The 139,917-nt window shown below is 39.8% G+C and overlaps 1 protein-coding gene across 2 annotated transcripts; it reads right to left on the bottom strand.

Moving 5' to 3' along the window:
* Positions 1 to 67,545: 67,545 nt before the first annotated feature.
* LOC137941489 (uncharacterized methyltransferase At2g41040, chloroplastic) lies at positions 67,546 to 135,460 on the bottom strand. 2 transcript variants are annotated; one of them, XM_068786929.1, is made up of 8 exons: positions 135,207 to 135,460; positions 106,291 to 106,391; positions 106,072 to 106,212; positions 82,173 to 82,254; positions 69,078 to 69,271; positions 68,672 to 68,783; positions 67,993 to 68,127; positions 67,546 to 67,878 (listed from the first exon to the last, which is right to left on the bottom strand). In XM_068786929.1, exons 1-8 carry the CDS (start codon positions 135,369 to 135,371, stop codon positions 67,753 to 67,755), a joined length of 1,056 nt encoding a protein of 351 aa, XP_068643030.1. In that variant the 5' UTR covers positions 135,372 to 135,460; the 3' UTR covers positions 67,546 to 67,752. The 2 variants fall into 2 exon arrangements, with proteins under 2 accessions (XP_068643030.1, XP_068643029.1); XM_068786928.1 differs by having other exon boundaries at positions 67,546 to 67,890; positions 135,207 to 135,459.
* Between the last annotated feature and the right edge of the window lie 4,457 nt (positions 135,461 to 139,917).

Genomic DNA, 139,917 nt, shown 5'->3' with positions numbered 1-139,917 from the left:
ACCATATCACAGAAGAGGGGAGCAGTGGCCTGGGCGCATTGCTGTCCAAGGACCCCAGCATGGAGGCACAATTCCAAGGTACACCAAGTTAGAGTTCCCCTCTTTCAATGGTTCAGTTGATCCCTTAATTTGGTTGCATAGATGTGAATTTTTTTTTTTAACCAAGGGACTACTGAATGGGATAAGGTGCAACTAACCTCTTTCCATATGACAGATGAAGCCATGTTATGGGTTACTCAAGTAGAGAAAGAGAGACCAGGGATGACTGGGGGAGAATTTAAAAATCTATGCACAGTTAGATTTGGCCCTCTCGCCATTAGCAACCCCCTGAGGGAGTTAGTCCTATTGCGACAAACTGGTTCGGTGGAACAATATCAAAAACTGTTCCAGGAAAAGTTGGCTCGTGTTGGTGAGAGGGTATTAGTTGACCAATAGGTCTCCCTATTCACAGCAGGTCTCCTTATGCCTATGGATTTAGCTCATGCAATGAATATGGCCCGAGCAATGGAACAATGACAATAGTTGCAGCAACGTAAGCCGGGTTGGTCGGGTGAGAGGAACACTTCCTCCACGTGGCAAGGGCGCCGTTATACTTCATCTCAGGGAGCATCTCCAGCAGCCCCATCCTCCAAACACACTCCGACTACGACTCGGGTAGCTGATCCCACCCTAGTAATGAGTGCAGTTCCCCTACGGAACTTTATCAAAATATTAACGAGTGCGGAGATGGCAGAAAGGTGGTCCAAAAATTTATGTTATAACTACGATGAGTAGTATCGGGTAGGGCACCAATGTAAACAATTTTTTTGGCTCGAGGTGGAGGATTCAGAGGATCCAGAGGAGCCAGAGGATATTCTTGAGTAACCACCGGAGATATCCTTGCATGCTATTATTGGGCAGAAATCGCCTAATACAATGCAAGTCCGACCTCATGTCATCGACCGAGAATTGGTGGGACTAGTCGACTCGGGGAGTACACACAATTTTTTGAGTTTGACAGCCGCACAACATCTCCAGCTCCAGATACACACTCATCCGATAACCACCGTCTCAGTGGCCAATGGCGAGAAGGTCCCTAGCTATGGGATTAGTAAGGCGGTAACTTTTTCCATTTGCTCTACTTCATTTAATGCTGAATTTTTTGTTATTCCCTTGGCGGGATTTGATATGGTATTAGGCAATAAATGGTTACAAATGTTAGGGCCCATTCTGTGGGACTTTTCGGCTTTAACCATGAGCATTGATTTGGCCGGGAGTCGGGTGCTCTTATAGGGCTGTCAGGTGGACAGGGCCCACCGCATACACAATTTGCAGACACAGGAATAGCCTGATAGTACTAGTGATGGTCTGGTTGAGGAGTTCTCTTACCTCTTCCAGGAGCCTTTGGGTTTGCCTCCCCTGAGGCACTGTGACCACATGATCTGTCTAAAACCAGGATCTGAGGTAGTGGTCGTGCGATCGTATCGTTACCCACACCTTCAGAAAGACGAGATAGAGTGTCAATGCTAGGAGATGTTGAAACATGGTCTTATTCGTCCCAGTTGCTCCCCATTCTCTTCACCCGTCTTACTTGTGAAGAAATATGATGGGACATGGAGGTTCTGCGTGGATTATCGAGAGTTGAATGTGCAGACAGTGAAAGACAAGTTTCTGATTCCGGTAGTGGATGAGCTCCTGGATGAGTTACATGGGTCGTGGTTATTCACTAAATTCGACCTCCGTTCGGGATTCCATCAGGTCCGGATGCACCCCTCTAATATCGAGAAGACGGCGTTCCGCACGCACCATGGCTACTTTGAGTTTGTCATCATGTTGTTCGGGTTATCCAGTGCACCCTCCACTTTTCAAGCTTTGATGAATGAGGTATTTATCCCCTATCTTCAAAATTTTGTTCTTGTGTTTTTCGATGATATTCTTATATATAGCAAGTTGGTTGAGGAGCACTTGGCACACTTGAGGACTTTTTTCGACTTGTTACGAGCACATCAGCTCTATATGAAACATTCCAAGTGTTCTATTGCGGCTTCACGTGTGGGGTATCTGGGACACATTATCTCACATGAGGGGGTTACGGTGGATCCTGAGAAGATCCGAGTTATTCACGAGTGGCCGAAGCCACAATCTTGTTCTGCATTATGGGGTTTTTTGGGTCTTGCGGGCTACCACCGCAAATTTATTCAGAACTATGGACCGGTGGTAGCACCATTGACTAGTCTGCTCAAGAAAAATTTCTTTATTTCGAATGAGGAGGCGACCAAGTTGTTTGCGGCACTCAAAGCTGCCCTCGCATCCGCGCCAGTATTACAACTTCCCAACTTTGACGAATTGTTCGTGGTAGAGTGTGAAGGTTTGGGCGTGGGCATTGGGGCCGTTTTACAGCACCTGGGCCATCCTATTGCGTATTTTAGCAGACAGTTGGCAGTTCGCCATCACAAGCTAGCAGTCTATGAATGCGAATTGATGGGGTTGGCCAAGGCGGTCCAACATTGGAGGCCTTATCTCTAGGGTCGGGCTTTTCTCATACGCACAGATCACTACAGCCTTAAATTCCTACTAGAATAGCGTTTGACGACGTCACCACAGCAACACTGGATCAGTAAGTTGTTGGGGTTTGACTTCTTGGTGGAATATTGTGCGGGGAGATTAAATAAGGTGGCAGATGCCTTGTCACGATGTTTTGAGGATCAACAGTCGGTCTATTCAATCAGCCAGCTGAGTTTTCTCATCCTGGACTTGGTGAGAGATGCACATGCCACTGACCCTACACTGCAAGAACTGCATCAGAAGATTTCGGAAGGGACAATGAATTCGAAGTGGTCCATCCAGGATTCACTTATTTATTACAAGCAGCGGCTTTTTCTTCCACCCGAGTTCGAGTTGATTCTAGCTATTCTCTCGGCCTACCATGACAGTACACACAAAGGGATACAGAAGACCTTGCACAGAATTCGAGCTGATTTTTATTGGCAAGCCATGAAACCCTCTATTGCGACTTATGTGGGCAACTGTCAGGTCTGCCAGTGCAACAAAGCCGAGCAATTGAGTCCATTCGGTCTTTTCCAGCCTCTGGCCCTTCCTACGTAGGTTTGGGCTGACATTTCGATGGATTTTGTGGAAGGTCTACCCCTATCCTCTAGCAAATCCATACTTTTCGTGGTGGTTGATAGATTCTCCATGTACGGATATTTTATACCGCTGGCTCATCCTTATATGGCAACACGGGTTGCTCAAACTTTCCTTGAGTAGATAGTCCGCTTACATGGCATTCTAGAATCCATTGTCAGTGACAGAGATGCAGTTTTTGTGAGCACCTTTTGGCGGGAACTTTTGCGCTTGAGCGGGACTAAATTGAAGTTCTCCTCCACCTATCATCACAGACAGACGGGTAGACAGAGGTGATGAACCGCACCATCGAGATGTATCTACGGTGCTTGGTGGGTGATCATCCGCGGCAATGGGTTCAATGGCTTCCATGGGCCGAATAGTGTTACAACACTTTGTTCCACTCTGCCTTGCAATCCACTCCTTTTCGGGTTATATATGGCCGGGATCCACCTCACCTTCTCTCGTACAACCTCGGGTCCACCCGCATGGACGCGATTGATCAAGCACTCATGGACCGGGATCTGCTGCTACAGAGTATCACAGAACGGCTACAACGCACCCAAGCTCAGATGAAGGATGTCTACGAAAAAGGCCATCATGAGGTCTCTTTTGAGGTTGGGGAGTATGTGTGGCTATGGCTCCAGCCCTACCATTAGCAGACTCTTGTGGGATCTCCATGACATTAGCTCTCCCACAGATTTTTCTGACCGTTTCCCATTCTTCGCCGCATGGGACCAGTCACCTATCAGCTCAAATTATCAGACACGTCTAAAATTCATGATGTGTTTCATGTCTCTCTTGTGAAGCCACATTCCGGAGCGCAGCCTATATCCAGTCCATTCTTGCCACCAGTTGATAATGGCGAGGTTATTCTTAACCCAACTACGGTGTTACGCACTCGGCTGACCAATGACCATTGGGAGATTCTCGTTCAGTGGACAGACACTGACCCCAGCTGCAACATGGGAACGTGTGGACATCTTCAAAAAATTCTACCCAGCTTTTGAGCTTGAGGACAAGCTCTTTCTCCATGGGGAGGCAGATGTTGTGGACTCAATAGCACACCAAGTCACACAACGAAGGAGACAACAACAACTCACTCAATAGGATTTATTTCTTATATTATTTTGAGTAGGATTTATTTCTTATATTGTTTTAAGTAGGAGTTATTTCTAATTAATTTTATATGTAGGGGCATTATGGGAAATTATTGTAACCCTAACCCTAAAACTCCATGACGTGATCTATTTAAAGGAAAGAATGAATGAAATAGGTAAGCTTTGAGATTTTAGAATAACCTAGTGTAAACAGGTTGAGATCACCTCTTGATCTCGAGTTTAGGGTTTACTCCAAAAATCCAACCTTTCCTTCACTCTCCATTGCCATCCATCTTCATCCACCTTCATCCATCATCATCCATTGTTGGAAGAGGAGCTTCCTGCCCCTTTTTCGAGGCCAAGGAGAGGGTCTTCCCTCCTCCTCAGCATCAACAACAAGCAAGGGTTCTAACCCTCTTGACAAGTAGAAAAATGAAGAGTTTCTGGTTCTTCCACGTGAAGGACTAGTGCAACTCCTCTAGTTTGGGAGTCATCACGGAAACAGAGCAGAAACAACCATCAACGTGAGCCAAGGCTACCCCCTAAGCTAGGACTTCAATCCTAGCACGAGCAGCAACCAAATCAGGGTTGAAACCCTAATTTATGTGAGCAAGAAAAAGTACCTCTTTCAATCCTCACTCCACGAGATAATATTTCAATTCTAGCTATAATTCTAGCACTAGAGGGGTTCATCAAAAGGGAGACTGATCACGTGTGGAAGACCATTCAAAGAACGGATCTCCAACCCTCCTTATCGAGTCCAGCAACTCAAGACTAGTGCTGGATTCACAAATCCCACGCCGTGTTACTCGATGCATGACCCGGGACCATAACATGCATCTAGTAGTTTGGTTTAAATAGACTTATCTTAGAGAGTCAGAGTTGGAATGTAATTAGGATTGAAAGGATAATTATATAAGGACTATACCTCCTCTTCTACTATAAATAGAGGTGTTATAATTCAGAATTAATCATGTTACAGATCTCATTCTCGAGTTACTTTCTTTCTCTCTCCCTTTGCTGGGTGCAACCTCTCTTTGCTCTTTTATTTTTTCTTCTCTCTACCCAAGAGCTCTTCTTCCCTTTTCTCTTTTTTCTTTCTTCTTTCTCTTGCTCAGAATTATGGAAAAGGGATCATAAATCCAACATAGTATCAGAGCATTATATTTAGGGTCCCTCGTCAAATTAATGCTCTAGAGAAGGGATGATCAACACCACTCAAAGAAGGCTCTTTTATGCAGGAAGAACACAAGTCGAGAGATAAGTGTTCAAAATTTTTTTTTTATGCTACTGGTTTTCAAATTTAGAAGATGATTCAAGGATGAATATGTGAATGCTTTCATCTTTTTATGTTATGGATATGCATGCCTCTCTATCTAGAAGGAGCTATCAAAACAGTTTTATCGCTTTGGAAATTCTATTTACCAAGACCAGTCCATACTCAGATTATTGGATTTTTTTCGTGGGATAAGAGTTCCTTGATATAGAAGAATGTTATTGAGTATCTTATGAGTGGTTTTTGAAGAAGAAAAATAAGAATAATAATTTAGCTTTGATGCTAAACTTTTCCCATACATTGAGTTGATTGAAGAAGTGTTACTTGGTGTTATTATTAGAATTTTTTTTTGAAGAAAGGCCTATCATGGTTGACGAAAATATGAATATCAAAGGTGATATACTGAGAATCATCACCATACCCTTATGTGGGGTATCAAATTTTATGAGTTGGTCCACATCGGTTCGGAGGTTTCTTATAAAAAAAGACCTACTTGGTCACCTCACTACCCGAGGACCACCTGTTGATGAAGATGATATTTTTTATATGAAATGGCTGAAGAATGATACTTTGGTAATTGGTTGGCTAATAAATAGCATGGAAGAACATGTCTCTAGTAATGTTATTCATCTTGATACGGCTAAACAAATTTGGGAGACACGTGCTCCAAAGAATGTTGAATACTAAACAAGGAGAAAATATTCATGAGTACTTGGCCCGCTTTAGAGGCTTTCTTCAAGAGTGGAAGTTAGCTCAGCCCTCAACCACTGATATTTCTATCCAAGACAAACAAAAGGAAGCCTTAATTACTGCTATTTTTCTTGTAAATGTTAAACCTCATCTTGAGATTGCTAAGAGTCAACTTTTGAGTGCTTCTACTGTCCCAAAGTTTGATGATGTGTGTGTAACACTGCTTCGTATTCCAGACACTTCTTCCTCTAATGTATCATCCGCTATGTATTTTGATCATAGAGGATCATTATCTGACCGCGGCCGAGGCCGAGGTAGAGGTTATAAAGGGGGCAGAGGAAGAGGTGGAAGGATTGGTGCTAGCAGAAAAGATGATACCAAATGTACTCATTGTAAATATTTTGGCCACACTATAGATCAGTGCCGTTACAGGGCATGCACTTATTGTGGAAAATATGGCCATTATAAAGAAATATGCTATAAAGCAAATGAAAAGTCAGAATTGACAAGGGCTAATCAAGCCTTTATGAGTGATACAAAGAAAAACATCCCACAACAACAGTTACACAAATAAATATTACTGACGAAGAGTATGAGCTATTTCAGAAAATGAAGAATGCTTGGTTCTTCTCCTAGTTCCTCCGCAACTACTGCTGCCACTACCGCTTCAAGTATGCTATCTGCCTCATCTTCATCTTGGATAATTGATTCAGGAGCCTTCGAGCATCTTACAGGCAATAAAAATTTATTACATTATCTATCTCCGAGTCTTTCACACAAGTTTGTTACCATAGCTGACGGTTCCCAAACCAAAGTCCAAGGAAAAGGTTCCACTTCTGTCACCCCATCACTTCCGCTCACTGATATTCTTTTTGTTCCTACTTTTCCTTTGAACCTATTATCTATTAGTCAGCTTACACACTATTTTTATTGCTTGGTTACCTTCTCACCCACTTCATGTGTCTTTCAGGATCTTGTAATGAAGCAGGTGATTGGTGGAGGCCATGAACAAGGGGGGCTTTACTACTTGTACGTGCCAAAAATCAATATGGTTTCTACTACTGAAAATGAGACAATTTTATGGCACAATTAGTTGGGACATCCTTCTGCAAACTCTCTTCATTAAATGTTTACATATCTTAAAGTCAGGACAGAATTTCATTGTGAGGTCTGTCAATTGAGTAAACATCAAAGGAGTACATACTCTCCTCGTCCATAAGTCAAAAGTGACACTCCATTTTCGTTAATTCATACTGATGTTTGGGGGGACCTTGAGTGTCTCTAATATTTTTCAAGAAAAATATTTTACTAATTTTATTGATGATTTCACTTGCACAACTTGGTTGTTTGTCTTTAAGGAGCGTTCTAAGATATCATACATTTTTAAGTCATTTCATGTTATGGTACTCACACAATTTGGTCAGAAAATAAAAATTCTCCGGTTTGATAATGCTAAAGAATACATTCCCAAAGACCTTGATCTTTTTGTCAAGAAAATGGCATTATCCATCAAACATCACGTGCCTACACTCCTCAACAAAATGATGTAGCTTAATGGAAAAACTTGTCATATTCTTGAGGTAGCTCGAGGTTTGTTATATGCCATGAAAGTTCCATACTTTTATTGGCCTCATGTTGCCCTTATGGCTTGCTTTCTTATTAATCGTCTACCATCTACTGGTCTTGGTGATAAATCTCCCTACTCTAGATTATTACCGAATGATGATCCGTTTTCATTACCTTTGAAAGTCTTTGGATTTCAATGCTTTGTTCATAACTCATTACCTAGATATAGCAAACTTGATCCTAAATCTTTCAAGTGTATTTTTTTGGGATTCTCTCACACACAAAAGAGTTATGTTTGTTATAGTCCTACTCTTCAATGTTCATTTGTGTCCAGGGATGTAACATTTTTTGAAGACTCATATTATTCTGATAGTGCTCCTCTTGAACTATCTTCAGTACCAAGTTCCCCTAGACCAGTTGTGCCTCGTGATACAAAGATCATTCAACCCCCAGAGCAAGTGGTCGACACCACACCTGCCGAGTGAACAAATCCACCAGAGGTAAGTCCTTCATCACTAGTTATTTTTGGTCCTCAATATGATACTCGCCCTATTGTTATACAGAAAGAACCTCGATCATGAACTCAACCTTCTACTTTTCCTCCTATTTCCAATTTTGTGTCTCATCATCACCTCTCACCTTTATGTTGTCTGTTTCTTTCTTCTTTTTCCTCCATATCTGTTCCACAGTCATAACAAGAGGCTATACAACATCCAGGGTGAAAGGCAACATGTTGGGATCTTCCTGGGCCATGGATCTCGTCACCCTTCTTCCCTCTCTTCCCTCCAGATTGGCTGTTGACGCTGGAAGAGAACTCCTGTTCTTGGAATGTGTAATGGTGGAAATGGATTGAGCCTTGAGAAGGCTCGAACTGGACCTCTGAGGGAGAATCCAACCTAGGACCTCAGAAGGGAAAATCTGACCTTACTTTTCTAATTGATTCAAAGCTTAGTTTCTTTCATTCATCTCACGTCGCTATATAGGGAATTAGGGAAAACATGCCAAAGGCCATAAGTTCAAAAAATTACAAACAAACCCCTAATGAATTGAAATTACAAATAAACCCCAATTTATCCTCTTCTCCAACTATCTACTCTAGATGCTATGGAGTCCATAACATTACTCCTCTCCTGGAAAACGAGCTTGCCCTCAAGCTCAAAGGTAGGTGTGCTTGTCCGTGGTCGTGATCAAATAAGGTACGCGTCTGACATACCCCTTTGCCAATTTGCCAACCGCCAAGTCCTTCCATCTGAATATGAAGGTGGAATGAGGCTCTTTATAAGCGCGCATGTATGAGACAAATGCCTTGATTCCTTTCTCCATAAACCCAGTAAAGTAACATATGTATCGAAATATGGCCCACGACCATTCTCTAACAACCTATCTAAGAGACCAGCAACAGTGGTAGAACCTCTCGCCTTTCCTGTGGAAAGATAGCCATCAATGTGGTCTTCTTCAAGAAAGTCTTGATCCTTCTGCAAGCCTTTAAGCAAAACACCATAGGGTCCGTCTATTACTGAAGTATAAGTCACTAGATCTGGAATCAACCCTTTCCTTTGCATTTCTTTAAATAGAAGCTTGGCCTCCATGGTGTTGACTTCTTGACATAATCCATAGATGAGTGTGAAAGTTTGGTAGGCAATCGTGCTTCATCATCTCATCAACCACTTAAAATGCAAGACTGGTGGCCCCACTCTTACACAACCCATCAATCAAAGTTGTATAGGTTACAACATCGGGGAACAACCCCTGTTCTGCAATTTCTCTACAGAGCGTTTCTGCTTCTGGTAACCTATTTTGTGTGCAAAATCCATTAATTATCACATTATATGTACGCAAATTAGGTCTACAACAAATCTCCTTGATCTTGTCCAACAACGATAGTGCCAGGCCCATCGCCTCCCTCTTGCAACATCCATCTATTAATGCAGTATAACTTACCTTATTTGGATTTAATCCACATTCTACCATTTTATTGAACATATCTAAAGCCAAATCCAACGTACCCATTTTGCAGAATCCACAAATCAGTTCTGTAAATGTCCACTCATCCGGTTCACATCCATTCTCTTGCATGAAATTCAACAATCTCATTGCATTGTTCCGATTTCCCAATTTGCAATATCCATTTATCAAAGTAACCACTCTATCTTGCAACATCTTGTGAAACAAGCCAATAGCAATTTCAAAGTAATCCACTCTAAACAAACCAGGGATCAAACCAGTGTAAGTTTAAACGTTAGGACAAACACCTCTTTTTCTCATGTCAATGAGCAGATCACATGCTTCCTTGAGACGACTAGCCTCACAGAGAGATGTGATAGGAAGTGTACAGGTAGAAGCCATTGGACCAATGCCTTTCTCCACCATTTCCTTGATGAGATCCAGTGCTTCATCAATTGTCCCAGCATTGCAAAGACCATTAATCAAACACGAATAAGTAACAGAGTTTGTCTGAGAACCTTCCTTGACCATTCTATCAAAAACCTTAAATGCTGAATCTAAGCTGTCATTTCAACAATACCCTACCAAAAAATTAAACCCAAGGTGTCCAGATTGAAAAAAACACACGCACTGGTGCAGTGCCCATCAACAATAAGAAAATTTGTTACCCAGCTATTTCCAGGATCCTTTCTTACTCCAATCTTTGCCATTTTCTTCCTGAGTACCCAAGATTCTTTCAATAACCCAGCTTCGGAGTAGAGATTTGACAGAAGAATGTAAGAAGCATGATCATCGGGCTCTAACTGCATCACTCTTTTTGCTGATTTCGCGCCTATACTTACAACTTGAAACGTCCAAAAAGCACGTAGTAAGATGTGAACCTCTTGTGATTGTCGTCGCAGAGTAGTAGAGAACTTTCTATGGAGTGGGTCGGGCGATGCAAGGTAGCCACATGGAGTAGGTTTTAGGATTGAGGAAGGCATTGAAGAAGCCCATCATAGAGTGGGATAGGTTCATTCTTGTACCTCTTTTCTTTTTGTCCTTAATTTTGTTTTTGAAGAAAAGATTTATCCTATCCTTCAACCTTGGTTATCATGAATTTGTGCAAGAAGTCTTGGATTTGGCTCGATGATAACGAGTTCCTCGATATGGAGCCAAAAATCATGGAAGATTTGCATAACTAGCATCCACCAGATAATATTTACCTACAATAAAAAATATATTCCATATAAAATAATTAAAGATAATACAAAATATTTTGTCACCCGCTTGCCTATAGCTATCATCCATCTCGATTCGCCCTCTCCTTTCCCTCACCAGATTGAAAAAATTGATGACTATTTCTATCTCCTTCTTCGATCCTGTGACTGATTGAACCTCCCACCCTAAACGGTATTATTCCTCATTGTTCCTCATTTTTCGCATCTTTTCTCCCTTGGGTTTTTTTGATCTTCGGGCTGTTGTCTTTCTTCTCCCTCACGACTGCCCAAATATCTTCCTCATCAAAATCATTATCTCTAATCAAAGAAAAGAAAAACAAGTTCCAAATGGTCCATGAGCCCCAAACCTCCAGATTACTCGTATCTGAATCAATTCTTGACGGGTTCTCAAACATCACATGAAATGAAGGAAGGAACCAAAGAAGTCCAAAAATCAGTTACTCATTTTTCTATTCACACTATGTACTGGTCAATTACCACCCTCACAATAGTTGGATATGGTGATCTACATCCTACTAACACGAGGGAGATGATCTTTGATATCTTCTACATGATATTCAACCTTGGTTTGACTGCGTATCTGATAGGTATAGAATTGGATAAAAGAATAATTTCCTGATCCATTACTTTCATTGATACAGTTATTTATAGTTACAAAATGATAAGATGATAAGGATTATCTCTAAGAGAGATTACATGATTATAGCGTTACAAGTGTACATGACTATAGAGTTATAAGTTGAGACAATCTCAACTTCTCTCATCCTTATCTTCTTTATCTCTATCATGCCCCCGCAAGATGAAGCTCCGAGAGGAGATTCCAATATTGGTCTTCAAGAGGACAAAGTGTGTTTAGGGAAGTGGTTTAGTAAGAGCATCTACTAATTGATTAGTAAATGATACATGAGTCACCTGAAGAGCATCACTCTGAACGTGTTCTTGAATGAAGTGATAATCCAAAGCTACATGTTTCATGCACGAGTGAAAAAAAGGATTAGAGCATAAATTTATAGCACCTATATTGTCTCAATAAAGGACTAGTTGTTGTGGAAGAAAAACACCAAGGTCAGTGAGAAGAGAGAAAATCCAACAGATCTCAGCTGTAGTGATTGCAACAGATCGATATTCTGCCTCGGTAGAGGATCGAGCCACAGTCCGTTGCTTCTTAGAACTCCAAGAGATAGGATTGCGACCGAGGTAAACAATATTGGCACCGGTTGAAGTGAAATCGCCCTTGTTACCTGCCCAATCAGCATTAGAGAATGCATGAAGGGACAAAGAAGATTGTCGATATAAGATGGTACCATGATCCAGAGTCCCACAGAGATATCATAACAAACACTTGACAACATCCCAATGATAAGTAGTTGGGAAATGCTTAAACTAAGATAACTTATTTACCACATAAGCAATGTTAGGGTGAGTGAGAGACAAATATTGCAGACTTCCAACAACAGTTCGATATTCAGATGCATTGGAGAGTGTCGTGTCAAACTGAAGTGTGAGTGTAGATGATGTGGCAAGTGGTGTAGCAACAGACTTTGCATTGGTCATGCGTGTGCGACCAAGGAGATCAAATATATACCGACATTGAGACAGAAGTAGGCCTTGAGAATGATGAACAACTTCAATACCAAAAAAATAAGCCAAGGGGCCAAGATCCTCGAGTGAAAATCTATGAGCATGGATGAATGTCGCCATAGCTTGATCATTGTTTCCTGTAATAATACTGTCATCAACATAGTCCAAAATATACAATACAGCTGAACCTATGTGGGAGATAAATAGAGATGAGTTTGCATGAGAGTTGGTGAAGCCCAAGATAATGAGAAACTGGTGCAACTTGTGATAGCAAGCATGAGGTGCTTGCTTAAGACCATAGAGAGCCTTGCGAAGTTTGCAGACATGATTTGGATTATCATGATCAATGAAACCCGGTGGTTGTGTCATAAATACGTCCTCAAATAGAGTGTCTTGGAGAAACACATTATTGACATCAAGTTGGCGAAGCGACTAGCCACGACTTACTGCAAGGCTAATAACAATGCGAATAGTGGTACGCTTGACCACATGACTAAATGTGTCATGATAATGAACTCCAGAGCCTTGGTGAAACCCTACAACAACTAAATGAGCCTTGTACCAGTCAATGAAGCCATCAAAAAGATATTTAGTACAAAAAATCCATTTGCAACCAACCAGATTTTGCGAGGGATCCAAGGGAACATGTTCCCATGTACCATTCTGAACAAGAGCATCATACTCATCACACATAGCCTGATGCCATTTGGAATTGGTGAGAGTTTGAGTTACAGTTGTGGGTTCACAGTTGGCAGATGCAAGAACTTGGGCTGTGAGGTTTAGTTTTTGGATGGGTTTGTAAATATTGTTCTTGGATCTAGTGACAGTAACACGGGGAAGTGAGGAAGTAGGTAGGGATGATGGGTGTGGGTCAGCTGAAGTGAGAATGTGGTTTGGATTGGGGAGTGGTGATGGAGAGGGGTGAGGAGAGGGATCATGAATGGGGCTGGCAGAGGGCGTAGGGATTGAAGCTGCAGATGATGTGCCAATAGCTGGGAGGAAGGACACAGAGGAACACCAGTGGGAGAGTGTGTCAGATGAGGGGCAATCAAGATGAGACTGAAATGAAGTGAAGGGAAAGACAAACTCAATGAATTTAACATGATGCGACACATAAAGACGCGATGTAGTGGGATCAAGACATAGATAAACACTTTGAGTAGTAGAATACCCTATAAAAACATACAGGAATGATGAGTGAGTTTGGGAGAGGAGTATGGCCGGAGCCACGGATAACATAGGCAACCAAAATTGCATAGTTTAGAATAGTTAGGAGGATTACCAAAAAGTTTGGCACAGGGTGAAAGAAGACTTCGCACAGGTGTTAGAAGCCGGTTGACGAGATAGACAACAGTGGAGAAGGCATATGACTAGTAAGAGAGAGGTATAGAGTCATACGAAAGAAGAGACAAACCTGTTTCTACAATGTGACGATGTCATTGTTCAGAATACCCATTGTGTTCCGGTGTATGAGGAGGAGACGTAAGATGAGAGATACCATTGGTCGCCAAAAAATAAGACATTGCTTTGTATTCCCCCCCCGCCCCCCCCCCCCCCCCCCCCCCCCCCCCCCCCCCCGTTATTAGAATAGAGTGTCTTAATTTGTTTACCAAAGAAATTTTCAACTATAGATTTAAATCGGATAAAGGTATCGAGTACGTGTGATATGAGAGATACCATTGGTCGCCAAAAAAGAAGACATTGCTTTGTATTCCCCCCCATTATTAGAATAGAGTGTCTTAATTTGTTTAACAAAGAAATTTTCAACTATAGATTTAAATCGGATAAAGGTATCAAGTACGTGTGATTTTTGTTTGAGAGGGTAAAACCATATATACTTTGTAAAATAATAAAAAAATGATATAATACTTGAAATTATCGATTGAATAAATTGGAGAGGTCCAGACATCCGAGAATATAATATCAAGAGGGGAAGAAGAGACAAGTGTGGTGTGGGAAAATGGTAATTTGTGACTCTTATTGCATTGACAAGAAGTGCAAGTAAAATTAAAATTTAGAGGGTGTGATAAGTCTAACTGAAAATTGGACACGATATGCCATAGAATCGGAGACGATGGATGACCTAGATGATGATGGCATGCACACGAAGTGGTCTTGACACTAGAGAAAGCAATTATTGGTGGAGATTGGACTTGGGACGATGGCCATTCATGCACACCATCCTTAGTTCAACCCTGCAAAAGTGTTACCCTCGTACGAAGATCCTTCATACGGAAAGAAGTGGATAAGAATTCAATGGAAGTATGATTAGTTCAACAAAATTTAGAAATAGAAATAAGATTATTTTGCATGGTGGGAACACAAAGAACATTATTTAATAAAAATGTACAAGAGGGTCTAGAGAGAGATTTGTACCCAGTGTGAGTAATAGGAAGACCCGTCCCATCACCAATCATAATGTCATCAGTACCGTCATAAGGAGTATGAAGAGAGAGATTACTCAAGTCATTGGTGACATGGTGTGATGCTCCACTATCCAGAAGCCAATGAGAACATGTAGCAGTGGTGGTGGTTGTAAGATGAGCTCATGGTTACCATGATGTCGTAGGACGAGGTTGCCAATGAGAGGTGTTGTGAGGTGCCTGAGGAGGAGGCAAAGATGGCTGCATCTGGTGAAAGACAAGACATTGTGGAACGTTGTGTCCTTTTTTCTTGGCACAACTGGTAACGATTGAGATAAGGTCGAGGTTGAGATCGACCATCCGGAGTGACAATGTTGTGGAGACCGGAGATAGTACCTGGTTGTGGGCGTGATGAGGATGCCCCTTGTTGTCGGTGATTACGATTATCGGACTTGCCAGAATTGGAAAGAGCACTGACAGGATTTGCAGAGGCTGGAAATGGAGAGGAGTGAGCTTGTTGAACACGTAGCGAGACTTCTTTGTTGATGAGTTTTTTATGCATCTCATTAAAAGAGATTGGCGTGTCACGACCATTGAAAGTATCAATAAGTGGTTTTTACTCATCATCGAGCCCATCCAGAATTGTCTGAATGAAATCCTCTTGATCCATGGGTTTTCCTAGGGCCACACGTTCATTAGCCCGTGTTGTAATATACCACATATACTCAAAAATTGATTGAGACCGCTTAGTGGTATGTTTGAGTTGCTCCTTGATCTGTTTAATGTGACCACTCGAGGGGCCAGCATATGTACTGGCCAAAATAGTCCGGGCTTCATGAGAGGTGTGTTAAGGTCCTGGGGTAGTATTGGCTAGGTACTTAACATTTGGTATCAGAGCGGGCTACCACGTAGCAAGTTCGAGTCCCGGGGAGTGCAAAGGCTGGATTAAAATTACTGGTAGGTCGCAGAGTCTGGATTAAAATTACTGGTAGGCCGCGTTTAGGTATTATCGTGGTTGGGCTAGTGTCGTTGTGGGTGTGATGTTATAGTCCTGGGTTAAGTACCTATGCCTTCCGCTCCTGACAGGCCGGTCTTTTGGGTAGTATTGGCTAGGTGCTTAACAAGGTGCTTGAGTGAGTTATAAGTGGAATAATAGATGGCATGAGAGTATCGATAAGAGCCCCAAAAATTAGCTTATCCCGATGAAGTCACGTAGTGTGCTCTGGATTTGGAACATCATGAATATTGATCATCTTTGTGGCAGAAGGCAGAGAATAAGAACCATCAATGAACTTGAGGAGATCATAACCAAAAAGAATAGCCTCCATCTGAGTTTTCCAGGTAAAATAATTTTTGGAGGTGAGTTTGACCGAGTTGTGGATGTGGAGTCAGTGGTGTGGTTGGGTCATGAGCATTGGGAATAGTAACTCGAGAATCCTCAAAAGCCATGAGTAGAAACTAGTTTTTTTTTCACACGTGTGGAAATCACACATGCAAGAGTCACACGTGTGAAAGTCACACGTGTGCGCTCTTCTTCTTCCTAGATTTAAATCGGACCTCTAATTAAACTGAAGGTAGAGGGAGAAAAAAAACTGGAAGAAGAAGAGGGAGGAGAAATACCAGTGGTGGCGGTGGCTTGTGGTGGCGTGGAGCTTTCGGTTCTTGCCATTGTAGAACGTCCTGCGGTGGTAGCTGAGTGACGGCGATAGAAGCCGCCGTCGATGGATTGCAGAGGCTCAGTAGGCAACAAAAACCACTGTCAACGGGTTACAGAGGTTCGGCGGGTTACGGTTCTCGACAGCGATGAAGGTAATAGAAGGGAGAAAGTCCATTGACGGTTGCAGAGGCTCGATGTCGCAGGATCATCAACGGGTGGGCTCTACAGAAACGTTAGAATGAGCAAAGTTCTAGGACTCTATTGTGGTGGCAATGACAAAATCATCAGCTATAGTGTGAAGGCGCATGGTGGCATAGTACTGGCTATGGCAGCGGCGGTGGGCACACGGTGGTGCAGGACTTCAAACGAATGGGCTCTGCAGCAACCTTCGAACAAATTGAGTTACGGGGTTCTGTAAAGACAGACCAGAGGCTGAGATCGGTGTCGGGAGGCCGAGGCTCAGGTGCCAATCGTCAGTGTTGGTGGTGGCGGCGGAGGTGGCTGAGAGAAGAAATCAGATCTAAAGCTCTAATACCATATAGAATTGGATAAAAGAATAATTTCCCGATCCGTTAATTTCTTTGATACAGTTATTTATAGTTACCGCATGATAAGATGATAAGGATTATCTCTAAGAGAATTTACATGATTGTAGAGTTACAAGTGTACATGACTATAGGGTTACAAGTTGAGATAATCTCAACTTCTCTTATCATTATCTTCTTTATCTCTATCAATAGGAACATGAACAATCTGGTTGTCCATGGAACTACCCGAACAAGAAAGTTGGTGAGTTTCTTTTTCTTGAACTTACTTCTAAGATTCTGAAAGAAGTATTTTATCAGTTTTGTGTAAGGCAACACTGTTGCTACATGTTGTACTCTGTAAACATATTTTTTAAAATTTTTTATTGCAATGCAACAAAGTTGTTCATATCACAGTGTTGGATTTAGGATCCCTTTTCCATAATTTCGAGCAAGAGAAAGAAGAAAAACAAAAGAGAAAAGGGAAGAAGAGCTCTCAGGTAGAGAGAAGAAAAAATAAAAGAGCAAAGAGAGGATGCGCCAAGCAAAGGGAGAGAGAGAGAGTAACTTGAGAATGAGATGTGTAACTTGATTAATTCTGAATTACAACACATCTATTTATAATAGAGGACGAGGTAGAGTCCTTATACAATTAGCCTCTCAACCCTAATTACATTCCAACTCTAACTCTCTAACATAAGTCTATTTAAACCAAACTACTAGAAGCATAATATGAGTTGAACAAGAACTCTTGCTTTCTTCACGTGACTATAGAGGAGAAGGCCAGCTTGTAGCCTTATCCTTGTGGGTCCCTCATGATCCTCCAGCTCATCTTGATAAGGTTGACAACTCATGAGATATTTGTGGGTCCCACTTGATCTTCAAGTCTTCTAACTCAATTCTGCTTGTGCTTCTTGATTCCTTAACTCATGCTTGCTTGGGTGAGGACTCTTCTTGGTGTCCCACATCTTCTAGGATTCTTCTTGGTGTCCCACGTCCTCATGGTGGGTCCCACCAGCACGAGCATCATGGTGGGTCCCACATTGTAACACTCCCCCTTAAGCTGGAGGTGAGAAGACATCATAAATGCCCAACTTGCTGCTTATGGTAGACATAATCTTCAGAGTGACTGGCTTGGAGAGAATGTGTGCAACTTGATTTTGTGATGATATATGCATCAAAGATAAGAAACCAGCTTAGAACTTTTCTCATATAAAATGGCAATCCACTTCAATATGCTTTATCCTTTCATGGAAGACATACTAAGACAATGTATTTACATCTTCATGCCATCCTTATGGAACACACCATAAATAACCACTTTGCCACTTCTTTGACGTGTGGGCTTCTAGTCTTGAGATTGTGGGCTTGAACCCATTTTCCAATAGGCTGCAACTCAAGATCTTTCTTGATTGTGAATGATTCTTACAATGGCGCCCCCAAATATAAAGAGAAAATTAGGCCAACTGGATTATAAGTGTGAAATCCCCAAACTACCCTTAATGACATAGGGCATTGATTAGGTTCCACAACTTAAAAATCTCCCACTTGGAGACTAATCCATCATCAATATCTTCTCTATAATGGCAACAACTTTTGAATCCTCAAAGAGAAGTCCAACTGAAGTTGCACACAACTTCGGTTTCTTAATTGTAATAGTCTTTGTCAACATATCCGCCGGATTCTGACTCCGTTAAATCTTCTCAAGTGCTAATACTCCATCCTCAAGAGTCGATCTAATGAAGTCATGATGCACATGTATGTGCTTCGTTATGGCATGATAAATAAGGTTCTTTGCTAAATGAATAACACGTTGGTTGTCCCAATACAACACATTCTTTTCATGCTTGAGACCTAATTCTTCCCAGAAAGATTTTAGCCATACCATCACTTTGTTGGCTTTGGTCACGATGACATATTCTACCTCATTAGTGGAAAAAACAACTATCTTCTGCAATTTAGAGACCTAACTAATTGTTGTACCACCCAATGCGTATACATATTCAGTGGTATTCTTCCTGCCATCAATGTCTCCAGTCAAGTCATCATCTTCATAACCCTGTAATCCCAAGTCTGACTTTCTGAAACATAAGGCTGAGTCTGTGATGCCTCTCAAATACATGAGAATCTACTTCACTTCTTTCCCAAAAATATTTACCCAGATTACTCATATATCTACTCACAACTCCCACTGCATGAACTATGTCTGGTCTAGTGTGCACCATGGCATACATGAGACTGTCAATAGCATAAGCATAAGGAACATTGGCCATCTAGGCTCGCTCTTGCTCTGTAGAAGGTAACTACTCCTTAGATAGCCTAAAGTGACTAGACAAATTAGTACTCACTGGTTTTACATCATTCATGTTGAATCTGCTCAGCACCTTCTTCACATATTCTTCTTGTAATAGTTTCAAGACATCAATGTTCCTAGTAATCCTCATCCCAAGGATTTGTTTTGCAGCACCCAAATCCTTCATTGAAAACTTCTTGGACAACTCCCTTTTCAACTTACCAATTTCCTGTTTGAAGCACCAACTAACAACATGTCATATATAGCAGTAGAATGATGTAGGAGTCATCAAGTTTCTTCACATGACAACAATGATCTGCCTAGTACCTCAAGAAACTTATACTACTAATGAGTATGTCAAACTTCTTATACCACTGTCTTGAAGCTTGTTTAAGACCACACAAGCTCTTTTGAAGTTTGCTCATCATTTTCTCCTTTCTTTGTCCTTTGAAACCCTATGGTTGCATCATAAAAATTTCTTCCTCCAAATCATCATGAAGAAAAATTGTCTTTACATCCAATTTCTCTAAGTGCAAGTCTTTATTTGCCACTGGTCCAAGCGTTGTTCAAATAGTAGTCAATTTCACTAGTGGAGAGAAAATCTGAGTGTTGTCAATGCCTTCTTTTTGTTGAAAGCCCTTTACCTCCAGTCTTACCTTGTACCACTTGTTGCCATCATGTTCGTCTTTTATTCGGTACACCCATTTATTCTACAAGGCATTTTTCTGTTTTGGTAGCTTGGTCAACTACCATGTCTGATTGGATAACGGTGAATCCATCTCATCTTTCATGGCCAACTCCCACTTGGTTGATTCAACAACTTTCATTGCTTCCTCATAACTCTCTGGTTCACCTTTATCAGTAAACATAATATAATTCAGTGCAAGGGAATACCTCTGTGGTGGTCTGCTAGTTCTAGCATATCTCATGAGTTCAGTCACAAGAATGTTATGATTTATTCCTGCGGGTATGTTTTCCTGGTCTTCCTGACAAATATTTTGTATCTCAATAATTGGAAGATCTCTCAACTGAATCACTTCAGACTTCTTGACTTCATCACTTGTTCTCTCAGACTCTATTCTCAACTTGTCTTTATACCGGGCACCTTCATTGAAGATCACATCCATGCTCCTGATAACCTTATGACTTTGGTAATCCCAAAAGCGATAACCAAACTTGGTACTACCATAGACAATAAAGAAACATATGTTAGATTTAACATCAAGTTTACTTTTAACAGCAAAATGAATGTGAATATAAGAAACACAACCAAACACTTTCAAGAAAGAAAGGTTTACCCCTTTTCCGTGTGAAGTTGGGTCCAAGGCCTATCCAAAAATGATTAGCCATCTTAGGAAACCTTTTTCCAAACTAATACAATCAACAAATTTGTTCTCACTAATCCATGTGGGACTATTCTTTAACACTCCCCCTCACGTGTAGGCCCTCTGGGCTCTTACATGTGGATAATTTGGGTGGAAAACCAATGATGAGAATTCAAAATGTCATATTTTTATTCCTTAATGCTTAGGTTTTTATAATTATTTGGTGCCTAAATATACTAATTATTCTTATAGTTTGATTTAGGATGAAATGGAAGTGTTAAGTGCAAAACGAAGTTAATTGGGCAATTCTAGACAGTTTCGACATTGCCTTGTCATCTGGGCATAACTGTCTCATCCATGCTCTTATGGAGATGATTCAAGAAGCTATGTAATTCCAAGAAACTTTCTACAACTTTAATGTTTTGAATTTTGAGCGATACTGGTTGCATCTAGGTCGAAACCGGGCTTGGAGTCACGGCACGTGCACTGTGACCCAGACCGGATGCACGAAAAGAAAAACGCTAAACCGGGAGAAAAAAGGGGAATAAAAAGGAGAAAAGGAGTTCAGCACCCCTGACCTCATTTTCTCTTCTCCAGCTTTTCCTCTCTCTTTTTTTAGTTTTTTCCTTCAAATTTCTTCATGGCCTTGTGTGGCTAAACTTTCAGACTTGGTTAAAGGAAACTGAAGCCTCGGTATCAATACACTGAGAGATCTGATTTGTTTTCATCGTTCAATTTGTTTTGAGTATCTGATGTTCTTTTACTAATTTTCTTTCATGATTTTCTCGTTTAATCACTAGGAGGCCTACTAGTTTATTACTCATTGCAATCTACTGCTAGGTTAGATGTCAAATCCGTAATTGTTTGATCTCTCTAACCTATGAAACAATCGAGATTTGATGATTTGTTACATTAGAAATTATTAGATCTTGAGAAGAACATTGGACTAAATTAAATGCAGCCGCTTGTGCTTGTGTTGTTTAGCTTCATTGATCTCTCTAATTCTTAAGGTTGCTGCTTGATTAAACCTTTAGCGCTTGTCTTGGGTTGTTTAGTAGTTAGGGTTAATTGCATCGCTTGTTTTCTAATTAACTACGAAAGGAGATATATGAAGATAGTTCCAACGGTGAATATTCAAGTGTGAATTGATATATGCTTGCATCGATGATCAGTTGTGAAATTTCGATGGTGAATTTTGACATAGACCAAGGTTTTTTCTTTTGATTGATTTCGATTCTTTTAATTTGAATTGTTTCTAAGTTGTTTTTCTTAAAAGTGATTTCGTTATACTCAACCCTCCCCCCCCCCCCCCCCCCCCCCCCCCCCCATCCTTGTTCATGGAGCATAAAAGTAGACTAATCACTCTTTGTGGGATCGATCCTTAATTGCACTACTACATATATTTTTAGGAGTATAGGTTTTATTTTTGGTTGCCTGCGATAGCACACCAAATTTTGGTGTCATTGCTGGGGAGTGATTCTAGTTGATTTTTGGGCGTCTTGTGATCAATATTTCATTCTTGAATTTTTTGAAAAAAAAATCGTTAGTTTTTCCTTGATACGGTTTTGGCAAAATTCTGACTCCAAAGCCAATTTCCACTGTTTTCTAGGGTTTTTAGAATTTTTATTTGTTTTTGTTATTCTAGATTTTTCTTGATTTGTTTTTCATGTGTTATTAGACTTCCCTTGATTGCTTATGATTGTATCTCGATCTTCTAATCAAGGTGATTTGTAGTGCGATCCAGAAATAGAGAGAACTTTGTGCATGTTAAGGAGAAGCTCAGAGGAATTCTGAAGAGAATGATCTAGCTCTTGATTCCCCATTCGATAGCAAATCTGATTTAGAGGAGGAAGTCATGGCTGGAAGTCAAATTTTGAAAGAGCTTGCAGCCCCTGATTTGAATAAACAATCCTTATGCATAACGTTCCCCACTTTAGATGCTACTACTACATTTTTTTTGGAGAAATATTTCCTAGCTTCAAGGGTGGCCAACATTCGAAAAGAAATTTGTGGTGTAAGTAGCATAACGGAGAGTCCCTACACGAATACTGGGAACATTTCAAGAAATTATGTGAAAGTTGTCCCCATCATCAGATTAGTGAGCAACTTATTATCCAGTATTTCTATGAGGGCCTTCTACCCACTAATAGGAGCATGATTGATGTTGTTAGTGGAGGAGCTTTGGTGGATAAAACTCCCGAGGCCATGACAAACTTGACTGCAAATATGGCGGCCAATTCTCAACAATTTGGCACTAGGTTTGACCTTCCATCTAAGAATGTTAATGAGGTAAATATTTCCTCCCTTTAACAAAAAATTGTGAATCTAACTTCTCTTGTTCGTCAAATGGCTATAGGTAATTTGCAAACAGCGAAGGCTTGTGAGATTTGTTCAATAGTAGGCCATCCAACCGATATGTGCCCAACTCTTCAAGAGGAGCCCACTGAGCAAGTGAATGTGGCGGGTGGTTTTCCTGGACAACCGCAAAGGAAGTATGATCCCTATTTGAACACGTATAACATGGGATGGAGGGATCATCCCAAACTCAGCTATGGGAATCCACAAGTTAATCAGCCTGTGACTCAAAATCACTCAAAATATAGGCAGCCATACCCCCCTAGAAAACAACCGGGCCAAACTTCAAATTCTGGTATGTCTTTAGAAGATATTGTTAAATATCTTGCCACTAATAATTTGAAATTTCAACAGGAGACAAGGGCCAGTATTCAAAGTTTGGACAATCAGATGGGTCAGATGGCAACTGCAATTAGTCAGCTATAGGCACAAAGTTCGGGGAAATTACCCTATCAAATGGTACTAAATCCAAGAGAAAAAGCAAGTGCAATCTTTTTGAGAAGTGGTAAAGAGGTTGAAATTCCGGTAAAGGCAACACCAGCATCGTAGCAAGAAAAGGAGAAAAACATCATTGCAGAAAGGAACGTTCCCAATGATGATGACATACCTAAGTGTAAGTTTCCACCTCTCTTTGATTATACACCAGTTCCTCCTTTTCCTCAGGATTTGGTAGATTCTAAAAAATATAAGTAAAATAAAGATTTAGATGAGACTTTCCATAGATGTGAGGTAAATATTCCATTTTTAGATGCTATTAAATAAGTGCCTCGTTATGCTAAATTCCTGAAAGAACTATGCACAATTAAGAGAAAACAGAAACTTAAAGGATGTGAGAAGGTGAGAATAGGGGAGCGTGTTTCTGCAATTATTCAAAGAAAATTCCCTACGAAGTACAAAGATCCAGGTATGTTTACTCTCTTGTACATTAGGTAACACCAGATTTTAGAAGGCCATGATAGATTTAGGAGCTTCGATTAATGTCATGCCATATTCTATATATGCTTCTTTGAAACTTGGACTTTTGAATAAAACTAGTGTTGTGATTCAATTGGCTGATAGATCTAATGCTTATCCCAAGGGTGTAGTTGAGGATGTTCTTGTGCAAGTTAATGATTTGATTTTTTCCCTACTGATTTCTATGTGTTTGATATGGAAAATGGTCACCAAACTGCTCCTATTTTGTTAGGAAGACCATTCTTAAAGTCATCCAAGAGTAAGATAGATGTTCATAGTGGCACACTTACCATGGAATTTGATGGTGAAATTGTTAAGTTTAACATTTATGATGCCATGAAATATCCTGGTGAGGATAATCCTGTTTATTCTATTGATATGATTTGCATAGGAAGTTTTTGAACTTGATGGAAAAGATGAATTGGAAGTTGCCATTAGTAAGCATCTTGAGAAAGAGAATGAGGAGTTAGCCTTCAGTTTTGATTTGCAGGAAACTGTTCCAGCGTTGAATGATATTCCATAGTTACAACAGTCAGGTAATGTTCTTTATATTGCGTTACCAGTTTCTAATGAGAGGCCTTTACCCTCTGTTTTGTAGGCTCCCGCTCCAGATTTGAAGCCTCTCCAAAGTCACCTCAAGTACGAGTTCCTTGGAGTTGGAGGAGCATTACCAGTGATCTTCTTCAATAAACTTAGTGCACCACAAGAAGAAAAGCATGTGCAGGATGAACTTCATTTGCAAGAAATGTTCCCTGATGAGAAATTGCTCGCCGCGAGTGTGACATTACCTTGGTATGTGAATATTGTAAATTAATTGGTTATTAATATGTTACCTCCTGGTTTGTCTAGGGTTCAAAGAGATAATGTCAAGAGTGATGCCAAATACTTGGTGTGGGATGACCCATAATCATGGAACCATTGAGTCAAGCCAATGACAATAAACAAAGGTGCTACTTGGGAGGCAACCCAAGGGGAGTTCGTTCGTTTTTCTCTTTATTTTTGCATTTATATTTTGGTTATTTGTACCTTATCGTTACTTTTTACCTTACATTGGGGACAATGTAAGTTCTAAGTGTGGGGAAGGGGATTTAGGTTGTGTTTCAATTCTTTTTTTTAAAAAAAATTCTTTGTTTTTTTGGTTTTTAATGATTTTTGGTTGTGTATGTCATGAGCAAGATTAAATTAGGCTCTTTAAAGATTCATAACATGATTGAATAATTAATCTTCCAACTGAGAATGAATTAGTCTAGTTATTTTCTTTGAGGATGGTAGTGACTAAATTTGGTAGACAAAAGTCGGTGAAATTTTGAGCCTTCAGACTGACACATCCATATCAGTCTCACTATTTTTTTTCATGAGAGATAGTCTTCCATGGATTTGTTTCTCTAGAATTTCCTTAATTCTCTTTGAGGTCACATTGACACATGCATGCATGTACATGATTAAGGCCCTCTTTGTTATTAGCTACTTAAGCCAAATATCCTACCTTGTAATAATTTCTTTTCCTTTTGTCGAACCCCTCTGAGCTTTATTGTTTTTTTTTTGTGAACCCATGTTACAAGCTTTAAACCTGAAAAAAACAACCTTTACCCAAGTCGTAGAGCTAGTGGAGCATTGTTCATCATTATGGTTGATGTGGGTGTGGAAGAAATATGTGTGGGGGTGTTTGGATTTGTGGAATGGCAATGACTGGTGAAATGGAACATGTTTTTATCCTCAATTCATGAGTTCCATTGTTAGTGTAAAAAAAAAGGTGAAGAGAAAAATAAAAGAAGAAAAGAAGTGATGGAGGGAATGGCTTTTAAAGTTACAAACAGTTTGTGTTCATAATTCCTCCTAAAATTCCAAGAAAGGGGTCTATTTATACGAGATAGTTGCTGAGTGGAGTGATTGGTTTTACATATCTTATATATTCGAGCTTTAGTTGATTCATTTTTGCTCCACTAGATTTTATGGCTTTGGAGCTACATTCCCAAATATTTACCACCTTGATCCTAAACCCCGTTATAACCCTTGAAAAGTCCTTATGATTTGTGTTATGCATGTGATCTGAGTGGTGGAGAATAAGAAGATATGCAAGCCTATGGTAAATCATTTTCATTGGAATGAATTTGAGAGTAACACATACCCTTCAAACACATCAGAGTCGAGTGTTTCTTTCTGTGAGGGTCTACTTATTTAGTTTACTCCATCTGTAAATGAAAATGGTTACTAAGTAATTGTAAGTTGTTTAAGAATGTTTGTTCATGATATGTTATGATTTTTGAAGAGCTTGGTTGTTTTTTTGTTGATGGTGTTACAACCTTGGTGTTTTTGGGGAATTTGAGTTTTGCCTGGGGACGAGCAAAAGCTAAGTGTGGGGGAATTTGATGAGAATGAAAAATGTCATATTTTTAATTCTTAGGCTTGTATAATAATTTGGTGCCTAAATATACTCATTATTCTTATATTTTGATTTATGATGCAAATGGAAGCGTTAAGTGCAAAACAAAGTTAATTGGGCGATTATGGACAATTTCGACATTGCTTTGTAATCTTGTCATAACTATCTCATATGAGCTCTGATGGAGATTATTCAATATGCTATGGAATTCCAATAAAACTTTCTACAACTTTTATGTTTAGAATTTTGAGCGATACTTGCTGCACCCAGGTCAAAACCTGGCTTGAAGTCGCTGCATATGCATTGTGACCCCGACCAGATGCACAAAAAAAAACCCTAAACCGGGAGAAAGAAGGGGAATAAAAAGGAGAAGAGGAGTTCAGCACCCCTTACCTCATTTTATCTTCTCCAGCTTTTCCTCTCTCTTTTCTCTAGTATTTTCCTTCAGATTTCTTCATGGCCCTGCGTGGCTAAACTTTCAGACTTGGTCAAAGGTAACTGAAGCCTTGGTATCAATACAACTATGAGATCTGATTTGTTTTCATCATTCAATTTATGTTTTGAGTATCCGATGTTCTTCTGTAATTTTCTTTCATGATTGTCTCATTTAATCACTAGGAAGCCTACTAGTTTATTACTCATTGCAATCTATTGCTAGGTTATATGTCAAATCCGTAATTGTTTGATCTCTCTAACCTATGAAGAAATCGATATTTGATGATTTATTGTGTCAGGAATTATTAGATCTTGAGAAGAACGGTGGACTAAATTAAATGCAGCCGCTTGTGCTTGTGTTGTTTAGCTTCATTGATCTCTCTAATTCTTAATGTTGCTGCTAGATTAAACCTTTAGCGCTTGTCTTTGGTAGTTTAGTAGTTAGGGTTAATTGGACCGCTTGTTTTCTAATTAACTACGAAAGGAGAGATAGGAAGATAGTTCTAGAGGTGAATATTCAAGTGTAAATTGATATATGCTTGCATCGATGATCAATTGTGAAATTCCGATGGTTGATTTTGATTTCGACCAAGGTTTATTCTTTTGATTGATTTTGATTCTTTTAATTTGAATTGTTTCTAAGTTGTTTTCTCTTATAAGTGTTTTCCTTACACTCAAACCCCCCTATCCTTGTTCACGGAGCATAAAAGAAGAATAATCACTCTTCGTGGGATCGATCCTTACCAACACTACTACATATATTTTTAAGAGTATAGGTTTTATTTTTTGTTGCTTGCGATAGCACTTCAACCACATGTAAGAACCTAGCTCTGATACCATGTGAAGTTGGGTCCAAGGTCTATCCCAAAATGACTAGCCATCTTAGGAAACCTCTTTCCCAACTAATAAACTCAACATATTTATTCCTTAACATGCTACTCCTAGACCTCTTCTTGTATTTTGCAATCCAATGGTGTTGAGGGACCTCTGTTGATCAAATGGGCAACAGTGCTAATAGCCTCAGACAAGAACATCTTTGGCAATCCCGCATGTAATCTCATGCTCTTAGCATGCTTGTTCAAAGTTTTGCTCAACCTCTCAACCACACCATTCTGTTGAGGTTTTCTAGGAATGGTATTCTTCATCTTGATTCCATTACCAACACAGTATCGCTTGAAATCATCATCTATGTATTCTCCCCCATTATCTTAGCGAACACTTCACCTTCAAATCTGTCTCATTCTCAACCATTGCCCTCCATCTCTTGAAGGTATCAAAAACATCATATTTTTTTCAGGAAATTAACCCAGACCTTTCTGCTTGTATCATCAATAAATGTCATATAGTAGTTAGGACCACCAAGGGAGATAAAAATTGAAGCCCCCCACACATCTGTGTGAACCAACTCCAACTTTGTTGTCTTTTGCTCCTTTCCATCCTTAGAAAATTTAACCCTTTTCTGCTTGCCAAAAATACAGCCTTCACACAAATTGTTGTTTACAGTTTTCAACCCTGCTATCTTCCCTTTGGACTGAAGCACTTTCATTCCCTTCTCACTGAACCTATAATGCCCCAAATCAGAATCAATAACAGCATCAACAACTACAACCGTGTCTCTACAACTAGAAGTGATGTAAAGAGTTCCAGTTTTAACTCCTTGTGCAACAACCATGGCTCCCTTATTGACTTTTCAGGTAGCACTATTAAAAGTCACATTATGACCTTCATCATCAAGCTGCCCTACTGAGATCAGATTACACATCAATTTTGGTACATCTCTCACCTTGTGAATTTTCCACACTGACCCATTTGACATCCTCAAATTGACATTACCAATACCAAAAATATCCAAAGGTTCTTCATCAGCAAAATACACCTTCCCATGATCTCCAACAACATAATTCTCCATGATCTCATGGTCCGCAATGGTGTGAAATTGAATCTAACACCCAAGAGTCAATAGGGTTATCAATTGACAAGAGTAAAACATCTTGTACTTCTTCAGTCACCGCATTTGTAGCATCATTTTTCTTTTCATCCTTCTTCAGTGTTATGCAGCTCTTCTTTATGTTACTAGACTTGCCACAATTCCAGCACTCCACATTCCTTTCGAATTTGAACTTGCTTCTTTCATTCCTTGACTTCCCTCTGTTAAATTTATGGAGAAGAGAAATACTTCATTGACTTATTGTAATCAGAGTACATGAACCTCTACTTATAATAGAGGAAGGTAGTAGAGTACAATTACAATTAAACTATTTTTTCCCAATTACACCCAAACTCTAACACTTAAAGATAAATCCTAGCATAACTAAATAACCCAATATAAATAGAAGACTAACATAACTAAAACACCTTTAAACTGAAACTCTTCTGTGAGACCTCCTTCCATAATAATTGTGGCTCTATAAGACTTCTTCTTATGTAAGACTCATAATACCACCTCACGTGATCATGGTGGGTCCATATCTTATGGGTTTAGGCCCATCTTCCAACACACTTGGATATGTTGGTCTTCCTTGGTCGTATGGGCTTGGACCCATCTTTCAACACTCCCCGTCAAGCTGGGGGTGAGAGAACATCATGAACTTCCAGCTTGCTGTAAATGATGAATAGGATCTTCTCGTATAAAATAGAAATCCTCCATATAAACACTCCCCCTCACGCTGGTGGTCTCTTCCATGAGGCCTAGTTGGAATAAGATAAGTGAGAGTAAAATCACTTCAAGCCGTATGACATCGCTTCATAGTCCAGTCATAACCCATGCTGGATGCAGGGCACACTCCTATCATTCTCAAGAAGTGGCACTCCTATCTATCGTAGGTAGTAGATCTGTATGTAGTGCTCAGAAGTGTAGTAGAACTCCTCCACCTCCGTGTCCCTCCACAAGACAATGACTCTCAAGTGGTAGGAGTAATAAATACCAATTAAGGGGGGGTAACATATATGTAGTAATAAGCTCCTCCATCACTGTCCCAACCCGAGCACTGACTCTCACAAGTAGAAATGGGTGGTAAATGCCTGTCATTCACAAGACGGTGATAAAAGACGTAATAAGTGGGTAATGCCTGTCATTCTCAAGATGGTGATAAAAGACCCACGGGTATATTTATATCTATATATATATAAGTCTCAATGGACTTAAAACACCCATATACATGGTGGATTTAAACTCCCAACCAAAGCAACACACAAAAGGTTGGACCAAAGATGTATTTGAGAGTCAAATAAAGGATGGTAGGAAAGAAGCTGCCAAATAACTAATGGGTAATCTGTAAAGATAAAGATAGGATGATGAGGCCACCACTTCTTCAATAATAATGTTTCATCCAAAGAGACACAAATGCAGCTGAAATGGCCCTGGGCCCATATAACACGAATCAAAATAATTAAAATCCTTGTACAAAGATCCATGAAATAATCCAATGCGAGTATCTGCACCAAATAACATGTTGGCCAAGGAATATGTTGTGAATACCTCAAAATAATAATCCAGCCTAAGAAATAGAATCGAGTCAAGCCGACTCAGGTATCATCAATAATTACCACAATTATTATTTCAATTTAGGATTCCTGGTCTTCAATTTTCTTTGCTGCAAAAATTTCTTCTTAGATGAAAAAGCTTCATCTTTGTGCTCCCCCTTTTCTTGAATATTTTGTCACATTAAAATTACCACAACTTATAAAATACCTCTTTCTTGTACTTCTTCTTCTACTTCTCTCCCTCAAGCTGGGAGGTAAGGGTATTGATCCTAGCTTGAACCAAATAACATAGATGTAGTAATAACAATAATAATAACATGATAATGGGAATCAAAGGAAGATAAGATTATGGGGAAACAATGTTTTTTAGTCAAATCTTCATCAGGATAACCAATGTTGACAATAGATAGCAATCGAGAAGTCCTTCTTTCATAATAATATCTCAGTCAAAGAGACACAATAGCAGCAGCGTAAATGGGCCAATGCGCAAATAACATGTACCAAATTTACAGTAGTATAGCAGTAGATAATTGGTAAATAATGAAAGTCTTTAAAAGTAATAAGGACACATAAAATAATTTAGCTTATATTCGAATTTTCCAATGCAACAGGATACCAACATGACCTTTGATTCTTCCAATGCGAATATATCCTTAAATATAGATTAGATTGATAATAAACAGGATTTTTCAATGCAACAGGATACCAACATGGTATCAAATCAGGTTCTATGAATTGACTCAGTCAACCCATAGAGGTAATGTGATTTTTTCTGATTTATTATCTCTACTAGTTTAGGTCCGTATTTATCTTTTTTTGGTCCCTATACCTGTTATTTGCTTTATGTTTTCACCTTTATACTAAACTTTTCATATTGCAAATTATATATTGACAAAAAGATATTCGCCTTATGACCAAGGAAGGCCTACATATCCAAGTGTGTTGGAAGATGGGCCCAAGCCCACACAACCAAGGAAGACCCATATATCCAAGTGAGTTGGTATATAGGCCCAAGCCTATAAGATATGAACCCACCATGATCACACAAGTTGGTGGGATCCACCATGATCACTGAGGTGGCATTATGAGTCTTACACAATAAGAAGTCTTACATAAGAAAAAGTCTTATAGAGCCACAATTATTATTGAAAGGAGGTCTCACAGAAGAGTTTCATTTTAAAGGTGTATTAGTCATGTTAGTCTTCTATTTATATTGGGTTATTTAATTATGTTAGGACTTATCTTTAAGTGTTAGAGTTTGGGTGTAATTGGGACTAAGGTAGTTAATTGTAATTGGACTCTACTACCTTCCTCTATTATAAATAGAGGTTCATGTACTCTGATTACAATAAGTCAATGAAGTATTTCTCTTTTCCATAAATTCAACATAGTATCAGAGCAGAGGTAATGTGATCTTTTCTGATTTATTATCTCTAGTAGTTTAGTTTGGTATTTATCTTTTTCTTTAGTCCGTATACCCATTATTTTCTTTATATTTTCACCACTATACTGAGTTTTTGATATTGTAAATTATATATTGACAGAAATATATTCGAGTATAATTTCCAAGGAAAAAGAATTTTTTTCCAATCGGAGTTATCTACAAAGAGAAATCAATATTTGAAGTAGGAAAGGTCAGATTGCAAAAGAGGTTTGTGCAGCAATAGAAAGCTTCAACTTCTTAGGTATTTTATGCTATAAAAACAAGACTTTATATAGAGAGTTATATATCAAAAGAAATATTTGTAAGTCTATTTTCTTACCTATTCAACCAATTCTTGATCTGAGTTTTTTATATGAAGATATTGATCTTGGAGGAGTCAATGATCATGATAGAAAAAAAGGAAAGAGTACTTAGTTCGGCAGAGACCGAAATCTATCAAATTATATATCTCAATAGAAGTATATTTTATGAAGAGAATTTATACTTAGATGAAATTTATTTAAGTCTATTTTCATAAGGAGAAACTCAATTACACCCAAACACTAACACTTAAAGATAATTCCTAGCATAATTAAATAACCCAATATAAATAAAAGACTAACATGACTAAAACACCTTTAAATTGAAACTTTACTATGAGACCTCCTTCCATAATAATTGAGGCTCTGTAAGACTTATTCTTTTAAGACTTCTTATTGTGTAAGAATCATAATGTCACCTCACATGATCATGGTGGGTCCCACCAGCTCGTATGATCTTGGTGGGTCCATATCTTATGGGCTTGGGCTCATCTTCCAACACACTTGGATATGTGGGTCTTCCTTGGTCGTGTGGGTTTGGGCCCATCTTCTAACACCCTCTACCATTGTCCTTGTTGGAATTCCTCTCGAAGTTCCTACCCCTTGTATCAACATTTAGGGAAAAATTAGATGTTGACAATTCTCTAGAGTCCTTTCTACAAACTTCCTCTACGAGAATGGTGTCCCGAACATCATTAAAGATCAACTTCCCATTTCCTATTGAGTTGCTAACCGCAACCCTCATAGGTTCCCAATAATTTGTCAAAGACGCCAAAAGAATTAAAGCATGAACCAAATCATCAAATTAAATCTGAAACGATGTCAATTGATTGGCATTTGTGCTAAATTCATTCAAATGCGTTGCCACCAATGTATTTTTTGTCATCTTTAAATTGAAGAGTTTTTTCATGAGATGTACCTTATTATTTATGGAAGGCTTCTCATACATATCTGATAGAATTTTCATCATCCCCATTGTGGTTTTCTCTGACGCCACGTTATGAGTGACATTCTTCAACAATGTTAGCCGAACTACTCCTGACACCTGTCTACCAAGGAGATTCCACTCACCATCTTTCATACCTCTGGTTATCTAGAAGTGGTGAGTGCAGTTTTTTACTGTATAGAGAGTCTTCGATCTGAATCCTCTAGAATGCAAAATCGATACCATCAAACTTGTTGATTCCAAGTGTCGATCCTTCTCTACCAGCCATTGTTCTTAATCACGAACTAAAGCTTTGATCCCACTTGTTAGGAATTTGACACCCTCTCCAAACTAATGAGAGATAATAATAAATGCAAAAGAAAGAAAAAAGAAAGCACGGAAATAAAATAAGATTTATACAGGTTCGCCTCAAGGTGAGACTACGTTCTGCCTTCCACTATTTTAGTAATCCACTATGAAGATGAAATAGTTTACAAGAGAAATTATACATACTTACAGGTGTATTTCTCTAACCTCTCTTGGGCTGCAACTCAAGATCTTTCTCGATTGTGAATGATCCTAACAGCGGCACCCCCAAATAGATTAGGGCAACCAGATTACAAGTGTGAAATAGGGCATCAATTAGGGCATTGATTAGGCTCCACAACTTAACACTACCCTTAAGGAGATAGGGCAATGATTAGGCTCCACAACTTAACACTACAAGGAAACCAATTGTAGTTTTTGAAAATGTCTTCAAGTGAAATTTACTTCCTATTGTCGATGCTAGAGAGACAAAAGGCTGAAAAAGATAGCCATTTAAAAGAGTGGTTATGGTATAATTAACAAGATCTTTTTACAACTTAAGAAATTGTGCATAGTTGCCACTTATCCTAAATCAACAAATGCCAAAGAAAATAAAGTAAAGAAGCATTTAAGCAATAACTATGAAACATAGAAGATAACAAGATAGAAGAGAAAAACTAAGAGAGTGATACTCAACGAAACACATCAGGAGATTGGTTCTTAGTCCCCACCATAGCCCTAGGTTCTTCTTAGGATGTTGTATGATAGCAACATATATAAGATCTTGATCTCTATTAAAACGAACATTAATCTTGGAGTCAAATCCAAGACTTTTTGCACAAATTCATGACAACCAAGTTCGAGGGAATGGATAATCTTTCTTTGAAAAAAAAATTAAGGACAAAATAAAAAGTAGGAAGTGCGAGATTCAACCTATCCCACTCTATGACGGGTTTCTTCAATGACTTTCTCAATCATGAAACTATTCCATGTGGCAACCTTGCATCGCCCAACCTACTCCATAGAAAGTTCTTTACTATCCATTTATGACAATCACAACAAGTTCACATCTTGTAGATAAGACAAACAGTTATCTTTCACAATATTCAATGAGTGAGAGCCTAAGAATATTTGTGCCTTAACTTTTTTTCTCGCCATTCCTCATAACAAGATGGTAAAATGTCTTCAGGTGAAATTGACTTCCTATTGCCAATGCCGAAGAGAGAAAAGGGGGAAAATGATAGCCATAATAAAGAGTGGTTATAGTACAATTAACAAAATCATTTTATAACGTAGGAAACTGAGGTTAATTGCCACTTATCTCAAATCAATATAAAAATTCAAAATACTATAACTTACAAACTATGAGATTTTATGTAGTTTTTTAATGGACAAATTTTATCAACCAACACCAAATAATATAGAGTTAAACAAACATTTAAGCAAAAGCTATGGAACATTGAAGATAACAGGATAGAAGAGAAACACTAAGAGAGTGCAACTCAAGGAAACACATCAAAAGAGTGTGTTCTTAGTCCCCTCCACAGCCCAAGGTTGTTCTTAGGAAGTTGTATGAAGGAAACATATACAAGATCTTGATCATTATTTAAACCAACCTTAATCATCAATCCAAATTCAAGAATTTTACACAAATTCATGATAACCTTCAAAGGACTGGACAATCTTTCTTTGAAGAACAAATTAAGAATACAAAAATTTAAAGAAGTGCGAGAATGAACCTGACCCACTCTGTGACGAGCTTCTTCAATGCCTATCTTAATCTTGAAACTACTCCACATCGTCTAATCCACTCTATAGAAAGTTCTTAACTACCCATCGATGACAATCACAACAGGTTAATGTCTTTTAGATAAGACAGATAGTTATCTTTCACAACATTGAATGAGTGACAACCTATGAATAATCACACTTACTCATAGAAAGATGGTAGAAAAGTGTCTGGCGTATCTACAAGACATGAAACAATTGGATTTTATGAAATTATCTTTAGGTGAAATTGACTTCCTATTGCAGATGCTAGATAGACAAAAGGCTGACAATGATTGCCATAATAAAGAGTGTTATAGTATAATTGACAAGATATTTTTATAACTTAGGAAACTGAGCTTAATTTCCACTTATCCCAAATAAACATAAAAATTCAGAATATTATAACTTTCCAACCAAGAGATTTTAATATTTTTTGAATGGTAGAATTTTATCAACCAATGCCAAAGAAAACAGAGTAAACAAGCCTTAAGCAAAAACCCATGGAACAAAAAAGATAACAAGATAGAAGAGAAAAACTAAGTGAGTGATACTCAAAGAAACACATTAGGAGGTTGGTTCTTAGTCCCTAGGTTGTTCTTAGGATGTTTAATGAAAGCAACATATATAAGATCTTGATTTCTATTAAAATGAACCTTAATCATGGAGTCAAATCCAAGACTTCTTGCACAAATTCATAACAACCAAGTTTGAGGGATTGGACAATCTTTCTCTGAAAAATAAATTAAGAACAAAATGAAAAGTAGGAAGTGCGAGAATCAACCTACCCCACTCTGTGACGGGTTTCCTCAATGCCTTCCTCAATCCTGAAACTATTCCACATTGCAACTTTGCATCGCCCGATTCACTCCATAGAAATTTCTTTACTACTCATCGACGATAATCACAACATGATCACATCTTGTAGATAAGACAAATTTTTATCTTTCACAACATTGAATGAGTAAGAGCATAAGAATATTTTTGCCTTAACCATTCCTCGTAACTAGATGGTAGAAAACTGTCTAGCGTATCTCCAAGACCTGAACCAATCGTCTTTAGGTGAAATTGACTTCCTATTGCCGATGCCGAAGAGACAAAAGGCCGAAAACGATAGCCAAAATAAAGATTGGTTATAATATAATTAACAAAAAAAATTTATAACTTAGGAAACTGAGCTTATTAGCTACTTATTGCAAATCATTATAAAAATTAAAAATACTATAACTTACAGACTAAGAGATTTTATTTATTTTTCGAATAGAGAAATTTTATCATCCAATTGCAAAGAAAATAGAGTAAACAAGTTTTTTAAGCAAAAACTAAGGAACATAGAAGATAACAGGATAGAAGAGAAACACTAAGAGAGTGAAACTCAAGGAAACACATCAAAATGGTGTGTTCTTAGTCCCCTCCACAGCCCAAGATTGTTCTTAGGAAGTTGTATGAAGGTAACATATACAAGATCTTGATCGTTATTTAATTCAACCTTAATCATCAATCCAAATTCAAGAATTTAACACAAATTCATGATAACCAAATTCGAAGGACTGGATAATCTTTCTTTGAAAAAAAAATTAAGAACAAAAAGAAAACAAAGAAGTGCGAGAAAGAACCTGCCCCACTCTGTGACAGGCTTCTTCAATGGCTTCCTTAATCCTGAAACTACTCCACGTGGCTACCTTGCATCGCCCAACCTACTCCATAGAAAGTTCTTTACTACCCATCGACGAATATCACAACAGGTTCACGTCTTGAAGATAAGACATATCTTTCACAACATTGAATGAGTGAGAGCTTAAGAATATTTGTGCCTTAACTTTTTTTCTCCCTATTTCTCATAGCAAGATGGTAGAAAATTGTCTAGCGAATCTACGAGACCTGAACCAATCAGATTTTTTGAAAATATCTTCAAGTGAAATTGACTTCCTATTGCTCATGCAAGAGAGACAAAAGATTTTATTTATTTATTTGAATGGTAGAATTTTATCAACTAATGCAAAAGAAAATAAATTAAACAAGCCAGTAAGCAAAAACTATGAAACAAAGATGATAACAAGATAGAAGAGAAAAAGTAAGAGACTGATGATCAAGAAAACAAATCAGGATGTTGGTTCTTAGTCCCCACCATAGCCCTAGGTTGTTTTTAGGATGTTGCATGAATGCATCATATATAAGATCTTGATCTCTATCAAAACGAACCTTAATCTTGGGCCAAATCTAAAACCTCTTAAAAATTCATGACAACCAAGTTCGAGGGTCTAGATAATCTTACTTTGAAAAAAAAATTAAGGACAAAAAGAAAAAAAGGAAGTGCTAGAATGAACCTACCTCACACTGTGACGGGTTTCTACAATGGCTTCCTCAATGTTAAAACTATTCCATGTGGCTACCTTGCATCGCTTGACCCACTCCATAGAAATTTCTTTACTACCCATCGACGACAATCACAACGGTTCACGTTTCATAAATAAGACAGACAATCATCTTTCACAACAGTGAATGAGTAAGAGCTTAAGAATATTTGTATCTTCACTTTTTTCTCCTTGTTCCTCATAGCAAGATGGTTGAAAACTATCAGTCGTATCTAAGGGACCTGAACCAATTGGATTTTTGAAAATGTCTGCAGGTGATATTGACTTTCTATTGCCTAAGCTAGAGAGACAAAAGGATCAAAATGATTTCAAAAAAAAGTATTGGTTATAGTATAATTAACAAGATTTTTTATAACTTAGGAAACTAAGCTTAATTACCACTTATCCCAAATAAACATAAAAATTTAAAATACTATGACTTACCAAACAAGAGATTTTATTTATTTTTTGAATGGTAGAATTTTATCAACCAATGCCAAAGAAAACAGAGTGAAGAAGTATGTAAGCAAAAACTATGAAACAGAGAAGATAACAAGATAGAAGAGAAAAACTATGAGAGTGATACTCCAAGGAAACAAATCAAGAGGTTGGTTCTTAGTACCCACCATAGGCCTATGTGATTTTTAGGATGTTTTATGAATGCATGATATATAATATGATCTCTATTAAAATGAACCTTAATCTTGGAGCCAAATCCAAGAGTTCTTACACAAATTCATGACAACCAAGTTCAAGGGACTGGATAAATTTTTTTTTTTGAAAAATGAATTAAGAACAAAAAAGAAGAAGAAAGAAGTGTGAGAATGAACCTGCCCCACACTGTGACTGGCTTCTTCAAAGCCTTCCTAAATCTTGAAACTACTCCACGTGGCTACCTGACACGCCAAACCCACTACATAGAAAGTTCTTTACTACCCATTGACGACCATCACAACATGTTCACATCTCATAGATAAGATAGACGGTAATCTTTCAAAACAGTGAATGAGTGAGAGCTTAAGAATATTTGTACCTTAACTTTTTCCTCCTTGTTCCTCATAGCAAGATGGGAGAAAGTTCCTATCATATTTATGGGATTTTTTGAAAATATCTTCAAGAGAAATTGAATTCCAACTGCTGATGCTAGAGAGACAAAAGTTTGAAAAGGATAGCCACAACAAAGAGTGGTTATATTATCATTAACAAGATCTTTTTATAACTTAGGAAATTGAGCTTAATTGCCACTTATCCCAAATAAACATAAAAATTCAAAATACTATAACTTACTGATGAGAATGAAAAATGTCATATTTTTATCCCTTAATGCTTAGGCTTTTATAATTATTTGGTGCATAAATATACTCATTATTCTTATATTTTGATTTAGGATGTGAATGGAAGCGTTAAGGGCAAAACAAAGTTAATTGGGGGATTCTGGACAGTTTCGACATTGCTTCATAATATGGAAATAAATATCTCATCTGAGCTTTGATGGTGATGATTCAAGATGCTATGGAATTCCAAGAAAACTTTCTACAACTATAATGTTCAAAATTTTGAGAGATACTGGATGCATCTAGGTTGAAACCTAGCTTGAAGTCGCAGCATGTGCACTGTGACCTAGACCGGATGTACAAAAAGAAAAACTCTAAACCAGGAGAAAGAAGGGGAATAAAAAGGAGAAAAGGAGTTCGGCGCTCCTGACCTCATTTTCTCTTCTCTAGCTTTTCCTCTGTCTTTTCTCTAATTTTTTTCCTCCAGATTTCTTCATGGTCTTGCATGGTTAAACTTTCAAACTTGGTCAAAGGAAACTGAAGCCTCGGTATCAATACAACTGTGATATCTGATTTGTTTTCATCGTTCAATTTATGTTTTGAGTATCCGATGTTCTTCTATAATTTTCTTTCATGATTGTTTCATTTAATCACTAGGAGGCCTACTGGTTTATTACTCGTTGCAATCTACTACTAGGTTAGATGTCAAATCCGTAATTGTTTGATCTCTCTAACATGTGAAGCAATCGAGATTTAATGATTTTCTGTGTCAACAATTATTAGATGTTGAGAAGAACGCTAGACTAAATTAAATGCAGCCGCTTGTGCTTGGGTTGTTTAGCTTTATCAATCTCCCTAAATCTTAAGGTTGCTGCTAGATTAAACCTTTAGCGCTTGTCTTGGGTTGTTTAGTAGTTAAGGTTAATTGGATCGCTTGTTTTCTAATTAACTACGAAAGGAGAGATAGGAAGATAGTTCCAACGGTGAATATTCAAGTGTGAATTGATATATGCTTGCATCGATGATCAATTGTGAAATTCCAATGGTGGATGTTGACTTAGACCAAGGTTTGTTCTTTTGATTGATTTAGATTCTTTTAATTTGAATTGTTTCTAAGTTGTTTTTCTTAAAAGTATTTTTTGTTATACTCAAAACCCCCCCCATCCTTGTTCACTGAGCAGAAAATTAAACTAATCACTCTTCATGGGATCGATCCTTACTCGCACTACTACATATATTTTTAGGAGCATAGGTTTTATTTTTGGTTTCTTGTGATAGCACACCAAATTTTGGCGCTGTTGCCGGGGAGTAATTCAAATTGATTTTTATGCTTCTTGTGATCCTAATTTCGTTCTTGAATTTATATATATTTGTATTTTAGAGTAGAATTTTTATTTGTTTTTTGTTATTCTAGATCTTTTGTGACTTGTTTTTCATGTTTTATTAGAGTTCCCTTGATTGTTTATGATTGTAACTCGATCTTCTAATCAAGGTGATTTGCAGTGCAATCCAAAAATAGAGAGAAATTTGCACAGGTTAAGGTGAGAAACTCAGAGGAATTCTGAAGAGAACGATCTTGCTCTTGATTCCCCATTTGATAGTGAACCTGATTTAGAGGAGGAGGATGTCACGGCTGCCCTGATTTGAATCAACAATCCTTATGCATAACGTTCCCCACTTTAGATGCTACTACTTCATTTGAATTAAAATCTAGACCTATACATCTCTTGCCCACTTTTCATGGTCTTGCAGGTGAAGATCCTCGCAAGAATCTAAAGGAGTTTCATGTGGTATGCATGAGTATGAAACCCACGGGGGTGATTGAAGAGCAAATTAAATTACTTTTCCATTTTCTTTGAAGGATTTGGCTAAGGATTGGCTCTATTATTTACCCTTCAGGAGTACTACCACATGGGGCGAGATGAAGAGATTGTTTTTGGAGAAATATTTCCTAGCTTCAAGGGCGGCCAACATTCAGAAAGAAATTTGTGGCGTAAGGCAGCATAACGGAGAGTCCCTACATGAATATTGGGAACGTTTCAAGAAATTATGTGCAAGAGATTAGCGAGTAGCTTCTTATCCAGTATTTCTATGAGGGCCTTCTACCCATTGATAGGAGCATGATTGATGCTGGTAGTGGAGGAGCTTTGGTGGATAAAACTCCCGAGGCCGCGAGAAACTTGATTACAAATACTACAGCCAATTCTCAACAATTTGGCACTAGGCTTGACCCTCCATCTAAGAATGTTAATGATGTAAATATTTCCTCCCTTGAACAAAAAAATGCAACTCTAACTTCTCTTGTCCGTCAAATGGCTGTAGGTACTACGCAACCAGCGAAGGCTTGTGGGATTTTTTCAGTAGTAGGGCATCCAACCGATATGTGCCCAACTCTTCAAGCGAGGCCACTGAGCAAGTGAATGCGGCGGGTGGTTTTCCTGGACAACCATAAAAGGAAGTATGGTCCCTATTTGAACATGAATAACATGGGATGGAGGGATCATCCAAACCTTAGCTATGGGAATTGACAAGTTAATCAGTCCACGACTCAAAATCACCCCATGTTACCAACAATATAGGCAAACATATCCCCATGGACAACAACTTGGCCAAAATTCCAATTTTGGTATGTCTTTAGAAGATATTGTTAAATCTCTTGCCACAAATAATTTGAAATTTCAACAGGAGACAAGGGCCAGTATTCAAAGTTTGGGCAATCAGATGGATTAGATGGCAACCACAAGTAGTCGGCTAGAGGCACAAAGTTTGGAGAAATTACCCTCTCGAACAAGAATGAATCTAGGAGAAAATGCAAATGCAATCTTTTTGAGAAGTGGTAAAGAGGTTGAGATTTCGGTAAAGGCAACCCCTGCATCGTCAGAGTAAGAAAAGGAGAAAAAAGTCATTGCAGACGGGAATGTTCCCAATGATCATAACGTACCTAAGCGTAAGTTTCCATCTCTTTCTAATTATAAACCAGTTCCTCCTTTCCCTAGGCTTTGGAAAATTCTAGAAAATATGAGAAAAATAAATATTTATATGAGACTTTCCGTAGATGTGAAGTAAATATTCCATTTTTAGATGCTATTAAACAAGTGCCTTGTTATGCTAAACTCTTGAAAGAACTGTGCACAATTAAGAGAAAATAGAAACTTAAAGAATGTGAGAAGGTGAGAGTAGGGGAGAATGTTTCTACAGTTATTCAAAGAAAATTCCCTGCGAAGTGCAAAGATCCAGGTATGTTTACTATCTCTTGTACATTAGGTAACACCTGATTTGAGAAGGCCATGATAGATTTAGGAGCTTCGATTAATGTCATGTCATATTCTATATATGCTTCTTGAAACTTGGACCTTTGAATAAAACTAGTGTTGTAATTCAATTGGCTGGTAGATCTAATCCTTAACCGAAGGGTGTAGTTGAGGATGTTATTGTGAAAATTAATGATTCCCTGCTGATTTCTATGTGCGTGACATGGAAAATGGTGACCAAATTGCTCCTATTTTGTTAAGAAGACCATTCTTAAAGGCATCCAAGACTAAGATAGATGTTCATATTGGCACACTTACCAGGAATTTGAAGGTGAAATTGTTAAGTTTAACATTTATGATGCCATGAAATATCCTAGTCATGATAATCCTATTTATTCTATTGATTTGATTGATTCTTTCGCACAGGAAGTTTTTGAACTTAATGGAAAATATGAATTGGAAGTTGCCATTAGTAAGCATATTGAGAAAGAGAATGAGGAGTTAGCCTTGAGTTCTGATTTTCAACTGTTGCAGCGTTGAATGATATTCCATAGTTACAGCAGTCAGGTAATGTTCTTTATATTGCGTTACCAGTTTCTAATGAGAGGCCTTTACCCTCTGTTTTGCAGGCTTCCACTCCAGATTTGAAGCCTCTCCACAGTCACCTCAAGTACGTGTTCCTTGGAGATGGAGGAACGTTACCAGTGTTCATCTTCAATAAACTTAGTGCACTGCAAGAAGAAAAGCATGTGCAGGATGAACTTCATTTGCAGGAAACGTTCCCTGGTGAGCAATTGCTCACTGCAAGTGTGACATTACCTTGGTATGTGAATATTGTAAATTATTTGGTTATTAATATGTTACCTCCTTGTTTGTCTAGGGCTCAAAGAGATAAGGTTGAGAGTGATGCCAAATACTATGTGTGGGATGACCCATAATTATGGAGGCTTTGAGTTGAGCCAATGACAATAAACAAAGCTGCTGCTTGGGAGGCAACCCAAGGGGAGTTCGTTCCCATTTCTCTTTGTTTTTGCATTTATATTTTTGTTATTTGTGCCTTCTCTTTACATTTTACCTTACATTGGGGACAATGTAAGTTCTAAGTGTGGGGGAGGGGATTTAGGTTGTGTTTCAATTCTGTTTAAAAAAAAAAAAAAATTTCTTCATTTTTTTTGTGGTTTTTAATGATTTTTGGTTGTGTATGTCATGAGCAAGATTAAATTAGGCTCTTGAAAGATTCATAACATGATTGAATAAGTAATCTTCCAACTGAGAATGAATTAGTCTAGTTATTTTCTTTGAGGATGGTAGTGACTAAATTTGGTAGACAAAAACCAGTGAGATTTTGAGCCTTTAGACTGACACATCCAATATCAGTCTCACTATTTTCTTTCTTGAGAGATATTCTTCCTTGGATTTGTTTCTCTAGAACTTGCCTTGATTCTCTTTGACCACATTGACACAGGCATGCATGAACATGATTAAGGCCCTCTTTGTTATAAGCTACATAAGGCAAATAGCCTACCTTGTCATTAAAAAAAAATTCCTTTGGTTGAACCCCTTTTAGATTTATTGGGTTTTTTTTTTTTGTGAACCCTTGTTACACGCTTTGAACCTAAAAAAAAGAAAAGACCTTTACCCAAGCCGTAGCACTAGTGGAGCATTGTTCATCATTATGGTTCATGTGGGTGTGCAAGAAATAAGTGTGGGGCTGTCTGGACTTGTGGTATGGCAATGACTAGTGAAATGGAACATGTTTTCATCCTCAATTAATGAGTTGCATTGTTAGTGTAAAAAACAAGGTGAAGAGAAAGAGAAAAGAAGAAAGGAAGTGATGGAGAGAATGGCTTTTAAAGTTACAAACAATCCATGTTCATAATTCCTCCAAAAATTCCAAGAAAGAGGTCTATTTATACGAGATAGATACAAATTGAAGAAGTTGCTGAGTGGAGTGATTGGTTTTACATGTCTAATATATTCGAGCTTGAGTTGATTCATTTTTGCTCCACTAGTTTTGATGGCTTTTGATTTACATTCCCAAATATTTCCCACCTTGATCCTAAACCCCATTACAACCCTTGAAAAGTCCTTATGATTTGTGTTAAGCATGTGATATGTGAGAAGATATGCAAGCCTATGGTAGATCATTTTCATTGGAATGAATTTGAGAGAAACACATACCCTTCAAACACATGAGAGTCGAGTGTTTATTTCTGTGAGGGTCTACTTATTTAGTGTACTCCATCTTTGAATGAAAATGCTTACTAAGTAATTTTAAGTTGTTTAAGAATTTTTGTTCATGATATGTTATGATTTTTGAAGAGCTTGGTTGTTTTTTGTTGATGGCGTTACAACCTTGGTGTTTTTGGGAAAGTGAATTTGAGTTTTGCCCAAGGATGAGCAAAAGCTAAGTGTGGGGGAATTTGATGACAATGAAAAATGTCATATTTTTGTCCCTTAATGTTTAGGATTTTATAATTATTTGGTGCATAAATATACTCATTATTATTATATTTTGATTTAGGATGTGAATGGAAGCGTTAAGGGCAAAACGAAGTTAATTGGGTGATTTTGGAGAGTTTCGACAATGCTTCATAATCTGACCATAACTCTCTCATCCGAGCTCTGATAGAGATGATTCAAGATTCTATGTAATCCAATGAAAACTTTCTACAAGTTATTAGTTCAGAATTTTTAGTGATACTGGCTCCATCTATGTCAAAACCTAGCTTGAAGTCGCAGCACGTGCACCGTGACCCAGACCGGATGCACGGAAAGAAAAATCCTAAACCGGGAGAAAGAAGGGGAATAAAAAGTAGAAAAGGAGTTCAGAGCCCCTGACCTCATTTTCTCTTCTCCAGCTTTTCCTCTGTCTTTTCTCTAGTTTTTTTCCTTCAAATATCTTCATGGCCCTGCGTGGCTAAACTTTCAGAATTTGTCAAAGGAAACTGAAGCCTTGGTATCAATACAACTGTGAGATCTGATTTTTTTTTCATCATTCGATTTATGTTTTGAGTATCCAATGTTCTTCTATAACTTTTTTTATGATTGTCACATTTAATCACTAGGAGGCCTGCTAGTTTATTACTCATTGCAATCTACTGCTAGGATAGATGTCAAATTCGTAATTGTTTGATTTCTCTAACCTATGAAGCAATCGAGATTTAATAATTTTCTGCGTCTGGAATTATTAGATCTTGATAAGAACGCTGGACTAAATTAAATGCAGCCGCTTGTGCTTGTGTTTTTTAGCTTCATCGATCTCTCTAAATCTTAAGGCTGCTGCTAGATTAAACCTTTAGAGCTTGTCTTGGGTTGTTTAGTAGTTAGGGTTAATTGGATCGTTTATTTTCTAATAAACTACGAAAGGAGAGATAGGAAGATAGTTCCAATGGTGAATATTCAAGTGCGAATTGATATATGCTTGCATCGATGATCAGTTGTGAAATTCCGATGGTGAATGTTGACTTAGACCAAGGTTTGTTCTTTTGATTGATTTAGATTCTTTTAATTTGAATTGTTTCTATGTTGTTTTTCTTAAAAGTCTTTTCGTTATACTCAAAACCACCCCATCCTTGTTCACAGAGCAAAAAATTAGACTAATCACTCTTCGTGGGATCAATCCTTACTCGCACTACTACATATATTTTTAGGAGTATAGGTTTTTTTTTTTGTTGCTTGCGACAGCACACCACATACCAACCAAGAGTTTTAATTATTTTTGAATAGTAGAATTTTATTAACCACTGCCAAAGAAAAAAAAGTAAACAAACCTTTAAGCAAAAATTATGAAACAAAAAAGATAACAAGATAGAAGAGAAAAACTAAGAGAGTGACACTCAAGGAAACAAATTAGGAGGGTGATTCTTAGTCCCCACCATAGCCCTAGGTTGTTTTTAGGATGTTCTACGAATGCATCATACATATAGGATCTTGATATCTATTAAAACGAACCTTAATCTTGGAGCCAAATCCAAGACTTCTTGCACAAATTCATGACAGCCAAATTCGAGGGTCTAGATAATCTTTCTTTGAAAAATGAATTAAGGACAAAAAGAAAAGAAGGAAGTGCGAGAATGAATGTGCTCCACTCTGTGACGGGCTTCTACTATGTCTTCCACAATCCTGAAACTATTCCACATGGCTACCTTATAACCCATCGGCGACAATCACAACAGGTTCACGTCTTGTAGATAAGACAGATAGTTATCTTTCACAACATTGAATGAGTGAGAGCCTAAGAATATTTGGACCTAAACTTTTTTCTCCCCATTCTTCATAACAAGATTGTAGAAATTTGTCCGGCTTATCACCAAGACTTGAGCCAATCAGATTTTTTTTAAATGTCTTCAGGCGAAATTGGCTTCCTATTGCCTATGCTAAAGTGACAAAAGGCTGACAATGATAGCTATAATAAAGAATCGTTATAGTATAATTAACAAGATTTTTTTATAACTTAGGAAACTAAGCTTAATTGCCACTTATCCAAAAAAAAAATCAAAATATTATAACCTACCAACCAAGAGATTTTATTTATTTTTTGAATTGTAGAATTTTATCAACCAATGCCAAAGAAAACATAGTAAAGAAGTATGTAAGCAAAAACTATGAAACAAATAAGATAACAAGATAGAAGAGAAACACTAAGAGAGTGATACTCAAGGAAACACATCAGGAGGTTGGTTCTTAGTCCCTACAATTGCCCTAGGTTGTTCTTAGAATTTTTTATGAAGCCAACATCTATAAGATCTTGATCTCTATTAAAATGAACCTTAATCTTGGAGCCAAATCCAAGACTTCTTGCACAAATTCATGACATCCAAGTTCGAGGCTCTAGATAATCTTCCTTGAAAAAAGTAATTAGGACAAAAAGAAAAGAAATAAGTGCGATGAACCCACCACACACTATGACGGGTTTCTACAGTGCCTTCCTCAATCCTGAAACTATTTCACATGGCTAACTTGCATTGTCCGACCCACTCCATAGAAAGTTCTTTACTACCCATCGACGATAATCACAACACATTCACGTCTCATAGATAAGACAAACAGTTATCTTTCACAGCAGTAAATGAGTGAGAGCTTAAAAATATTTGTGTATTAACTTTTTTCTCCATGTTCCTCATTGCAAGATGGTAGAAAACTATCTATTCTATCTAAGGGACCTGAACCAATTGGATTTTTTTTTTTTAAATGTCTGCAGGTGAAATAACTTCCTCTTACCGATGCTAGAGAGACAAAAGGTTGAAAAATGATAGCCATAACAAAGAGTGATTATAGATAATGAACAAGATCTTTTATAACTTGAGAAATTGAGCTTAATTGCCACTTATCCCAAATAAACATAAAAATTCAAAATATTATAACTTACCAACCTAGAGAGTTTATTTATTTTTTGAATGGTATAATTTTATCAACCAATGCCAAAGAAAACAGTGTACAGAATCCTTTAAGCAAAAATTATGAAACAGAGAAGATAACAAGATAGAAGAGAAAAACTAAGAGAGTGATACTCAAAGATACACATCAAGAGGTTGGTTCTTTGTCCCAATCATAGCCCTAGCTTGTTCTTATAATTTTGTATGAAGCCAACATCTATAAGATCTTGATCTCTGTTGGAAGATGGGTTCAAGCCCACGAGCTCAAGACAAGAAGCCCACACATCAAAGGGTGGCATACGTGTAAAATATGGTACTTTCCATAAAGATGGCATAGAAGTGTAAATATGTGTTCCTTTTATGTCTTTTGTTTTATCAAGTTGTAGCCCTAAGGGCATTGTAAAACTATAAATAAAGGCATTGGATAAGAGGTAGAGCATTGAAGCACTCTCCTCTCTTTCCACAAATTCGTCCAGCCCTCATTTTTCTTTTTGACGCAACCCTCTTCTCCCTTAATACAATCTCTCTCCTTCCACGTTCTTCTTCTTCTCTTCTCCTCTCTCTTCTTCTTCTTCTTCTTTCTTGTTGATCTAAAGTTCCTTTCATGAGATCCTAAATTCTACATGGTATCAGAGCAAGGAGTTTAGGATCTCTCTTCATGGAGTTATTATGAAATCTGTTCAAGAAGTTGTAAAAGGATTTCAGTCATGAAGAGATAAGTTCATGCTCTTCTTATTTACGTTTTTTTTTGTTTCCTTTTCTTATTTACATACTCATTTTTACTGTTTTTCTTTACATTCTTAATTTTTAGTCACATCAAGTCAAGATAAATCTTTATATGTTGTAAAGATTTATTTCTATGACTAAATTGATGTTATAATCTTGACTCCTTGTAAATCAATTACAAGAGTGATCAAGATCATTTGTTGTTGGCATCTTATTAAGATTGATGGGTGAAATTCAATTACCTTTATGTAATTTGGATCCATCTCATTTGAGGTAGAATTCCAGCACATGTTGTTGTGTCTTCTTCTACTTAAGGTTGCTCATGGGTTTGTGTTATGTTGTTGGATGCCCATTATATGTTTGATGAAATTCCAGAAGTCATTTACCCTTTGTAGTTCTGTTTTTTTTTAACTTCAATAATTGAATTTTTGTTTACGTTGAAGTCTCCCATGAGCTGAAGATAAATCTCTTGCAAGTGTCTATGTTTGTCATTAAATCTTCTCTAAATTTTTGTTTATTGCTCATTTGAGTTTGAGTTTGGATTAAGGCCTAATCGGTTGTATATACTTTCTTCTCTTTGTTCTTATGAATACAAGAGAAGTTGAGTGATGGCTGGATGTTATTATCACTTTCTAAAGGCACAAATTTGTTGATAATTTGTTTCTTGCCCTCGTGAAAGAAATTGGTTCTTGTTCTCTTTTGTTGGTGACATATTATGTCTACGGTTTCTTCAAAGTACATTGAGTAATTGTTCTTTGAAGAAGGCCTTTTCCCTTGACCTCCATATTTTACTTGCCTCATCATGGAGATTGGATACAATAGTAATAAGAGTGATATACTCCGTATTACTACAATTCCACTTAGAGGTCTCTCCAATTACATAAGCTGGTCACAATCGGCTCGGAGGGTTCTTATTACTCGTGACCTTTTGAGCCACGTTGTTAACTTTCCTCCTCCGATTGATGAAGAAGATGCATCCTACCATAAGTGGGTTAAGGATGATAACATGGTGATAAGTTGGCTCATTAATAACATGGAAGAGCAGGTGCCCAACAATGTGGTCCACTTGGAAACCGCCAAGAACATATGGGACACTTGTGCCAAGCTTTACTCAAGCACTGCTTCATTACAAAAAATATATGATGTCTAACAAAACATGCTGCATATGAAACATGAAGATAATATTCATGAATTTTTGGCACAGTTTTGAGTTCTTCAAGAATGGAAACTAGCTCAGCCATTTTCCATTGATATTGCCATTCAAGAACGACAAAGAGAAGCTTTGGCAGCAACCATTTGCTTATCGAATATTAAACCATACCTTGAGGTGGCCAAAACTCAACTTCTAAGTTCTTCTGCTCTTCCATCCTTCGATGATATTAGTGCTACATTACTTCAGATACCGGATCCATCCCCTCCTTCTCCTATTGATGCTCCATCGGCGATGTTCTCTGGCAATCGGGGAACATCTTCCTCATCCCGAGGATGGGGCAGAAATAAGAGAGGCGGTCGAACTATGAGAGGGGCTGAAAATAGAGGTGGTAGAATGGGTCAGAATTTTTTCCGTACTGAGCCTCAATTTTGCACTTATTGTGGCCATCAGAACCACCTTTTGGCATCATGCTGGAAACTTCATGGCAAGCTTGATTGGGCCACAACTAACCCAGTCTCGGTTAACATTGAGAAAAATGAAGATAAGGCTGAATCATCATCCGAAAATGTGACTCTTACGGCTGAGGCTATGCTGCATTTCAGAAAATGAAGTCCTTCATGGAATCATCTATTCCCTCATCATCTACTGCTGCCACTACTATTGCCTCAGGTATGCTTTCTTCCTCTTCTTCCTCTTCCTCTAGGATCATCGACTCCTGGGCCTCCGAACATCTATCAGGTAACAAACACTTGTTGCAGTCCTTATCTCCTTGTTATCCTCATAAATTCATTACTATTATTGATGGTACCCAAACCAAGGTCCTTGGCAAAGGTTCTTCCTCTCTTACTTCATCTACTCCCCTTCAAGATGTTTTATTTGTTCCTCAATTTCCTTTAAATTTTCTCTCAGTTAGTCAATTGACCAAACAATTAAATTGCTCTATCACCTTTTCACCGTCTTTTTGTGTCTTTCAGGATCTCACTACGAAGTGGATGATTGGTAGCGGCCATGAAAAAGGGGGTTTGTACTACTTCACTCTTCCACCATTAGCTGCATTATCGTCCACCACATCTGAGGCCCAACTTTGGCAAAACCGACTTGGTCATCCGTCTACCCCTTCACTTCGTTCTTTGGTTCCATCTTTAAAAGGATTTTCTAATTTCAGTTGTGAGGTTTGTCAATTAAGTAAACATTTCAGGAGTACATATTCTCCTCGTCTCACAACTATAAGTACTGCTCCATTTGAGCTAATACATTCTGATGTATGGGGCCCTTTATGTGTCTCAAATATTTCCTAAGTTAAATATTTTGTCATTTTTGTTGATGATTTTACTCGAGTGACTTGGTTATTTAAAGAGTGTTCCGAAATTCTTCCTTTGTTTAAAAATTTTCATGCTATGGTCTTGACACAATTTGGGAAGAAATTCAAACCCTTAGATCTGATAATGTTAAGGAATACATGTCTCATGACTTCAAATCATTTTGTGAGAGTAATGGGCTTATTCATCAAACATTATGTGCCTATACTCCTCAACAAAATGGTGTTGTTGAAAGAAAGAATCATCATCTTCTTGAAGTTGCTCGGGGCCTCGTCTACTCCATGAAGGTACCCTATTTCTATTGGCCTCATGCTATACTTACAGCATGCTTTTTAATTAATAGGTTACCTTGATCAGTCCTTCATCATAAAAATCCTTACTCTATGTTATTTAATGGTGAAGATCCTTTTTCTCTTCCTTTGAAAGTGTTTGGATGTACATGTTTTGTTCATCATACATTCCCACATAAAAATAAACTTGATCCTCGGTCTATGAGGTGCATTTATTTGGGGTACTCTCGCACCCAGAAAGGTTATGTTTGTTACAATCCTACCCTTCGGAGGATGTTTAACTCTAGGGATGTGACTTTCTTTGAGGACACCCCCTTCTACTCCTCCCATGATGCTCCTCCAGGATGGACTTGTCCTTCTACTACTCCTTGTTCGCTTGTGTCGTTCAATCTTGAAGTGGAACCATCCCCTGATGCACCGGCCGTACCTTCACCTGTGGAATTTTCGGATCCAACCGAGGTAAGTCCTTCTCCTCCTATGTATGGGCCTAAATTTAATACTCGGCCTATTGCTTTAAGAAAAAAACGTCGCTCCTGTACTACTTCGCATCCTATCTCAAATTTTATGTCTCACCATCGCTTGTCTTTCGAGTGTTTACAATTTCTTGCGTCCCTTTCTTCTACTTCCGTTTTGCAGTCGTATCAGGAGGCCCTGAGACATCCAAGATGGAAGGCGGCTATGGATGAAGAAATGCACGCCTTATACGAAAACCAAACCTGGTACTTAACATCACTCCCGAAAGGTAAAAGACCGGTTGGTTGTTGATGGGTTTTTTCGGTGAAACATAATCTGGATGGATAGGTTGCTCGTCTTAAAGCTCGACTTGTTGCTAAGGGCTATACGCAGTGCAATGGGATAGATTATGAGGAGACCTTCTCTCCTGTTGCAAAATTGAATTCGGTACGCATCATCTTATCTATTGCTGCTAACTCCTCATGGCCCGTCTATTAGTTGGATGTTAAAAATGCTTTTTTAAATGGTGATATCAGTGAGGAAATTTATATGGTTCAACCACCTAGTTATGTGGTTGAGGGGGAGTCAGTATGCCAGTTAAAAAAGTCTTTATATGGGCTTAAGCAGTCCCCTAGGCCTTGGTTTGATAAATTTAGTCAAACACTCCTACGGTTTGGTTTTCATCGGTGCTCAATTGATCATTCCATATATTATAAAGATTCGGTCAAAGGGAAAATATTATTGGCCGTATACGTGGATGATATTATCTTAATCGGTGATGATGCTTTGAGCATACAAGAGGTGAAGCAAATGATATGTCAGGAATTCAAGACTAAAGACCTTGGTATGCTTAAATATATTTTGGGTATAGAAGTTCTTCAATCCAAACATGGGATAATATTGTCTCAAAGGAAATATGTCTTGGATCTCCTTGACGAAACATGAATGAAGGGTTGTAGACCAGTTGACACACCTATGGATACAAATGTAAAATTATGTGCCACAAATGAAGAAGATATTGATATTGGCAAATATCAAAGACTCGTGGGAAAACTGATTTATCTCACGGTAACTAGGCCAGACATATCATATGATGTAAGTGAGGTGAGTCAATTCATGCACAAACCACAAATTACCCACTGGCAGGCTTTAGAGAGAATATTACGTTATCTAAAAGAAGCTCCAGGAAGAGGATTGTTGTATATAAAACATGGGCACTTCAACATATAAGGCTTCTCAGATGCAAATTGGGTTGGATCTCCTTATGATAAAAAATCTACATCAGGATATTGTACTCTGGTTGGGGGAAACTTGGTTACATGGAAAATTAAGAAGCAAAATGTGGTTGCAAGATCTAGAGCCAAAGCGAAATACAGAGCTATGGCCCATACCGTTAGTGAGCTTTTATGGGTCAGGACCCTTCTTACCGAACTAGGTTTTTATAAAAAGGGGTCCATGAATCTGCATTGTGATAATCAAGCAGCCATTCATATCACTTCAAATCCAGTTTTTCATGAAAGAACTAAACATATTAAGGTGGATTGTCATTTTATACAGGAGAAGTTTCAAGCAGGAATAATCTCTCTCAAACATGTGTCATCTCAAGAGCAAGTAACTGATATTCTCACTAAACCCGTTACATCTAAAATCCTATCGTTTATATGTGCCAAGCTGGGTATTTATGATGTCTTTTCTCCTCCAGCTTGAGGGGAGTGTTGGAAAATGGGCTCAAGCCCACGAGCTCAAGACAAGAAGCCCACACGTCAAAGGAGTGGCATATGTGTAAAATATGGTATTTTCCATAAAAATGGCATAGAAGTGTAAATATGTGTTCCTTTTATGTCGTTTGTTTTATCAAATTGTAGCCCTAAGGGCATTGTAAAACTATAAATAAAAGCATTGGCTAAGAGGTCAAGCATTGAAGCACTCTCCTCTCTTTTCACAAATTCGTCCAGCCCTCATTTCTCTTTTTGACGCAACCCACTTCTCCCTTAATCCAAACTCTCTCCTTCCACGTTCTTCTTCTTCTCTTCTCCTTCTCTCTTCTTCTTCTTCTTTCTTGTTGATCTAAAGTTCCTTTCATGAGATCCTAAATTCTACAATCTCTATTAAAACGAACCTTAATCTTGGAGCCAAATCCAAGACTTCTTACACAAATTCATGACAACCAAGTTCCACTGTCAAGATAATCTTCCTTGAAAAAAATAATTAAAGACAAAAAGAAAAGAAGTGCGAGAATGAACCTGCCCCACACTGTGACGGGTTTCTTCAACAATGCCTTCTTTAATCCTTAAATTATTCCACGTGGCTAACTTGCATCACCCGACTCACTAAATAGAAAGTTCTTTACTACCCATTGATACTTTTGAAACCTATAAATATGACTTATGGGGGAGGGTTTGGCCTAAGTCCAAAACCCTAATTTCCTATCCTCTCTTTGGACGTGTACCATATTTCTATCCTCTCTTTCTCTTCTCTCTTCTTCCTTCTTCCTTCTCTCTTTTTCCTAAAGTTATCATCTACAAAATCCTGAAAATCAATATGGTATTAGAGCTCTGATTTTCAGGATTCAAATTACTTTTCCCTTCTAGATTATGTGTCATGAAGGCGCTGTTATTTTTTATGAAATATGACAGAGTCTTACTTAGAGAAGTATCCTCTTCTTTTCTTGTTTACTGCTGCTCGATGAATTAGTTTGTAAATCATAATCAGATTCTGCTCTGATTGATTCCAAGAGCTCAATCTGCTTGGTGGATGATCAATCTGAGGCGGATTGATTTCTTTTGAAAAATTTCTTTGGGATGTCTAGTTTGTTAGCTCTCTATTGCTGCTCCCGTAATTCTCTTGCTCGTCTTCAACGCCAACTCTATTGCTGTTGTATCTCGGTGATCTTTTGAAAAATCCTTATTGCTCTGTCTCTACTGGCTCACGCATCACAAGGAGGAAGGAGACTTTGATTAAGCCTATGTCTGCTGGCATTCTGCTGGAACTGAGTTGTTGGTTCTTTGCTTCATTTGGTAAGTTGTTGTCTCCATCACTGGCATATTTTTTCTAAAGCATATATTCTCGGTTGGAGCTTGGTTGGAAGAGTGTGGCTGGCTTGATCCAATCTGTTCATTCTCTTTTCAAGCTCGGAAGTTACTATTGTTCCCGTAATTGTGGGTTGCCATCACAGTACTGACTCTGCTCGGATTAAACTTGGTTCATCGTATTTCCAGAGTCATGATATTGTTTCTCCACTGTTGTTGTTGATTGCTTGCTGAGTATCTTTGTCAAGGTTCTGTATCTACTGAGATTATGTTCTATTGGGTTCGCATACTATTTTTGTTCGTTGATTAATTCTTGTTACCATTTCTAGAGAAGATGACACTATTGAGTCCATTTTCTGTTTCATCTCGCTAGATTATTTCCTCCATTGAGAACTCTATTTTTTCCGAGTTATTTGCTCTTACCGGCTATCAACATCTTCCAAAAATACTTGCCTGAGCGGATAACCACGATGATGTCTCCCTGCAATCATCGGCGTTGTTAAGAAGAAGTCGCGTTGTTCGGAAACCAGAACGCAACGGGGAAGAAGCTACTATAGAAAATTTTAAAAGTACCTAAGTTAGGAAACTAGATTATAATCAAGCATTGGGCCGAGTCTGTTCTGACCAAGACCCAACCCGAGAGTTATCTATTTCGTCTGGTTAACCCAGTGGGCGGGCGCTGACTCATTCTGTTCTACTCGTGTTAACTCAGCGGATCAGTTCAATCGAGTCAACTCAGTGAATCAACTCGAGTCTGGGTCACTTGACTCGGCCCACTTATTTTATGCCTCGGTTATACGGGTTTGGTTCACAAGGTTTATACCTATTTTCCTACGACTCAGCTATATTGGTCTAATATCTTACATAATTCGACACGGTTCTCTATCTCCAATTGGATTGTTGTCTTGGATTATTACTCGATTCCAACATACTATTTGGTGTAACTTCCTTATTTACTGATGGACTCGCTACGAGTTATTTCATGTGTCCTTATTACTCTTAAGGACTTCTATTATTTACCGGTTATCCGCTACTATACAACTGCACATGTGGTGCATGTTATTTGGGCATTGGCCCATTTACACTACTACTATTGTGCTATTGTGTCTCTTTGATTGAGACATTATTTTTTATGAAGAACTCCTCGGTTGCTTGCCTTGGGTTCATTATTTGCTGACTATTGTCGGTATTGGTTCGTTTGATGGAAAATATGAATTTCTTAAAAAAATAAAGCACATAGTGGCCTCAGCATCTTATCTTCCTCTTTACCCATTACCCTTGGGCAATCTTTCTCCTACGATCCTTTATTTGACTCTCACTTACCCTTTTGGCCAACCCTTTTAAAGCATTTCTTTGGTTGCTCCCTTTTATTCATATGGGTGTTTTCAGTCCATTGAGACTTTTTTATTGGTACTCATTGGTCTTTTATCGCCGTCTTGTAAATGACAGGCATTACCCACTTTAATGATTATTATCACTATATTTGTTTGAGTTTGGTTTCGACTTATGTTTTTTCACCCATTTCTACCCTTTGAGAGTTTGTACCCAGTGTCGTACTTATTCTTGGGACATCATGATGGAGGAGCCTATTACTACATCTATGTTATTTGGTTCAAGCTGGGATCATTGTCGTTACCTCCCAGCTTGAGGGGGAGTGTTGGAGGATATGATGTAATTAGGGTGGCACTGATGTAATTAGTTTACATTTTCTGTCTCTTATTCACTCTTATTAGAGTGAAGGGTATACATATAATATTGATACTTTTGATACCTATAAATATGACTTATGGTAATTTCCTATCCTCTCTTTGGACGTGTACCATATTTCTATCATCTCTTTCTCTTCTCTTTTCTTCCTTCTCTCTTTTTCCTAAAACTATCATCTATGGAATCCTAAAAATCAACAATTACAATTGACACTTAAAAGGACATAACCAATCTATGAAACAATTAAAGGGGAGAATATGTCAAAATTATAAATTAACATAGCTCCAAACCTTAGGGAAGTGCATATTTTTATTTTTTTCCCAAGTTACGTTTTGTCATCATAAAAAAGGGGAGATTGTAGACTCCCTTATTGCTTTTGATGATAACAAAAAATTGATATGACAATTTGCAAAACTAAGTATTTCAGATAGTCTACTTTCAAGAGTCAATACATCTCAAGGTCTAAAGCTTCAAAATGATCAAACCTACTCATGACCTCAAGTAACATTCATTGATGAACATCTGTTGAAGAAGCACCCACAAGGAAGAAGACAATGAGAAGACTAGAGTTTAAGTGTAAAAGTCCTATGTCAAAACTCAGACACAAATGTAAGAGAGAGTTCATAACTCCTTTCTTTGAGTACAATAGGGAATATGGAGTTTTAGGTCATGCATTGCATAAAAACATGTTTAAGAACATATGCATATCTTATAACATGTTTAGAGCACTTAGACAAAATCATTCTCATACTTTTAAAATCAATTTGGTTGAACTGGCACAGTAATCATTGATCAACCTCTGCAAATGATGGATCGTCCAAGATAGTGCATGCCAAGACTATAAAACATGATCAATCAACCATAGTCGATTGATCGATCATCCATAACATGTCCATATCATGCTATAACGCACAATTGGTCATCCTATTTCGATCGATTGATCAATACTATCCAAGCAAGAAAATTTTACATGGAATGATCGATCATCCCACCTGATTGATCGATCAGACATAATCTTGCCAGTCAAGGACATAAAGCATGATCGATCATACTTGCGTTGCATAGCCAAAAGGAGTTCTGATTGATCAATCATCCCCTTACAATAATCGATCAAATTAAATTTTGAGGACCAACTGTAACATATTGATCGATTGGTATATCGATCAGTAAGTCACATTTTGACACCAAAAGAGTCGTTATGATCGATTGATCCAATGATTGATCAATCAATGTACTGATTTTTTCAAACATGCAAAAAATGACTTGTTTGGCTTGGGGATGTTATAAATACCCCACTAAATCATGCTTTGAGAAGTTAATAAACATTTATTGGAAAATCCTTTAAGCTCTTATCCTCAAACTTGAAAAACTTCTAAAAAGTGCTTTAGAGTGAAAGAGTGAGCCTCATCCTTGAAAATTTCACTACTCTTTCCATTCATTTCCTTACATTTCATTCTAGATAAGCTCCTTCACCCCATATTGTATTGCTAAAGAAGTGGAAGCTTGAATCTCTCAGGGAGAAGGAACTCTCCAAGTAAATGGTGCAAGTTTTCTTTTCTTTATTTTCAATTTGTGAAAGCTTCATCTAGAACCTATTCAATCTAGATAGAAAAGCCAAGCTAGAGTAGGAATCTAGCCAATCTCTTGGGGAGACTGTAATTGTAAAAACGTGTATTGAGCTACACGTGGCTTCAAGAGAGCCAAAATCTCTGTGTAAATTCCAGTTATTGGAGCTTTAAAATAGTGGAATTTCCCAAGCAAGGGTTCCTGGGTTGGTGCATACCATTAGCGAAACATCGATAACAAAAATTCTCCTGTCTCCTATGGTGTGTGCATATTTAATTTACATTGAAATTGAAAAATTGCATTATTTTTTACATGCGCTACTTAGTTTTTATTTGAAATTCTCAATTCACCCCCCTCTTAAGAAGCCACTAGGGCCAACACCATTTTGGTTCTTATATTTAATTTCAATATCGAATTTTATGTTCATTGTACTTGTGCACTATTCTCTCTGCATCCTCAAGCACATTCCAAGGAAGGTTGTTACGTTGCTTATCCTAACAATATATTGTCGAAGTCAGACTGCATAGAATCCAAGAACTTTCATGATCAACAACCTACTTAAAACTATTGGTTTTCTTTGTTAGAAATGTGGGTATTGTACCATCTTAGGAAACAATAGCTTAATTAATTTGTTACATTATATGTTGTTGAATTGTATTATGGTCTTAGATGGGCGTATGGACTCTTTTATAGGTGTAATTTATGACCATACCTACAACTGGCCTCACTATATAACAATTTTGGCTGCTACACGTGAAGACCTGAAATTTTGTTTCCTTTCGCATATGAAAATAGCTCCTTATTAAAACAAATGATGCGGGCATTGTGTCTTTTTGGCTGAGAGTTTTATGCTTTTTTAGTGAGTGTTTTATTTCAATTGCAATAGGTAGTTCTGATTCAAACTTACTAAAAGTTTATTGACTTATTTGAAAGAGAAAATCAGGAAATGGAATCAATTTTAAATCCTTAGAGAGAAAATCAGTGAGATGGAGAAGAAGATGGACATTGGGAATGAGAATTGATTTAAAATCTCTCTTTCTATTCTTACTATTTTAAATCTGTCAAGCTGGGGTTGGGCGAACATTTGGTAATCATTTTAGTTTCTACTATTGTACATGAGATTGATAATGAACATGAGCTAATACGCAGTGAAAGACAAGTGGGAAACACATTATTCGATCAAAAACTTATATTGTTTGTTCAATTGGTTCCTATGGACTTTCTTTCTTTTCATAGTGTGCAAGTAATTGCTAACTACTTTTGCACATACTCATGTGAATCAATTAGGTAGAAGAGACTTAACAACTTCAAAATGCACCACTTATTGTGTAGTTGTGCTTGTTGTAACACCTTGGTGCTTCTATGTCGTAACATCGTCAATTTGTGATAGAATCCACTTTTCCAGATGCTATTGTAATAGGCATTGTGAAGTTATGTTCCTTGCCCATGGTTATCCACTATATGTGTTGTATTTTTCAACTTTCTTAAGATTTTTTTACTTAGAGTACTCCTCTTTCTTTTCTTTTTCTTTTTTGAAATTCTTTACATATAAGTGTTTCTTATACATGATTTATATGTGGTTAGAAGATGATGGTTGGTGGTTTCTATGGATGCAGTATACTAACTTCCTTTTGATGTTCTTTACAGTGTACAGGTGAAGCAACTGCATAACCCAAACACCGTTTTTGAAGCAATTATTGGTCTTGTGGTCCAACTCGCTGAGCATGGGCTCATCCATTGTGACTTTAATGAATTTAATATTATGGTATGTAATTCTTATTTTCCATCAAGAAGCTCTTACTAATATTTTATTCTAGCTACGCTTGAGGAGCTATGAGAGTCGTGTCATTAATATTTCATGAAAGTTTTACATTTTACAAGTAGTCTTACTGTGATGTATTAGTAATATAGTGAAAGAATATTTTTTATTAGATAATAATAATTTTTATTCTCTTTTTTTGTCATAGGTGGAGATTGTGCTCATACAAATGGGGACTTAGTATATTATTTTCTAGCACAAAGAGAAAGAGTTAGAGTTTATAAATTTATATTGGATTTATAGTTTTTGTTTGGGTGATTGTAAATTGATATTGATATTTCATTTAAATTTTTGTGTTTGATTATTGAATAAATTTTATACATAATATTATGCAGTGTTTATGAATAATTTTATGCATAGTATAGACAATTTTATGCAGGGTTTATGTATAGAGATCATGCCCAATCTTATGTAGAGGTCATGCCCAATTTTAAGTAAAATTTATGTAATTTTACATATAGTTTATTTGACATGTATTTTATGCAAAGTTTTAAATGTAGATTGGACCTCGAACTGGGTTAAAAATATTGGGATCGAGCTCTTATAATTTTTGGTTTGAGGCTGGGCTGGGCTCGAGCTTGAGCTCGAAATATTTAAATCAAACGCAACTCGAACATAGGCAGGTTCGAGCTTGGCTCGACTCGATGCCTCCCATAGCTCCCAATCGTTGACCAACTTAGAGTTTTTCATAAAAAAAAAAAAAAAAAGACCCTATAGGAGGTTGTTACCTCCTCTCCTCCTTGCTTAGCGCCCAACTCTTATCAAAATCAGGTGCTAGGGCAAGATATATCACTTTGGTAGAACGCTCTTGCGAAAGGTTCAAACTATTTCCATTGTCGGCGAGGAGAGGCTTAAGATTGAGGTTTAGAGGGCTGGAAAAGAGATTAGGACAGATTGAGAGAAGAAGGGAAGGAGAAAAAGAGAGAAAATAGGCTCAAGAGCGAAGAAGAGCAAGATCATGAGGGAAGAGAGAAAGGAAGAGAAAGAGAAGTAACGAAGAGAGAAAAGACAAGAAAATAAGAGGGAAGAGACAAGAAAAGAAGAGGGAAGAGACAAGAAAAGAAGAGGGAAGAGAGAGGAGATATGGGACGAGTAGTAAGAGGGCAGTTAGATAAGAGAAACCGAATATGGCTTTTGGCATATTTTGCCCTAGCCAAGTTTCATTCTATTTATAATTTCTCATGTACATCAATTAGGAAACTCAAAGTTCTATTAAGAAAGTAATTAGATCTTCTAAAAGAAAACTCCAAATAAGAATCACAATACAAACAAGACTTTCTAATCTAAAACTCTTACTTGTTGACCAACTTTCACTTTTCTACCAAAAATAACTAAAATACTCCTAGTAGGCTGGCACCCCTCTTATCCTTTCATGGTGTCCAAGTCCAAGTCATGTCTCCGTCTCATAACTTTGAAACATCATCTATACCACCTCCCTGACCTTAACTCCCATGCAACACCTTTATACCTTGTACGTTTACCACTACTACCATTCCTTAGTCAATCTCCCTTACATTATAATTCCTTCCCTTGGACTCAAAAAATCAAAAGGTAGCTACTCCATCACATGGTTGGCTAACGATATTTCTATCCTCTCTTTCTCTTCTCTTTTCTTCCTTCTTCCTTCTCTCTTTTTCCTAAAACTATTATCTATGGAATCCTGAAAACCAACAATTACAATTGACACTTAAAATGACTTAACCAATCTATGAAACAATTAAAGGGGAGAATATGTCAAAATTATAAATTAACATAGCTCCAAACCTTAGGGAAGTGCATATTTTTATTTTTTTCCCAAGTTAGGTCTTGTCATCATAAAAAAAGGGGAGATTGTTGACTCCCTTATTGCTTTTGATGATAACAAAAAATTGATATGACAATTTGCAAAACTAAGTATTTCAGATAGTCTACTTTCAAGAGTCAATGCATCTCAAGGTCTAAAGCTTCAAAATGATCAAGCCTACTCAAGACCTTAAGTGACATTGACGAACATCTGTTGAAGAAGCACCCACAAGGAAGAAGACAATGAGAAGACTAGAGTTTAAGTGAAAAAGTCCTATGTCAAAACTCAGACACAAATGTAAGAGAGAGTTCATAACTCCCTTCTTTGAGTACAATAGTGAATATGGAGCTTTAGGTCATGCATTGCATACAAACATGTTTAAGAACATATGCATATCTTATAACATGTTTAGAGCACTTAGACAAAATCATTCTCATACTTTTAAAATCGATTTGGTTAAACTGGCACTGTAATCATTGATCAACCTCTGCAAATGATGGATCGTTCAGGATAGTGCATGCCAAGACTATAAAACATGATCAATCAATCATAGTCGATTGATTGATCATCCATAACATGTCCATATCATGCTATAACGCATGATTGATCATCCCAATTTGATCGATTGATCAATACTATCCAAGCAAGCAAATTTTACATGGAATGATCGATCATCCCACCTGATTGATCGATCAGACAGAATCTTTCCAGTCAGGGATATAAAGTATGATCGATGATACTTGCGTTGCATAGCCAAATGGAGTTCTGATTGATCAATCATCCTCTTGCAATGATCGATCAAATTAACTTTTGAGGACCAACTGTAACATATTGATCGATTGGTCCATCGATCAGTAAGTCACATTCTGACACAAAAAGAGTCGTTATGATCGATTGATCCAATGATTGATCAATCATTGTACTGATTTTTTCAAACAGGCAAAAATTGACTTGCTTTGCTTGGGGATGTTATAAATACCCCACCAAATCATGCTTTGAGAAGTTAATAAAGATTTATTGGCAAATACTTTGAGCTCTTATCCTCAAACTTGAAAAACTTCTAAAAAGTACTTTAGAGTGAAAGAGTGAGCCTCATCCTTGAAAATTTCACTGCTCTTGCTATTCATTTCCTTACATTTCATTCTAGATAAGCTCCTTCACTCCATATTGTATTGCTAAAGAAGTGGAAGCTTGAATCTCTCAAGGAGAAGGAACTCTCCAAGTAAATGGTGCCAGTTTTCTTTTCTTCATTTTCAATTTGTGAAAGCTTCATCTAGAACCTATTCAATCTAGATAGAAAAGCCTAGCTAGAGCAGGAATCTAGCCAATCTCTTGGGGAGACTGTATTTGTAAAAATATGTATTGAACTACACGTGGCTTCAAGAGAGCCAAAATCTCCGTGTAAATTTCAGTTATTGGAGCTTTAAAATAGTGGAATTTCCCAAGCAAGGGTTCCTGGGTTGGTGCAGACCATTAGCGGAACATCGATAACAAAAATTCTCCTGTCTCCTATGGTGTGTGCATATTTAATTTACATTGAAATTGAAAAATTGCATTATTTTTTACATGTGCTACTTAGTTTTTATTTGAAATTCTCAATTCACCCCCCTCTTAAGAAGCCACTAGGGCCAACACCATTTTGGTTCTTATATTTAATTTCAATATCGAATTTTATGTTTATTGTACTTTTGCACTATTCACTCTGCACCCTCAAGCACATTCCAAGGAAGGTTCTCACATTGCTTATCCTAACAATATATTGTCGAAGTCAGACTGCATAGAATCCAAGAACTTGCATGATCAACAACCTACTTAAAACTATTGGTTGTCTTTGTTAGAAATGTGGGTATTGTATCATCTTAGGAAACAATAGCTTAATTAATTTGTTACATTATATGTTGTTGAATTGTATTATGGTCTTAGATGGGCGTATGGAAGCTTTTATAGATGTAATTTATGACCATACCTACAACTGGCCTCACTGTATAACAATTTTGGCTCCTACACGTGAAGACCTGAAATTTTGTTTCCTTTTGCATATGAAGATAGCTCCTTATTAAAACAAATGATGCGGGCACTGTGTCTTTTTGGCTGAGAGTTTTATGCTATTGTAGTGAGTGTTTTATTTCAATTGCAATAGGTAGTTCTGATTCAAACTTACTAAAAGTTTATTGACTTATTTGAAAGAGAAAATCAAGATTGGGAATCAATTTTAAATCCTTAGATAGAAAATCAGTGAGATGGAGAAGAAGATGGACATTGGGAATGAGAATTGATTCAAAATCTGTCTTTCTATTCTTTCTATTTTAAATCTGTCAAGTTGGGGTTGGGCTTATGATACTCTATTTTTTTTCAGGCTGAAAACATTTGGTAATCATTTTAGTTTCTACTATTGTACATGAGATTGATAATGAACATGAGCTAATATGCAGCCAAAGACAAGTGGGAAACACATTATTCGATCAAAAACTTATATTGTTTGCTCAATTGGTTCCTATGGACCTTCTCTCTTTTCATAGTGTGCAAGTAAATGCTAACTACTTTTGCAGATACTCATTGGAATCAATTAGGTAGAAGAGACTTAACAACTTCAAAATGCTCCACTTATTGTGTAGTTGTGCTTGTTGTAACACCTTGGTGCTTCTGTGTTGTAACATCGTCAATTTGTGATAGAATTCATATTTTTAATAATTAAAGTTAATTTAGGAGTTAGGGGATAAAATGGGGATTTCTAGAGGGTAAATTTAGCATGACTTTGGTGCCAACCAAGGAGGAGAGGGGGTGCCAGCCTCCTAGTGGTATTTTAATCATTTTTTCATGTACATCAATTAGAAAACTCAAACTCCTAGTAGGAAGTAATTATAACTTCTATGCTAGGCTTAAGACTTTCTAATCTAAGGGGGTTTCTTATCTAAGGGGGTTTCACTTATACTCCTCTTTCTTTTCTTTTTCTTTTTTGAAATTCTTTACATATAAGTGTTTCTTATACATGACTTTTATGTGGTTAGAAGATGATGGTTGGTGGTTTCTATGGATGCAGTATACTAACTTCCATTTGATGTTCTTTACAGGGTATAACTGAAGCAACTGCAGAACCCAAACACCGTTTTTGAAGCAATTATTGGTCTTGTGGTCCAACTCGTTGAGCATGGGCTCATCCACTGTGACTTTAATGAATTTAATATTATGGTATGTAATTCTTATTTCCAATCAAGAAGCTCTTACTAATATTTTATTCTAGCTACGCTTGAGGAGCTATGAGAGTCATGTCATTAATATTTCATGAAAGTTTTACATTTTACAAGTAGTCTTACTGTGATGTATTAGTAATATAGTGAAAGAATATTTTTTATTAGATAATAATAAGTTTTATTCTTTTGTTTTTGTCATAGGTGGAGATTGTGCTCATACAAACGGGGACTTAGTATAGTATTTTCTAGCACGAAGAGAAAGAGTTAGAGTTTATAAATTTATATTAGATTTATAGTTTTTATTTGGGTGATTGTAAATTGATATTGATATTTCATTTAAATTTTTGTGTTTGATTATTGAATAAATTTTATACATAATATTATGCAGTGTTTATGAATAATTTTATGCATAGTATAGACAATTTTATGCAGGGTTTATGTATAGAGATCATACCCAATCTTATGTAGAGGTCATGCCCAATTTTAAGTAAAATTTATGTAATTTTACATATAGTTTATTTGACATGTATTTTATGCAAAGTTTTAAATGTATATTGGAGCTCAAACTGGATTAAAATTATTGGGATCGAGCTCTTATAATTTTAGGCTCGAGGTTGGGCTCGGCTCGAAGTCGAGTTCAAAATATTTAAATTAAACGCAACTCGAACATAGGCAGGTTCAATTTCGGCTCGACTCGATGGCTCCCCTAGCTCCCACTCGTTGACCAACTTAGAGTTTTTCATAAAAAAAAAAAAAAAGACCCTATAGAAGGTTGTTACCTCCTCTCCTCCTTGCTTAGCGCCCAGCTCTTATCAAAATCAGGTGCTAGGGCAAGATATATCACTTTGGCAGAACCCTCTTGGGAAAGGTTCTAACTATTTCCATTGTGTGCTGAGGAGAGGCTTAAGATTGAGGTTTAGAGGGCTGGAAAAGAGATTAGGACAGATCGAGAGAAGAAGTGAAGGAGATAAAGGGAGAAGGCTCAAGAGGGAAGAAGAGCAAGATCATGAGGGAAGAGAGAAAGGAAGAGACAGAGAAGTAAAGAAGAGATAAAAGACAAGAAAAGAACAGGGAAGAGACAAGAAAAGAAGAGGGAAGAGAGAGGAGATATGGGACGAGTAGCAAGAGGGCAGTGAGATAAGAGAAAACAAATATGGCTTTTGGCATATTTTGCCCTAGCCAAGTTTTATTCTATTTATAATTTCTCATGTACATCAATTAGGAAACTCAAAGTTCTATTAAGAAAGTAATTAGATCTTCTAAAAGAAAACTCCCAACTAAGAATCACAATACAAACAAGACTTTCTAATCTAAAACTCTTACTTGTTGACCAACTTTCACTTTTCTACCAAAAATAACTAAAATACTCCTAGTAGGCTGGCACCCCCTCTTATCCTTGCTTGGTGTCCAAGTCCAAGTCATGTCTCCGTCTCATAACTTTGAAACATCATTTATACCACCTCCCTGACCTTAACTCCCATGCAACACCTTTATACCTTGTACGTTCACCACTACTACCATTCCTTAGTCAATCTCCCTTACATTATAATTCCTTCCCTTGGACTCAAAAAATCAAAAGGTAGCTACTCCATCACATGGTTGGCTAACCAGAGATCAAGCCCTCAAACTCATTAAGCACTGCCTCACCTTAGCACAACAATGAGATGAAAATTTAGAACGACAAGCAACACCAGAAGCTGGACTTTGACCTGAATGAAAAATGCTTACAACGGTCTCCTCATTCTTAAACCTTGAGGACAAGGTTGGTCTTCCAAGGGGTGGAGTGACAAAATTCACAAATTTTAAAATTAAAGTTAATTTTTAGGAGTAAGGGGGTTAAAATAGCGATTTTGACATTCCTTGGGCGCCATGCAAGGAGTAGAGGGGGTGCCAACCTCCTAGGGTTATTTTAATACTTTTTGGCACCACGTCAAAGTTGGTCAACAAGCAGGACTCTCATATTAAAAAGCTTTGTTTTTAGTATGATTCTTATTTGGAGTTTCCTATTAGGAGTTTTAATTACTCTTTTACTACGAGTTTGAGTTTTCTAATTGATGTACATTAAAATTTATAAATAGAATGAAGCTTCGCTATGGCAAAAAATGCCAAAAGCCATTTTTTTTCTTTTTTATCTCCCTTTCCTCTCTCTACTTATTGTCTCCTATCTCCTCTCTTCCCTCATCTCTTCTCCTTTTTTCTCTCTCTACTTTACGTCTCCGGCTTCCCTCACGAGCCCTCTTTATCTTCTTCCCTATTGAGCCTTTTTCTCTCCTTTTCTCCATCAATTGTCCTCTCAATCTACCCTTAAACTCTTTTCTAGTCCTTTAAAACCTCAATCTTAAGCTTCTCCTTGCACACATTGAGAAAAGATAGAACCTTTTCGAAGAGGGTTCTATCAATTTGTTTTGCAGGTAGCTCTTTCACTCCAATCATTGAACATAAAGGGACAACAACACTTGAACTGGCATCAAGAAAAAAATACAGAGGTTGGAGAAAAAAATGAGTCTTGCTCTATCAAATAACAACAGGACTTGAAAGAGAACTGTGTTTTAAAGAGGTTCCTTTATATTGAGTTTTGTATATTTCTGTTGTTGTTTCTATCTCTTGCTAAGTGTCTTGCTCTTTTGGAAATTCAAACGAGTCAAGTAAACTCTCTTTTTTGTTTGCTTCACTCTTCCAACTATATTTTTTTGTAAGTCTCTCTTTGCATTTGTAATTTTCTTTATCGTCCCTTGCTTCGCATGTCTCAAGAACGTACTCTTGTATAGGGATGACAAGGAAGCAGGTTCAATGAACCCAACCTGCTTAAAGTAAGGATGGATATCTCATTCATGGACAAGAAATGTGGTTCCCTTTAAAAGCCCATAATATGACGTTCATCTAATACTTCTTCAAGTTATAGTATATCAGGAACAAAAGTAATAAAACTTGTTTTTGGAAAGGTATCATGAGAAAAGTGGGTTTCCTCAAACCCAACCACAAATTGACCCAAACCTGTTCCCATCCCAATCTCCATAAATACATAGGTTCTATTACCATAAGATATTAATTTTTTTCTATATATTATTTAAATAAAACGCATTCAATATAAAAAAAAAAGTTCGTTTTTGTCTTTTTTTCTCTTTGTACATCCCATAGGTTTTCCACTAATTTAAGATGCCTTATCAGTATCAAATCTAAGAGGCATGTGGAATTACCACATCAAAGAGGTTAACATTCTAAAATTCATCAACATCTGGAAATATTAGATGACTGTGGTTACAATTTTGAACTTAGAAAAGAACTAGGGAGTGGAGCAGAGTAGAAAACAAAATATTTATCTGTAACTGCATTGCATATTTTGGTGAGATGCAGCTGAAATGAACAAGAAAAATTGCTTTTGTTTTTTTATTTTGCAGGAACAAGTTAGAAAATGAATGTTAAAAATACTCATTACATCATTTTTTTAATGAAAAACCTTCATAACTTCATGGTTTCTTTGCAGAGAACATAATGAATGATCGCTCCACCTTGCTTGAATAATTAACAAGCCCACATGAATTGCACAAATCTTCAATCTCACTTTCAGTAAAATAGGTGTAGCTGTTGGTCATCTGCAGAGCAGTCTGAAGATAGGAATCTTAGGAAATGTTATGTCTTGATGAAGTCATGAGGTAACTACTGATAAAAACGTGATTGTTGATCATCAGAAGCATAAAGAGTCTTACCCGGGCTAGCGGTCTGAAAATCTCAAATTGGGAATTGCCCGATACTTCCAACGGAAAAGAATTTACAACAGAAGCCAAAAATGTCGTTCCCACAAAGACTCCCCCACTTCGCATGATACGGGTGATCTCAGCAATCTAGCCGAAGAACATGGTTATCAAAAATCAGAAGCATACAGTCTTGCCAGTGAGACCTTCCAGAGGTGCCAATAACCCCCTAACCAACATCCTAAACCACTCTTTTGTGCAATGAAGGAGAATTGTTCATGATACAATTGTTAATATATTTCTCTTATTAAATCACTTTGGTTCTATCATTGGCGGAACCCATTCATCTGGGTTGAACCATAACTGCTCAAGTCCCCAGTTCGATAGTTGGTCCAGTTTAGAAATATAGTTGTAATCAGACATGATCAAACCAGAAAGAGAATTCCCGACTGTTTGATAACTAGAAGTTGGAGCATCTATAAATGAAGAAACCATCATGCAGTAGATTTTTCAATGTTTGGGTGGTGGTACCCAGTATAGTGACAGGGACATTCTGCTTGTATACACCAGTCGCCTTGTAAGACAGGCTCTCCAAAAGCTTAAGTTAGAGCCCTCCTCCAATAGCTCAACTCATAAAAGGATCTATACAACAATATCAGAAAACCTTAAAAAGGAGAAAATCAGATGCACTTACAGCATTTGAAGGAGATGGCCAGCAATGCAAAGCTGCACCAGCATGAACAGCATCAACTGAACCTGACGAGAAAGGAAGTCTAGAAACATCAGCTCTGACTAGTGCGATATTCCTGTAAATTTGAACAAATGTAAGTATATATCTCCCTGAAAATTTGGCTAGTAGCCAAAAAAGATAAAGATTGAGCCATTTCGCTGCAGATGTGAACTACTTCTGGCATCTTCTATCACTTCAAAGGGGAAAAACACTCACAGAATTCCAATAACCATGTGCCTGTCGATGCAATCTGACAGCAACTATGATACAATATAAAATTTCACCATCTCTATAACTTGATTAGCAGGTGAAGCTATACAGCATCTATATCCTATATATATCCTTAAGCTCACCAAGGCAAAGGACTTACGCATTCAAAAGGGATTCATCTTCTTTTATGAAGTCATAACACTGACGAAGCATATTTTCAGAAAAGTCCAAAGCAATGACCCCAGAGTAGACTTCAGATTTGGCAAATTTTCTTGAGAACAAGCCACTGCCACAGCTGACATCAACAAGAACACCTCCAGCAACAGCATTGAAGTACTCCTGAGCCATCTTAAACTGAGAAGGAGAAGAAACCTTAGCTTTAGACCTTAATTTTAGGTGAGTTAATTATACTATAATAGGGTAAGATATGAAGAAAAGAAAAAGGGAGAAGAGAGAGAAGAAGAGGAAGAAAAAAAAATAGAAATGAGAAAAATGTTGAGAAAGAGAGAAAGAAGAGTATAAAAATGAAAAAAGAAGAAAGAGAAAAATAAGACTAAAAGATAACAGCTGGGTTTGTTGGATGGTTACTGCTTTGGAAAGTTACTGTTCACTTCTGTCAAAGTTCATAGGAAAATCAGTGCTTTAGAAAGGGATAAATTGAATTGTCTGATCATTATATAGACTGTTGTATTAGCGTAAGTGATGAAGGGTACATTTTGTGTTTTATAATTCTTGCTTAATGAGTTAATAAAAGTGGTAAGGGTCAATCTTTTACCTTAACGAGGCTGCTGCACCTTACAGCTTTCTCTCTCTCATCACATTCTTCTCTTTTATTCTTCCTTCTCTCTGTTCTTTTTCTTCTATCAATTTTACATAGTATCAAAGCAATACAATCCATAGAAGAGGAGTTTCAGATTACTGTTTACTCTCCCTGAAGCCTATGATTTGTGTCCTCTTCAATCCTTCTCTGCTGTGTGACATTAAAGGTTAGTGCTTTTTCTTTTGTTTGTGCCAAAACCTGAGGGTTAATGGCTATGTCTACTGCATAAAGCAGTTACTTTAGTGTGCTACCCTTTTCTAAGGGTTCGTTATTGCCCACTGGAGGGTCTGAAGGTCTTGTCAGTAGGGGTGGCTTTGAACTAAGCCGGCTCGGTTCGATTCGGTATACCCGAATCTCGAGCTGGGATCGGCTTATTTAAATTAACTAGCTGAACTCGACCGAATCAAGGTTCGGCTCGAAAGCTCACGAACCGGCACGTTAACGAACTGAGTCGGGAGTGGGGGAGCACGAGCTGAGTCAGGAGCTGGGGGGGGGGGGGGGGGGGGGAGGGAGATTCTTCGTCCTCTCGTCACTGCCGAGCCCCTGCCGTCCGTTGTTGTCGCCGCCGCCACCTCCGTCATCCCCAACAATAGGCCGACGCCGCTAACCCCCCCCCCCCCCCCCCCCCCTGAAGACGATTTCGCACGTGCAAGATTATAAACAAAAAAAAAAAAATTCTTAAACTCTCTTTCCTCGGCTCTTGAAGAAATTGAAAATACATTTTAGTAGAAATAAGTTTATAGGGACTATTAGTGTCTCATGTTTTTTGTAAACATTTTTCTAATTGAAAATTCTTATTAAAAAAATCATATAATTTTATAAGTAAGATTTTCCTGCCAAGATGGTCTAGAAAACCGTATAGAAAATTTTTGAATAAGTATTTGAGAGTTGATGCTGTAATAATTTTAGCATGAGGCAATTTTCATAGCAATTTGGTGTTTGACATTTTATTTGATTAAAAATCTATCGATAAGTATAGTAATATATTGGTTTGATTATTAATTTTTATTTATTTCCCTAGAAGAGGCAATAAGAGGTCCATTTAACTTCCCTAAGAAAATTTTAAAATATTTCTTGTAATTTTCTAATAAGTCACCAATAGTAATAGGATTTTATTTAAAGGTTTTTTTGGAAATATGTATCATAGGAAAAACATTTCTAGTTTTTCCTAGAATATAAATTTTCAACCAGGGGCACTAAGGAGGCCATAGTAAATTTATGGTCAGATTCAAAAATTACAAAATAAGCTAGACAACTTTTGGAGTAAAAAAGATTAATATTGGTGCGTTCTAATCCATTATTGATTTTCAATCCTAAACCTCCCCTATCATTCTTTTTTTAAACTGTATGCATAATTTTATATATAATTTATTTGACATATATTTTATATAAAGTATTAAATGTAGGTTAAGCTCGAACTCGGTTAAAATTATTAGGCTCGAGTTTGATTACAATTTTAGGCTCGAGGCTAGGGTCGGCTCGAGCTCGAGCTCGATTTCGAAATATTTAAATCAAGCTCGGCTTGAACACTGTTCGGACTCAGCTGGATTCGATGCCACCCTTATACCTAATTTTAAGTAGAGGTCATTCCCAATTTTATGTAAAATGTATGCATAATTTTATATACAATTTATTTGACATGTATTTTTCGAAAAGTTTTAAATATATGTTGGAGCACGAACTTGAGACATGTATTTTTTGAAAAGTTTTAAATGAATGTTGAAGCTCGAACTCGGTTAAAATTATTAGGCTCGAGCTCGATAACAATTTCAGGCTCGGCTCGAGCTCAAGTTCGAAATATTTAAATCAAGCTCGGCTCGAATATAAGCAGGTTCGGGTTCGACTCGAATATAAGCAGGTTCAGGCTTGGCTCGGCTCAATGCCACCCTACTTGTCAGGGTTCAAGGTTGCTCCTTTTGTGAGTTTTTGGAAACTTGGTAAGGCTTAGAAGTTGCAATGTGCTTGTAGGAGCATCCACGTTGTTGTTATTCATTTATTGGTGTCCATATATTGTTTGTTGATATTCCATCATGCATATTAGTAGTTGCACATCAATCTGGAAGTTTTTGAAGTAACTTGTGGAGGCCTGTGTTGTGACTAAAGTTAAAATATTGCTGTCTAATACTATTTTCTCTGAGAATTTGATCTATGGCAAATCAAGGAGAAGTTATTACACTGGCTAAGAATGCAGAGACCAAGGATTACATTCAGATTACATCTGTCAAGCTAAATGGATCAAATTACTTGAATTGGTCTATGTCTGCCAAGAATTTCTTGATTGCCAAGAGGAAGGAGAAGTATATTCTTGATAATCTTCCTGATCCTATGACTGAGGATTGGGAGGTGGAAGATCATTAGGTTCAGACTTTGATGCTGACTTGTATGCAGCACCATGTAAGGTGACTAGATTATGAGTTGAGATACGACCAAAAATATGTGGAAGACTCTAGAGTCAATCTTTGCCCAAGAGAGCAGCCTTTCCCGAGTCTATGAGTTATATGCCAAAATTTAAGCATGAGTAGAGGGGAAAAGAAGTCATTAAATATTCTATAGATATACATGGAGTGTTAAAAGAAATTGCAGTGTTTCATCCCTTCACAACAGATGCAAAAGAGTGTAGGGAAAAAGAAGGCCAGATTCAAGTTGTTTGGTTCTTTCATGCATTGGGGCCCGTTTATGATGCTCCTACAATTGTGAAAGCTTATAACAGAGTTATAAGAGCTGAAAGTGCACTTATGTCCAAGGGAATTCAAGAAACTAAAAGTTCAAATGTTGCTATTTTTAATTTATCTTCCATTCCCACTCGATTCGAGTCTTTTCAAGGAAAAGGGGGAGGAAAAGGACGTAGTCGTGACAGTGGTGGTCATGGGGACAAGAAGCATGTACACTGTGACAGATCTAACCACAGTTTAAAGAAGTGTAGGGTTAAGTTTGACAAGCCAGTAATCTGCTTGTTTGAGCTCTCATAATAAAATTCAGCATCATTTAAAAAAAAAAAAAAAAAAAAAAAAAGTTTGACAAGCCAGCATGGGCTAACTCAAGTATTCCTGAAAGTGGTTATGTATAAGGTGCAAGGGTTCACTAGAACCTCACAAAATGAAATTTAGAAGTTGCTCTAGCGCCTAGGACAACTTACAGCTACTCCCACATCTACTCCTTTTGGCGCCAGCACAGTGTACCTTGGTTATATTAGTTATGCCTGCACTTCATGTGTCATCTACGGCTACATGGATTATTGAATTTGGGGCATCAGTCCACATGTTAGATATGTCCTCTGCCCATGTATCCTCCTTTTCCTTCTGTCAGTCTTTAATTTATTTAATGACTCATATTCATCTATTCTAGGTAAAGTTGTCATTCATCCTACTACTCAACTTCCTTTGTCCTCTGTTTTGTATGTTCCCAAATTTCTAGTTAACTTATCGTAGTTAGTTAACTCACCATCCTTAAATTGTTTGGTTACATCTTTTCCTTCTCAATGTGTCTTTTAAGATTTTCAAACGAGGAGAATGACTGGTTTTGGTCATGAGCATGAGGGAGTTTACCTCCTGAATGTAGCTTGTTCTCATCAATCTATTGCCCTTGTTAGAAAATCCACTGAAGGGCAATATCATCATTTTACACTTACTATGAAGTCTAATAGATACACTATTTTGTTCTATGTATTTTAGCTCTATCTCTAGTTCAATTTTTAAGTAATTTGGACAAGTATGTAGGAAAATATAAGGGTTTTATTTATTTTTAAATGACTAGGGGCATATCTGTAATTTGTAATTCAGAACCTTATAAATAGCATTGGTCGAGCTTGACCCCCTCACATAGTCTTTTTGAACTCTGTTTTGTCTCCTCTCTTCTCTCTTTCTCCTTCTCTTTCTCGTAAACCCTAAAAGTCACTCTTTTACATGGTATCAAAGCAGTAGGTCTTGGTTGGTTTCTCACTAAAACCTGCAACTTCAGGAAAGAGGATTTTCCACAATTTGCCTTCACTGGTTGATTTTCCACAATCTGCCTTGACTAGTTGGTAATAATCAGATTTTTTGCCCTCCTAACCTGCTATAACCCTAGGGTTGATGGCTCCTACTGTCTATTGAGTGGTTCTGAACTACTTACTACCCTATGATTGATTACTAAAAGTTACATTTTTGGACTGTGCGAACCCAATGCTGGGTCACTTGCCGTGTCATCTCCTGGATTGCCAATGTCAGCCCTAATTTTCTGGATTTTTGCATATGCCCTAAAGGAGAGTTCATTACTTGAATTTTTCATTTTTTCTTGCCGAGCAGCCTATTATTGGGCTGAACTACCTACGTCATCACTGGATCAGGTGATGTCAACACTGGAAATTGTGAAATCTGTGAATTTTTCTTAGAGAATTACCTACAACAGCAAAGATTTACGTGTTAGGATAAATTGGGTCTTCCAATTTGTAAAACCCTAATTTTTCCTGCAATGTGGGGCCCACAACACATGCGCACTTTAATTTTGTGTGTTGTTTTGGGGCTATTTAAGAACCATAATGGCTGATTCTAACGAAGTTTTCCTTCAAGGGGGTTTGTAAGCTCAGAAGGAAGGGATACTATTGTGATAACTACTGAAAGACTGAATGGCCAAAATTACTTGAGTTGGTCACGATCAGCCACTCTATATTTGAAGGGTAAGAAAAAGACAAAATTCATTAGTCTCAACCCTCCAATCCCATTGAGTGAAGACTAGGAAGCTTAAGGTAGTCAAGTTATGACCTGGATACTTAAACAACTTGGATGTTGATTTGAGAAATGAGGTAAAGACTTGAGGCATAGCTAAGGAAAGGTGGAATTCCTTAGAATTTGTTTATGCACAAAAAAGTAATTTGTCATGTGTTTTTGAGTTGTATACCAAGATGTTTCTCAAGAAAGGTTAGAGGTCTGTCACTGCATACTACAGTGAGCTGGTTGGTATACTGCAGGAGATTAGTGTTTTCCATCCAATTACTACGAATGAAAGGGAAATAAGGAAACAGAATGGATAACTGTATATTGCTAAAATTCTAGATGGGTTAGTCCCTAAATTTGACTCTATTAGAGCTCAATGATTGGCCTCTAAGGATGTTCAATCTCTATCCACTGTCAAGATATTCCAAAGCTAAGAGATCAATTTCGATTGATTTCGATAATGTCTATTTCCTCCTGATACATAGATATACATAGGTTAAGTTATAAGATACAAAAATTACAATAATACCCTTTCATGATACAGAAATGACAATAATATACGATAACATCCCCTCTCAAATTGATGCTGGTAAGTCAACCAACAACAATTTGCCAACAAAAAATTGATGCCGCTGCTGAGTCATTGCTTTGGTGAAGACATCGGCCACTTGGAGATCCAAAGAAATGTAAGGAAGAGAGATCACTCGACTATCCAAGGTATCGCGGATAGAATGACAATCAACCTCAATGTGCTTGGTGCGTTCATGGAAAACAGGGTTGGTGGCAATCTGAATAGCACTAGTTTTATCAGCATGAAGAGGGGTAGAAGTAGTCTGAGGGAACTCAAATTCCGAAAGAAGACCGTGTAGCCATACAATCTCAGAACAAGCAGTAGACATGGCACGATACTCAGCTTCAGTAGAGGATTTAGAAACACCATCTTGTTTCTTACATCTCCAAGAAATTAAGGCATCACCTAAAAACATACACCAACCCATAGTAGAGCGACGGGTATCCGGACACCCAGCCCAATCAGCATCACTATAAGCAATAAGTTGAAGAGAGGAGCCTGTAGGAAAGAATAACCCACGAGTAGGAGAACCTCGAAGATAGCGGATGATGAGTCGAACTGCAGCAATATCGAGATGACGAGGAGAGGACATAAACTGACTGACCTGATGAACGGCATAGGAGATATCGGGGCGAGTAGTGGTCAAGTAGATGAGACTCCCAACCAGGTGCCAATAGAGAGTAGGGTCATCTAGAAGGTCCCCTTCATCTTTCTAGTATTTGACATTTACCTCCATAAGAGTATCGACAGAAGAAGTATCCTCCAAACCAGCCAAGGTAATAATATCTTGAAGATACTTATGCTGGTTTAAGAAAATACGATTGGTCCAATGATGGACTTCCAGTCCTAAGAAGTACGTGAGCTGGCCAAGATCTTTCATATGGAAAGTGGCATGTAACACCTGCTGCAACTTGGTAATCAGTCCAGAGTCAGTGCCAGTAATAATGATGTCATCCACATAAACCAGGAGAATGATCATGCCCGCGGCAAACTTATGATATAATAGAGATGAATCATACTAACTCTGTGTAAACCTTTGGAGAATAAAGGTGCCACAAAATTTCTCAAACCAAGCTCGGGGGGCTTGCTTAAGCCCATACAAAGGACGACGAAGCTTGCAAACCTGAGCAGGAGAGGAGGTAGTCATTCCCAAGGGGAGCTTCATGTATACATCTTCGTAGAGGTCACCGTGGCGAAAGGCATTCTTCACATCCATCTGATGCAGCGGCCAGGACTGAGAGGCTGCAATTGCGAATATAGTACGGACTGTGGTCATCTTGGCAACCGGTGCAAATGTCTCATCATAATCAATCCCATATTCTTGTTTGTTGCCCAGAGCGACTCGAGCTTTGTACCGATCCAAAGAGCCATCAGAGCGAAATTTGACAGAGAAAACCCATTTACTCCCAAGAGGCTTAATTGGAAGAGGGCAAGGAACAATATCCCAAGTGTGATTCTCCTCAAGTGCTCGAAGTTTTGTTTGCATGGCATTCTGCCAACACTCATGTGCCATGGCCTGTTTGTAACAAGTGGGAATAAAAATAGAGGATAAAGTAGCGACAGGAGAGACAGTGGAGGAGAAACCATACCAATGAGGAGGCCTAGAAGGGCGAGTAGACCGGCGAAGAGCAGTGGAAAATGGAGCGGGAGTAGGATTAGGCGACAGGACAAGATCGTGAGGGGGCACAAAGGAAGTAGAACCAAACTCATGGCCACTACGTCTTCCATACACAAAACCAGGTTTAAACCTTTCCACAATTGGCGGAGAATCATCAAAGCAAGGTAGAAGAGATAAAGAGGCATATGGCTGCTCAACATGAGATGGAAAAAAATATTGAGTTTCAAAGAAAACCACATTCCGAGAAACACGTATACGACGAGCATGTGGATCATAACAAACATAACCCTTTTGAGGGATAGTATAACCAAGAAAAACACATTTAACTGATTGGGCTATAAGTTTATGTCGTTCATGAGTAGGGAGATGCACAAAACAAACACAACCAAATGTCCGAATATCAAAATATGAAGGAGAATGGCCAAACAACTTACAAAAGGGAGAAACATGATGTAATGTAGGAGAAGGTAAGCGATTGATCAAATGAACCGAAGTAGACAACGCTTCACACAAAAAACGAGATAGAACAGATGATTCAAGTAAAAGGGTTCTGACCACATCAAGAAGATGACGATTTTTCCTCTCAGCAACACCATTTGTTCCCATGTCGAAGGACAAGAGCGTTGAGAGACGATCCCTTTGCTTTGAAGAAAGTCCTGAAACTCATTAGACATGTATTCGCCGCCAAAATCAGAGCGCAAGACCTTGATGCTGGCAGAGAATTGAGTCTCTAGAAGCGCAAGAAAATAGGTGAATACTGAAAAAACTTCGGCCTTAGCCCGTAGAAAGTAAACCCAAGTAAACCAACTACAGTCATCAATAAAGGTGACAAAGTACTTGTAATGCGCATGAGAAACAACAGGAGCAATCCCCCAAACATTAGTATGAATAATATCGAAACATTGCAAGGCATGAGATGCATTATCAGGAAAAGGTAGAACTTTACTTTTGCCAAGTTTGCATGATGGGCATTCAAAAGAAAGATCAAGAGAAGAACACTCTTTATGTCCCAAGACACCTAAAGTAAATAATTTTTGAAGTACATCAGAGTTGGGGTAGCCTAGACGTTTATGCCACATCTTAGGTCCAAAATCAACAACATTACATACAAAGGAAAGGAAAGAAAAACTAGGACTAATGGTGGGAGGAAAAACATAAAGAGGAAAGAGTTGTTCCACTTTAGGCCCCTTCACGATCATTGTCCCACACACTTGATCCTGCACAACACAACCAGATCGAGAGAAATGGACATTACAATTATTATCGACCAATTGACCAACAAAAATAAGATTTGTGGAGAGGTCAGGAGACACAAAAACATCAGTTAAACAAGAGGAAAGATCACCAACAACACTGATAGGCAGAGAACTGCCATCAGCGGTGTTAATTTTCTGATTTCCATCATAATTGCGGACATCGGAAAGAGAAACAACAGTATTGGTCATATGATTAGAAGCTCCGGGGTCAAAATACCATGGCTTAGAAGAAACTTTAGGATTATCTAAGAGTCCAAAAGTAGAGAAAGCAGAAATGATCATCTGTTGTACCATCTCAGAAGTGAGTATGGTCTGTGGGGCGGAAGGTGTAGGTGCAACAGGAACAACCGGCGAGGCAGCAGGCAATGCAGTAGAACTAGAGGCACCAGCGTAGGCATGATAAGCAGTATCCGGCCTCATTGCAGGTCGAATGGGGCAAGTAGAGATGATATGACCTAGTTTCTTGCAGTAGCTACAGAACTTTCTAGGGAAATCCCAAGCAACATGACCAAAAGCTTTACAACTATAGCATTGAACAACACACATGTCTCGTCCCTTATTCCTCCCCTGGGTTGCATAAGCCACAGTGATAGGGGCACTAACGTTAGCCCGATGTTCGATGCCAGCCTGAGTTGCTAGACGCTGCTCCTCACGGAGAAGTTCACTTAAACAAGCAACTAGAGATGGTACAGGATGACGATTAATTAGATTAGACCGTGCAATTTCAAAATCGGAACGGAGCTTCATCAAGAATTGATCTCTCTTGCTAGTTTCATGCACTGCCTGAATAGCAGAGAGAGCTGTAACTGGAACAGTAGAATGAACAATGTCGACATAGTCAGCCCAAAGGTTTTGAAAACCAGAAAAATATTCCTCGATGGATAGACTTCCCTAGGTGAAATTAGCCATCTCATACTCCAATTGAAAACGCCGAGCCGTGTTGTCTTGATGGTAAACCTGGGCGAGGTAACTCCACATGTCAGCCGCATTTCTATAAGGCCGCAGATTGAGAACAAAGTGAGGCTCAACAGAGCCAAGGATCCAAGTCATGACCCTCGCATCCTTGATGGTCCACTTGGACAAAGCCTCGGCCTCTCGAGGTGCGGGACCCCATAACTCCTTTCCCATAACAAATAAACAAACTGAAATTCCCAGGCACTGTAATTTTTACCCGTGAAACGGATAAGGAACGAGTCTACTTTATCAGAAGACATGATAAAAGCCAAATGACTTGGGACAGAATCTCCCCTTCTTTCTTACTGAATCTAGGACTGAATCTACAAAAGGAGTCAGTAGAACTTGTTTATCACATGCAGGGGGAGTTTCACTCGAACCCAAGCCAGTGAGGAATTTCTTCAAACACCTAAATTGCACTGATAAAGAACCTTACAGGTTCTCACTGCGAGCCCGAGATGAGTCCGCTGGCCTTCCTCTTCCTGCCGGCTCTACTGTGAAATAATTTCGCTGCCCGCCACAAAATCATAGATGCCAGAAGCCAGACCCTGGCCTCCCTTCCCACTGCCAGACAGCTTCGTCTACGACTGTCGGAAGTGTCTGTTGAATACCAAAACCGAAAGCCCGAACCCAAAAATCGTAACGACCCTTCCCACTGCCAGACAACTTCGTCTACGACTGTCGGAAGTTCCCGTCGAACTCCACAAAACCTTCCCCGACGATCAACGTGCGATGCAAAGGACTCCGTGAGAGTCCACCGAAACCAAATCAAGAACCGATAACCTAGATCCACAAAATTCACCTGAAGGAGCAGTCACCGAGGACCTCCAACGCTGAACCGAGACCGCCGAGGGCGCCGAACAAGCTTGAAGAAAAACAATTCAGGGCTCGAAACAAAGCTTTGATACCATGTCAAGATATTCCCAAGCTAAGAGATCGATTTCGATTGATTTCGATAATGTTTATTTCCTCCCGATACATAGATATATATAGGTTAAGTTATAAGATACAAAAATTATAATAATGCCCTTTCATGATACAGAAATGACAATAATATACAATAACATCCACAACCTATAGCCAAGTACTGCATGCAGAGAAGGCCATTGTAGCACCGGGAAATCCAGATGTGACAAGCACAATAGCATCAGCCCTAAACTCTCACGGCTCCTTAGAACCATCTAAGGGCAGAATTGGAAGCACCAGAGGAAAGGGCAAAAATAATCAAAGAATAGGAAAATGCCGAGGTGACACTAAGATGAACAAAAAATGTATTCACTGTGGCCATACAACCCACTTCTCTGAAAGTATTGGTAGAAGTTTGGTAAACATGCATGGGCCAACTCTCTTGTTCATGAGAGTACTGAATCATCCACTGAACTTGTTGTACAAGTTGTAACAGACGCCTTCAATGAAATGCAGTAACTGATTCAGCGCATGACAATTGAATGTTGCATCCTCATCAGCATCCATGACTCAATCTTCTACTTCTACAGCCACATTGGCCAACTCAAGTACGTTTGCCCTTCATGCTCCACTTGAGTCCTCGACTTAGGAGTGACAACTCATATGTCAAGTATGTCTAACTTTTTTTTTTTTATTTGAAAGAATCTTTTATTAAACAAGTCACCTTGGCCGATGAATCCATTTCTCTAATACGATGAATCGATACATTGATTCCATCTACTTTTATGTTACCACAATCAATTCTATTTGCCCCTAAATTCAGATGTTTGAGGGCCTTGTCTAGGGGGAGAACAAAAGACAAGTTTTTGCATCTATGAAGATTTTTTTTCAACAAAAGAAAATTGAAGACCAAGAATCTTTTTCATTGCAAGCTGAAGTTATAAACTCCAACTTGAGGGATGAGTGTCGAAGAGCAAGTATGAAAGAGTCATATACGACTCTCACAACAAGAAGTCTCACAGAGAAAATTGAAGACCAAAAATCTTTTTCATTGCAAGCTGAAGTTATAAACTCCAACTTGAGGGGTGAGTGTCGAAGAGCAGGTATAAAAGAGTCTTATATGGCTCTCACAACAAGAAGTCTCACAGAGCCAAAATTAATATAGTGGTCTCACAAAAGGAGGTCTCACAAAAACATCTCAATTAAAGGTGTTTTAGTTATGTTAGTCTTCGATTTATGGACTTATCTTTTAGTGTTTAACTTTGGATGTAACTAGGACAACGGTAGTTTAATTGTAATTGGATTCTACTAGTTTCCTCTATTATAAATAGAGATTCATTGTACTCAAATTACAGCAAGTGAAGTATTTCCCTTTTCTAAAAATTCAACAATTTGCTTTATTAGAAAGTAAAAAGTTTCGGAAAATTATTCATTTTAGTACTTTCTATAGAAGGAAAGTCAACAATTTTCAACTTTTAGTAGTTTCCTAGTTTGTTCAAAGTCTTAATTTAGAGAATTATCTTTATAAAAGTCTTGGTTAGTAAGTCTATTTCATGAGTACTCAACTTAGGAAAGTCTTAAAGATAGTAAGTTTACTATTATTAGTTTCCATCTAAGTTAGTTGTCAGAATCCTTTCTTAAAGGTGGTTTTTTATTTAGCAAGTCAATATTCAATTGTAACTAGAACGTTTATTCAATAGGAAAGCTCTAGTATGGTAATGTACTTACTTTGGCAAGCCCATGGTTGTTTTAGAGTCTACAAATAGAAGAATTTACTGTAACTTTGAATCAGTTTCTTGAAGAACTAATACAAGTTTTCTTTTTGTTGTCTGGAGCACCATTTCTCTTTCTTTTCTAAGAATAATTACTTGGTAGTTTTCTTCATATGCTAGCTACTACCAGTTAAAAAAGCAGTAAGTATAAATTCAAGTTCTTCTCTTTGAACTTGAAAACCAGGAATCCCCTATAGCTAAGACAGTAGTAGATGGGTCACTTATATTCCAGCCTTATCCCTCAACTTTATTTCTGAAATTCTGTAGCATTACCCTCAAGCCTTTACTAAAAAAGAATGGCTGTGAACCTATAAGAATCATTATTTATAAACTATTGCCCAAATTTGCATCAAACAACATCATGTTAGATAACTTTCATCTTTTAAGATAGGTAACATTTACATCAGAAGCAGTCAGAGGTTCAAATACAATCAAGTAGATCAAAGGAACAGCAGATTAAGAAGACAAGGATGTGAAAAACAACAATAAATATAAGCAGGAAATCATGAAACTGGGGCTCTTGTTTCCTATGCAGGACCAGCAATCCATAACACATGACATAGGTTGGGTCTAGCAACAAGGAAGAAGATAATAGGCAACTCTCATTCACTTCTCATCTAATCGAATCTTGAAGAAATAAATAATATGTGGAGGGGAGGGGAACCACCTCTTCGTCTGGCCCAGGAAAGCCACTCCTCCTAAAATTTTGACGCCACCCTCTCTCATAGAGAAATGAAACAAGTGGACTCCTAATAATCATGCAGAGAAACTTTTTAGTCAAATGACATGAGTTCGAAACTTTTGTCCATTCTTGAAGCATGCAACTCTCACAAAATCTAGCAAACAAAATGATCAATCATCTTACTTCAAAGAAAAGTCTTTTCATATAGTTTTGCAGACAAGATTCTCATGTTCTAGACTTTTATATTGAAGAATCAAAGTACATTCAAGAGTTCCTACTTTTAACATTACCTTCCACGAGAAATTTGGCTCAATGGTCACAGGGGGAGGTTTCTAGTGTGAAGTCTGGGATTCAATTCTCACCAAGACTTAAAGGGACATATGTGTGTGTTGAGTAGGAAAAAGTTCTTAGGGTTATGGAGAAAGTGAAAAAGAGGGAAAGAGGGAGAGAAAAGAGATAGAAACCAGAGTGCTGAAAAGACTCTGTGTGGGGGTTGTGCTCGACCCCCAGTGCCTTTATAGAGCTCTGAAATAAAAATTACAAGAATACCCTTATTCACTTTTTTTTTTTTTTTAATGATGCTGATTTTTATTATGAGAGCTCAAACGAGCTGATTACACGAGGGGAAACCTTCCCAAACAATGAGAGATTGCTGGGAGGTTCTAAATTTTGCCAATTTATCAGCCAAAGAATTGGCTGATCTAGGAACGAGGTTCCAATTACAATAAATGGATGACACGATGTCAGCAATACAATCAATGATTGGCCAGTGGCGCCAAGGAGGGGAGCTTTCTTTTGAACACCAACTGATGGCAGTCTTTGAATCGCTTTTAATAATCAGCTTGCCATGGAACCGCTCTTTAAAGATTTGGAGGCCGAACAGAAGAGCACTCACTTCAGCAGTATTTGAATCAGCGATACCCACCGGCCCTACATAGGATAAAATAGGGTCTCCACTGCTATCTCTGAAAACACCACCAGCTCCAGCCAGCCTAGGACAGCCTAAAGCATTGCCATCAAAATTGAGTTTGATGTATTCGTAAGGGGGAGGATCCCAGGTGGTCATAACCGGATTCCTAGGAGGGCCCACCATGTACGCTATCAAACCCCAATTTTCTCAAAGGGAGACGCTCGATAGAGAAGCAAACTCCTTCTTAGAATGTAGCCAGCTCGAAATAAGGCCCACTGCTTGAGACGCTATATTATCCGGGTTGCTAGCCTTGGAATTAAATCTCCGGTTGTTTCGCTCTAGCCATATACACCATGGGACATGCGCAAGGCATGCCAAGAGAATTATCTTGCCCAACTTAGGAAGGCGCATCCCCATAACCATCTCAAAGGTGCCAACAAGGTCCTGATGTAGCCCCATTTGGAGACCAATCTTCTGAAATATCTTCATCCAGACTTGCCATTAAAAGTCGCAATGTAAGAGAACATGCTGGACTGTCTCATCGCACACACCACAAAGGGGACAAGTGCGATCGGGGGCGGTGTAACCTCTTTTATGGAGGTTGTCAGAGGTGATGATTTGTTCCCTGATGGCCGTCCACACGAAGAATTTGATTTTATTAGGCGCTGAGAGCTTCCATGCCAGGTTTGCCTTGTGCTCATGGATGCTGTAATCTTGTTTTCTAATGTAGGTGTAGGCGGATGCAACTGTGAATCCATTAATGCTGGGCTTCCATATCAGTTTATCAACTGCATGCTCACGAATAGTAGTGCTGCTGAGCCTTGAGAGGAGAGAGCAAAAAACAGTAGTTTCCTCGTCATTTAATCCCCGACGAAATGTAAGACTCCATGAGCGATCTCTCCAAGAATCCGCCACTGAGCAAGAGAGATCTCTCGCCACCCTAGAGAGCCCCGGGAAATCCTCAGAGAGGGGGCGGGGGCCACACCTTTCATCTGACCAAAAGAGGAGGGTCCTTCCATTTCCTGTGTGAAAGGAAGTTGCATCTCTAAATATTGGGAGGAGCTTTTGAATTGATTTCCATATCAGGGATAGGAGCTGAGTAGCACCATCCTCCCTCCACCAGGCACCCAAGGTTAAAAATAGAACCTGACGATATTACCCCATAGGCTATTATGCTTGATGTTGAAATTCCAGATCCATTTGAGCAAAAGGGCATTGTTCATCTCCTTCGTAGGCCGTATACCTAAACCACCCCGATTTCGGGGCATGCAAATATCCTTCCAACTCACCAAATGGTATCTGAAGGTGTCCTCTAATCCTCTCCAGATAACGGATGACATCAATTTTGTTGCAAACTGAAGCCGGACAGTGCATGAATGATAATAAATAGTTTGGCAGTCCTACCAAACAAGACTTGAGAAGAGTGAGCCGCCCAGTCGTAGATAAAAGCTTGCCCCTCCAAGTAGCTAGTCTCTTCTCAAATTTCTCAATAAGTGGGGACCACAACATGACCGAAGGCTGAGAGTCAAAAAGTGGTAGTCCAAGATATGTAGCTGGCAAATTTCCCACCGAGCACCCCAAATATTCAGCCATTCCCTGAAGCACAAGAGAGTCAATATGATAGCCAAGGAGGGTGGTTTTATTCCAGTTAATGTTCTGCCCAGAAGCCAATTCAAACAGTCCCAATACAACATGCAGTTTTTGAATCTAATCCATTGTACCAACCCCAAAGCAAATTGTATCGTCTGTAAACTGAAGGATCGGCACATCAAAGGCTGCACAGTCCGTCGTGGGGAGGATCCAACCCAGGTTTTTGGCCGAATAGATCAAAGATGATAGGTATTCCGCTACCACATTGGAGAGCAAAGGGGAAAGGAGGTCTCCCTGCCTGATTCCCCTGGATCCCCTAAAATAACCGCAAGTTATTCCATTGAGAAGAATGGAGTAGCTGTTAAGCACCTAGCCAATACTACCCAAAAGACCGGCCTATTAGGAGCGGAAGACATAGGTACTTAACCACCCAGGACCATAACAGTACACCCGCCCTCCCGAGCCGACGACCACGACGGCAATAACACAGCAACGCTCACCGGTGGAGGGATCCCATAATCCTTGCCGGCGTCACGCCAGGGGCATGCGGTCCACCTGCGCCGTGTAATCGTGGGGATTCGAAGTCGGGACGTAGCCACTGGGATTTCAGCTGGTAAACAGGACGAACTTTATGATTGTTCTGGCCCGTGGTTTGTTTCCCCGTCTGAGACTTCTGCTGCTTTCCTGTCTGTGCTTACACTCTGCTCGTCAAATTTCCATGATCCGGAAATAAATTTTGACGGGCCCGTCGTTGGAGTTTCCTGCTCGGAGATTTCAGGTCTTGTGACCTTTTCTGCGGCAACGCATGGCTCCCTTGTCCAACATTCCATGAAAATTTCATACAATGCTCGTGCTTCTCCTACTTCTTTGCATATTTTGTCCATACGAGCTTCTACCTTCTCCATGCGATCTTGTACCTTCTCCCAATTTGGGAATACATTCCCCATTGTGTTCCCGTTCTGATACCAAATATTAAGCACCTAGCCAATACTACCCAAAAGACCAGCTTGTGAGGAGCGGAAGACATAGGTACTTAACCACCCAGGACCATAACAGTAGCTTGCAGAGGAGATGCAATTATGAATCCAAAAGCGTCATTTTTCCCCGAATCCCATCTTCCCCAGGAGAGTGTCCAGAAGCATCCAATTAACTCTGTCAAAGGCTTTCTCAAAATCAAGCTTCAGGATGAATCTGGGAAGCTTTAAAGTCTTAAAATGGTGGATGAGCTCGTGACATGCCATGGCTGAGTCTAATATATTTCTTCCCTTGATAAAAACACTTTGGCCATGGTGGATTGAAATAGGGAGAACCGCCCTGAGGCGATTGGCAAGGAGGCGTGCAAGCACCTTGTAAGCACTGGTGGTGAGGCTGATCAGCCGAAAATCAGATGGAATTTCTGCCCCTTCTTTGTTAGGGATGAGGGCAATAAACGAAGCTCCGATGCTCCTATATCTGATGCCATGCTGATAGAACGAGTGGACCATGCAAGCAATGTCGTCTCTGATGAAGGGCCCACATCGGCAATAGAATTCTTCATTGAAACCATCCGGACCCGGAGCACAATCCAAAGGAAGACCCAATGCTGCTTTTTCAATTTCCTTACTGGAGAAAGGGAGTTCGATGAGACTAGTTGTGACCGAAGGAATAACCTGGAGATGAACCCTTTCGAAGAAAGGGCGAACTAGCTGGCCATCAAAGTATAATTCTGCAAAAATGTTCACCGGTGAGTCCGAAATAAGGGATCGATCCGAGGTACTCTCACCATTGACGCTGAGTGCGGTGATGCGGTTGGCTCTTCTCCGAGTACAGGCGACTGCATGGAAGAATTTGGTATTGGCATCCCCCTCAACGAGCCATTTAAATCTTGCACGCTACTTCCAATGCACGAGCTCACTATGAGCGAAGGACTGTATTTGCCCTTGAAGGGCGTATCTCTGAGTTACTTCTGAGGAAGAGAGGCTTCTAGATTCCTCTTCAGAATCAAGAGTGGAAATCTGAGAAAGGACGGCGGCTCTCTCGGTTGAGGAAGAGGTCTTCCTCGGAAAGGCCCATGATCGCAGCAACAGCTTTAACATCTTGAGTTTGGCTAGGAAGTTCCACCCGGTTGGGCCCATCACAACCATCCTCTCCCAGAAGGACTGGATAGAGGAGTCAAAAGAGGGGTCCGCCATCCAAGCATTGTTGAACCTGAAAGGGGGGGGGGGGGGGGGGGGGGGACTTTGCCTGTGGCATTACTGTATATCTGAAGCCAGTCGTTATAGGCTAAGAAGCGGTCAAGCTTGGAGAGGACGGGGGGCTGTCTACCATTTGACCAAGTGAAGGATGCTAGATTTGACGATAGTGGAGGAGGTGTGGACTAGGATAGAGCGGGTCAAAGATCGTCGCCCTTTATGGAGTAAGTTTGTATGGATTTGGATGGTTTTGGATTTTTCTGAAGGAAGAAGGTGTGTAGGAATATGGTGATATGAAAAGAGGTTCTGCATGGCTGGGTTAAGGGGGTTAGGGAATTTCGAAGGAAGGGGAGGGCCAGTTGGGGGAAGAAATGGGCTTAGAGGAGTGCTTTGTCGCTGGTGGGGCTCAGGTATAGGGGGGTGGGGGGGAGATTGGCTCGGGTGGTGTCGCTGGATCTGGGGGCTCCCCCTGCCGGAGTCTGCATCGGAGAGAGGATCCGGATGGCTTCTTCGAACTCTTTCCAGCCAAATCCAAAGTTTGTGGCCTCGGGAATATAGATCTTGGCGAGCACTGTTGAGCCACGCCGATGGACGACATGGCACTCTCTTTGTCCCCGAAAGGAGCTCACGGATAGGAAGAAAATCAAATCCCGCATCTTTGTTCGTGACGAAGCTTGAAGCGGCTTCCATCGGAACACAGATGAAGGACATCTTCGATCCGACGACAGAGGAGATGCGAATCAATTGTTCGGAGCTCCGGGCTGCCTTCCATTGGACCAAGTGAAGGTCTTCCTGGATAAAGCAATTTCATCGAGCTCCCAGCATCAAATGAAGTCAGCAAAGAGCCTCATGGAGGTAGTAATCCTCCTCTACGGCGGGGACTTCTCGTGGCAGAATCAGGTCACATTGAAGTCACCGGCGAGCAAAAGCGGTACAGACCATCTCTGACAGACCGACAGAAGGTCGTCCCAGAAGAGGTCTCTCTCATTATGACTAGTAGGGGTCAGCCAGCCAAGCTCCATGGCCGAATAGAAAATGGAGGAGAGGAATTCCACCACAATGTTGAAAAGAAGCGAGGATAGCAGGTCTCCCTATCTAAGCCATCTGGTCCCTTTGAAATAACTGCATACCATGCCATTGAGGATGAGCGAGTAGGTAGCCGAGCCCACACAACTCTTGATCCAAAATCTCCATTTCTCACCAAAACCCATACGATCCATCAGCTCGTCCAACAGGAGCCAGTGTACTCGATTAAAAGCTTCTTCCAAGTCAAGCTTGAGGGCAATTCTTAGATCATTGGAGTGGCTAAAGTGGTCAATGAGTTCATGAGCGGCCATAGTGGAATTAAGGATATTCCTCCCCTTGAGGAAAGCGCCTTGCCCTTGGTGTATGACAGTCAAAAAGAAAGCCTGAAGCCGATGTGCCAAAATTTTGGCAATAATCTTGTATGTACTTGTGATGAGACTGATAGGGCGAAAATCTTTCAGTTTCTCAACGTTGGTCTTTTTTGGGACCAACGTGATGAATGAAGCCCCAATGCTCAGAAATGTGATGTCTTTCTCATAGAAGCCATGAATCCTGATAGTATATCCTCCTTAAATCGTTTTTTTTATAAAAGTGATAATATATTAAACCGAGAAAAAGATTACAAAATAAGAGGGCCTCCCCTAACAACCATTGCGGGGCGGGAGAAGATCCTCCTTAATTCTTGGATAGAACCTTTTGAAGAAATCCCTATTGAAACCATAGGGCCCGGGGCCCTATCAATTTCCATCCCTAACACCGCCCGCTCGACTTCACCAGTGGAGAAAGAGAATTCCAAGAGAGACGCAACTGCTGGAGAGAGGCGGGAGAAGTGAAGGTGCTGAATTTTTGGCCAATTGAAGCATTCCTCTGAATAAAGGCCGGTGAAAAACTGGATCAATACATTAGTAATAGAGGTCTGACACAACGTTAAATCATTATTGAAACATAAATAGGTAATTTGGTTGGATCTCCTTCTCGCCGAGGCGAGGATATGGAAATCAGGAATACTAATTAGGAATACAAATCTAATTTAAAGCTAATAATAAAATTTGATTCTAATCTCTTGAAATCAGGATACAAATCTGATTCTAATCTCTAGAAATTGGGAAACTATTATCTACTAATTTACAGGTAATCTCCTATAATTAGAAGTACAAATTTGTCCCTCCAATTACAGTTATTCACAGAAATCTTGGGATTTCAATCAATTCCGAATTTCCAACAAATGGGATAAGAGGATCATCCCTAATGAATTTTGTCTTTTTCCTAGCCTTTAAGTATAAAGTGACTGATCGTGACCAGCTAAGATAGTTTTGGTCATTCAGACTCTCAGTAGTGATCATAATAGTATCCTTTCCTTCTGAGTTTACAGATCCCCCTAAAGGATAAAAACCCCACTACAATCTGCCATGTATACTGCCAATATGGTCTTTAAATAGCCCTAAAAACAGCTCACAAACAGTAGGCATAGGTTATGTTGGCTCCACTTCGCAGGAAAAATTAGGGTTTTACAAATTGGAAGAACCAATCTACCCTAATATGTCTGCTGTAGGTAATAACCTGAAAAATCCACAAATTTCTCAATCTCCAGGGCTCATGTCACCCAGCTCAGTGACGACACAAGCAATCTCAGCTCAGTAATGGGCTGTGCAGCAATAAAAAAGAAGAAAATTAAGTGAAGGACTCTCTTTAGGGCATAATTCCAGTTCTGTAAACTTAGATTTGCATATTCATGAAAAATTCCAGAAAATTAGGGCTAACGCAGGCAAACCCAAAGATGATGTAGGCAAAAGGATCCAGTACTGGGTTGCACAGTCATTTTTACCAACCAATTAGGGCAAATTTGGAAAATCCTCTTTCTTGAAGTCGCGGGCTTTTATGGAGGGAATAGGAGAACAGTGGAAAGCTCCAACCAAGATCTACTGCTCTGCTACCATGTAAAAGAGTGAACTTAGGGTTTTGGAGAAAGAGAGAAAAGAGGGAAAGAAAAGAGATAGAAACCAAGTGCCAAAAGGACTCCGTGTGGGAGTCTAGCTTGACCCCCAGTGATTTTATAGAGCTTAAAATAAAAAATACAGGAATACCCCTAGTCACTTAAAAAATACTTAAACCTGTATATTTCTTTACATACTTATTCAAATTATGTGAAAATTGAACTAGAAATAAAACTAAACACAGAATAAGATAGTGTAGCTACTGGACTTCATAGTAAGTGCAAAATGATGATATTGCCGTTTAGTAGATTTTCTAATAAGTCCCACATTGAAAATAGAGAATAAAGTAAATAGGTTATAAGGCTGAACAATAGGCCTCCTAAGTGGCTAGTCATTTTTACAGGCGGGCACGGGTCAGGTCGGGGACAAGTTTCTTAAAACCCGATCCCCGTCCCCGAAAAAAAAAACCAAAGGGGTTGGAAAACCAACCCTATCCCCGCATCGTTCCCCTACTATTCCACCCCATCCCCAGTGCCGCCCCGTTCCCCTATCCCCGACCCGGTCCATAACTAAGGGCTTCAATTTTGAAGCCTGATTTTTTCTTCTTTAAATGCCCTCAATAAAAAATTTTATTCTTCGTATGGAGGAAAAACATTTAGTCTTAATTTTTACATAAAAGGGTATAAACATCTTGATAGACCCCAAATTAGTGTTACTTACTCTAGAAGGAGTAAACAACAGCTGAAGGATAATTAGAGGAGTTAACAGTGATTAATGGGACAGGGGCATTTTTGGGAATTTTACAATTTTAAGTGGTTACGGGAGGGAATATAGAGGGACAGCAGAGGGAGAGAAGGGGATTTGTCATTCTTGTCATTCGAGCTTGCTCAGGGAGAGTGCTAGTCTCTCAAAAACCAGTGGTTATGCTCGCTTAGTTTCTTTGAGTTCGATCGTGATTTCGGATTGGATTTTCCGTTTTTATCTCTATTGTGTTTGCGCCAAGTGATTACTGCTATCGGACGTTTATTAGCGCTATCGAGGTTACATCGTCGGCTCAAGGAGGCTTTATATCTTTCGATTTTGGCAGTGAAGGTTCATCGATTTCTTCCCTTTGGCTTGAAAATCTGTATTACTGTTGTCAGGGTACATCATCTGGTATCAGAGCATCTCGACAGTCCTCATGGCGACTACCAGAATGGAGTCAAGGGTGGATTCGATGGAGGGAATCGTGAGCTCAGTAGGGAGGAGGTGAGCTCAATGAAGGAAGAGGTTCGGAAGATTCCGGCCATGGAACAAGGGTTGACGACGCTGATAGGGCGAGTTGAACTACTCCTGTGTACCCAAGAGGAGCTCAACCGAAATCTGGCTGCGCAGAGTAAGTTAGCAACGGCGAGACAGGGGCTGGACTCGACAGTGGGCGATAACTCAATACATGGAAGAGACGGTGGCGAGGTTGACCAGAATAGGCAGGGCCGATATGAAGTGCGACCCAGAAAGTTAGAGTCGCCAGTTTTTTAGGGAGAGGACCCCGATGACTGGATTTACAGAGCTGAACGCTATTTTTTGCTAAACCGGGTATCTCACAGTGAAAAACTGGAAGCTGCTGCAGTATGTCTGGAAGGGGAGGCATTAAAATGGTTCGAGTAAGAAAATAACAGGAGGGAGATCATGAACTGGGAAGAATTTCAGTCCTTATTGCGAAAACGGTTCTGAAGTTACGAAGATGGCTCTCCTTATGTGAAATTTTTGGTGTTGAAGCAGGAGACCACCGTGAGAGATTACAAAAGGCGATTTGAGGATTCGGCTTCCATGTTGGAAGATATTCCAGAGAAGGTGTTGGAGTCCAACTTTGTTAATGGGCTTAAGCCAGAAATTCGGGCCTAGGTGAGGGTGTTGGATGTTATCAAGTTGATTTGTACTTATATATTTATGAATTATGATAAGGGAGGGCATTATTGTAATTTCCTGTAGATTATAACTTAACCTATGCATATCTATGTATCGGGAGGAAATAATCAACATCGAAATCAATCTTTGGAAAATCCTTTTGTCATGGTATCAGAGCTTCGTTCCGCGCCCTGATTTTTTTTTCCGAGCTTTTTCAGCGCCCTCAGCGGTCTCGGTTCGGTGTTGGAGAAATCGGTTCGGCGTTGTGCTCTCCGAGGTGAGTAATCTTTCCCTCTTTCTCGGTTCTCGATTTGTAGTGGATTTCATAGGGTCTTGTGGGTTTTATTTCGGATTTCGGAGGTTCCTCTCTCGGATTTAGTAGATTTCGGCAACTCCACTCTCAGGTATTTCGTTTTTTGGTGTTCAACGGGAACATCTTAGTTTTGGTTATGGACGGTTCGTTTATGGTCGACGGGGTTATTGGCTTTGTTTTTGGTATTGGACGGTTCGTTTTTGGTGTGCGACGAGAGCAACGGTCCACTCCACGATGATTCTTCTGCTCGGTACCCATGTCGCAGCATCTGCAGCGGCCCTTTCTACCGCTGCAGCCATGAAGGCGTGGCTCATATTGGCGTGGGTGCGCACAGTTGCTGGAAACCTTTCATTGATGGGTTTTGCAGCACCTCTAATAGTTTGTGCCCAAGCTCGTAGGGACATCTCAAATTCTAATCTCTCCTTCTAGAGCCATATCTGGTGTGGAGTTCCCTCACCACTTCTTGACATTGTAGCAGTAGGCTTATCATGTCATCTGATAAGGTAGACTCGTTCCCTATCCATTTCACGGGTAAAAATTACAGTGCCTGGGAATTTCAGTTTCGTTTATTTGTTATGGGAGAGTTATGGGGTCATATAGATGGGACTGATCCTGCACCTCGGGAGGCCAAGGCTTTGTCCAAGTGGACAGTCAAGGATGCTAGGGTCATGACCTGGATCCTTGGCTCCGTTGAGCCTCACTTTGTTCTCAATTTGCGGCTTATAGAAATGAGGTTGACATGTGGAGTTACCTTGCCCAAGTTTACCATCAAGACAACACGGCTCGGTGTTTTCATTTGGAGTATGAGATGGGAGTATGAGATGGCTAATTTCACACAAGGAAGTCTCTCCATCGAGGAATATTTTTCTGGTTTTCAATACCTTTGGGCTAACTATGCCGACATTGTTCATTCTACTGTTCCCGTTACAGCTCTCTCTGCTATTCATGCAGTGCATGAAATCAGCAAGAGAGATCAATTCTTGATGAAGCTCCGTTCCGATTTTGAAATTGCACGGTCTAATCTGATGAATCGTCATCCTGTACCATCACTAGCTGTTTGTTTCAGTGAACTTCTCCGTGAGGAGCACCGTCTAGCAACTCAAGCTGGCATCGAACATCGGGCTAGCGTTAGTGCCTCTGTCACTGTGGCTTATGCAACCCTGGGGAGGAATAAGGGCTGAGACATGCGTGTTGTTCAGTACTATAGTTGTAAAGCTTTTGGTCATGTTTCTCGAGATTGCCCTAGAAAGTTCTGTAACTACTGTATGAAACTCGGTCATATCATCTCCACTTGCCCCATTCGACCTGCAAGGAGGCCGGATACTGCTTATCATGCCTATGCTGGTGCCTCTAGCTCTACTGCATTGCCTGCTACCTCGCCGGTTGTTCCTGCTGCACCTACCACTTCCGCCCCACTGACCATACTCACTTCCAAGATGGTACAACAAATGATCATTTTTGCTTTCTCTACTTTTGGGTTCTCAGGTAATCCTAAAGTTTTCTCTAAGCCATGGTATTTTGACTCCGGAGCTTCTAATCATATGATCAATACTGTTGTTTCTCTTGCCAATGTCCGCAATTATGATGGAAATCAGAAAATTAACACCGCTGATGGCAGTTGGTGGTGATCTTTCCTCTTATCCTCTTGTTGATAGGCATTATCAGGAGTCTATCAGTGCTGTTGGTGATCTTTCCTCTTGTTTAACTGATGTTTTTGTGTCTCCTGACCTCTCCACAAATCTTATTTCTATTGGTCAATTGGTCGATAATAATTGTAATATCCATTTCTCTCGATATGGTTGTGTTGTGCAGGATCAAGTGTCCGGGACGATGATCGTGAAGGGGCCTAAAGTGGAACGACTCTTTCCTCTTTATGTTTTTCCTCCCACCATTAGTCCTAGTTTTCCTTTCCTTTCCTTTGCATGTAATGTTGTTAATTTTGGACCTAAGATGTGGCATAAACGTCTAGGCCACCCCAACTCTGATGTACTTCAAAAATTATTTAATTCAGGTGTCTTGGGACATAAAGCGTGTTCTTCTCTTGATCTTTCTTTTGAATGTTCATCATGCAAACTTGGCAAAAGTAAAGTTCTACCTTTTCCGCATAATGCCTCTCATGCCTTACAATGTTTTGATCTTATTCATACTGATGTTTGGGGGATTGCTCCTGTTGTTTCTCATGCGCATTACAAGTACTTTGTCACCTTTATTGATGACTATAGTTGGTTTACTTGGGTTTACTTTCTACGGGCTAAGGCTGAAGTTTTTAGCATTCAAGTGTTTTCTTGCGCTTCTAGAGACTCAATTCTCTGCCAGCATCAAGGTCTTGCGCTCTGATTCTGGCGGCGAATACATGTCTCATGAGTTTCAGGACTTTCTTCAAAGCAAAGGGATCGTCTCTCAGGGCTCTTGTCCTTTGACACCGCAACAAAATGGTGTTGCTGAGCGGAAAATCGTCATCTTCTTGATATGGTCAGAACCCTTTTACTTGAATCCTCTGTTCCTCCGCGTTTTTGGTGTGAAGCGCTTTCTACATCGGTTCATTTGATCAATCGTTTACCTTCTCCTACATTACATTATGTTTCTCCTTTCTTTAAGTTGTTTGGCCATTCTCCTTCATATTCTGATCTTCGGACATTTGGTTGTGTTTGTTTTGTGCATCTCCCTACTCATTAACGACATAAACTTACAGCCCAATCAGTTAAGTGTGCTTTTCTTGGTTATGCTATCCCTCAAAAGGGTTATGTTTGTTATGATCCACATGCTCATCGTATATGGGTTTCTCGGAATGTGGTTTTCTTTGAAAATCAATTTTTTTTTCCATCTCATGTTGAGCAACCATATGCCTCTTTATCTCTTCTACCTTGCTTTGATGTTTCTCCGCCAATTGTGGAAAGGTTCAAACCTGGTTTTGTGTATGGCAGACGTAGTAGCCATGAGTTTGGTTCTACTTCCTCTGTGCCCCCTCACGATCTTGTCCTGGCATCTGATCCTCCTCCTGCTCCAACTTCCACCACACTTCACCGGTCTACTCGCCCTTCTAGGCCTCCTCATTGGTATGGTTTCTCCTGCACTGTCTCTCCTGTCGCTACTTTATCCTTTACTTCTATTCCCACTTGTTACAAACAGGCCATGGCACATGAGTGTTGGCAACATGTCATGCAAATAGAACTTCAAGCACTTGAGGAGAATCACACTTGGGATATTGTTCCTTACCCTCCTCCAACTAAGCCTCTTGGGAGTAAATAGGTTTTCTCTGTCAAACTTCGCTCTGATGGCTCTTTGGACCAGTACAAAGCTCGCCTAGTAGCTCTGGGCAACAAACAGGAATATGGGATTGATTATGAGGAGACATTTGCGCCAGTTGCCAAGATGACCACGGTCCGTACTATATTCGCGATTGTAGCTTCTCTGTCCTGGCCGTTGCATCAGATGGATGTGAAGAATGCCTTTCTCCATGGTGACCTCCAGGAAGATGTATACATGAAGCTCCCCTCGGGTATGAATACCTCCTCTCCTAATCAAGTTTGCAAGCTTCGTCGTCCTCTGTATGGGCTTGGTTTGAGAAATTTCGTGGCACCCTTATTCTCCACCGGTTTACACAGAGTCAGTATGATTCATCTCTATTCTATCATAAGTCTGCTGCGGGCATGGTCATTCTCCTAGTTTTTGGGATGACATCATTATTACTGGCACTGACTCTGGACTGATTATCAAGCTGCAGCAGGTGTTACTTGCTACTTTAATATGAAAGATCTTGGCCAGCTCACGTACTTCTTAGGATTGGAAGTCCATCATCGGGCCAATGGTATTTTCTTAAACCAGCATAAGTATCTTCAAGATGTTATTACCTTGGCTGGTTTGGAGGACACTTCTTCTGTTGATACTCCTATGGAGGTAAATGTCAAATACAGGAAAGATGAAGGGAACCTTCTAGATGACCCTACTCTCTATCGGCATTTGGTTGGGAGTCTCGTCTACTTGACCACTACTCACCCCGACATCTCCTATGCCGTTCATCAGGTCAGTCAGTTTATGCCATCTTCTCGTCATCTCCATATTGCTGTAGTTCGACGCATCATCCGCTATCTTCGAAGTTCTCCTACTCGTGGGTTATTTTTTCCTACAGGCTCCTCTCTTCAACTTATTGCTTATAGTGATGCTGATTGGGCTGGGTGTCCGGATACCTGTCGCTCTACTACAGGTTGGTGTATGTTTTTAGGTGATGCCTTAATTTCTTGGAGATGTAAGAAACAAGATCGTGTTTCAAAATCCTCTACTGAAGCTGAGTATCGTGCCATGTCTACTGCTTGTTCTGAGATTGTATGGCTACGCGGTCTTCTTGCGGAGCTTGAGTTCCCTCAGACTACTTCTACCCCTCTTCATGCTGATAACACTAGTGCTATTCAGATTGCCACCAACCCTGTTTTCCATGAACGCACCAAGCACATTGAGGTTGATTGTCATTTTATCCGCGATAGCTTAGATAGTCGGGTGATCTCTCTTCCTTACATTTCTTCGGATCTCCAAGTGGCCGATGTCTTCACCAAAGCCATGACTCGGCAGCGACATCAATTTTTGGTAGGCAAATTGTTGTTGGTTGACTTACTAGCATCAATTTGAGGGGGGATATTATCAAGTTGATTTGTATTTATGTATATATGAATTATGATAAGGGAGGGCATTATTGTAATTTCTTGTAGATTATAAATTAACCTATGCATATCTATGTATCGGGAGGAAATAATCAACATCGAAATCAATCTTTGGAAAATCCTTTTGTCAAGTGACCTCCTAGGAAGTCCTATTGGCTAGGCGTTTGACATGGTATCAGCGCTGGGCACCATGGGTGTCAGAGCTAGGTGGTTTCGGTCCACCTGGGTTAGGTTCCGTCTGCCCCTGGTCCACTGATGGGTTAGATACTTGGCTTTCCATACCTTAAACGGCTAGTCTTTTCGGGTTGTATTGGCTAGGTATCTGATTAAGAACTCTGAAGTTAAGCGAGCCTGGGCGAGAGTAGTCCTAGGATGGGTGACCTCCTGGGAAGTTGCTAGGCGTTTGACATTGAAGCCCAATGGGTTGGGAAAGACCATGGAGTTGGCCCAAAAGTTGGAAGAAAAAAATGAAATTATTAAGCCGAGTCGGTTTGGGCTGGGTAGTCCAAAACCAGCGGGGACCATAGTTGGGGGTAATGGGAGGACAACGTCCATGGCAGAAACGACGAAGCATGGGATGGAGAAGAGGACACCATCCAGGAAACTCATGGAAGTCGAAATCCAATACCGGAGAGAGTAGGGTTAGTAGGGTTTGTGCTATTGTTGTGATGAAAAATTCTCAGCTGGGCATAGATGTAACAACAAGGATCTACTAGTGCTGATTTTACAAAAGTTGGAAGAAGAAGTTATGGAGGATGGCGACGACGGCAAGTGTGAACAGCAGGAAGAAGACGTTAGAGCAGCTGCTCAAATAGTGAGGTGTCGTTGAATTCGGTAGTTGGATTAACACTTCCGAAGACTATCAAGATTGCGGGAAGCATCGGAGAACAACCAATCATCGTCCTCATTGATGGAGGAGCAACCCATAATTTTATTTCCACTACAATGGTAAAAAAACTACACCTGCCTTTATCTCCAACAACAAAGTATGGCGTTCAATTGGGTACAGGTGTGGCACTTCCCAGGGAAAGAATTTGTAAGGGGGTTCGATTAACTCTTCAAGGAATAGAAGCTGTGGAGGATTTTCTGCCTTTGGAATTGGGAAGCACCGATGTGATTTTAGGTATACAATGGTTGGAGACCTTAGGAGGAACATATACGAATTGGAAAACACATTTACGAAGTTTAGATTGGGTAATGAGACAATGGTATTGCAGGGAGATCCCTCCTTGTACAAAACTTTTGTTTCACACAAGGCGATGATGCGAACTATCAAGCATGAGGGACATGGGGTTCTTGTGGAGTTGGGCAATACCATAGTGGCAGCGTCACAACCGAAGGAGGACACGACAACAATGGTGAAGAAAGTTTTAACGAACTTTGGGGATGTTTTTGCCATGCCCCAAGAGTTACCACCAAAAAGGGAAAAGGAGCATGCCATAACTTTGAAGGAGGGAGCGTCACCGATGAGTATTCATCCATATCAGTACCCCCAAATACAAAAAGATGAAATAGAGAGGTTGGAGGAAGAAATGTTAGCTACTAGAATCATACAGCCTAACACTATCCCTTTTTAAAGCCCCGTGCTATTAGTCAAGAAGAAAGACGGAAGTTGGAGATTTTGTGGACTATAGAGCCCTTAACAAGGAGACTATTCCGGATAAGTTTCCCATTCCAGTGATCGATGAGTTGTTAGATGAACTTCATGGAGCACAAGTCTTTTTGAAGCTGGACTTGAAGTCGAGATACCACCAAATCAGAATGAAAGCAGCTAATGTGCACAAGACAACTTTCCGGACTCATGAAGGACACTAAGAATTCTTGGTCATGCCTTTTGGGCTTACCAATGCACCGGCAACATTTCAATCCCTTATGAATAAGGTATTCAAACCTTTTCTCTGGCAATTTGTATTGGTATTCTTCGATGATATTTTGATATATAGTCCAAGTTGGAGTGCTCACTGTGATCATTTAGTGGCCGTTTTGGAGAAATTAAAAGAACACAAGTTGTATGCTAATTCTACTAAGTGTTCTTTTGGGAGAGAACAAATAGAATACTTGGGACATATCATTTCTAGAGAGGGGGTGTCAGTTGATCCAAGTAAGATACAGGCTATGGTTGATTGGCCCGCACCAACCACACTTAAGGAACTAAGGGGTTTCCTTGTTCTTACAAGATACTACCGGAAATTTGTTTCGGGTTATGGAGATATTGCGAGACCCTCGACTGATCAATTAAAATAAGATAGGTTTGGGTGGTCGAAGGAAGCCACCGGGGCGTTTGAGCGTTTGAACGAAACCATGACTACGGTACCAGTTTTGGTTCTACCTGATTTTTCGAAGTTGTTTATTGTGGAGACCGACGCTTTTGGATATGGGCTAGGGGTTGTTCTACTGCAAGATCAATGGCCGGTTGCATTTTTTAGTCAAGTTTTGGGTGAACGAGCCCAATTGAAGTCTATTTATGAAAAAGAGTTGATGACCATTGTGTTGGCTATTCAAAAATGGCGTCCTTACCTGCTGGGAAGGAGGTTTTTGGTGTGAACTGACCAGCAAAGTTTAAAATTCTTGCTGGAACAGCGTCTCGTAAGCGTGGAATATCAACCCTGGTTGGTGAAATTGATGGGCTATGACTTTAACATTGAATATCGATCGGGGGCAAGTAATAGAGTGGCGAATGCACTCTCTCGCAAACCTGACATGATGAATATAGCAGCAGTTTTTGGGGTGCAATGGCTGGATATGGATGTTTTACAACAAGAAGTGGCAGTGGACTCATTCGTACAACAAATTATCACACGATTGGCAGCTGGTGACAAGGTAGTAGGGTTTCAAGTTGACCATAGGCAGTTTTTTTACAATGGTAGGTTGGTTTTATCTGCTACTTCTTCCTTAATTCCAACCTTATTGTGTGAATACCACTGCACACCTATTGGGGGACATTCAGGAGAGGTTAAAACATATAGAAGAATGGCTGCGGACTTATATTGGCCGGGTATGAAGAAAAAATTGACTGAATTCATTCAAAATTGTGAGGTTTGCCAAAAGAACAAACACTTGGCAAGGTCCCCTACTGGTCTTCTTCAGCCTATTGATTTACCGGAGATGGTTTGGGAGGATTTGACGATGGACTTTATTGAAGGATTGCCCAAGTCAGAGGGCGTTGATATTATTATGGTGGTGGTGGATAGGTTGAGCAAGTATGCTCACTTTTTGGTGTTGCGGCACCCATTTACAGCCAAAACCGTGGCTGATTTATTGTGAGACAGGTGATTAGATTGCATGGGGTGCCCAAGTCTATTATTTCGGATCGGGACAAGGTGTTTATGAGTCATTTCTGGCAAGAATTCTTTCATCTCCAAAGGACTGATTTGAGGCACAACACCGCCTACCACTCTCAAACAGATGGTAAATCTAAAGTGGTTAACAGGTGTTTGGAGACCTATCTTCAATGTTTCGCTTCTGACAGACCAAAAACTTGGGCAAAATGGTTGTCATGGGCAGAATATTGTTATAACATTAGCTTCCATTCTTCTACGGGTACCACTCCATTCCAAGTCTTATACGGACGTGAACCTCTGTCCTTATTGCACTATAAGTCCGGGACAGCTACAGTTTCGGATGTCAAACAAATTTTAGAGGAATGGGATGCATATCTTAACGATTTGAAGATGCAATTACTACGGGCTCAGCAGAGAATGAAGGCCACGGCTGATCTTAAAAGGAGGGATGAAGAGTTTCAGGTTGGGGATCACGTGTTTGTAAAACTCAGGCCCTATCGGCAACGCTCCTTGGCCACTCGGCGCAATGAGAAGTTGGCAGCACATTTTTATGGACCTTTTGAGGTGGTGTCACGAGTTGGAAGAGTCGCTTACAAACTGCAACTCCCACAAGAGTCCTCCGTGCATCCGGTGTTTCATGTCTCCCAACTTCGTCGAGCAAAAGGAATATCACATTCATCTTCAATTCTTCCTCCACAATTGATTGCTGAATTCGAGATATTGGTTGAACCTGCTGCCATTTTGAATATACGAAGAGTGGACAAAAATGGGCAGCAGCAGTTGGAGGTTTTGGTGCAATGGAATGACCTACCCGAGTTTGAAGCCACTTGGGAGGATTTTGAGGCAATGAGACTCCAGTTTCCTGCTTTTCACCTTGAGGACAAGGTGAAAGTTTGGGCAAGGGGTAATGATAAACCCCAAATTAGTGTTACTTACTCTAGAAGGAGTAAACAACAGCTGAAGGATAATTAGAGGAGTTAACAGTGATTAATGGGATAGGGGCATTTTGGGAATTTTACAATTTTAAGTGGTTACGGGAGGGAATATAGAGGGACAGCAGAGGGAGAGAAGGGGATTCATCATTTTTGTCGTTCGAGCTTGCTCAGGGAGAGTGCTGGTCTCTCGAAAACTAGTGGCTATGCTCGCTTAGTTTCTTTGAGTTAGATCGTGATTTCGGATTGGATTTTCCATTTTTATCTCTATTGTATTTGCTCTGTTACCAGATGATGTACCCCGACAACAGTAATACGGATTTTCAAGCCAAAGGGAAGAAATCGACGAACCTTCACTGCCGAAATCAAAAGAAGTAAACCCTCCTCGAGCCAAAGATGTATCCTCGACAGCGTTGATAAACCTCTGATAGCAGTAATCACTTGGCGCAAATACAATAGAGATAAAAACGGAAAATCCAATCCAAAATCACGATCGAACTCAAAGAAACTAAGCGAGCATAACCACTGGTTGTCGAGAGACCAACACTCTCCTTGAGCAAGCTCGAACGACAAAAATGACGAATCCCCATCTCTCCCTTTGTTGTCCCTCTATATTCCCTCCCGTAACCACTTAAAATTGTAAAATATCCAAAATGCCCCTGTCCCATTAATCACTGTTAACTCCTCTAATTATCCTTTAGCTGTTGTTTACTCCTAGTGTACGTAACACTAATTTGGGGTCTATCACATCTACATGAAAAGTATATTGAAATAAAATTTTTGTTTCTTAAATACCCCAATTAAAGTTAAGAAATTACGTACTTTTGTTTATTAAACCTCATGTCATTTTAAAATAAAAAAGGGGCATTACACGTATAAATCCCATACTTGACCCGAAACCCGATGGGGTTTATTTTCCATCCCTTTCCTTGCCCTGCGGGGTGGAAATGTAACCCAGTCCCCGACTTTTTTGGGTCGGGTCTGGTTGGGTCCCCTGCCAAATCCGACCTAATGCCCACCCTTAGTCAATTTGGGATGGAACTGGGCTCAACCAAAAACTCAACATGGTATCAGAGTAGGTTGTGTGTAGACCAAGGCTCAGTTTGTGCTTCTCAAGTTATTTGTGCATTGTAGGCTCTATAAAGGAATCTATGTACCCATAAGAGGATTTGTGTCCATGTCTCAGGCCTGTTATGTTAAGCCTAGACATGAGGGGGAGTGTTGAGTAGGAATAAGTCCCAAATTGAAAATTCAAAAGAAAAGTTAGTGGATTATAAAGTTGAGCAATAAACCTCTTAAGTGGCTAGTTATTTTGGGATGAAACCGGGCTTAACCCAAAACTCAACAATGTGAGTGTGTGTGTATATCAACATTCTAAACTAGTCGTGTTTCACATTAATTAGCCACTACAGAATCTCCATAATGCTAAGTGGAATGACCTAACAATAATAGAGAATTTACACATGGTACTCATGCCCCACAAGTTTCAGTCTCAATATGTGAATAATTCTTCAAGAGGACAAAACCATTCAATATGAAAAAGGGAACAAGCTTTACCACGTTCCCTAACCTGAATGGTAGTTTAAATAAAGGAACCCTCTATTCAATTCCATCCAACTCCATTTTAACAAGATTTGTTGTTATACATAAATGAAGAAATAAATAAGTGATACAAATATAGCAAATAATCTTCTTACAACCAGCAACTTATATATGTCATACAAACTCTTTTTAACTAGCGACATACTCTAACCTGAAAAATGATTAAATAAACTTCCTTTTCTCAATCACACTAGCAGTCATTAGTGCTGGGTTGAGCCCAGTTTCATCCTAAAATGACAAGTCACTTAGGAGATCTATTATTCAACCTTATAACCCAGTTGAAGAACAGGTATGAAAAAGCCTTTCATGACTCTCATAGCAAGAAATCTCACAAAACCAGAATTATTATGGTGGATTCTCACAAAAGAGTCTCAGTTAAAGGTGTTTTAGTTATGTTAGTCTTCTATTTATTTTCAATTGTTCTAGGACTTATCTTTTAGTGTTTAACTTTAGATGTAACTGGGATAAGGGTAGTTTAATAGTAATTGGATTCTACTAGTTTCCTTTATTTTAAATAGAGACCCATTGTACTCCAATTACAACAAGTTAGTGAAGTATTTCTCTTTTCCAGAAATTCAACATGGTATCAGAGCGGGTTCGATGAATTGACACGGTCAACCCACAGAAATTATCTGATCCTTTTTTGATTTATCATCTCTAGTAGTTTAGGTTCGTATTCTATCTTTTTTCTTGCATTTCTATCCCAGTGCCCGTTGTTTTCTTGGAGTTTGCACCTTCATATTGAACTTTTCATATTACAAATTACATATTGACGGAAAAATTTTCAAGTCTATTTTCCAACACAAAAGGAAGCTTGGCAATTGGAGTTACAAAGAGAAATCGATATTTGAAACAGCAAAGGTCAGATTGCAAAAGAAGTTCGAGCCGTAGCAGAAAATTCAAATTTCAAGCCGTTTTATGCCATCAAGAACGAGACTTTTGTGAAGTTGGGTCCAAGGCCTATCCCAAAATGACTAGCCATCTTAGGAAACCTCTTTCCCAACTAATAAACTCAACATTTTTGTTCTCATTAATCCATGTGGGACTATTCCTTAACAACTTTATATGGAGAATTATATATCAAAAGAAAGATATATAAGTCCATTTTCATAACTATCCAACCAATTCTCAATCTCAGTTTTCTATAGGCAGATATCAATCTCGAAAGAGTCAATGGTCATGCTACCTAAAGAAGAAAGAGTAATCAGTTCGGCCACATTAAAGAATCCGAAATCTATCAGATTCTTTTTCTCAAAAGAAGTATATTTCATGAAGAAATATAGTACTTGTATGAAACGTAGCAAAGTCTAGTTTAAAAAGGAGAAAATTTTATGTCAATCTGATATGTATTTAAGAAGATATTCACATTGGAGTTGGCAAGGGTCAAGCTACTGAACGAAGAAAATCAAGAAGTCATAAAAGATTCAAGAACAAGTTTTTTATGTCAAATTAGGTATCAATTTAAAGCTCTTTGAGTCTAGTTTCTTGAGCAACAAACCGTTTTTTATTCTAAGCTATTATTTTGGAGAAATCAATATAAGAAGTGCCAAAGGTCAGTTCTACCGAAAATCTTTTTTTTTCTTATTTTCTCTCCTATTATCTCTCCATGCATTGACCTTAATTGAGTTTCCTTTCCTCCTAAAATTCGAGTTTTTTAGTCAAATTTCTCTTCTAATCAAAGATTTTTGGTCAAAATTAATCACTCCATGATGTGCTCATTCAAGGTATGTAATATCTTGCTTCGATGTTGTTTTCAAGTTTTGCGCTTTTGTTACTTGGTTATGTATCTTCTGTATAGTTGACTCCAAAAAATTGTGTTCACCCAAAAAAATTCATACTTGATCAAATTTATTAAATTCTACCATTATAGTCTCCCTTTTTTCAAAAAAAAAAAAAAAAAAAAAACCACTTTGGATGTATGAGTGTTGCATAGTCGCCTCCTTCCGGTTGAAGTTGTTTTCCTCTAGTATTTCTTCAGTTTACCATCTTGTGTTTTTATTATTTCAGTGCAATGCCTAGACCCACTACCTAAAAATATAGGGGTGTGCCCAACATTCAACTTGAGCCAAGTGTTTTATTCTTTACCCAAGAGGTGATTTGTGTTTGAGCTACCCTCTTTGTTAAGGCCTAAAGTTGAGCCATTTTTCCGCCTTCAAAATTTAGCTATGTGTTTCAGACTATGACCATTTTGACTGGTGTATGGAGTTTTGTCATAAGGCTAGAACTGATTTTCTTCTTCCATATTGTGTTTTTGTCCAAACTAGGTCTCTATGTTTTTTTTATCCCCAGCTTGAGGAGGTGAAGTTGAAGAAAAAGTACAAGAAAGAGGTATTTTGTTCCACTTGTTGCGGTAATTTTTATGTGACTAAAATATTCAAGAAAAGGAGAGCACAAAAGATGAAGTTTTTGCATCTATGAAAAATTCCTTTTAGCAAAAGAAAATTAAAGACCAAAAATCTTTCTCATTGCAAGCTGAAGTTATAAACTCCAGCTTGAGGGGGAGTGTTGAACTGCAGGCATAAAAAAGTCTTATATGGCTTTCACAACAAGAAGTCTCATAAAGCTAAATTATTATAATGGAATCTTATAGGAACCTCACAAGAGGAGGTCTCATAGAAGAGTCTCAGTTAAAAGTGTTTTAGTTATGTTAGTTTTCTATTTATGTTCAATTATTCAATTATTCTAGGACTTATCTTTGAGTGTTTAACTTGGGTGTAACTGGGATAATGATAGTTTAATTGTAATTGGATTCTACTTGTTTCCTCTATTATAAATAAAGGCTCATTGTCATCAAATTACAACAAGTTAGTGAAGTTTTTCTATTTTCCAGAAACTCAACAAACCCAATCAATTTTCTTAACACATTGAGATGTGGAGCTTTTTCCGACTCAACACTCCCCACTTCCAAAATACAAACAATATGACTCTCACCTCATGGAGCCCATACATCACAAATAACCTAAGGAGCGCACATTGGGCCACGGATCACGCACACAACCTGCTCCGATACCACTATAGGGTTGAGCCCGATTCCATCCAAAAATGACTAACTATTTATAAGGCCTATAATTCAACCTCATAACTCAATCAATTTCCTTAACACTTCTTAATGTGGGACTCATTCAGCTACAAAATGTCAAACTTTGTTTGTGTCACTTGAAGCATGCTATACTGAAAATGGCACCTATAAAGGTGATTTTAGTCTTCCTTCACATTAGTATCTGAATCAGAACAAAGAACATTTTATAATAAATTTTTTTCTTTTGGAGTCTGCTACTTTAAGCAACTGTATCAAAATATAGACACAGAGAATAACACCCATAAACCTAAAGGTAAATAATTTTTTCTTTAAAATGCGAAATGTAAATAATTATTGAGTTCTATTTATAGATAAAGCTGCATTCAACCAAAGAAACTTGGCCATCTTGGAAACAATAAATATGAATAACGTGGATAAGTATATGAGGAAGATCAGCATATGAATTAAGTATATCAGTAATGGAATAAGACTAGAGCTGAATGAAGGCAGTCTAAAGCTTTTCAAAGTATATCATGTACTCAATAACAATATAAGTTCTCAGACCTGAATAACTCAGTTCTAGACGGTTTGAACTCATCGTATTCCTTTGTCCCAGCAGTGACAGTGAGATCCAAATAGATATCTTTGCTGGAGTATGTCTTGAAACAATTCTGACATTTAAAGGCAGATCTATAGATCGCTGGCCTACAATTGAGAAAGAATTTCAGATTAAGGAAGAAACCTAAATGAAAAAAAATGCAAAACATAGCCTTCCCAACTTACAAATTTAAACCTTGAGGCCCCTTCCGGATCAGCGGTTCATAGCAAATGGGGCATGCCAAAAAGTCCAACTGAACAGCAGTATTTTGTTGAATGGTAGGGTCCTGCAAGACAAGTAACTTATCTGTCACCTATCTGCTTAAAATTCACAGAAGAAAATTAGGAAAATATCTTTAGAAAAATAACTATAGAACAAGACTCAAAAGAATTTAAATATAACAGACTCGCTAAGCCTAAAACAAGAGATGAAGTTATTGTGAAAGATATTCATTCTAGGACAAGGTAAAATATGATAAAACGTAAGTGAACTATTTCACTTTCAAGCCGGCATGTATGTGTGCAAACGATACAAAATAATCCTAGAGTATAGGACCCATAGTTTCCATGCCATTTGTTCATTCATTATTGTGAAAAACTTTTTTTTGAAATGATGATAATTTTATTTCAAAGAAAGGGAAGATACATCAAGGAGGCCTCCCCTAACAACAAGAGATTGAAGGGGGAGGCCAAGCTTAGCACACAAATCAGCAGCCGAATTGGTAGATCTAAGAACATAAGACCAAGTACAAGAAATGGTAGAAGCAATATCCAAAATATCAAGAAAATTTTGTCAATGATGCCATGGGGGGAAGGATGAGGTGAAAAACACCATCCGATGACAACCTTGGAATCTCCCTCCACAATAAGGGGACCACTGAAGTGGTCCTGAAAGATACGCAAGCCGTGAATGAGACCAGAGAGCTCCACAGTGGTCAAGTCAGCAATTCCAAGAGGGCCAGAGTAAGACAGAATAGCAGTGCCACCCGGATAAAAAATCATCCCGCAAAAGTCAGTCAAACACGGGTTCCCAAAGGCGCTACCATCAAAATTTAGCTTAAAATGTCTGGTGGGGGGATGCTCCCAAACAGCAACTCGGCGAGGGGCAAAGGGGACGAACATCTGAGCAATAATCTTCCAGTTGGTGTGGACCGGGAAACAAGAGAGGCAGGATTATTCTTTCCGGGAGCGGATCCATGTAGAGATGAGCCCAGTGCCAGTGAAGGAGACCTCAATAGTAGAGCGGAAAGTATAGTCAAACCGTCTAGAGTTCCTCTCCTTCCAAAGGCACCAAGGGATGAAAGCAATGCAGGCAGCCAGCAGAAACTTGCCTAGGCTAGGAAGGCGGGTCCCAAAAGAGAAACGACACATGGTGATCAGGTCAAGTGGGATACAGAAGCTGAGACCCATACTGTCAATCACGTAAGTCCACACCTTCTAGGCAAAGCCACCGTGGAGAATAAGATGATTCACGGTTTCAGCCACCGTCCCGCAGAAGGCGCAGAGAGGATCGGGAGTGTTGTTACCGCGCCTGATAAGGTTGTTTGCAGTGAAGATCTTATTGCGATAGGCACTCCAGAGAAACCGAAAGGCGCCAAACAAAAGCAACTGGGTGGGGGGCGTGCGGCCGAGACCATCCCATAAGATGGCGGTAGGCCGAGGAGACCGAGAATCGGCCCCTACATCAGGGAGCCAGATCATCTGGTCACTGTCTGAGGGTGGACAATAACACTGACAAGACTATCAATCAAGCTACAAACAGAAATGGCTTCCTCATCAGTAAGGGCACGTCTAAGGCAAAGGTTCCATAAGCCATTCCCCCAAGCGTCGAAGACAGATAAGTTGCGACCGGTGGTGAGCTGAAGCAAAGATGGATAAGACAAGGCAAGAGAGCCATCGCCTAACCACCAATCCATCCAGAAATGCAGACTGGAGCCATCCCCAACAAAGAACCGAATGGCAGTGCAGAAAGTGAAAAACAAATGAAACTTGGTCTTCCAGATGGGGGAGAGATGATGACAGTTTTCGTCAGTGATCCATCTATCTCCAAAACGCCAAAGCTTGAAAGCAACCATTGGCTTCCACAAAGCCCTTGATGAAGAGTTGAGCTTCTATAACCACTTGAGCAATAGAGCATTCCCCATTTCCTTGGTGCACCTGATCTCGAGCCCACCCAAAGACTTTAGCTTACACACTTCATCCCAACTAACAAGGTGATAATGAAATTCATTTCCAATGCCAGGCCACAGAAAATGTCTCTTGATCATGTCAATGCGCCGGCTAATAGAGGCGGGGCAAGCCAGGAAGGAGAGGAAGTAGTTAGGTATACCCGCGAGGCAAGAATTTAAGAGGATCAATCTACCCGCTTTGGAGAGCATCCTACCCTTCCAAGTGGAGAGGCGACACTCAAGCCGTTCGATCACCGGAGCCCATAGCCCCATCCGGGGTCTGCTGTCAGTAAGAGGGAAGCCCAGATAGTAAGTGGGATCAATCGCAACCGGACATCCCAAAGTCTCTGCCATGATCTAAAGCAATGAAGGATCAATATGAAATCCCATAATTGATACCTTTCCCTAGTTAAATTTCTGACTAGAAGTGAGCTCAAAAAGGCCAAGAAGGGCCTTAATGTTTATGGACCTGATCAAGGGTGCCAAAGCCGAAGCATATGGTGTCATCCACAAATTGGAGCAAGGGGATGTCAAAACAACTTTGATCAGAGACGACCTCTAGCCAACCAGTGTTGCAAGCAGGGTAGAACATAGAGGATACGTATTCAGCAATGATGTTGAAGAGGAGCAGGGAGAGGGGTTCTCCTTGACGGATGCCTTGAGAGCCCTGGAAGAAGCCACAAACCATGCCACTGAGAAGCAAGGAGTACGAGACCGAAGAGATACAATTGCGGATCCAAAACCTCCATTTGTCACCAAAACCATACGATGCATAATGTCGTCTAAGAGGGACCAACTAACCCGGTCAAAAGCTTTTTCAAGGTCCAACTTGAGAAAACTGTGGCTGACCCTGCTTGGCAAAATGATCCACAATCTCATGCGTGGCCATAGTAGAGTCGAGAATGTCACGGCCTCTGATAAATGCACTCTGACCCTGGTGGATGATGGTAGGAAGAATAAACTTGAGACGACGGGCCAAAATGCAGGCAATGATCTTGTAAGGACTTGAAACAAAACTGATCGGCCGGTAGTCTTGAGGGCGTTCCACACTAGCTTTCTTGGGGACCAGAGCAATAAGGGAGGCACCCACGCTCTTAAAAGTGATTCCACGAACAAAGAAGCTTCGGACCATGGAAATGATATCCAATCTCAAGGCGGACCAGAAAGCCTTATAGAATTCCCCATTGAACCCGTCAGGCCCTAGGGCCCGATCCTGGGGGAGACTCAGGACCGCATCCTCAACCTCCAAGTCAGAGAAAGGAAGCTCAATGAATCTTTCCAAAATGGGGGAAATCGCAGTGAAGCAAAGGCTGGAAAGTCTGGGTCGATGGTGTTGCTCTTCCCTGTATAGATCTACAATGAAACTGAGAAAGGCATCAGTAATGGAGGTCATATCCAAGGTAACCTCGTTGTCAATAGACAAGGAGGTAACCCAGTTAGTCCTCCTACGGGCCGAGGCGATAGCATGGAAGAACTTTGTGTTATCATCACCCTCGGCCAACAACTTGAAGCGGGCCTTTTGCTTCCATTGAACTCTTTCAGAGTGTAGAATAGATTGAAAATTGCACTGAAGAGAGATGCGGTTAGAAAACTCAGCATGAGTAAGACATTTTTGCTCCTCAACCGTATCAAGGGCAGCAATCTGAGATTGGAGAGAAGATTTCTGAAAGGAGGTAGAAAGGTGACGCTCCAAGGACCATTCTTTGAGTTTCACTTTGAGACGCTTTAACTTGCGCGAGAGAGACCAGCCATCATAGTTAGGGTCCCAAAGGTTTCCCACCAGGAGGCAACGTTACCGGCAAAATGCTTGTCCAAGAGCCAAGAATTATCAAACCTGAAAGGCGCAGGCCCCCATGTATCAAGTTTGGTATCAATCTAAATAGGCTAATGATCAGAGCCAGCATGACTCAAGACCGATCACCAGTGGCCAAGAAATGATCAAGCATGGACAGGATGGGAGGTCTCTGACCATTGGACCAAGTAAAAGCCTTGCCCGATAAACTGATTTCTTCCAACTCAAAAACCCTAATAAAGTCAGCAAATTGCCTCATGGCTGCGGTAGTCCGTGAGGTAGGGGGAAACTTCTCATTACAAAAGCGGGTAACATTAAAATCCCTGGCAAGGAGCCAAGGAGTGGACCAGAGAGGCAGAAGGCCAAAAAGCTCATCCCAAAAGGAGCGCCAATTCTGATATCTGGTAGGCCCATAAGTGCCAGCAAGCCCTCAAGTGAATCTAGTGCATCTGTCACGCAACTTATACCAATAGAGAAGGATACAGTCATGTGATCTAAGACTTCAACAGTAGAGGAGTTCCAAAGAAGGAAGAGGCCACCAGAAGAATTAATAGCATTGATAGCAAGCCACTCCAAATTATTACAGCCCTAGAGGTCATGCATAATGGAATTGGAGAGATTCTGACATTTATATTCTTGGAGGATAACAATAGAAGGGTGACTTCTGGAAAGAAGATTCTGGATAGTAGCATGCATTCTAGACCAATCCCACGAACATTCCAAGAGAGAATAATCATTTCTTGACATTTCTGCAAACTCCTAATGTGGTGTTGCCACCCGAGAGGTTCTCATTGTAAACCACTCCCACTCTTCGAGCCAACTCGGAGATACGACTCCATGTTTCTTCATCAAACTGGTGGCGCTCATTCTGCAAAGCCAAGTAGAGTTGCCGGTTTCTGACATTCGGGAGGGGGGCCAAAGGTCCCCATGAGCCATTTCCCCTGGCTGGCGGGGAGGGCCACTAGGCTCCCCAGAAAGGGAGGCTTAGGCAGCAGAGCGGCTACGGTGCTGGTAGGTTGCAAGACTAGGGGGGTGATCTAGTAACAGGGTGCCTAGGCTGACTGGTCATAGACGAGGGTGATGATGAGGACTCACTGTCAGAAAGGGGGGAGGTGGGTCTGGGAGGGGCAGTGACAACAGAGAATCCGGAGGGGGTGGAGTGGGAGAGGAGACGAGGGATGTTGTGAGGGAGGAAGGGAGGAGAGGTATTTCGGATGGGTTCTGCTTGAAGAGGGGGGTCATGGGGATGGTTATAAAGGAGTGGGGGTGGGGGAATCGGGTTGTTGTAGGTATGTGAGATGCTGGCAGCCGCCCCGAGTGGGAGAGCCACATGGCGGGAAAGGAGGGGGCCAAATGTCAAGGGGAGAGGGGGATCCTGGTATCGATGCGATGCCAGGTAAGGGGTAGGGGTGTCAGTGCGGTGGGGGCCAGGTGCTGATGGAGATGGTGAGGTAGGCAATCTGGGACATAGGGGCTGAAGGCTGTTTGGGGGTTCAGCGCGGCAAGGGGGGTGGGGGCGTCTACTGACCAGGTACAGGCCCGCTATTGCTGGTGCCGGGAAGGGAGACAGTCTCCCACAATTCTCCAAAGGAGATACCGAGCCAAAGGTGGGATTGACCAACGTCAAGAAGCAAACAAGGTCGTCCCAGAGTGAATGCAGCTGGGGTTGATGAAGAGTATGGCTCGGTCGAGTCACTGACAATCAGCCCTGTTGCTGTCCAGTCTAACCAATATACCAAAGCGGCTGGCAATGAGGCTAAAGATGCTATTCTCCCAAAGTTCTGGCGGAAGGCCCGAAATATGAACCCACAAACCGAGGCCTCAGTGATGCAAGGTGGGGCTTCAGTCACGAACTGAAGTAATGGGGGTAGAGATTGTAATCCGAGTTGCCATCCAGCGGTCATCAATTCAGTGAAAGGTGACTATCCAATAGCCCGGGCAGAGGTATGATGCCAGAGGGCTGTAGGTCAGGAGCAAGTGGCCCTGAAATCAGTCCGATATGAGCTGGCCCTCAGCTGGTGGCATGCTGGAGGAGACCAAGGCAGCACAGAGAAGGCGATCAAAACCATGGCAAATCAGGTTTGGAGGTATTGAAATGGTTTCATGATTTTGTAGGGGGGGGGGGGAGAGGGAGTTTTGTGAAGCTGGGGAGGAAAGGGAGGGAGTAGGGGGTTGGGACTGATTTATGGGCCAGGGGGTCTACCGGGTCGGGAATGGGGCAAGGGTTGTTGGGCCCGGTTTTCTGGGTTGTCGGGTTTGGGAGTAAAGGGAGTAGGGGGGGAAAGGGGGGTAGTCTGGTCGAGGAGGGTATGTGTTGGGCGGTGATGGGGGTGAAAAACTTAGGATTAAGGAATTGGAAGAAGAGAAAAGAGAGGAGAAGTTTGAGAGAAGCTCCAAAGGGTTTGAAGAAATTACAAAAATACTCTTACTTACACAATCATGCTTCTTTTCCTAATATCTCCCAATCTGCATCCTATGTACATGAAAATTAAACCATAGACATAATTCAATACATAGAACAAGATTAAATATAGAAATAACTTCACCTAAGTAGTGAAATGACCAAAATACCCCTAAAAATTTTCTAACACTCTCCCTTAAACAGGAGCGTATATATCCAAGAGTCCCCACTTGCCACAAAAAGATAGAATTCTCGCTTTCCTAGTGCCTTGGTAAAGATATCTCAAGTTGATCACCAAATCAGACAAATAGGGTAACTACCTCCTCCATCATCACATCATCCCGAATAAAGTGACAGCCTACCTCATCATCTCACTCATAGTGTGGACCATTGCCCTGTGTTGAAAAACCCAGTCCAGGGGCATTTTGGTCGTTTCACCTTCTCCTCATATTCATATTCTTATGTAATCTTGTTCTTTATGCGGAATTATGTCTATAGTCCAAGTTTCATGTACATAGGACATATAGAGTGGGAGCTATAAGGAGAATAGAGTTTCACTTAAGTGAAGGCATTTTTGTAACTCAGCAAGACCCACTTAATTAAATAGTCGGGGGTCGTGCACAACCGCCAATGCAGCACACTCTTGAGCCTTTCTCTCTCTCTCATTCTCTCTTCATCTCTCTCTATACTCTTACTTTTTACATGATATCAAAGTGGTAGATCACATTTCGGAAGGCTTTTTATCAGTATTCGTCATCCTTTAAAGAAGACGATCACCTAGAAGAATGGTTTTCTCAGATCTTTCGGTTACTGGTTGGTGAAAAATCAATTTTTTCACCTTTTTCGTCTGTCATAACCCTAGGGTTACTAATTTTGCTATTCCTAGAGCAGTTTTCTATAATTTAACTGCCATAAAGAGGGTCTTTTATGCTTGTCTTGGGATGTGCACCACCTATCCATTTTCTCTTGCCTGCATCATCTTGGTTTAGGCTGACATTAGCTCTAATTGATAGTTGTTTGGATTGATTTCTTGGAAAGTTGAGATTTTTGTTATGATTATTAAAGATTGAAGTGTGCACATCACATTCTTTGCCCTAACCCTAATTTTGCATGGTGGGGCCCACACAATTGACTCATAAGAAGTACTTTGGAAAGTGAAATTGAACAGATTTGTTATTCGATACAAGCAATATGGCTGATTCTAGTGAAGTATATACTCTATCTAAAGAATTTTCAGGTTTTGATGGGAGGACATTATTACTATTACTTTGAAAAGTTGATGACTAAAATTATCTTAATTGGACCAAATAAATTAGGACGTACTTGAAGGCCAGAAAGAAGACGAAATTCATTAAGGATAATCCACCCATTCCCATTGATGATGACTAGGAAGCAAAAGACAGCCAGGTTATGACCTGGATTGTCAACAGTATAGATTTTACTCTTTGGAACCAGGTCATGAATTTGAGACTGCAAAGGTTATGTGGGTTTCACTGGAATTTTTATATGCTCAAGAGAACAATCCTTCACTGGGTGTACGAGTTGAACAGAGAAAACAGGACAGTAACAGAATATTACAGTTCCTTGCAGGCATCTGGCAGGAAATTAATGTTTATCATCCATTTACTATAGATGAATGAAAGCTAAATCAGTTGTTGGTAGCAAAATTTCTTGATGGTTTAGATGCTGAATTTGATGGTTTAGGTGCTGAATTTGATGGAATCAAGGCTCAGGTCCTCGTCTCTAATGAGATACCCACCCTATCCACCACTTTCAATAGGGTAATGAGAGCTGAAAAGACAATTGTACCCAAGGTGGGGGAAAATGCTAAGATAGGCAAAGCCACTGTTCTTACTACATCAGACACTGCATCAGGTTCCACTAATTCTTCTAGAGGACAGAGAAACACTGGCAGAGGTAGAGATAGAGATGGCTCAGGCCGAGGAAGAGGTCCTGGGGATGGTAAAACAGAAAAAAGTGTGTTCATTACAAACACATTAATCATTACTCCGACAGATGCTGGATTAAATTTGGAAAACCTGCATGGGCCAATTCTACCATTCATGATGGCAATTCAAATGTGTCTGATGCTGCAACACTTGTCACACCTGGAGCCCCAGAGGACATGGAACAATTAATTCAGCAACAACAATAGATTGCCCAGAGTATGGCTCAGCTCTCCATTACTTCCCTTCTGCATCTGTGGCTCATGCTTTTGTTCCTCCTACCACTGGAACTGGTTCAGGTATGTCGGCCTTCACTGTGCATCATTCACCATCCTGGGTTCTCAATTCAAGAGCTATCGAACACATGTCAGATATGCCTTCGTTATTTTCTGATATGAAGAAGTCCTTGCTTATAAAACATGCCAATCTTACCGATGGATCTATTTCACCAATTCAAGGAATGGGTAATGTCATTCCTGCTTCTTTTATATCACCTCAATCAGCCTCACTTGCCCCCAAATTTCTTCTAAATTTACTATCTATGAGTCGGCTCGTAAAGTCTATGAACTGTCAACATTTTATCCTACTCACTATGTTTTTCAGGATCTCGTGATGAGGAGGATGATTGGTTCCACTCGTGGGAGAGGAGGATTGTATTATTTAGAAAGTCACCTACCAGATAATACCTTACAATGGCATCTCAAACTAGGTCATCCATCTCCAGCAAAGCTGATTCAAGTATTTTCAAAATTTCCTTCCAACTTTTCTCTTCAGTGCGAGTCCTATCAACTAGGCAAGCATCACCAGAGTTCTTTTCCAACCTCACCTCATCAAACAACTAAACTATTTGAGCTTGTACATTCAGATGTCTAGGTTCCTTGTCTTGTGACTAGTCAGTTTGGACATAGGTGTTTTGTTTCATCCATTGATGATTTTAGTAGATGTAATTGGATTTATTTCGTAGAAATTGAATGGACAGAGCTATCTTAGCTGGTCTAAATCGGTAGGATAAATTTGAAGGCAAGCGAAAGTAAAAACATATTAGCGATGATCCCCTATACCTATGAATGATGACTAAGAGGTAGAAGACTATCAGGTTATGACCTGGATAATAAACAATGTTGATTCCAAATTGAGGAATCGAATTATGAATTGTGAGACAGCAAAAGATATGTGGATATCCCTGGAATCCTTGTAAGCACAAGAGAGCAATCTATCTCAAGTATATGAGTTATTACCAACTTTTTCAGTCTCAATAGAGGTAACAAACTTGTTACAGGGTATTACAGTGAATTTCCAGAGGTGTGGTAGGAGATAAATGTATATCATCCGTTTACTACTGATGAACAAGAATTAAGAAAGAGCAAAGCTAGTTGCTGGTTGCCAAATTTCTTGATGGTCTGGGTTCAGAATTTGATGGAGTGAAGGCATAATTACTTGTTTCAGATGATGTACCTATCTTGTCTACTATATTCAATAGAATCATGTGTGAAGAAACTACAGTTGTACCCAAGTAATTAAGATGGTTGATGCTTTTACACTTAATACTTATAGTTTCACAGAATCTTCTAGAGGTCATGGTAGTATCTAGAGCCACTCACCAGAGCAGTCACTACATGCTATGGATTCTATGGGTTCACCTCTACAGTGGCACCTACGGTTAGGTCACCCTTCTCCACCAAAAATCGGTTCAACTTTTTCTTACATTTCCTTCCAATCTTTCAAATTAGTGTGACTCGTGCCAAATGGCAAGCATCACAGGACACTATTTCCATTAAGTCATTTTAGGAGCAGTAGTTTGTTTGACATCGTTCATTCTAATGTTTGAGATCCTTGTCTTGTGACTAGTATGTAATAAATATTTCCTTTCGTTTATTGATGATTTCAGTAGATGTACTTGGGTATATCTCCTATGGGAGAAATTTGAGGTATTTCATGTATCTCAAGCCTTTTATAATGAAATCAAGAATTAGTTTGATACATATATTCGCATACTTCATGACAATGGTCTACAATTCATGAACCAAAAATTTCATTTGTTTTTGTTTAAAAAGCTGGATCATACATCAGTTATCATGTTTTTTTACTGTAGTAAAACAGCATGGCTAAACACAAAAATCGTCATTTATTAGAAGGGGCTCGTACTATGTTATTGCATATGAATGTGTCAAATCTTATTAGGGTGATGCAATTCTCACTGTATGTTTTCTTATTAATAGGATGTCTTCATTTGTTCTTGGGGGACAAGTTCCCATACAAATATTGATGCCTTTTGTTATCTTATTGTCTCTGTCTCCTCGTGTATTTAGGTGTGTGTTTTTTGCACGTGTTTAGTTTTTCTAGAGATAAACTTTCTCCACATGCAACAAAATGTGTTTTTCTAGGATATTCTCATACACAGAAGGAATAAAAATGCTTTTGTCCTTCTATTAAGAAAACATTTGTATCTGCATATGTGACATTTTCTTAAGATACTCCCTTCTTCGTCTCATCCACATAGCCATATATCCTTCTACTGGATCCATAGTCAATATTGTGCGAAGGGCACCTGATGAGATGCAACAGTTAGCTCAGAGTATGGCACAATCGACAATTAAGCCTCCTGTATCAGCATCTATAGCTCAGCCTTCACTTCCCACTACCACTTAGGCTAGTTCAGGTACGTCAACTCTATGTGTTCATCCCTCATCTATCTCCAAGCTGCTCAGAGGATATTAAAATATTAAGGATTCTCCTGGAAAGGGGTTGTTTTCTAAGCCTCATGATCGCCTGAGATAAAACCTTCTTAGATGCCGATTATGTTGGATCTAAACTGGACCGAAAGTCGTCTACTGGTTATTGGGTGTTGTTGGGTGGAAACTTGATAAGTTGGAAAAGTAAAAAACAGAATGTTGTGGAAGCGACGTGAGAGAGAGAGAAGAGAGCGATTTAGGTGATTTTTTCGCTTAACGTGTGCTGATTGCTAATGTGCGCCGTTAATGATCGTATCGTGCGTCGATCATTTCGAAATTGCTAACGTGCGTTAAAACCCAAAAATGAGAGAGTGAGCACCCCCGATGGTCATCATCCCTACGGCCGGCGACCGGACCACTCCCGACGACCACCGCCACTCAGGCAAGGCTGCCGCGAGCATTTCCGACACCGGTAGAAGACGCGATGATGCTACAACGAGAAGAAATGGAAGAAATGTCTCTCCACGACGAGGAAGAAAAACCCATAGACGGTCGGATCCGTCCTACCACAATTCAGGCGAGCTCTCTGAGGCTCCAACGGAGGACTACAAAGCTCGCTGGACGACGGTCCGAAAATGCAAAGTTATTGTCGAAAGAGTCGTCCGAAAATCTGGTTCGGTGATCCATTTCTCCTCAGCTGACAGATCAAAACTTTCATTCATCTGCGTCCCAGTAGAAGCGATCCACAACTTCAGGCTTCAGTTCCAGAGAGCTACCTCGGAAACTGAGAAATCCCGTGAACTCTGATCACGGGACTCGATTTTCCTCTTCTTGGTGGCTACCTTCCGTGGTCGCCGGGAATGTCAAGTCACCCATAGAAGAGGAACCTTCATTTTGGCCAGATTGTTCATACCCGAGGCCACAAACTTGGGTTTTGGTTGGAATGAGCTAGCCTCTGCACTCCAGAGCCTCTCCCAGCGTGCTAGACCCAATAGAAGCGCCAATCCTCCCCGATGATGCCATAGTAAGATTCCCACCTCTCCTCCCCGCAACCCAGCGCCACCAAATCATCCCCCCCTCCTGACATCCCCTCTTGCTCCTAATAGCACCCCCTCCTCCCCGAAAATTCTTGATTTGCCCCAAAACCATAACTCAATCCCCCCTGCTCCGACAGAAACATCCGAAATCATCCAAATTCCACCAAACCTTCTCCATGACGGGCGCAAAATTTTGACTCGCTCCATTCTCGCCCAAACATCCCCCGACGTCATCAAATCCAGCATTCTTCACTGGCTGAGACGAACTTCACCTCCCTTACACTCCCAGAATCTCTTATCTCAGTACCAAACTTGGCTTGTTCATATCGGAACCCAGCAGGTCTTCTGCAGCTCCTGCCATCATACCCCACACCAGCTCAGGCATCATCGGGGTCTCAGAGTGGATCTCCTCGACACCCTCCAGCCAGTATGGCCAATGGGTCACTCTTATAGGGCTTCCTACTGAGCTATGGCAGAACACCGTCTTCTCGAGAGTCGTGTCTGAGTTTGGCTCTATCATTGCTTTGGACCCACTCACAGAGCACTGGCACCATCTGGATGAGGCTTGGATCCTCTGCAGCTATTGCCATCATACCCCACACCAGCTCAGGCATCATCGGGGTCTCAAAGTGGATCTCCTCGACACCCTCCAGCCAGTATGGCCAATAGGTCACTCTTATAGGGCTTCCTGCCGAGCTATAGCAGAACGCCATCTTCTCGAGAGTCGTGTTTGAGATTGGATCTATCATTGCTTTGGACCCACTCACGGAGCACTGGCACGTCTGGATGAGGCTTGGATCCTCATCAATCCTCTTCACCCATGTGAAGGGCAATATTTCAGATGCGTTATGGTGGATAAAGCGCAATACTGGATCCGTATCAGCATCGCTGTGATGGGTAATTTTAGAGATGTGGTCCCCGAAAGCACAATCAAACCTCGGGAAATCACACAGCCAATCAATGCTTTGGGAATTGCACCTCTCGACTCTGCCCCCTCCCAGCAGATGTGACCCTCTCCCCCCCCCCCCCCCCCCCCCCCCCACTTATCCGGCACATCACTCACCACCCACTCACCCCAGTCCCAAAAAAAAAAAAATACCCTTGGCTCAGATCCAGATGTCGTTCACCCCTCTGTCTTCACTCCAGAAATAACCTTACCCTCACCTCCCCCCCCCCCCCCATTGAAACCCTCACAGGCCCTCCTATAAATCATCCCCATAGCCCCCACACTCCACAAACTTCCCCTTGGATATTGGAATCCCCCCCTCGCTCACCCCCGAGAAATCCCCACCCTGAAAATTATCTCTCCGACGCAGAGTCCGGAAGTAGTGAGTGCACTCCCCGTGCGCACAAGCAAAACAATTCTCTCCCTCCCGTTGTCACCTACCAGCGCCAAGCTAGAGGTCAGCAGAGATAGCTTCTACAGGGAGGACTTAGTGCCACCATTCGATACCCTGTAACCTAGAGACGAGAGATTTCATCATTCCAGAGCCGGGTGAACGAGCTCAGGTGTTTGTGGCAGCTCTCCAATCAGATTAGCAAAAATACAACTCAGAAACCTGGGCCCAGATAGTGGAACTTGCCAAGGTGATGGGCACCGTCTTCACGGAGCCTCTCCCGGGAGAGAAGTCGAAGAAGATGAATAATGATGAATGTCCGTGGAATTGGGTCCTTGCGTCGTCGCACTTCCATTCGGGACCTCCTTGCCTCTACCAAGGCAAATGTTGTTGTTCTCCAAGAAACCAAGGTGGCTTCTCTTCCCCTTGGATACATCCGCGAGTTGTGGCACCTGGCTAGGCTTTAGTGGATGCAGTGGGATCGGTTGGCAGTATTCTACTAATGTCGGACACCAGTACTACTGAGGTGCTTGATCGTTGTTGTGGCTCTTACTCCCTTGGTATCAAGTTGCGAGACAAAGATTCGGGGAACATTTGGTGCCTAGGACCCTACCAAACACCATGAGTGCCACCTATTTTGGGAGGATCTATTGAGGACTTGTTAGATGTGGCCTATTCCTCTGATGCTTGTGGGCGACTTCAATGTCACTCGCTTCTACCATGAGAAATCCCCGCCGTCCCGGAGAATCTCAACCTCCATGAGGCTATTTGCTGATTTTATTAGCAGCTGGGACCTGGATGAGATTACCCTATTTGGGAAGACCTTCACTTGGTCAAATGGCAGGTAGCCCCCTATCCTCTCAAAGCAGGACCGATTCTTAGCCAGCAATGTCTCCGGCAAAGTGCTCAATCGAGTCATCTCTGATCATTGGCCGATTATGGTTGATACCCATTTTGGCTGTCCACTCCACCCCCCCCCCCCCCCCCCCCCTTTCGGATTCAACAATAATTGGATGGCAGACCCCTCTTTTGATATTTCTCTCCAATCCTTTTGGGAGAATATGACTGTTACTGGCTCGAGCGGGTGGACCTTCCCAATCAAACTCAAGATGTTGAAACCGTTGTTGCGGTCCTGGGCCTCTGAAAAGAAGGCCTCTTCCTCGGCTGTGAGAACCAATGCTCTTGCTCAGATAGCCGCTCTCGACTCTAAGGAGGAAGTCAGAGGTCTCTCTTCTCCGAAAGTCTCTCAGAGGCATGCCCTTCAAGGACAATTGCAGTCCTTCGCCCACAACGAGTTAGTGTACTAAAAGCAACGTGCAAGATTCAAATGGCTCTCCGATGGGGATGTTAATACTAAATTCTTCCATGTAGTCGCCTCTGCACGAAGAAGGGCCAACCGCATTGCCATGCTCAGCGTCAACAGTGAGACCACCTCAGACCAAGCCCTTATTTCCGACTCATTGGTGAATTTTTTTGCAGATTTATACTCTGATCACCAGCCAGTCCGCCCCTTCTTCCAAAGGGTTAACCTCTAGGTTATTCCATCAGCTGCAACTAGTATCATCGAGCTCCCCTTCTCTAGTCGAAAAATTGAAATTGCAGCCCTTGGTCTTCCTCTGGATAGTGGTCCGGGCCCGGATGGAATCAACGGGGAATTTTATCGCCGTTGCTGGCCCTTCATCAAAGACGACATTTCCGGCATGGCCCGCTCCTTTTATCAGCATGGCATCAGATATAGGAGTATTGGAGCCTCTTTCATCGCCCTCATCCCTAAAACAGATGGGGCAGAGCTCCCATCCGACTTCTGGACGATCAGTCTCACCACTAGTGCATATAAGGTGATTGTGCGCCTCCATGCTAGTCGACTCAGGGCAGTCCTCCCTATTGCCATTCACCATGGCCAGAGTGCTTTTATTAAGGGAAGAAATATTCTTGATTCATCCATGGCATGTCATGAACTTCGTCATCATTTCAAGGTCCAAAAGCTCCCCAGATTCATCCTCAAGCTTCACTTTGAAAAGGCATTTGACAGAGTTAACTAGAAGTTTCTGGACACCCTCCTGGGCAAGATGGGATTCAGGGAAAAATGACGCTTCTAGATCCAAAACTGCATCTCCTCTGCAAGCTACTCCGTCCTTCTCAACAGAATAATTTGTGGGTATTTTAAGGGAACCAGGGGAATCAGACAGGGAGACCCCCTCTCCCCCTTGCTCTTCAACGTGGTAACAGAATATCTATCCTCTTTGATCTACCCGGCCAAGAACATGGGATGGCTCCTCCCCACAACAGATTGCACAACCTTTGATATTCCGATTCTCCAGTTTGCAGATGATACAATTTGCTTCGGGGTTGGTACTATGGATCATATCAGAAAATTATGTGTCGTGCTGGGATTATATAAATTGGCTTCCGATCATAACATAAACTAGGGAAAACCCACTCTTCTTGGCTATCACATTGATCCAGCTGGGCTTTAGGATATGGCAGACTACCTGGGATGCTCTGTGGGAAATATGTCAGCTACATATCTTGGACTCCCACTTTTTGATTCTCGGCCTTCGGCGTCACTATGGTCCCCCCTCATTGAGAAATTTGAAAAAAGGCTAGCCACTTGGAGGGGTAAACTCTTATCAACAGCGGGGCGTCTCACTCTCCTCAAGTTTTGTCTGGCTAGGCTGCCAAATTATCTATTATCATTCATGCACTGTCTGGCCTCCGTTTGCTCCAAAATTGATGCCATCCGTCGACAATTTCTATGGAGAAGTTCAGAAGACACCTTCAGATACCATTTGGTTAGTTGGAAGAATATTTGCATGTCTCATAATAGGGGAGGATTCGACATCCAACCTACAAGAGAAATGAACAAAGCTCTTATGCTCAAATGAATTTGGAATTTCAACAACAAGCATAACAATTTATGGAGGAATATGGTGAAATTCTACCTTCAGTTTTCAGGTGCCTGGTGGAGAGAGGGTGACACCGCTCTCCTCCTATCCCCGATATGGAAATCAATTTTCATGCTCCTTCCAGTATTCAGAGGTGCTACCTCGTTTCACACGGGCAATGGAAGAACCCTCCTCTTCTGGTCAAACGAATGGTGTGGGCCCCGATCCCTCTCGGAGGACTTCCCGAGGCTGCATAGGGTGGCTAGCGACCTCTCTTGCTCTGTGGCTGATTCATAGAGTGATCACTCGTGGAGTCTCCCGTTCCGTCGAGGATTAAATGATGAGGAATCGTTGGCTTTTTGCACACTCCTTACCAGACTCAGCAGTACTGTTATCCGAAAGCACTCAGTTGATAAGCTGATTTTGAAGCCCAGTAATAATGGCCGATTCACTGTCACTTCTGCTTACTCTCATATCAGAAAGCAAGACTACAGTATTCATGAGCACAAGGCAAATTTGGCTTGGAAACTCTCAACAGCAAGCAAAATCAAATTTTTCGTGTGGTCAGCCATCAAAGAACACATTCTTACTTTAGGCAACCTTCATAGAAAAGGCTTCGCTGCCCCCGATCTTTCTTTTCCCCTTTGTGGTGAGTGCGAAGAGACAGTCTGTTATGGTCCTATGTTAAGTACTTGGCTTTCCGCTACCTACTAGGCCGGTCTTTTAGGTAGTATTGGTTAGGTACTTAACATTTGGTATCAGAGCGGGCGTCCACGTCGCGAGTTCAAATCCCGGCATGAGCAAACTTAGCGGAGGGGGCGACCTAGAGGCTGGATTAAAATTACTGGTAGGGTCACAAAAAAAAGGTGGGTCGGGCCAGTGTCGCTAGAGTGGGCCGTCACTATAGCGGAGGGGGTGACCTAGAGGCTGGATTAAAATTATTGGTAGGGTCACAAAAAGGTGGGTCGGGCCTGTGTCGCTAGAGTAGACAGTCGCTAGAGTGGGCCGCCGTGGAGGTCTGATCGTGAAGGTGGGATGTGATGTTATGGTCCTGGGTTAAGTACTTGGCTTTCTGCTACCTACCAGGCCGGTCTTTCGGGTAGTATTGGTTAGGTACATAACACAGTCCAACATGTCCTCTTACACAATGGATTTTTGTGGCAAGTTTGAATGAAAATTTTTCAGAAAATTGGGGCTCCAAGTGGGGCTACATCAGGACCTCTTTGGCACCTTTGAGATGGTTCGAGGGATTCTCCTTCCTCGGTTGGGCAAGTTAATACTTGTGGCCTGTCTTGCGCATGTTCCATGGTGCATTTGGCTCGAGCGGAACAACCGGAGATTCAACTCCAAAGCTAGCACCCCGGACAACACGACTTCTCATGCCGTTGGCCTCCTCTCAAGTTGGCTTCATACAAAGAAGGATTTTGTCACTCTATCGAGGGTTTCCGTTAGGGAAAATTGGAATTTGATCGCTCATATGTCTGGCCCCAACAGAACTTCGAGTATGACTATCTGGGATCCTCCCCCTTGAGACTGCATTAATCTGAATTTTGATGGTCGTGCTATTGGATGTCCTGGGCCGGCTGGAGCAGGTGGTGTGTTCAGCAATGGAGACCCTATTCTTTCTTATGCTGGTCTAGTGGGCATTGTCGATTCTAATACTGCTGAAGTTAGTGCTCTACTGTTCGGCCTCCAAATCTACAGGGATCGTCTCCATGGCAAGTTAATCATTGAAGGCGACTCGAAGATGGTTATTAGTTGGTGTTCCAAAGACAGCTTCCCCCCTTGGCGCCACTGGCCCATCACTGATAGTATTGCTGACATTGTATCTTCTACTCATTGTAATTGGAATCTCATTCCTAGATCAGCCAACTCTTTGGCTAATAAATTGGCAAAATTCGAAATTTTCCAGTAATCTCTCATTGTTTGGGAAGGCTTCCATCCTTTGTAAATTGCTCTTTTGAGCTTTTGTCTTCATAAAAATCAGCATCATTTCAAAAAAAAAAAAAAAAAACAAAATATTGTGGTCCAATCCAGTACTGAAGCTGAGTATAGAGATATGGCTCACTCTGTTAGTGAGTTGATGTGGGTGAGGTCAATTGTCCAAGAATTGAACTTACGGAGCAATGGGTCCATGATTATGCATTGTGATAATCAGGTTGCTATGTTCGTTGCAGTAATCTAGATTTTCACGAGAGAACCAAACGTATAAAAGTTGATTGCCACTTTGTTTGAGATGCAGTGATGAAGAAGGACATGGTTACCCTTATGTTTGTCTGGTGATCGAATTGTTGATATGTTTACCAAAGCCTTGGAAAATTGTGAATTTGGAACTTTCTGTAACAAGCTGGAACTTATGGATATTTATGCTCCAACTTGAGGGGGAGTGTTAGAAAAAAAAAGTGAAGGGTAGTTTGGCAATTTCACATAATCTAAACCTTATAGACAAAGTATTGTTAAGTCAGCATGCTTTAGTGTTCATGTAGTGTCATTTTCATGTAATTTGGTGTATTATAGAAGTTATAAGAGATTTAAGTATATGGGGGTATTTTTTACTTTGTACTTTATTTTTCACTTAATCTATATAAAGTGTTAGGGGTCGAATTAGAACCCTAACGAGAGCCTCTCCTTGAGCTCTCTTGCAGCTAACGTTTCCTTTTCTCTCTTCCCTCTTTCTCCTTCTCTCTTCTCTCTTCTCTCTTCTCTCTTCTCTCTTTCTCCTTCTCTCTTCCTCAATTTTCTTTGTTCACTTATTTCACAGAACTTTTAAAGAAATATAACATAGATAACAAAAGAAGTGTAACAAGCCCACTCAACTCTACAAAGTTGTGCAAGGATCACCCACAAGATATTACACTATTTGAAGGGTGAACCAAAAAATAGAAATGTTGTACGCACCACATAATCACTTGTAGATTAATGGGTATTCTAATGTCGATTATGGGGCCTAAATTGGATAAAAATCTACCTTAGGATATTGTGTCTTTGTTGGTGGAAACATTGGTTAGTTGAAAAAGCAAGAAACAAAATATTGTAGCTTGTTCTAGTACCAAAGCAGAGTACCAAGCAATGTCTCACACAGTTAGTAAACTTTTGTGGGTGAGGTCAATGACACCAGAGTTGGGTTTTCGTACGACAGAGGTTATGAAGATGTTTTGTGATAACTAGGTTGCAATATTCATTGCAAGTAACCAGTGTTTCAAGAACAGACGAAACATTGTAGAAGTTTGCCATTTTTCTATGATGATGGAATGAGTGTGGTTGTAGTTACTCTCTATGCCAAGCTTGTAGATCAGCTTAGTGATGTCTTTACTAAAGCTTTGGGAAAGAAAGAATTTAGGAATTTTTGTAACAAGCTAAAGCTCTTTGATATATACACTCCAATTAGAAAGAGAGTATCAAAATATATGTAAGAAGGGTATTTTGGTCATTTCCCATGGACTTATGTCCCTCTTTAGGATAGACGTTAGCTAGTTATTATGTTAACACTATGTGGTTAAATTTTCATGTCCTTCTGAATATATTATAAGGGAGATATAAGTGTATACGTTGAAGAGGGGCATATATTTCTTTGTGTAAGATGTTAACTTGAGTGAGTTTATAAGAGCAATTAGGGTCTGAGTTCAGACCCAACATAGGCTGCTCCTAAATCCAGCTTCTTCCAAACTCTTCTCCTCTTTTTTTCTCTCCTTCTCTCTCTTCTCTTCATTCTTCGTATTAAACTAAAGCAACTGGAAAAATCCCTTTAGACCCCCATCATTGAGAAGTTTGAGCACAGGGCTCTCCACTGGAAAGGGCAAATTTCTTTCTAAAGCAGGTTGCCCAACCCTTGTGAAAGCTACCCTTACTGGCCTCCCTTTGCATCATCTCTTCCTCCTCAAATGTCTAGCCATGCAAACATAATTAAACCCCTTGAAAGGAGGTTCCTTTGGAGAGGATCCTCAAACCCATCTACATACCATCGTCTAAGTGGGAAGATGTCTGCACCCCGAAAAAGACTAGGGGCCTTGGGATCAGAAGAATCAAGAACATGAACAATGCCCTCCAAGCTAAATGGTTTTGGAGATTCGCCTTGGACAAAGACACCCTTTGGAGGAAAGTGATGAATGATAGTGTTGAATGCTAAGTGATGGAATTTCCATGAGAAAAGAGATGGGAGATATTAGGGTTTACAAACCCTTTTCTCCTATTTATAATTTAAGCAATAATTTTTTAAAATGATAATGGAAATAATTACAGAAATTACTTCCATGTCCCTATAGCTAGTAGGATTTAGATTCTAAGGAAAACACAAGCCTTATAATACTTTCCAATAAGCATAACAAAGAAAATACAAAATTGGTATTCAACAAAAAAATTCCAAAACAAATATAAGAATTGTTCTTAAAAAATAAGAGAATCCACACAATTATTTTGAAATTGCATAGGACATAGGTAAAAGTGAAATGTCGAACAATATAAAAACTTCTAGAAAGATCAAAATGGACATTAGAGCATTAAACAGGCAAAAGGCATAACAGTAGAGGACATCAACAACAAGATCACAAAATAGACCACTAGAATGACCATCAAACTCAGACCAGAAAATTTACCATTAAATTGGTCATCAATTTGACCAAAGTACGAACTCCCAAATCAAACACACCACAAAAAAAAAAAAAAAAAAAAAAAAATGTTAAGGAATAGTCCCACATGGATTAGTGAGTACAAAGATCTTGGGTTTATTAGTTGGAAAAGAGGTTTCCTAAGTTAACTAATCATTTTGGGATAGGTCTTGGACCCAACTTTACATGATTTCAGAGCAAGTACTCATATGTGGGCTTACACCTAAACTATCCAATTGTAGAGCTACAAAAGAGGGCCTACACCTAAATTATCCACTTGTAGAGCCACAAAAGAAGGCCTACACCTAAAATTATCCACTTGTAGAGCCACAACAGAGGACCTACACCTAAACTGTCCACTTGTAGACCACAAAAAGAGGGCCTACACCTAAACTGTCCACTTGTAGAGGCACGAAAAGAGGGTGTTAAAATACAAGTTCAGGGGTATTTTGGTCATTTATTAGATTTTCAATATTACATTTTTCTCTTATAGTATGGTTATTAGATAGAGAATGTCTTATTTTATCTCTAGTTAAATTTTCATTCATTTTAGACATGTATTTTAATAGAAATGTAATTTTGAGTATTGAGGGGCATTTTTGTCCTATTGTAAAATTTCACTTAAACCCTGATTATAAAGAAGCAGGAAGGGCATTTCTGGCTCGGATTCCAAAGCAACAAAACTGCCTCTCTTCCAGAAATCCATTTTCTCTTCTATTTTCTCCCAAAATCACCTATTTTTCATGGTATCAGAGCAGCAACGCAAGTCTTGGGCAAGTTTCTTCGGATTTTGTGGATCTTCTCTCCATTTTTAGCAATCTCCTTGAAGGTTTTCCCCACATTTCTGGACTGGTAGGGTAAATTTTTCACTTTTTTCCTTTTTCTGCCTATCTTAGCCTATTGGCTAATGATTACTGCTTCTATTTGACTGAATGTTGGAATTTAGAAATGTATAATGATCCCAATTTGAGGAAATTTCTCAAATCTGCCTGCGTCGTCAACCTAATGCTTGCGTCATCATCCATATAGCCTACACCATCTTGATTTCTTGCAATTAGGTCATTCTTTCATTGATTTATGGTCTCAATTGCTGGAATTGATCACTATTGGTTCTAAATTGAATGAATTGGGTGTTGCATTGCCCTAATTGAATTCGGTGTGGGGCCCACTTGACTACACAAATATTGAAATTTGGGAAAAGTGCTTCCCTTTGGTTAATTGACGCTCTAGTGTACTGAATTGTGGTGTTTGGTGATATTTAATGGCTGATTCCAACACATAGGTTGCTGTCCAAAGGACTGTTGAGAGCTCAAATGTGAAATTCTCTCAGTCTATTCAGATAACTACAATCCGGTTGAATGGATCGAATTATGTAAACTGGTCTAGATTAGTTTTGATGTATTTGAGGGCTAGAAGAATGGCAAAATATATAAATGATGATGCCCCGGTACCTGTTACTGAAGATTGGGTGGCAGAAAATAATTCAGTAATGACCTGGTTGGTCAATGGTATGGAATCCAGATTTAGTGATCACGTTTTGAGTTGCAATACTGCTAAGTCAATGTGGACTACATTGGCTTCCATTTTATCTCAAGAAAGTAATTTATCAAGGATCTATGAGTTATATGTGAAGTTCATTAATATGAAGTGTGGAGGTAGATCAGTGATAGATTATTTCAGTGAGATGAGGGGAGTACTACAGGAGATTGGTACATTCCATCTTTTTACTACGAATGTTGAAGACATCCGTACGAAAAAAAATCAGATTCAAGTAGCCCGGTTTTTGGATGGTTTGGGGCATGAGTATGATGCTATTAGAGCCCAATTGTTGGTTAATGAGGATGTGACCACTCTTGAGCAAGCTTTTAACAGAGTTCTTCAAGCTGAAGGTGCAGTTGTAAATAAGAAAGAATCAGGTAAAACCCTCTTAGAAGCAGTTGCTCTTAAACTTCAATCTTCTACTGGTACGCCCGACGGTCAGTTTCATGGAGGTAATAATAGAGGTAGAGGTCGATCTTTCACAACCCGGGGTTGTGGCCGAAATGATCGGGAGGATCGAAAATGCGTTTACTGTGGTAGGACTAATCATATTTCTGAGAAATATTGGGACAAATTTGGTAAACCTACCTGGGCCAATTCTATAGTCACAGATAAGGACTCCTCCTTACACACTGGATCGTATGAGGAAATTCAACAGTTATTACAGCGACTAGGTCAACTGACTGCTTCATCTACTGCTTCTCAGACTACCGAGACTCCTCCTTCTTCCGCAGCAAGTGTCATGATAGCTAGTACAGGTATGAATGCACTAAATGTGTCTCATTCCCCCTCTTGGATCATTGATTCAGGAGCCTCTTTACACATGTTAGGTATGCCTTCTCTATTTCAATCCATTAGTCCATCTCATTCATATCGTCGAGTTACTTTAGTTGATGGATCCACCTCTCCCATTCAGGGGGAGGGCATAGTTCGCATTACTCCACAAATATCCTTAGATTCTGTTTTATTTGTACCAAAGTTTTCAATTAATCTCTTGTCTGTGAGTCATATAACTACATCCTTAAACTGCTCAGTAACCTTTTATCCTACTTCTTGTGTTTTCCAGGACTTGCAGACGAAGAGGATGATTGGTTCAGGATATGAGAAGGGAGGGATCTACATGCTGGATGGCGTATCCATTTCGAGCTATAGCTCTCATTACTACAAATTCTTCTTACTTGTGGCATCTGCGCTTGGGACATCCCTCACCAGCTAAATTGTGTCAATCTTTTCCTTCTCTGTCAGCCGATATTTCATTTGATTGTGAATCTTGTCAGCTGGGAAAGCATCGTCGCTCCAGTTTCCCAGTTAGTTCTAGTCAAAGCACCAAGTTGTTTGAATTAGTCCACTCTAATGTATGGGGTCCATGTTGGGTTCCTAGCCCATTTGGTTTTAAGTATTTTGTGTCGTTCATTGATGATTTCAGTAGAGTCACTTGGGTGCATCTCCTACGAGAGAAGTCTGAAGTATTTAAGTATTTCTCAATTTTTTCAATGAAATAAAAAATCAATTTGGTGCATGTGTTCATGTACTTCGTACTGACAATAGTTTGGAATATCTTAACCATAAATTTTCAGTATTTTGTGATTCTCATGGTATTACCCATCAAACATCCTACCCGTATACACCACAACAAAATAGCGTGGTTGAACGTAAAAATAGACATCTCCTTGAGGTTACAAGGACACTATTATTGCATATGAATGTTCCTAAATCTTTTTGGGGTGATGCAGTTTTAACTTCGTGCTACTTGGTTAATCGTATGCCCTCAATTTTTTTGAGTGGTCAAGTTCCACTTCATGTTTTAAAACCCAATTGTAAATTGTTTGGTGTGGTTCCTCGTATTTTTAGATGTACCTGTTTTGTTCATATGCTTGGAACTTCGGTCGATAAGTTGTCACCTCGGTCTGTCAAATGTGTTTTTTTGGGATATTCTCGTCAACAAAACTGATCCCATCCAACCAAAGCAACTGTTTTTCCACAAGGAACATCTTCAACAGATTGATCAACTTCAGCACCTGCTAATGTAAGAGGTCCTGAATCATACTTCCCTTTTTCACCACTCTGGTTTAGTGCCTTGATTGCATGAAAATAGCCATCTGCATCCTCAAGAAGCACCTTGGCTTGGGCTGCCTAGCAGCAATGTATGCTGGACTGCCACAGCAGCATTGTTTGCTGGGCTGGCTGGCAGCACTGGTTTCAGCAGTGGCACTGTTGGTAGCACTGTTTTCTGCAGTGCCAAAACAGCGCCGTACAATCCAGCGATGCATTGGATTGCGCTAGAACAACAGGTAAAACTTTCATTCTTTCAATAAACACGGCTATGCTGCTGGCCTAAAGATGGACCTATAAGTTTTCTGTTTTCTATTTTTTTTTTTTGGTTGAGTCCATTTCTGCACTGTAATAGCAGCAGCACACAACAATTTGTGGAAGAACCCAAGTGCAGCAAAACCATCAGCTTCCTCCTGTATCCTCTCCTTCCCAACCCAATTTGCATTCATATTAATCAACCCATAGGATACAAAAACATTAGATTCAAAAAAATTCCTTATCGTGTAATTATGTATCAACCTGCCGAAGAAAAAATCAATGGGTGGGGCACATATAGGAAGGACACAAGACACTGTGAGAGGACTCCTCACCTGCAGTCTTGCCATCTCCTCACAGACACCCAGTGCTTCCCCGGCGTTCCTGTTTTGGCAGAATCCAACTATCATGTCAGCAAACCGTCCCTTCAAATCCATCTTCCTTGCTGATTTCTTTTGGGCCTTCCCCACATACCACTCCTTGTCATCAATTTTTTTCCCATTAAGCTCCTCAACAGCTAGAGCAGTATCTTCTGCCTTCTCAAATTTAACAAATCCAAAACAGTTGGATTTCCCATCCCTTTCTCTCATTACTACAGCGCTTGTAATGTTTCCATACCCGCCAAATATTTTCTTCAAAGGCAATTGATAAGTGAACTCTGGCTTGAAAGGCATTGGCCCTGAGGCACAATAATCCTTTCCTCCAGAGGCAGTCCACACAGAAGGAGGGTGATTTTCTTCATAATGAATGTCATCAGTCGGTTTATCAAGGTTAGACAGCGAAGAATATGAGACATGTCCTTCATCCATGCGTGCAACAGAAATAGGAAGAGGCTCACTGCTGCTGTTCTCAGTAGTTGAAAAATAAAACAACATTCCAGAAAATCCAACAGAAAGTCCAGCAGGCAATTTATTCAGGGACAGCAATTGAAAAGAAGAAGTAAAAACCGATTCCAATTTCTATTTTCTCACTTCCAGTGCATAATGACAACCTTTCGTGCAAACAAAACTAATAGCATCATTATACAACTAACTAAGCATCTTCACTACACCCAAAAAAAAATTATCTCCATTTCGTACCTTCTCATATGCTGAACTCCTACTGAAATGAAACCTATCCACTAACAGTGCCCGAGCAGCAAATATGGAACCCAATAAATTAAGCCCCACATCTTCAATTTGACAACTCACATACGCACAGGTACTATGCTCATCCATAGAAAAACAAAGCCCCCCAAAACAAAATTGCTGAGACACGCTGCTGTTCACGGCAATAAAAAAATAAAACAGCATCCATTCAATGTTTTTGTCCCTTTCCGGAATCCCCAAAAAAATTTTATCTTGTATTGCAGACACTTCATCACACAGCTGCACAAATTTTCTCATCTTACCGAAAGATTGAATGCAAAATTGAGGTTGCCGATACTTACCCCAACAAATTTGGGAATTGGGTTCCCTCTGTTCTGCCAAGAGGTGGATTGAGAGTGAGAGGTGGTGGCCGGAAGTCAAATCCCACCGGAGTTGTTTCCGACGGCGCCAACAGAGCCTCCTCCTCAGTTTCCGGTGGCGAATAGCAACAATTCGTGGCCTCACTTTTTCTGATGGTGAACTGCCGGACATCGTTGCCGAAATTTAGAATAGGGCTGGTCCGAAGAACCTTTAGGTGGGACGACGAACAGGCCTCTTGGTTCCTTTACAGCAGACTTCGACTTTGGATTTAAGGTCGCACCCAAGTCAGCCTTTACCGACGAGATTTTGGTAAAATACCCTTCCGATTTCCCAAAATTTGGGTCCCCGCCATCTGATTTCGGAAGTTTTGAAGCCAATTTCGGATTTGATATCTCAGACTCCGATTTCTGATGTGCAGAGTCCCCGCTATTCGGTTTTGGATTTCCCTGCGTGGAAATTGGTAATTTTTCTGGCCCATGGCCTTTCTGCCCGTTCGAAACAGCTTCTGCTGCCTCTTGTTCAAGCCCAAGGGAAGCTTGAAAACCCTAGGTTCGTTAAGGAGAACGCACACCCCTAAGCTCGTTGAGGAGAACACAAAACCTTGTTTAACCTAAATCAATGTTTGTCTTTCTCATTACTCTTACCCCTTAAATAGGGTTCACCCTTACAAGGTTTAAGATAAAATATTCCAAAAATACCCCTGTGGCTTAAAACTGAAATAAAATAAAGTAAATTAAAGAAAAATAATTAAAATAATAATATTATTGCGTGCATAACAGAGTCTATGAGATAACTCCCCATTCAATCACTCTCTCAATGCCAATGTATCATCCAAAAACTTTATGCGTGTCTGTTTTCTCTTTGCTTCATACCCTGATGTATGTTGGTCCACATACTCCTGCCAACTGTAAGGCATCAACTCAAAGTTTAATTCAATTCCACATAAACCCGAATCAAGACACCTGGCGACCATCGCAGATCTAGAAGCGCCTTTGATGCCGGCCTTGGATGAAACAAGGATTCCATAGAGAGTAGAAGTGTATGTGATGCTTCCACTAGCTGCTGAGATTACAAAAATGGTTCATTTCTCTTTTATTTTTCAAATCTCCACCAGATTATCTTCTCGCCTTCGATGAGCTTTGTAACAGCAAGCCCAATCTTCTACAAGTCCTTGCGGAATTCATCGCCAAAATTAGGCTGAAATGAGTTGTCAAGAATATCTTAGGAATCAGTCTTCTATTTAATTGGTGTGAAACACTGGGAAATCTTCTAAAGTGGTTTCATCAAGCGCCATAGTCGTCCTGCTGGAACCAGTGGCGACAACTTCAACCATGCCAGTCGGCAACCTCAGGAGACTGAACAAACATAATAGACACGAAGACCAGCAGAAGGTAGAGAACCAAATCGGAGCCTAGAATTCACATAATGTTCATAGTGCATGATTTTTGCAGAAATTGGAAACCCAAAATCCATAAAAATCAATTCATACTAGTGTTGGAGATAAGAGGAATGGCAGGGATAAAATTAGACCTAAGATTATGCAAGGACGAAATTAAACCTAAGAATTACGTAACCTAATTGTACTTTCCAATGCTAAGTATGGCTACTGCACTTCCAATTGGCTCCCCTCCCCTCCCCCATCTAGAAAAGAACATGCAAATTGTCCAATAACATCCAACGCATAGCTCTTTCAAGTACCAGGGTGAGGTTTTGGATTGACAGTTGGATTAGTGATAGACCTTTGGCTGATAATTTCCCCACTATCTTTGCTCTAACCAGGGATAGAAATTCATAGAAGCTCATGTGGACAATGGCTGGTCTCTAAACCTGAGAAGAAATTTAAGGGATCACAAGGCCTTGGAAGCTACCTACCTCATGGGAATCCTAAACAATCAGTACCTTAGAGGGGCTGGGAGGGACATCATCCTATAGAAATGGTCTTCAAATGGTACATTCTCTGTCTCTTCTTATCATAGCCATTTCCATTCATCATTTACTAGCAAGTAAGCAGTCTTGGTTTGGAGACAGCTTGAGCCTCATGTTCTTATGTTGGTTTGCAGCAAGGAACCACAATCTCACCCAAGACAACCTTCATCGAAGGGGAACTGCCATTGTCAATTCCCTCTACAGGCTATGCTGTGATCATGATGAGACTGTGGAACACCTTCTTGTTAATTGGTCTTTCTCATTGAGGATGTGGCATCATTTTTTGCAATTAATCAACATGGGGCTGTGTTTCACGGCCTTTTATTCCTTTATGATCATAGATTTCACTCTATGGTCCCTTCCCAAGTTTGGTAAACTATTGTGGAAAACTATGCCTGCTGTGATTCCTTGGTGCATCTGGCTGGAAGGTAATGATAGAATCTTCGAAGGCAAGTCTGAGGATAAATCGTTTAGCTATTCAATGTAATTTTGCACCCCCTCCCTCCATTCCGTTTCCCTTAATGAAATCTGCATTTCACCTTCTGCAAAGAAAAAAAAGGAAGATGCCTGTAGTAGCTAAGGATAAAGCCGCTGAATTGACCTACATTACTTCAATTTAAAATTTTGAAGGAGAAACTCATGCTACCAGTAGGTACCTTTAGGAACTCAGAAACAAGAATAGCATCTAACTTTTAGCCTCTCAACTGAAACAAGAAAATACAAAGGCAGCTGACCCATTCAGCTGCTAACAGAAGTGGCTCCTCTTGAGAGCTGATAGTGATGTTTTGTTGAACTTAGGTGTCTGAGAATTAAAATTTTAGAGATCAGAATCCACAGCAATGAATTCCAAATGATCCAAGGTTTCCAGGAATTGTTACCAAATGATGGCATAATGCAAACATATGACAATGTCATTTCAGCCAGACCACTGAGAAACAAGTTTCAATAGACAATGGAGAAATAATCCTCTTCGATGGAGAAAAATTAAAAAGACAAAAGACAAAAAAAAAAAAAAAAAAATAGACCTGGAGACAAGCTACCTGATCCTTGTGCACGGTGGCGGCTTGGCATCGGAGTCTGACCGGAGGCAAGCGTCTGAAGATCCAACGGTGCCTCAACTGGAAACTGTTAGGAGAGGAAGGACGATTCACAAAGGCCCTCTCATGGTGCTGCAGAGATCGAAACGTCGGAAACGCTAAAGCCATCAGCTCGTTGTCAGCCTCGTTGGTGCTCTCTCTGCTCCGTTAAGAGTGTGTGAACTGTGGCAAACGAGTCGCCCTGTCCACACAGTTAGGCTGAAAAGTGATGACATAATTAAACCGGATTAAGTGGAAAGAGAAAGTTGTGATCGTTTGAAAACGGTAAAACCCGACAACGTTATATAAGAGAATCGATAAAAGCTTGCTTTAGCCTGGAGGCGAACCCGCCGGATAGTACTTGGAAGGTAATTATCCTAGCCGTTGGATTGCAAGCCTTTTGTTGTACATATAATAAATCTTTAAAATATATTCAAAGTGAACTTCCTATCTTGACGTTTCGGAAGAGTTTCACATGCAACAAAGTTAAAAAAAAGTTGATAGAAAATAATCAATGAAAATTTTATCTTTTTATGAAGTGTACATATATTTTTTTGGTTGTTGCAATGAGTGATTGAATTCCTCTCTCATAGAGCTATCTTGGAATCAAGCATGCAAGAATAGCCTAACTTGTGGACTCGTTTTCTATCCCTTGTATTCTTTGAACCCTTCTTGTCTATGGCTTAACCAAAATCAAAGTAGTCAAGTTTCCTTTCTAAATCAATATGGTAAGTGTTGAGGACTCAATAGGTAATCAAGTCATCCCAAGGAGGCGCAGTGAGGGGGGGGTTTGTTATGGACTTCATATCATCACGAATTATCAATAGGCATAGGAATTAAATTATGTCAATTTCTTTTTAATGCAATTCTATTTGGTTTGGTTTGGTTTAGATGTAATATGGCATGAACCAATTGACCCATGGGTCTATTTTGTAATTCTATCCTCAACCCTATTTATGGGGATGTCAAGGTGAAGGAAAGCAAGTATTGAGAAAATTAGAATTAAACAGGCCAAATTCTCCCTCAGAGGTGTAAGTCGGATTCTCCCTCTAAGGTCCAGGTCGAGCTTCCTTCAAAGCTCAATCATTCCATTCCGAAATTCCACCATTCCATGTTCCAGAACAAGAATCCTCTTCTAGCGTCAAGATTCAATATGGAGGGAAGAGATGAAAGAAGGGTGACTCGATCCATGTCTCGGGAAGAACCTAACAGGGTTAGTCAACAAACTAGAAATTTGATCTTCATCTTCATCTCATGCCTCTACATGATCTTCATCTTCGAAATGGGTGTTAGTGTGGACAAGTTCATATTCGAAGATGGTGTTAGTGTGGACAACTTCATCTTCATCTTCATCTTCATCTTCGAAATTTAAAACCATTGATTTTATTAATTATAAAAATGAGTTAATTAAACCAAATGTTTGAGTTAACAATATTTTAATTACCACTATTAAATCACTAATACAATAGAGTAAATAAAAAATAAATATGATTAATAAATAAAAAAGTATTATATTAATAACATAATATAGATTTTTTACATGGTATTAATTACTAATATATTTTCAAAAAATTAAAAGTAATTAATTAATCAAATGCATACTGTAATTATATTTTATTTCTCGGAACAATAAATATGAGGTTTAATATAGTAATAAAATTGAACAAAAATCATAAATAAATACATATACAACTTTATTAATAACCTAAAAGAAATATTATTCAAATAACGAGTTTGTGCCTTTAATATTAAAATCATCAAGTTACAACTTTAGTACATATGAACGACACATGTTCAAAAGTGATAACATACAACCATCATTTATCATTCCACATGGAAGTCGATATGGCATCTTGAAATTGTGGGGCTCTTGTGGATTCTAATGCACGCTGCCTCCGAAAGCTTGTTACTTTGCTACCCTCATCCTCAAGACCATCATCTTCGTCATTGTCTATATCATCCATTGCACCTTGGACCGCATCACCTCCTCCACCGAGCTCGCCACCCGAATCATCGTCTTCATCTTCAAATATATCATCATAATCCTGTCCACGTATATAATTGTGCAATATGCAACAAGCATCTACAATTTTTACTTGGATCTTAAAAGAAAATGGAGGAGCGCCTTTTAACATTTGACGTCGAGCTTTTAAAGCACCAAAAGTTTGCTCAATAATATTCCATAAAGACGAGTGTCTTTGGTTGAATAATTCTTTTTCATTTCTAGGAATATTATCTCCAAATTCTTGCAGATGACATCGGGTTCCTCGATATGGAGCCAAAAATCCCAGAAGATTTGCATAACCAGCATCGGCTAGATAATATTTTCCTATAATAGAAATTATATTTCACATAAAATAATTGAAGATAAAATAGATAAAAAATGATTGCATAAAAATATATTACTTACATTCAAGTACAAAGAGTTTATCTCAGCGAGTCAATGCGTCCTTTAGTACACGAGAATCAACTACAGATCCCTCCCATCCAGCAAGTACATAAGGGAATTGCATGTCAAATGAACATGATGCCATCACATTTTGTGAGAGATAACCTTTTCTATTCTAGAACCTTGGTTGATCTTCAAGTGGAATGTTCGCTTTGATATGAGTTCCATCAATAGCTCCAATACAATCCTAATTATACATTTTCAATTAATATTGACTAACTTTGTATATTAATCTAAAATTATTAATTTATAGGAAGTGATGTTACCTTGAAGTACGGATAAAACATTGAACTGGTTAAAATCTTCGAGTGTGTGTGTTCTGAAGGCCGTTTGACGTAATCAGAGTGAAGTTTGAGGATTGCATCCAACTATTAGGATCCTCACGAGCCATGGATCTTGTCACCCTCCTCTCTTCTCTTCCTTCCATTGCCTTGCTTGATGTTGAGATAGAATGATGGAATGATGAAGATTGAATTTCGGAAAAGAGAATTTCGGAAAGGAATTGGGGAAAAATGAGAGAGAGCTTGAAGGAGCTCTCGAATTGTTTATCTAATTTACTCTAGCTAAAGTAGACTCAATTGCTACTTTCTCATTACCCTAGTCGTCCCCTTAAATAAGGTTGAGGACACCCAAAACACTATAGACCCCTTGGGGCAATGGTTCAAACCAATAAATGCTAAACCAACCCAAACCAAAGACAAACCCAAACCAAAAACAATTACAAGGAAATTGAAAAACATATTAATTAATTCCTACGCCTGTTGGTAACTCGTGATGCTATAGAGTCCATAACATCACCCCCTCTTGGAGAAAGAGTTTGTCCTCAAGCTCGAAGGAAGGATATAGGAGTCGGAATGCTGATAACGGCTCCCATGTGGTGTAACTGGGGTCGGCATCTGCCCACTGGACGAGAATTTCCCAATCACCCTGAATGTGGCGTGCTTTTAAAACCTGAACTGGAATAGAAAGGACTCTGCCCTCATGTAGTGGCGGCAGTGGAGTGTGCATTAGGGGCGAGTCACCCTGGAAGGGCTTCAATTGGGAGACGTGAAATACATTATGGATCTTTGCTTCCGGTGGTAGCTGCAAGTGGTATGCCACGGGCCCAATTTTGTCCAACACCTGAAATGGACCATAATATCTTGGAGACAGCTTATGGCGCTTGGATGCAGTCAGGGACAGTTGGCGGTAGTGTTGAAGCTTTAACCACACAGAGTCTCCAGGGAAATAAGATACCTCCCGGTGCTTCTTATCATAATAGAGTTTCATAGAGTGTTGGGCCTCCTGGAGATGAGTACGTACCTCAGTGAGCATAGCGTCTCTTTCAGCTAACGCTTGGTCCAAAGTGACTACTTTGGATGCCCCAGGTTCATATGGTAACAGACGAGGTGGATCTCTGCCATAAACTACCCTGAAAGGAGTAGTTCCCAATGTTGTGTGGTAAGATGTGTTATAGCAAAATTCTGCCCATGAAAGCCATTTCACCCACCGTCTAGGTGCGGCCCCCACAAAACAACGAAGATACATTTCAATTGTGCGATTGACGACCTCTGTTTGTCCGTCCGTTTGTGGATGATATGTAGACGAAAATGCCAATTGGGTACCCCGTAATTTGAATAATTCCTTCCAAAAGATACTAGTAAAAATGGCATCCCTGTCACTGATAATGGATGTGGGAATTCCGTGTAATCGGACAATATTGTCCATGACATTTTTCAGACCATATACAATACCAAGCAAGAAGACAACCTTAATGAGTTATGAAAAAGATGGATCAGGTTAAGTTAGACACCAAGCTGCAACTTTTCTTCCATGGACTAGGTTAAGTTAGTCACCAAGCTGCAACTTTTCTTCCATGGATGAGGTTAAGTTAGTATGATTTTTTTATGTGCAAGTGAACTTGTCCATTTAACTTGATGGCTTCTTCCTTTTTATCAGGTCTTTTACTAGAGTTAATTATGCAATTGATGGTAAATTTTGATAGACCTAATTTTTTCAGGAAATTAGACTTCTTATTGGATGGAGATCTTGCTCAATAACATATTTTTAGAATGACATATTTTTATTTAAGGCAAAAGCCAAGAAGAAAAAATAGAACAAATTAAACAAGAGGGGGTCCATTTACAAAAAAAGGATTATAGGCGGCCAACTCCTTGTTTAGCAAGAGAGTTAGCTAGCTGATCTAGAGATAGTGCCATACACAATTAAAACAAAAAGATACATCAA

Source organism: Aristolochia californica, unplaced genomic scaffold (genome assembly GCF_029961685.1).
Source record: "Aristolochia californica isolate CCGP_79_NKW_82.1479 unplaced genomic scaffold, dmAriCali1.0.hap1 SCAF_9, whole genome shotgun sequence".
Lineage (NCBI taxonomy): Eukaryota > Viridiplantae > Streptophyta > Magnoliopsida > Piperales > Aristolochiaceae > Aristolochia > Aristolochia californica.
The sequence above is the reverse complement of the archived record's forward strand: the minus strand, read 5'-3'. Positions and strand labels throughout refer to the sequence as shown.

Coding starts and splice junctions, on each gene's coding strand:
- LOC137941489 (XM_068786928.1), bottom strand. CDS start 135,371: ATGGCTTTAGCGTTTCCGACGTTTCGATCTCTGCAGCACCATGAGAGG. Junction 106,392..135,206: donor CCACCGTGCACAAGGATCAG/GTAGCTTGTCTC, acceptor CTTGTCTTGCAG/GACCCTACCATTCAACAAAA. Junction 69,272..82,172: donor TTCCTGGGCCAGACGAAGAG/GTGGTTCCCCTC, acceptor TCTCCTTCTCAG/TTTAAGATGGCTCAGGAGTA.